Consider the following 144,179-nt stretch of genomic DNA (forward strand, 5'->3'; position numbering starts at 1 on the left):
GCGATTCATGGGGTCACAAAGAGTTGGACACGACTGAGCGACTGAACTGAACTGAACTGAGTCCATTGTTCATTGAAGCATTATTTACAATAGCTGGAACATGGAAGCACCCTAGATGTCCATAAACAGATGATTGGATAAAGAAGTTGTGGTACATATACACAATGGAATATTACTCAGCCATAAAAAGGAACACATTTGATTCAGTTCTAATGAGGTGGATGAACCTAGAACCTATTATACAGAGTGAAGTAAGTTAAAAAGAGAAAGATAAATATAGTATTCTAACACATATACATGGAATCTAGAAAAATGGTACTGAAGAACTAATGTATAGGGCAACAATGGAGAAACAGACATAAAGAATAGACCTATGGGCATGGGGAGAGGGGAAGAAAGGGTGAGATATATGGAAAGAGTAACACGGAAACTTACATTACCATATGTAAAATAGATAGCCAATGGGAATTTGCTGTATGTCTCAGGGAACTCAAACAGGGACTCTGTATCCACCTAGAGGGGTGGGGTGGGGTGGGGGGAGATGGAAGGGAGGTTCAAAGGGGAGAGGATACATGTATACCTATGGCTGATTCATGTTGAGGTTTGACAGAAAACAACAAAATTCTGTAAAGCAATTATTCTTCAATAAAAATAAATTAAAAAATAAAGAAATAAAACAAAAACAAAAGACCTGGTAACGACAATCTGTGGCCCCAAGGTCAAATGTGGCATGTTACCTACCAATAAAATTTCATAGCAACACAGCCACATCCATTTACTACTTGTTGTCTGTGGCTGCTTCAAGTTACAATGGCAGAGTTAAGCAGTGGCCAAGAAAAATATGTTGTATAAAGTGAAATATATACTGTCTTACCTTTTAAGAAAAAAGTTGCCTCTGCCAGGAAGGAAGATATTCAAAAGATTAGCAATATGGGGATTTTGAAGTGATTCTGTGTGCATCCTGCTTGACTACACTAAAATATCACCACAACTTATCCTTCACTTTACAGGGGATATTTTGACATGTTTTAGAGCCTGAGACCTAGAAATTTTGATATGGTAGGCCTGTGACTTTTCATGGGAATTGTCTATCACCTGCTGATGTATATGTGTCTTCCTAAGTCTTACTAAAAGCATATGACTTAACCAGATGTAATTAGCATAATATAATCATATGAAATACTAGCATGATGTTCTCTGGGGTACAAGAATGTGTCTGCAGACTCTATGAGGACAGAGATGAGGAGAATATAAACAACCCTGAGATAAGACAGAGAGGAGAGATTCTGTACCTGCCTGGTAAAGGTCACCTTCTTCTGATTGTCTTCACATAAAGTAGGATGAAGAAAAAAATGTTTATCAGCTCAACAGATACATCAATGCATACCAGGTGCAAGGGGCACCAATGATTTATATCAGTAAAGATCCCATACTTGCAATGGAATCTGTGATTGATGTCACTCTCTGATTAAGTTTATGATGAGCTACTGTCCAAAATCCATTAGGTCCCTATATTAGCCAAAGAGTTGAGTTATTCAACTCCAGTATAATAGGAACTAACACCCCTGCATCTTTCAGGTATTTACTCTTGGTATTAATCTTTGGAATTCCTCTAGAAATGCATATATTTATTTATTATTATTTATTCTAGAAGAAGTAGCTATCTTTCCTCTTTTCTATGAAAGCTTTTATTACTGCTATATCCATCAGAGCCTAAGTTCTACACTTTTTGAAATTTTAGGGAGAGTGAGCCTATAGTTTAAAGATGCCTTTAATAGCAAAATTTGAACAAAGGTCTTTCAAGTGCTTTTCTTCATAAATCTATTTAGAATCAAGCTTAAAAATCAACACCAGCAAATCATTTTTGTAGCCTATATGACAACTGGACTTTCTTCTATTTAATTTTTCAGCATGGCTTTATTATAAAATGTAGGTTGCAAAAATAATAAGCTATTTGTATTGTAAGCTGAACAGAATGAGAATCACAGAGTAAATTTGCAGCAATCTCTTCTGAGGATAGCAAGAAAAATAGACATTTCAACTGCGCCTTTAGATTCGCAGTCAGGTTGATGGAAACAAATAGCCCCAGGTCATTCACCTTAAAACCTAAATAAACAAACAAACAATCAGTCAACCAGAGGTGTAGAATTGGTATAGAATTGAAAGACTCAAGAGACAGTTTTCTATGCCATGTTAACCTGGGGTATTCTCTAATGCACAATAATGAAGTCTCCTTTATGTACGGTTGGGAAGGTCCTCTGGAGGAGGAAATGGCAACCCACTCCAGTATTTTTGCCTAGAGAACCCCACAAACAGAGGAGCCTGGCCGATACAGTCCATGGGGTTGCAAAATGTCAGATACCACTGAGTGACTAATACTATAATAGCCCCCAAAAGCACACACACACACACACGTTGATGGTTGTGAAGTATGTTTTCCAAAGTAAAAGAAACTCAGAGTCTTTCCTAGTGGTCCAGTGGTGAAGAATCCACCTTTCAGTGCCAGGGACACCAGCTAGATCGCTGGTCTGTTAGGATCCTGCATGCCTCGGAACAACTAAGTCTGTGCACTGCAACTACTAAGCCCTTGGGCTGCAACTACCGAAGCTAGTGTGCTCTGACAGCCTGTGCTCCACAACAAGAGAAGCCACCGCAATGAGGAGCCCGTACATGCGAGGGAGCATAGCCCCTGCTCGCTGCAACTAGAGAAAGCCTGCATGCCGCAAGGAAGAACCAGCACAGCAAAAATAAATAAATAAATAAATAAATAAATAAATATATCTTAATAAAAAAGAAACTCATAAAGGTCTCTCAGGTTCATAGGACTCATTGTAAGATGGACTACTTGCAAGACTCCAAATATACCTGATTTCCACAATTCCCCACTCTGGCTGATGGCATGGTGAGTCCTGGAGATTACTATCAAGTGAGAGCCAACTTCTGATACTGTCTCCTGGAGACACCACATTCTACATTTGGGTGTCCGATCATGACCCATTTGCCGGTATTAACCCATTGAGTCATGAATTCTTGAATGAAGCCTGGAGAAATAGAAAGTTCTGAAGCACCAGGTCCAGGCTGCTCTCTCTTTCCTCCTTCAATTTTTATACTCACATTCTTTCTACTTTGTCAAAACATATTGTCCTGTTGGTCTGTGTGGATTCTTGGAGGATCTGTGCAGGAATTCCAGTTTGTATAGCTGCCATTCTCCCTGAACTTCTGGAAATCCTCCAACATACTCTTAAAACTCACTCTTTCTGAAAGAAAATACTTCCTTGGTTAAAGAAAACATGTTATTTCCTAAAGCATAAAATAATGTCCGTAGTCCTTCTCCTGGCACACTGTATTCTCCATGGCTTTTTAAAGAAATTTTGATTTCATCCAAGGAGGACTACTAGAAAAAAGGCCAATCCAGTTTTGTTCTGGAATAACCTAGGTATTGCTATTTTTCAGCCTAATCCATCTGTGGTCAACTTTCACTTCACTTATTTAGTCCCTAGCCTTTTGTATAGTTCAGTTTAGTTTCCACTTTTTGTATCAGATCTCTCTTAGTGTCTGGTACAGAATAGTCTAAGTTTTCTTATGCATTTAATCTAGCCACCATCAATTTATATGCACATATAATATGATATGTTTCTCTGTAATTCTCCATATATGTATATTTATCTTTCTGTTTACACACACACACAGAAAATATAAACATGAATGTGTATCTAGTATCTAATTGTTAGCATATGTTAGTTTATTTATTTATTTTTTACCCAGGCTGTCTGACTCCAGAGCCTGTGCTTTAAACCATTTTGCACACTGCCTATCATGTGATGATCTCACTGCTCTCTTCCATGCCAATGGCAAGCTTCAATAAATAAAAATGGCTCCCTTTCCTGTAAAGCTTTGGCATTATATCAACTTCCTTTGCTATACAGCACTCCAGAAAATCCTTTAAAATTAATAATAGCACTCATGGTAAAGCCTATCTCCTATCCCTGATTGCTAAACTTTAAGCTTAGTAAGGGCAGGGCACATTCTTAGATCTGGTTTTATCCTTGTGCTTAGAATCACACATGCACACAAGAAGCGCTTCATTTATGTTTGCTATCAGGATGTTGATAATGGTTTAAATTTGTTCAAAGCTAAAAGTTATTTTACAGTTCCATCAAAATTCTTCTGGCAAATTATTCTCCAGTTTCCTTTTCCTGAATAAGTTTTAGCTCTTATAAAATCCACAGCGATGTGCTATAACTGACAGCTTTGTTTCTTCATATCTGTCTTTTCTATCACAATATCCCAAAGTGGAAATCACAAGTTTCTGTTTGTTAATTAGCTCCTTGTCCTAGAATCATAACACATTGTTTGATTTCTGTTAAAAGACCAATGTTTTCAGAGTTGATTGTTGCATAAAATGAATCATTAGCCTCTTTGAAAATTGAGAAATGTATTTTACAACTAATATCTATTGTTAGAAAAATGTGAGCTATTTAACCTTACTAGTCATTTTGTGAGAGTTTTTTTCTTTTCTTTTTTAAGAGGTTAATGTTACAAAAGTCAAGTCATGTAAATTTTGTAATAAAAATATTTGAGGACAAGATTTATTGTTCTGTAACTGGTTAGTACTCTGCCTTTTTCAATGAATGGTACATGAGTAGTTTCTACCATTTTGAGACAGATAAAAGCTGTTTTGGATCTTAGCAAAAAGAAAAACTGTTGTCTCTTTAGGGAGCAGATAACACCAAAATATTTACCTAATTTCAATAACACATCTAATGTTTGTAACAGTTGTTAATTATCTAGTTTGAAAACATTTAAAATTTTATTTAGCACTTTTCTTGTCTTACATTATTTATATTTTGGCCAAGACAGAAAAAATGTGCAAACTGTATTTATGAAATACATACAAAAATATATTGTTTTTTCCAGTTTATTAAATTGAAGCTGAAAGTAGCCATGCAAGATATCTATTTCCTTAATTCAGGATGTATAGATATCACTTAGGATTTTAAATGACACTAAATTATATGGCACAGGGAGGTCAGGAGACAAATTACTAGAATATATTGTTGTGAATAATCTTTATGACATTGTTAATTATCTGAGCTTTCAAATAATAGAATAAGGTATAAGATCCATTTGTTAAAATTTAAACCACAAAGGTTGTAGCATTTGGAATTTCGTTCTCCTCACTAAGTTTTTCTGAATCTACTCGAGTGAGGAAATAGGGAGTAAATTATGTGCATTGTTTTCAGGCCCTATGTACTCCTGTGGAAAACCACAATGGCATTCTATCCATTAAATGATCTATCCTAAAGCAAAAAGGTCTCTATTCTATAGAACTGGGAGAAACTCCAAAAGTTATGGAACTCAACAAGCCTTATGCTGCTGCTTTTAAAAATATGCTTCATGACAGAGAAAACTCACCATATCCTGAGAGAGAACACTCCTCTTTCGTAACTGGTAAAACCAAAGTCTGCTTCCAATTTTATTCTACCTTCCTCTCCTAAAGTATCAAAGAAATTTACTCTATCTTTGACATAAATAACCCTTGGTGAATGTGTTATGTCTGTTATTAGCCTTAATTTTTTAAGATTAAATAATTGTAGTCCCTTCATTTATTTTTGCTACAGGTTTAGGGTATTCTAGTTGCTTTAATCTGGCTAATTGCTAGTATCTTTATTAGTTCTTAATATTTTATTGGCTTTGGTGTTCAGATTGAATATAGCACTGTAGATGTGGTTTGACCAATCAGAATAAAGCTGGTATCTTTTATTTGTTTGGATATTTTGTTTTTTAATTAACCTAGCATAAGTATTGGAGAAGGCGATGGCACCCCACTCCAGTACTCTTGCCTGGAAAATCCCATGGACGGAGGAGCCTGGTAGGCTGCAGTCCATGGGGTCGCTAAGAGTCGGACACGACTGAGCGACTTCCCTTTCAATTTTCACTTTCATGCATTGGAGAAGGAAATGGCAACCTACTCCAGTGTTCTTGCCTGGAAATCCCAGGGATGGCGGAGCCTGGTGGGCTGCCATCTATGGGGTCAAACAGAGTCAGACACGACTGAAGTGACTTAGCAGCAGCAGCATAAGTATGATGCCACATGGATTGCAGCCTTGTATAACTCAATGAAACTATGAACCATGCCACGTAGGGACACCCAAGACGGACGGGTCATGGTGGGGAGTTCTGACAAAATGTGGTCCACTGGAGAAGGGAATGGCAAACCACTTCAGTATTCTTGCCTTGAGAACCAAACGAACAGTATGAAAAGGCAAAAAGATAGGACACTGAAAGATGAACTCCCGAGATCAGTAGGTGCTCAATATGCTACTGAAGATCAGTGGAGAAATAACTCCAGAAAGAATGAAGAGACAGAGCCAAAGCAAAAACCACAGCCAGTTGTGGATGTGACTGATGATGGAAGCAAGGTCTGATGCTGTGAAGAGCAATATTGCATAGGAACCTGGAATGTTAGGTCCATGGATCAAGGCAAATTGGATGTTATCAAACAGGAGATGGTAAGAGTGAATGTCAACATTTTAGGAATCAGAGAACTAAAATGGACTGGAATGGGTGAATTTAACTCAGATGACCATTATATCTACTACTGTGGGCAAGAACCCATTAGAAGAAATGGAATAGCCATCAGAGTCAACAAAAGAGTCCAAAATGCAGTACTTGGATGCAATCTTAAAAATGACAGAATGATCTCTGTTCGTTTCCAAGGCAAACCATTCAATGTCACAGTAATCTAAGTCTATGCCCCAACCAGTAATGCTGAAGAAGCTGAAGCTGAATGGTTTTATGAAGATCTACAAGACCTTTTGGAACTAACACCCAAAAAAGATGTCCTTTTCATTATAGGGGACTGGAATGCAAAAGTAGGAAGTCAAGAAACACCTGGAGTAACAGGCAAATTTGGCCTTGGAATGCAGAATGGAGCAGGGCAAAGACTGATAGAGTTTTCCCAAGAGAACGCGCTGGTCATAGTAAACACCCTCTTCCAGCAACACAAGAGAGGACTCTACACATGGACATCACCAGATGGTCAACACCGAAATCAGATTGATTAAGATGGAGAAGCTCTATAAAGTCAGAAAAAACAAGACTGGGAGCAGACTGTGGCTCAGATCATGAACTCCTTATTGCTAAATTCAGACTTAAATTGAAGAAACTGGGGAAACCACTAGAACATTCAGGTATGACCTAAATCAAATCCCTTACGATTATACGTGGAAGTGAGGAATAGATTTAAGGGACTCGATCTGACAGACAGAGTGCCTGATGAACTATGGACAGAGGTTTGTGACATTGTACAGGAGAAAGGGAGCAAGACTATCCCCAAGAAAAAGAAATGCAAAAAAGCAAAATGGCTCTCTGAAGAGAACTTACAAATAGCTGTGTAAAAAAGAGAACTGAAAAGCAAAGGAGAAAAGTAAAGATATACCCATTTGAATGCAGAGTTCCAAAGAATAGCAAGGAGAGAGAAGAAAGCCTTCCTCAGTTATCAGTGCAAAGAAATAGAGGAAAACAACAGAATGGGAAAGACTAGAGATCACTTCAAGAAAATTAGAGATACCAAGGGAACTTTTCATGCAAAGATGGGTTCAATAAAGGATAGAAATGATATGGACCTAGCAGTAGCAGAAGATATTAGGAGGTAGAAAAAATATACAGAAAAACTATACAAAAAAAGATCTTCATGACCCAGATAACCACGATAATGTGATCACTCACCTAGAGACAGACATCCTGGAATGTGAAGTCAAGTTGGCCTTAGGAAGCATCACTATGAACAAAGGTGGTGGAAGTGATGGAATTCCCATTGAGCTGTTTTAGATCCTGAAAGATGATGCTGTGAAAGTGCTGCACTCAATATGCCAGCAAATTTGGAAAACTCAGCAGTGGCCACAGGACTGGAAAGGTCAGTTTTCATTCCAATCCCAAAGGAAGGCAATGCCAAAGAATACTCAAACTACTGCATATTTTTTCTCATCTCACAAGCTAGTAAAGTAATGCTCAAAATTCTCCAAGCCAGGCTTCAAAAATACATGAGCTTCCAGATGTTCAAGCTGGTTTTAGAAAAGGCAGAGGAACCAAAGATCAAATTGCCAACATCCACTGGATCATCTGCTTTATTGACTATGCCAAAGCCTCTGACTGTGTGGATCACAATAAACTGGAAAATTCTGAAGGAAATGGCAATACCAGACCACCTGAGCTGCCTCTTAAGAAACCTGTGTGCAGGTCAGGAAGCAATAGTTAGAACTGGACATGGAACAGCAGACTGGTTCCAAATAGGAAAAGGTGTACATCAAGGCTATATATTGTCACCCTGCGTATTTAACTTATGTGCAGAGTACATCATGAGAAATGCTGGGCTGGAGGAAGCACAAGCTGGAATCAAGATTGCTGGGAGGATTATCAATAACCTCAGATATGCAGATGACACCACCCTTATGGCAGAAAGTGAAGAGGAACTAAAAAGCCTCTTGATGAAAGTGAAAGAGGAGAGCGAAAAAGTTGGCTTAAAGCTCAACATTCAGAAAACGAAGATCATGGCATCTGGTCCCATCATTTCATGGCAAATAGATGGAGAAAGAGAGGCTGACATTTTTTAGTGGGGGTGGGGCTCCAAAATCACTGCAGATGGTGACTGTAGCCATGAAATAAAAAGACACTCCTTGAAAGGAAAGTTATGACCAACCTAGACAGCATATTAAAAAGCAGAGACATTACTTTGCCAACAAAGGTCCATCTAGTCAAGGCTATGGTTTTTCCAGTGGTCACGTATGGATGTGAGAGTTGGACTATGAAGAAAGCTGAGTGCCGAAGAATTGATGCTTTTGAACTGTGGTGTTGGAGAAGACTCTTGAGAGTCCCTTGGACTGCGAGGAGATCCAACCAGTCCATCCTAAAGGAGGTCAGTCCTGGGTGTTCATTGGAAGGACTGATGCTGAAGCTGAAACTCCAATACTTTGGCCACCTCATGTGAAGAGCTGACTCATTTAAAAAGACCCTGATGCTAGGAAATATTGAGGGTGGGAGGAGAAGGGGATGACAGAGGCTGAGATGGTTATAGGGCATCACTGACTCAATGGACATAGGTTTCAGTAAACTCTGGGAGTTGGTGATGGACAGGGTGGCCTGGCGTGCTGTAGTCCATGGGGTTGCAAAAGTCGGACACGACTGACTAAACTGAACTGAACTGAAGTTTGACTCATTATTTTAATAACAATATTATACCATTGTGCTGTGTGCCTGTGTGCTCAGTCATATCTGCCTCTTTGTGACCCTGTGGACTGTAGCCCACAAGGCTCCTCTGTCCATGGGAATTTCAGGCAGGAATACTGGAGTGGGTTGCCATTCCCTTCTCCAGTTGATTTCCCAACCCAGAGACCTGCCCCATGTCTCCTAAGTCTCTTGCATCCGTAGGTGGATTCTCTATCACTGAGCCACCCGAGAAGCCCTTTTTATAACGTTCGGTTTAGTTCAGTTCAGTTCAGTTCATTTCAGTTCAGTCACTCAGTCGTGTCCGACTCTTTGCGACCCCATGAATCGCAGCACGCCAGGCCTCCCTGTCCATCACCAACTCCCGGAGTTCACTCAGACTCACATCCATCGAGTCCGTGATGCCGTCCAGCCATCTCATCCTCTGTCGTCTCCTTCTCCTCCTGCCCCCAATCCTTCCCAGCATCAGAGTCTTTTCCAATGAGTCAACTCTTCGCATGAGGTGGCCAAAGTACTGGAGTTTCAGCTTAAGCATCATTCCTTCCAAAGAAATCCCAGGGCTGATCTTCAGAATGGACTGGTTGGATCTCCTTTTATAATGTTAGACTTTCATAATTGAATAATCGGCCAATGCAAACCCAATGCTTTGCCTAGTTATCCTGAATTATGCAATTCCTTTTGAAAATGAATCTATCGCTTCTCATAAAACTATTAAATGTCATCTTGTACTAGACAATCAAAGCATCTTAATCACTTTTGTATGGTAGACAACCTCGTACATAGTGTCTGCTCTCTGATGTTTTCTAAGTAACTATTGCTGAACTAGATATCTTTGAATTTTCTTTTAATATGTGATTTATTAGCACTATTTTAATGTAACATTTATAGGAGATTTTATAAGTACAATTGTGGGCTCCATTCAATTCACTGACATAAATATTATATAAGACAAGGTCAAGGATAGGGCTTGATAACAATCCATCAGGGACTCCCGAGGGCTTCAATTAAATTCCACAAGCATTTATCAGTGCTGAATTATGTGGCAGCCCCGAGTAGGTCTGAACAATATGTTTCCTGCAAAAATTGCACAGGGTAGTTTGACACAATCCTATTAATCAACACTCATTGGGTACAGTGATTCAACTAGCTGTTAATTCATCTATCTATACCATCATTTATATCTCATTTCACCTTATACTTATAAAGCTATTATTTGAGATATTTTGATGTATCAAGATAAACTATGCCTTCAGCATTCATATAATCTGCCGGCATGAAAATGTAAAAAAAATATTGTTTGATTTTAATAATTGATTCATAATAAAACTACCTCCAGGAGGCTGTAGAGTTTGGCATTACAAACTTTCATGTTTCATCAGCTCCTCCAACTACTGTCCTTGTGATCTTAGATGAGTTACTTAACATTTCCTTTTAAAATTTTTCATTTTATATTATATTTGATTAACAACGTTGTGTTACTTTCACGTGTACAGCAAAGTGATTCAGTTAATACGTGTATGTATTCCTTTGCAAATTATTTTCCCATTTCAGTTATTACAGAATACTGAGCAGAGTTCCCTATGCTATACATCAGGTCCTTGATGGTTATATATTTTAAATATAGATACACAAAATATTTTGTGTATACACAAAAATCCCAAAGTCCCAATCTTTCCCTTCCTTCTCCCATTCCCCCTGGTAACCCTAAATTCATTCTCTAAGTCTGTGAATCTATTTCTGTTTTGTTACTAAGTTTGCTTATATAATTTTTAAAGATTCTGCATGTAAGAATTGGAAAAGGCAATGGCACCCCACTCCAGTACTCTTGCCTGGAAAATCCCATGGACAGAGGAGCCTGGAAGGCTGCAGTCCATGGGGTTGCGAAGAGTCTGACACGACTGAGCAACTTCACTCTCACTTTCCACTTCATGCATTGGAGAAGGAAATGGCAACCCACTCCAGTGTCCTTGCCTGGAGAATCCCAGGGACGGCGGAGCCTGGTGGGCTGCCGTCTATGGGGTCGCACAGAGTCGGACACGACTGAAGCGACTTAGCAGCAGCAGCAGCAGCAGCAGCATGTAAGAATATCATATGATATTTGCCCTTCTCTTTCTGACTGACTTTATTTAGTATAATAATCTCCAGGTCCACCCATGTTTCTTCAAATGGCATTATTTCATTCATTTTAATGGTGGAGCAGTATTTCATGGTATATATGTACGGCATCTTCTTTATTCATTCACCTGTCAGCGGACATTTAGGTTGCTTCCATGTTTTGGCTATTGTAATCAGTGCTGCAATGAACATTTGGGTGCACGTATCCTTTCAGATCATGTTTTACCTCTGGCTTCCCTGGTGCCTCAGAGGTTATAGTGTCTGCTTCCAATGCGGGAGACCCGGGTTCAATCCCTGGGTTGGGAAGATCCCCTGAAGAAGGAAATGGTAACCCACTCCAGTATTCTTGCCTGGAGAATCCCATGGACGGAGAAGGCTGGTAGGCTACAGTCCATGGGGTCGCAAAGAGTCAGACACGACTGAGTGACTTACCCTAATATGCCAAAGAACGGGATTGATGAGCTACTTAAAATTTTTAACCTCAACTCTTTCCTCACTTGTAAAGCCAAAATACTAGTAGAATATACCTGAGAGAAGTGTTTGGCAGATTCAGTGAGATAATCAACTATTTCAGGTCAGTTTCCTTGGGAAATAGATTCTGAAACTTTGAGATTTGCATTACAAAATAATGGAGAAACTCTTAGGAATCAACATCGGTAGGAGATTGAAGAAGCTATAGAGAAGGGATTGCTTTGCCATTGTAGCAGAAGAGCCAGATGATTCCACAGGGAACTCTAGAGCTGGGATGTCTGTAAATTCTCAATCAGAGCTAGGGGGCGGGTCTTTGCAGTACTGTCTGGACCAATCACTGGATGCAAGTAAGCCCTCGGAAAGGAGGCATAGTCTTGAGTGGGCATTTTCCTTTGACATGGGCAATACTAGACAGCAACACAATTGTGAGCTCTTGACAGCCAACATTTCTGCCGCCACAGCCTACACTACATGTTCCAAGGTGATTATTATAAATGCCTCTTACACATTAACTGAATACAGCGCGCGCATGTGTGTGTGTGCGTCCACTCAGTCACTCAGTCGTGTCTGACTCTTTGTTGCCCCAATGACTATAGCCCATGAGTCTCCTCTCATCATGGAGTTTTCCAGCAAGAATACTGGAGTGGGTTGCCATTTCCTGCTCAGTGGATCTTTCCAACTCAGGGATTGAACCTGCCTCTCTTGCATCTCCTGCCTTGGCAGGTGGGTTCTTTATCACTGCACCACCTGGGAAACCCAAATAATGCAAATCACCTATTATTTGTATCATAATTTTCTTTTATTTCTTCACTCACTTTGTCCATCACTTATTTAGCTCTTTCGTTTCTTTGATATTCTGCTCAGAATTTTTTTCTTAGGTATTTTATTAAATTAATATGTTTAATATTTTCTCACTTCTACTCTCTAAGGAAAATTGACTTATCTTTTAAAATATATTTATTGATTTATAGCTACCATAAAATTACCTGTACATGTTTAAAGTATACAACTTACTTTTCATATACATACACATGCTTGTGAAACCATCACTATAATCAAGATAAGTGAACATTTCCGTCATTGTCAAAGTGACAATTCTTGATGCCAACTCATAAGCTATCCTCTACCTAGCCCCCAAGTAGAAACTGATATGTCTTCTGTCATTTTAGATAATTTTCCTCTTTCTAAAATTTCATATAAATGAAACAAACTAGTGTGTACTATTGTTTGACTCAGGCTTCTTCCACTCAGCATGATTGTTGGTGATCATTTGCTAAGTTGTGTCCAACTCTTTGCAAACTCATGGACTACAGCACACCAGGCTCTTCTATCCTCCACTCTTTCCTGGAGATTAATGAAGTTCACATCCATTGAGTCAGTGATGCTGTCTAACCATCTCATCCTCTGCCACCCTCTTCTGCTTTCAGTCTTTTCCAGCATCAGAATCTTTTCCAATCAGTCAGGTCTTTTCCAGCTAGTAGGCTCTTTGAGTCAGGTGGCCAAACTATTGGAGCTTCAGCTTCAGCAACAATCCGGCCAATGGATGTAGAGTGTCAATTTCCTTTAGGATTAGTTGGTTTGACCTCCTTGCAGTCCAAGGGACTCTCAAGAGTCTTCTCCAACACCACAATTCAAAAGCATCAATTCTTTGGTGAGCAGCCTTCTTTATATCCAACTCTCACATCCTGTGGTTACTGGAAAAACCACAGCTTTGACCTTTTTCAGAGAAGTGATGACTCTTCTTGTTAATACACTAAGTTTGTCAGAGCTTTCCTTCCAAGGAGCAGGCATCTTTTAAATTTCATGACTATAGCCATGAAGTAATCACTGTCTCCAGTGATTTGGAGGCCAACAAAATAAAATCTGTTGCTGCTTTCAGTTTTTCTCTTTCTACTTACCATGAATTGATGGGACTGGATGTCATGACCTTAGTTTTTGGAATGTTGAATTTCAAGCTAGCTTTTTCAGTCTCTTCTTTCATCCTCATCCAGAGGCATTTTAGTTCCTCTTCATTTTCTGCCTTTAGAGTGGTATCATTTGCTGAGGTTGTTGATATTTCTCCCAGCAATCTTGATTCCAGCTTGCAATACATTCAGCCTGGCATTTTGCCTGATGTACTCTGCATCTAAATTAAGTCACCAGGATGAAAATATCCAGCCTAGTTGAATTCCTTTCTCAATGTTGAGCTGGTTATTTGTTCCATGTCTGGTTCTAACTGTTGCTTCTTGACACACATACAGGTGTCTCAAGAGATAGGGGTAAGGTGGCCTGGTACTCCCATCTCTTTGAGAAAATTTCACAGTTTGTTGTGAGCCACACAGTCAAAATTTAGTGTAGTTAATAAAGCAGAAGTAGATGCTTTTATGAAATTCTGCTGCTTTCTCCATGATCCAGTAAATGTTGGCAATTTGAACTCTGGTTTCTCTGCTTTTCTAAATCCAGCTTGTACATCTGGAAGTTCTTGCTTCATGTATTGCTGAAGCCTAGCTTGAAGGATTTTGAGCATTACTTTGCTTGCAGGTAAAATGAGCACAATTGTATGGTAGTTTGAACATTCTTTGGCATTTCCTTTCTTTGGGATTGGAATGAAAATTGACCTTTTCTAGTCTTATGGCCACTGATGAATTTTCCAATTTGCTGGCATAGTGAGTGCAGCACTCTCATAGCATCATCTTTTAGGGTTTTAAATAGCTCAGCTGGAATTCTGTTATCTCCATTAGGTTTGTTCATGGTAATATTTCCTAAGGCCCACTTGACTTTACACTCCAGCATGTCTGACTCTAGGTGAGTGACCATACCATTGTGGTTATCTGGGACATTAAGACCTTTCTTGTATAGTTCTTTTTTGTATTCTTGCCACTTGTTCTTAATCTCTTCTACTTCTGTTAGGTCTTTACTATTTTTGCCCTTTATCATGCCCATCCATGTATGAAATATTCCCTTGATATCTACAATTTTGTTGAAGAGATCTCTAGTCTTTCCTGTACTGTTACTTTCCTCTATTTCTCTGCACTGTTCATTTAAAAAGCCCTTATCTTTTCCTGCTAGTCTCTGGAACTCTGCATTCAGTTGGGTATATCTTTCCCTTTCTCCCTTGCCTTTCACTTCTTTTCTTTCCTCAACTATTTGTAAAACCTCCTCAGACAACCACTTTACCTTCTTTAATTTATTTTTCTTCAGAATTGTTTTGGTCACTGCCTCCTGTACAATGTTATGAAGCTCCATCCATAGTGCTTCAGGCATTCTCTCTACCAAATATAATCCCCCGAATCTATTTGTCACCTCCACTATATGATCATAACGGATTTGATTTAGGTTGTTCCTGAATGGCCTAGTAGTTTTCCCTATTTTCTTCAACTTAATCCTGAATTTTGCAATAAGGAGCTCATGATCTGAGTCACATCAGCTCCAGGTCTTTTTTTTCTGCTGACTGTGCAGAGCTTCTCTTTGGCTACAAAGAACATAATCGATCTGATTTTGGTGTTGATTATTGGTGATGTCCATGTGTAGAGTTGTCGTCTGTGTTGTTGGAAAAGTTGTGTTGTTATGACCAGTGTGTTCTCTTGGCAAAATTCTATTAGCCTTTGTCCTGCGTCATTTTGTACTCCAAGGCCAAACTTGCCTGTTACTCCAGATATCTCTTAACTTCATACTTTTGCATTCCAATCTGCTATGATGAAAGGTACATCTTTTTTTCTATTATTAATTTCTAATTAAATTTTAACAACTTTTGAGAAGGTAAGAGTTGAAATTTTTTTTCTAAAAATTTTATATTGGAGTATAGTTGATTTACATTGCACTGGTTTCAGTTCAGTTCAATTCAGTCGCTGTCGTGTCTGACTCTTGAGACCCCATGAACCACAGCACACCAGGCCTCTCTGTCCATCACCAGCTCCCAGAATCCACCCAAACCCACATCCAACTATCTCAGCCTCTGTTGTCCCCTTCTCCTCCTGCCCACAATCTTTCCCAGCATCAGGGTCTTTGCAAATGAGTCAGCTCTTCATATGAGGTGGCCAAAGTATTGGAGTTTCAGCTTCAATATCAGTTCTTTCAATGAACACCCAGGACTAATCTCCTTTAGGATGGACTGGTTGGATCTCCGTGCAGTCCAAGGGACTCTGAAGAGTCTTCTCCAACACCACAGTTCAAAAGCATCAGTTCTTCGGTGCTCAGCTTTATTTATAGTCCAACTCTCACATCCATACATGACCACTGGAAAAACCATAGCCTTGACTAGATGGACATTTGTTGGCAAAATAATATCTCTGCTTTTCAATATGCTGTCTAGGTTGGTCATAACTTTCCTTCCAAGGAGTAAGTGTCTTTTAATTTCATGGCTGCAATCACCATCTGCAGTGATTTTGGAGCCCAGAAAAATAAAGTCAGCCTTTGTTTCCACTGTTTCCCCTTCTATTTGCCGTGAAATGATGGGACCAGATGCCATGATTTTTGTTTTCCGAATGTTGAGCTTTAAGCCAACTTTTTCGCTCTCCTCTTTCACTTTCATCAAGAGGCTCTTTAGTTCTTCTTCACTTTCTGCCATAAGGATGGTGTCATCTGCATATCTGAGGTTATTGATAATCCTCCCAGCAATCTTGATTCCAGCTTGTGCTTCCTCCAGCCCATCATTGGTTTCAGGTATATAGTAATATGATTCGGTTATACATATACATTGGAGAAGGCAATGGCAACCGACTCCAGTACTCTTGCCTGGAAAATCCCATGGACGGAGCAGCCTAGAAGGCTGCAGTCCATGGGGTTGCTGAGGGTCGGACATGACTGAGCGACTTCACTTTCACTTTTCACTTTCATGCATTGGAGAAGGAAATGGCAACCCTCTCCAGTGTTCTTGCCTGGAGAATCCCAGGGACGGGGGAGCCTGGTGGGCTGCCATCTATGGGGTTGCATGGAGTCGGACACGACTGAAGCGACTTAGCATACATATACATATATCTATTCCCTTCCAGGTTCTTTTCCCATATGTTACAGGTTATTGTGTAGAATTCCTGATGCTGTACAGTAGGTCCTTGTTGATTATCTACTTTATGTATAGTAGTGTGTATATGTTGAGACGTCTCAACATATGGTACTAGGGGTAAAGAACCCACCTAGCAATGCAGGAGACATAGGGAGCCACAGGTTTGATCCCTGGGTTGCAAAGATCCCCTGGAGGAGGGACTGGCAACCCACTCCAGTATTCTTGCCTGGAGAGTTCTAGGGACAGAGGAGCCTGGTGAGCAACCATCCACAGGGTTACAAAGAATCAGAGATGACTGAAGCAACTTAGCACACATGCACACAGTGTGTATGTGTTAATCCCAGACCTTCACTGTCCCCACTCCCTTTCCCCTTTGGTAAACCTAAGTTTGTTACCTAAGTCTGTGATTCTGTTTATGTTTTGTAAACGAGTTCCTTTATGTCAGTTTTTTAGGTTTCACGTGTAAGTGGTGTGTGATGTTTGTCTTTGTCTGACTTATCACGCTTAGATAATCTCTATGTCCATCCACAAAACTGCTACCAATTGCACTGTGTCAGTCTTTTTAATGGCTGAGTAATATTCCACCATGCATATGTACGACATCTCCTTTCTCAGTTGCCCCGTCAGTGGATGCTGAGGCTGCTTCCATGTCTTGGCTATTGCAAATAGTGCCGCAGTGAATACTGGAGTGCATGTATCTTTTCAAATTATGGTGTTCTCTGTATATATGCTCAGGAACAGGATTCCTCCCTCATATTGTAACTGTTCTTGGTGTTTTTTAAGGAACCTCCATACTGTTCTCCATGATGTCTCCCCAAATTTACATTCCCACCACCAGTGCAGGAGGGAAATCTCTAACTATAAATTTTTCTGTTTCTCCTTATAGTTTTATCAGGTTTTGCTTAATGAAATTTTAATTTCAGTTCATAAAAATGTGCATTTATTATGTTTTCTTGGTTTATTGATTAATTTTAAATTATGGAATGATACTCTTTATCCCTGTTAATGTTCTTTTTCTCTTAAATATACTTGTCTATATAATATAACACTCAAACTTTCTTTTATAATTGTTAGCATTATGTGTCATTTTCCATTCTATTTCTTTTACCATATTCATGTTTTTATATTTAATAAGTAATTTTTTTAGGCAATATATAGTTTATTCTTATTTTTTCATCCAGGCTGATAATTTATGCTTTCAAAAATGTATTTAGATTATTTACATTTAATCTGAATATTGATGTGGTTGATTTTCAGTCTGACACTTTGCTATTTTTTTCCCATTTATCTCATTTGTTTTTTATTTCTTTTTATCTCTTTTTTTTTTGTCTCCTTTGGTATTACTTGTTTTTCTATGATTACATTGAATCTTCTTTGGTTTTTCATTAGCTATAACCATTGCTTATTTTATATTAGTGGCTGCTTTAAAAATTATGGCATACATACTTGCATATTTAAATTGCCACAATGTACATTCAAGTGATAATTATACCACTTCACATACAGTATATGAATTTTGTCATAGTGTACTTCAATTTTCCCATCTTGTCTTTTGTCATAATATTGCTGTACACTTTCATTGTATACTGGAAAGTGTATTGATATTTTACTTAAAGAAGTCATATCACTTTTAAAGATATTTAGACAATGAAAAAAAGTTAAAAAATTAACACGTGCTGTTACTCTTTTCAGTATCCTTTGTGTAGATTTATGTTTGCATCTGGTATTATTTCTCCATTTTCTGAAGGGAGTACTGCACTGTTTCTTATAATACAGATACAATGCTGATTAATACTTTTAGCATTCTAATGTCTGAACAAATTTTTATTTTGCCTTCATTTTTGAAAGCTGTTTACTCTGGCTGTAGGATTACAGGTTGAAAGGGTTTTTTTGTTTTGTTTTGATTTTTATTTTCCTTCTTGCTGTTCACTGTCTCTTTATCTTGCATGGCTTATAATGACTTCTTTCATTCTTATTTTTTATTCTCCACACAAAGTATCTTTTTACCTTGAATGTTGGCAGTGTTTTCCCTTTATTACTGATTTTAAGCACTTTTTTGAGGGATCTTGGTGTGCATTTTTCTCTTACTCCTCCTTTTCCTACTCTTCTCCTTTCTCCTCCTTTATTGTACTTCTTGAGTCTGTAGGTCAGAGTATTCACATTTCAAAAATTTGCAGCCTTATTTCCTCAAATATTTTTCTCTTCTCTCCTGTCTTTGGGGGATAACAATTGTACATATATTAGGCAGCTTGACTTTTCACCAGTGATCACTTCAAGCATCATTTTCCCCTTCTATTTCATTTTGAGTTTTCCTATTGCTACATATTTGAGTTTATTGATAAACTGTTCTCCAGTCATTCATCTGTTATCTATGCCATCCACTGTATTTTTCACCTCTGACATTGCATTTTTAATCTCTAAATGTTTGGTATTGGTCTCTTTAATATCTTCTATGTCTCTACTTATAATGCTGAGTATTTCTGCTAGCTTCTTAAATATTAACTCATTAGCTGATTTACTAATTCTGTCAACTCCTCCAGGGTTGTTTATGATTGATTTTTTTGCTTGCTTTTTAGCTTTCCTGGTAAATTTTTATTGAATACCAAACATCATGGCTTTGTGTTCTTTTTTCATTCCTTTAAATATTGTTCTGCTTTAGTTTGGGATGTAGTTAAGTTACTTACTAATAGGCTACTCCTTTCTGGCTTGTTTTAAAACTTTATTAAACCATGTCAGAGCAGTGTTAGTGTAGGACTAAGTCGCTTTTCTACTGATAAAGAACCTTCTGAGCTTTGTGAATGATGGGAGTTTTCATTTAGGCTCTTATAAAGAAAAACTATGCTTGGTTTATGTAAACTCTGGAAATTGGATCCCTTCAACTTGCTGATTGGTACTCTCCAGACTGTGTGACTTCCTCACACTCATTAACTGATGAAATCTTAGCTAAAGATTCACTCTGGAGTTTGCCCTTCCCTGATGTTTTCTCTCTGGAGAGCTCTAGCTGCCTGTTCCTCTCCAGAAACTGGTTTCATCTCCTCTACTCTGGAAAACCACAAGGCTCCATCTGCATCCCCTTTCTTTGAACCATGGCCTAGGAACTCTCTCCAGGCAACAAGCTAACAAGCTTTCACTGTCTTAAAATACTTCTCATACTTTCTCCTGTATCTCATAGATCATGCTCCTTCATTGCCTGATGTCCAATGTCTTGAACTGTCATTTTATTTTTTTCTAGTTTTTTAGTTCTTTCCAGTAGGAAGATAGATCTGGTTCATTTTTACTCCATTTTGGCTTGAAGCTGAGTCAACAATGTATTTGATTTCTTTTTTTTTTTTCATAATTAATAGACTTTTTAAAGAGAATTTTTAGGTTTAAAGAAAAATTGAGCAGAAAGTACAGACAGTTCCCATATTCTACTTCTTACCACAGCTCCCTTCCATACAATTTTCCTTATCCTTTTTCTTCTCCTTTTTCTTCTTCTCCTTCTGATCTTCCTCTTCCTCTTCCTCCCCCTCTTTTTTCCTTCTTAGCATGTAAACTTGGTATTATCAATGAACCGATACTGATACATTTCTATTAACTGAAATCTTTATATTAGGGTTCACATATATTTTATAGTTTGATGGGTTTTGAAAAAATGCATAGTATCAAATATCTACCATTATATTATCATACAGAATATAATATTTTTTCACTGCCCTAATAATCTCCTGTGCTTTGTCTATATATTTCTCCCTCTCCCACCCCCAATCCCCAGAAACCACTGATCTTTTTAGCCTTTCCCACGATGTCATATAATTAGAATTAGACAGTATGTGGCCTTTAAGATTGGTCTTAGGATTTAATTTTATTCTCCTGGTGAGGGGCTTTTATGATGAAAAATAACTCTCCCCATCCTGTACTTTTTGCTTCTATGCCATGAGGGAATTTGTTTAAATCCTTATTGTTTTCACTAATTTGGCAGGAGAGACCCTTTGATCAACTGTGTAATATTTATACAACAAAGGATTTGTGATATAAGATGTCAGAATATGGGGTAAGTATGCACATGGATCTAAAGTTGCTGGCATTATAACACCTGGATTCTGGGATGGTTGGGGCTAGATCATAAAATGTAAAGAACTCCCAAAACTAACACAAGGACATGAGAGGTACACCTTTGCTGAAATCCAGAAGCTTTCCATTGTGCCTTTCTAGATAGCAATAGTTTATTATGATTGTTCTAGTGTTAGGGGTGCTGAATGGATGAGAAGGAAGGGATATTACAAGTTTTATGCTAAACTGTAGAATCTTTCTAAAATGTCCTGCCAAGAAGTGAGATTATTATCAGTTGGCTTCCACATGATAAACAAAATCTTCCCAATTATTCCGAGCTAAAGTAATCTTTGCCTTCATTATAGGAAAACAGCCACCAAAAGGTAGGCAATGTGTGTTGCTTGTTAAGAACTAAGGTTGGAGTAGGGGGAATGAGAGGTGAGGCCAGACTGATGACAAATAGTCTGATTTGAAAGACCTTAGATGCAGTGTTGGAGAATTTTGACTATTTTATTAAAATGAGCTATATGGCATTTTAAGCAGAAGAATGACACAGTCATATAGGAGTTTAAGACCAATCAGTCTAGCACAGTGGTTTCCAACCCTAGCTTCATATTAGATTCACCTCGGGAATGTTAAAAAATACAAATATCAGGTCACACCTCATACCAATTAAATCAGGTTATCTAGGGGTGGGGGAGAGGAAGCATCCCTGTTTTATACAGGGAAAAGTAACAGCATAAGCCTCGTATAATACTGCCAATACATTGTTGCATGAAGCTTTAACCTGCATCCTAATTCAACTTAAAGAAGTATTTACTGTCTGGGCATAAATTAGAGATGTCATGAGCATGTCTATAAGAAGACCTACTATGTAAATTTCCTTGTCTGTTAGCAGTGTTCATGTTTTATAAAGAACTTTGAGTAGTGAGTAAATAAAAATATTTCTGTACCTTTAGTCAGCTATCAATAACAGACGGACATTTGTTCCCACTGAAAGGACTGTTAAAGGCTTGTGTTATTATTTTTTAACCTAGATTTTGAAAACATTTCAATCTTTTCAATATGACCCAGGAAAGCTACAGAAGTGTGCAGAAAAGTGGGTATTTATGGTTCATATACAGAATCTTGCAATCCATATGTAACCCGTCTACAATCTTCCAGCAGTTTCTGTCTGAGGTGCCTATGTGTTTTCTTAGTGGTTAACTGTCTCTGGAATGTTCTGAACCTTGTGCAACAAAATAGGAATTTATCTGATATATATGAGCTTCCTATACTTCAGAGACCAAGTTTGAAAAATGTACAGTCTCATGTCTTATAAATTGAATCTTCCAGAAGACATACATAGTGCCTAAAAGAGTCCCTTGGACTGCAAGGAGATCCAACCAGTTCATTCTGAAGGAGAACAACCCTGGGATTTCTTTGGAAGGAATGATGCTAAAGCTGAAGCTCCAGTACTCTGGCCACCTCATGCGAAGAGTTGACTCACTGGAAAAGACTCTGATGCTGGGAGGGATTGGGGGCAGGAGGAGAAGGGGACGACCGAGGATGAGAGGTCTGGATGGCATCACTGACTCGATGGACGTGAGTCTGAGTGAACTCCGGGAGTTGGTGATGGACAGGGAGGCCTGGCGTGCTGCGATTCATGGGGTCGCAAAGAGTTGGACACGACTGAGCGACTGAACTGAACTGAAAAGAGATGGAAGATTCTCTTGGGTTTACTACTATTTTGCAATCTTAGTGGCAAGTATTGCAGTATTTACTAAGTGGCTTCCCAGCTTCCCAAGATAGCTTTATCCAACTAAAAGCAATTTTCATCTCTGTCTTTATTTCTCTTTACCCAGATGTTATTTACTCTGTAAAATAGGAGAGATTTCTAACGGTGGCACTGACACTGCTTTGACTCAATGAGATAAGTCTCCAGATTCGTCCCATTTATTGTGCTCTTTTGTTTGTTGAAGTAACCCCCATGGAGAAGAAACATGATATTTTGCAAAAGTTTTTAGCAATAAAATGGGCTTTAATGAAATGCTGGAAAATTTTTGAAAAGCCACATTGCTTTATTTGAAAAGCCCTATGTTGAGCCAATGGACATTGAATCACTTCATATATTTATCCATTTATCAAATATTTTGAAACTGAACTGCCTGGCTAATTTGTTTGTTGGGACACAGAAAGCTTAACAGAGATGTTAGTGGACCTAGTCCAGGTCTATGGGGGTACCAGGAAATATTGACGTAGCTTCTGATAATTTGCAAGACTGAAAATGCTGGAAGAATTTGTTTGGGATTTCCTCTACCCAGTAGTTCCTTCACATCTTCCTGCCCTCAATACCACAAGAACAACCACCACCTCTACCATAATCACAGTTATCCCATGTCTCTGATGGTAACTGACCTATTTATTGAAATGATCCATATCTGATCCATATCTGATACTTGGACCCCAACCCCAGGTGTTTTGATCTATGTGGCAGGTCTCAAATAGTCAGGATTTTTCAAAAAGCTTTCCAGGTGATTGCGAGGTAGAGCTAGGGTTGAAAATCACTAGGTTGGTCACAGAGGGTGATCAAGACTTTGGCACAGAACTGGGGATGTTTCCAGAGAAATAGTACATTTTCATTGCACTTGTTGCCCTGTGGTTTGTATAATGTCCTGGGTTCAAATGTGAGTTCTTATCTTTGTACCTTTTATTTTTGTCCCTTGTCATTCAGAATATTGTCCTTGGCCTCAAACAGTTTCAGTGCAAATTATGTATATGCATTCAATCATGAACAGACCCTAGGTAAATTACCCTGAATCTTCTTTGCTGCTGCTGCTGCTGCTAAGTCGCTTCAGTCATGTCCAATTCTGTGCGACCCCATGGACTGCAGCCTGCCAGGCTCCTCCATCCATGGGATTTTCCAGGCAAAAGTACTGGAGTAGGGTGTCATTGCCTTCTCCGGAATCTTCCTTTACTGATTGGCAAAATAGGGACAATGAAACATGCATCTCAGAGTTCTTGTGCTGTCTGAATAAATGAGATCAATGTATGAAATCCTTAGCAACATCCATGACAGAAAGTACACTCAGTAAATGGTAGCCTCAGCTACAGCTGCAGGTGCAACAACAATATTTTCCCACCAAATGTGACTTTGGGTTTCTCCAAGACAAAATTTGGGACAAAAAATTAGTCTTTTCAAGTTTGACAAAATGTTCAAGTATTATTGCTATTCAGAAAAAGCATTAGAAAGTAAAATGTTCGGTAGGTCAGCAATTTCAGGCTTCATTAAGCTCTGAAAAAGCAGAATTTTAAAGTTGAAGCTCTTTACAAACAAACAAAAATTCAGTGCGCTAAAGTGCTTTTCCTTGTGTATAAACGGCAGAAACCTGAAATCATCTGCCAACGTGATTGATAGGGAGAAATCGGATCTCTGAAGTCATCGGAAATAAACAAGGTCAAGTTTCATCTAGTGGGTTGTGCTGGGTCCCATTTACTTGCAAGTGCTCCAGATGAAGATAAATGCTCTGGGGTCCCTGGAGGCATGTATTCTAGAAAGACAGTGCCAGATACTGTGCACAGGGGCAGGGCCAGGCAGTGAACCCAAACAGGTAAACTCCAGAAGCTCTGCCAGCAACTGTTCAGACTCGGCCTTCACTGCAAATGTAAGTGAAGGACAAAGTTGTTCAGTGTAGAGATTTATATGTGTCTTGGGTAATTCAAATCCATGGCTGTAATTTATGACTATTTTCATGCTTATCAAATTTGTGCTATCATCCAAACTTAGAAAGAGGTGAATTTCAGGTGATTTTTTCCACTTTATACAAAAGTTCTACCATGTAAAGTAGATTAACAACAGACAATACAGAAGAAGGGAATACATGTTGAAATCAGAACGACTCAACTTTGAATTTCAGCTCGGCATCATTTATTATCAAATTAGTAGATTTCTCTGTATCTCAGTTTTTTTTCCAGTAAGCAAAGGGACCTTTTAATATCTGCTTCAGAAACAAAATTAGTTACTGAGTTACTACTTACAATGGGCTTAATTCCAAGTTTTGGGTAATTCTCAGTGTAGATTTGTCTTACTTTCACCTTTCACTCTTTATTTGGTATGTATAAAGGGCAACACCCTCCTCTCCCACCCACCTTGCTCCTCTTTTTATTTCAAGGCTCATCTGGAAAAAACTTTGGTACACAGTATTTTGAGACAGAGGGTCATTCCATGCAAGTGATAATAAATATTATTCCAAGTCATATATGCTGCTAACAGTCCATAAGGATGGCTGAGGAAAGAGTGGAAGGGAAAACAAAGGCAACTGAAAACAACTGTCATACTGTGTAGGCTTCCCACAGCACTTTATCTTTGTGGACTCTTATTTGATCCAACACCCATTAGCCCTTGGATGCACGGGGCATGTGCTTGGGACGTGAATGTATGGGAGGGACGCACTAGGCACTGGGAGGGTCACATGAAAACGGTCAGTTCCTTGGTCTCAATGAGCTAGGAGTAGAGGATGTCAGGGTGTGAAAAGCACCCAAATCTAGGGAGAAGGGAAAAAGAAGCTGAGAGCATGTTGGCAGCCTCCTCACGATGCCAAACACTGATTTCCACTATATGTAGACGGCCCCGTTTTTTTTTTTTTTAAATTAATTTATTTATTTATTTTATTATTTTTTATTTTTAAAATTTTTATTTTTACTTTATTTTACTTTACAGTACTGTATTGGTTTTGCCATACATTGACATGAATCCACCACGGGTGTTAATTAATATCTTTTTGGCTGAACTAGGGTCTTCATTTCTGTGCGAGCTTTTCTCTAGCTGTGGCAAACAGAGGCTACTCTCTAGAGGGGCCAGTCTCTAGTGGCGGGACACAGGCTTCTCACCGCAGTGGCTTCTCTTGTGTGAACACTGGCTCTAGGGCATGTGGCTTTCAGCACTTGTGGCACGTGGGCTCAGGAGTTGTGTCTCCCAGGCTCTAGAGGACAGGCTCCATAGTTGTAGGGCACAGGCTTAGTTGCTCCACAGCATGTGGAATCTTCTCAACCCAGGAATCAAAACCGTGTCTCCTGCATTGACAGGCGGATTCTTTACCACTGAGCCACCAGGGAAGCCTATTGTTAGGCAGCTAAAACTAAAGCAAAAGTTAGATCGCATGGAATTTGCACATGGCCACAATGATCCAGCCAGAGTCCAGTTGGTTTACCCTTAGCCTAAAATGAATGGGAATTAGAGTGTGCTCAAACTTGGAAGACACATTTCACTTATCAACAGCTTCAGAGGATGAAGCCTTTGGATAGGATACCAAGGAATTTCAGATAGTTTGTCTTACTTGTTCCTAGGCATGGGATAGTTCGAATGTGTTTACGTGTCTCACACACTAGGTAGAAAACACATATAAAACTTCAAAATATATTTACTTTTTAAGATTCATAGACATTGTCTAAAGTGAATTATATATGTAGGTCACCATCATGCCTATGAAATATTTGGTCCTTTGTATGGCAGAAAGTGAAGAGGAACTAAAAAGCCTCTTGATGAAAGTGAAAGTGGAGAGCAAAAAAGTTGGCTTAAAACTCAACATACAGGAAACGAAGATCATGGCATCCAGTCCCATCACTTCATGGGAAATAGATGGGGAAACAGTGGAAACAGTGTCAGACTTTATTTTGGGGGCTCCAAAATCACTGCAGATGGTGATTGCAGCCATGAAATTAAAAGACGCTTACTCCTTGAAAGGAAAGTTATGACCAACCTAGATAGTATATTCAGAAGTAGAGACATTACTTTGCCGACTAAGGTCCGTCTAGTCAAGGCTATGGTTTTTCCAGTGTTCATGTATGGATGTGAGAGTTGGACTGTGAAGAAGGCTGAGCGCCGAAGAATTGATGCTTTTGAACTGTGGTATTGGAGAAGATTCTTGAGAGTCCCTTGGACTGCAAGGAGATCCAACCAGTCCATTCTAAGGGAGATCAGTCCTGGGATTTCTTTGGAAGGAATGATGCTAAAACTGAAACTCCAATACTTCGGCCACCTCATGCGAAGAGTTGACTCATTGGAAAAGACTGATGCTGGGAGGAATTGGGGGCAAGAAGAAAAGGGGACGACAGAGGATGAGATGGCTGGATGGCATCACCGACTCAATGGACGTGAGTCTGAGTGAACTCCAGGAGTTGGTGATGGACAGGGAGGCCCGGCGTGCTGCGATTCATGGGGTCGCAAAGAGTTGGACACGACTGAGTGACTGAACTGAACTGAACCTTTGGTTAATTTGTCACCTTTTGGGCTATGGCTCTGATTTGAGAGTTGAAAGAGGGAGTCAGTGCTTTTATACATCTTTTACCAGTCTCAAGAATAATAATATTTGTGAACATAACAATAATAAAAACTTATTTAGAAACATTTTTTGAGAGTTTGCAATGTATCAATCATTGTGCTGAATGTTTTATATAATTTTTATTTAATCCTCACACAGTTCTGTAAGATCAGTATTATAACAATTCCAATTTTACAATGCTAAAGAGCACTGAGCAAAGTTAATTTCTGTCAGGGTCAGTGTTCCAATTCTTGTATGTTGACCTTCAGAGTCTGATGTACAAACTTCTAAGTCATCCATCCTCTAGAGCAGGGGCTGGCAAACTTCCTGTAGAGGGCTAGATAGTGAATATTTTAGAGTTTGCAGGGCATAAGGTTTGTTTTACAATGAATGATTCAAGGTGGCTGTGATAGTACAAAAGCAACCATGGATAAGGCATGAAGGAATGGATATGGCTGTGCGTCAATAAAACTTTATTTACAAAAATACTTGGCAGGCTGGCTTGGCCCACAAGCTATGGTTTGCTGACCCTTAGTCTAGAATAGGCCTGTTTTGTATAACCCTCCACAGTGATGATAATGTTCTCAATCTGTACTACCAAATATAGTAGCCACTAGCCATATGTGGCTATTGAACACTTGAGAGGTGGATAATATGACTGAGAAACTGAATTTAAAATTTTATTTTTATATTAATTAATGTATAGACACATTTGTGTAGAAGTTATGGCATTGCACAGATTAGATTATAAATTTTGGTATGTATGCTTGTCAGTTCTGGCCATTGTGGAATAAATGAGATGATTAAACTGATACTCTTCTAAAACTATAACTTCAAAGAACCAATAAAATCATTAGTTATAAAGCATACAAAGAAAGAAAAAATATCAGAAAAAAATAAATTAAATTGTGCATAATTGTTATCTCAGCTTTGCAAAAAATCATTCTCATTAGTGCAAAAATGTGGTTTTTCCCTTAATTTGTTCTGTCATACACAGAATTTTAATAATAAATATATACATGTATTTTATCTTTTTTCTTTAAATTTTTAGACTTCTAGGCCACCTAATGCTGATTGTGTAAGAACTTACTATTCATAAATTAGCTATGGCGATAATATAAAAGTTGTCATCACTTATTTCTTTCTCACTCCTGTGGTTTGAATAATTTCCCCAAACTGACAAATCTGCTAACATGGATAAAGACATTAGGTTTTGTCTCCCTAAAATGCATGTGTTGAAGCCCTAATCCCTAATATAGTGGTATTTGGAGGTGGGGTCTTTGGGAGATGATTGGGTTTAGATGAGGTCTTAAGGGTGAGGCTGTAAGTGGGATAGTGTCCTTACAGGTAGAAGAAGACAGAGCACTCTCTGCCCCGCGAGTACATAGGGAGAAGGTGGCCATCTGCTAGGCAAGGAAGAGGACTCTCACCAGGGACCAGATCTGTAGGCACCTTGCTCTTGTATCTTACAGCTTCTGCAGAAATTAGTATCTCTTGTTTAAGCTGATCAGTCTGTGGTGCTTTGTTATAATAGCCAGAGCTATGACAGATCCTATAATGTCTGAGTCTCTTAGAGAGAGCACGTTTAAGCTACATCTTATATTCACCTGTACCATCATCAGAAAAGGGAAATTATGCACCTCTTTGAAGATGTTTGCAAATCAACTGAAAATGCTATAAAAATTATCTTGGCATGCTCCATGGTGTCATCTGCATGTCAGGGAAAATTGTGTCCTTAGAACTACCATATGAGCTAAAGTGATCATAGGTGTTACATAAGCTACTAAAAATATGGCATCATGACATTTACATAGACAAAAATATTTGAAGGTACAGAGGAAATATGTTTGACACTTTCAAAGAGATGCTTCAATGACCATCAGTTTTTCACTGCTCAGCATTTGGTCACTGAAATATACTCATTGAGTTCATGCACAGCTTAAATCTGTCTATGTATCAAGATTCACATGCCACCATACACAGCATCTAAAGATGTGAGTATTTTCACTTGCACAGTTCTGGGAAGCTTTCTGACTTGCTGTGTTAAAGATGATACCACTCCTTCAACTGCTAATATTGAATTTATGTAACAGAAAAATTGCCATTAAGTTTGGAGGCTAAGATGAAGAGACAGCACCTCTTCACATAAACATTGTCTCAGCGTCCTACAGCTGCTTTCAGGGGCATGTTTCTATGCATATTTAAAGTTTATAGCAGAGCACGAGGATCAGACTTTCTTTTCATATTCAAACTTTATAGCAAAGCCACAACTACACATTAATATAGCAGCTGTAATGTATTTCCAGTTAAGCTGTCATAAAGTCTAGGGCTTTTCACATCATCACTTTTGAAGGTCGGTGCCACAAAGAAAAAAGCCATTTGTACTGGATCACCATGGTGATTGGTAATATACATGGTAATAAATATCACAATATATTTCATTTTTATATGTTTTTGATGAAGAGGTAAAAGTACATCTTCTACAGTTGCTTTTCAGAAATTGCTCATCTGTTGGGAACGAGAGTAAAAGAGACTGAAGCTAAACATTATTTACTGAGACATTACCACTCTTCACTGACACCACAGCTGAAATGAGAAGGGGATGCCAATGATATTTCATTTACAGTATTGATTTCCAGAGCTCGCCCTATGAAAGTACTGCACGTGTATTCAAGATAAATGTGAGAAAATGGAGATATGCTGACAGGCACGGTTTCCTTTGTTTTTTATTTTTATCATTCAAATAATTTATATCCTTTTGAAATGTAATTGAAAATGTCTTTCAGATGTCATTTCACGGCTTCCATGTGGTGCCTGAGGTTTGCGAGTACACTGGAAATGTTTAAAGGCTCACAGATACTGGTGTGTATATACTTATACATACATATTTTTAACACAAGTACAGTTTCTAGTCAAAGCTATAGTTTTTCCAATAGTCAGGGACAGATGTGAGAGTTGGACTATAAAGAAAGCTGACTGCTGAAGAATTGATATTTTTGAACTGTGGTGTTGGAGAAGACTCTTGAGAGTCCCCTGGACTGCAAGGAGATCCAACCAGTTTCCATCCTAAAGGAAGTCAGTCCTGAATATTCATTGGAAGGACTGATTCTGAAGCTGAAACTCCAATACTTTGGCCACCTGATGTGAAGAACTGACTCATTGGAAAAGACCCTGATGCTGGGAAAGATTGGAGGTGGGAGGAGAAGGGGATGACAGAGGATGAGAAGGTTGGATGGTATCACCAAGTCGGTGGACATGAGTTTTGGTAAACTCCAGGAGCTGGTGATGGACAGGGAAGCCTGGCATGCTGCGGTCCATGGGGTCACAAAGAGTCGGACACGCCTGAGTGAATGAACTGAACTGAACTGAACAGTTTCTTATGGGCTTCCCTGGTGGCTCAGTGGTAGAGAATCCACCTGCCAATGCAGGAGATGTGGGTTTGATTCCTGGGTGGGGAAGATCCCCTTGAGAAATAAATGGCAACCTACTCCAGTATTCTTGCTTGGGAATCTCATGGATATAGGAGCCTGGTGTCCCTGGGGTCGCAAAAGAGTCATACATAACTTAGTGGCTAAAGAGTCAGTCAGTCATAGTTTCTTACAGTAATAAAGATGTCCACTGCTCTGTTCACTTTAGCTGGATCAGCAGCATGCAAAACCTTTACTTAAGGCACGTGGGGTCAATCCTGACTAGAAGTGTGTAACCAACACTCGGCACAGTCAAATAAGTTAAAAAAATAAAAATAAAAATAAAAAATAAACCCAAAGAATAATACAGTTTTTTTTTTTTTTTAAAGATGGCTGGCTGGACAAAGGCGTGAATATCCATTTCCTCCCTCCCTTTCCCTGTTTTGCTCTGGTTGAATTTTCCTCTTTGAATCAGTGGTTAATTGTACTCACCCTTCTGCTGAAATCAAACGTCTCTGTCAGCTCAGCTAATCCTCTTCCTTTTTCCATTTTAAGTTCTGTCCATGTGAACTTCTTATGCACAGTCAGTCCTTGTATCCTGCCTGATCTTTCATTGCCATGAACATCTATTAGGATGAGAAGAGTGATTTTAAGAAATAAGACAGCGATGAACATCCAAATCATCAGGTCAGTGCAGAGGTGCAGGAAGGCATGGGAGGGCTGGATGCTCCAGAGGTTTGTGCACCCACTAGGGCTTCTCTGAGCCAGACCAAACTGCTCCCAAAGCCCAGTGCCCTCCTCTCCTCTTCTAGCCCCCAGTGTGAAGCACCCAATGTACAGGGCCTTAGCCGGGTCTGAGGATGCAACCTGATCTCTTCTCCTTTCCCTTCTCAATTCCCAAATCAGCCACCTGCTCTTATTCACAATTCTTATTTCTAAGTTTTCAGGGTTTATTTCTTTTATTAAGAATGATGGACAGTAGGCAGCAAAGCTCTTTTAAAAAACAGTCAGGAAGTCCAAACATGCTTACACACAGTTTCAATAATTATCAAAACCCTGTATCATACAATAGAAATTAATGCAGCCTACACATGAAGACACATCACTGCTGATGATAGCAATTTCTGTGTGATCTTGGAATATTTGTTTACTTTTTGATTAGCACAATCCATTCATGTATCACTTTGATATATACTGATACAAAAGCAAAAACAAGGAAATACTATAGATGGAGATATATTTCCCTATATACAATTTTAGAAATAGTGTGAGGTTTTCAGCCAAGTACAAAATGTTCATCACATGAGAATTTGTTGTTGTTAAGTCCCTCAGTCACGTCCAACTCTTTGTGACCCTGTGGACTGCAGCATGCCAGGCTTCCCTGTCCTTCACTGTCACCCAGAGCTTGCTCAAACTCATGTCCATTGAGCCGGTGATGCCATCCAACGATCTTATCCTCTGTCATCCCCTTCTCCTCCTGCCCTTAGTCTTTCCCAGCATCAGGGTCTTTTCTAATGATTCAGCTCTTCACATCAGGTGGCCAAAGTATTGGAGCTTCAGCTTGAGCATCAGTCCTTCCAGTCAATATTCAGGGTTGATCTCCTTTAGGATGGACTGATTTGATCTCCTTGCAGTCCAAGGGACTCTCAAGAGTCTTCTCCAACACCACAGCTTAAAAGCATCAATTCTTCACATGAGAATATACACTTTTAATGACTAGGATTTTATAAATAAAAGAATTGAGTCACGTATTTCTAGTTTGTGAACTCAGAGATTTGCAGCGATATATGTCTGTTCTGTGTATGTACATTCATGTGTATTGAAGAAGACTACATGAGAGATAGACCTTCACCTTTCCCATATATAAGCTTATGGGTGTTATTTTCAGAAGTGGAATTTATCTGTGTTACTTCTGGGTTGCATGATCAAGAAGTCATACGGTGAATACAACCGAACTCTGTACAAAGAGCAAGACAGGAGTTAGTCTGGAGGTGCAAAATTAACGGGATGGAAAATTAAATCTACTACAGCTCATTGATACAATTAACTTTATCATGTAGGTAGTTATTCAATATAATTCTGAACTCTGAAATTATATATAGCAGAATTTTTTTAAGAAAAGCATTTAAAATGCAATTTAGTCAAAATTATCAGCTAATTCAAACCACCTGTTGAATTAGTATAGCGCATCTCTTTTTAAAAAGATTTTTAAGTTAAAATCAGTTTTTCCAGTTTTATTAAAAAACAATTGACATATATCACAGTATAAGGAGGATATCACAGTGGTTCAATTTACATATATTGTGAAGTGAATACCACAATAGGTTTTGTCTTTATTTATTATATGAATATATAACTTAACAAGCTATGAGGGTGTAATGAGGATAGACAGATATCCTTGAGAAAATTCCCTACAGATTGTCGGTTGATTGAATTGATTAATATTGCTTCAGTTCAGTTCAGTCACTCAGTCGAGTCGACTCTTGTGACCCCATGGACTATAGCATGCCAGGCTTCCCTGTCCATCACCAATATTTGACCACTCCTGGTATGTCTCAGTTACAGTGTCTTTCTTAGGCTGTCATTAGAAGGCATGATTTAGCAGTTGTTCAGTTGCTAAGTCCTGTCTAACTATTTGACAACCCCACAGACTGTAGCACGCCAGGCCCCTCTTTCCATGGGACTTCCCAGCAAGGATACAGGAGTGGATTGCCATGTCCTTCTCCAGGGAATCTTCCTGACCCAGGGATCTAACCCATGTCTCCTGCAATCTTTATCGCTGAGCGGGTAAAGAATGCAGGTGGGTACTTTACCACTGAGCCACCTGGGAAGCCCTGATTTAGCAGTACCTTCTACTAAACAAACAACAAAACAAGCAGGCAGAAAAACAATAGGATCAGAATGAAAGCCTAGGGGCCTTAGTTGAATTCAGGATATGAGTTTTTCAGTATTTTGGCTTTTCTCCCTCACAGTGTAGCGCAAGGATGTTAAGGTTTCCAAGTAGACTTATAAATAGACTTATACTGCCCTCTACTTATTGCTGTAGCCAGAACTCCAGTACGGGGTTGAACAGAAATGGGTTGAAGAGAGCAGGCACTCTTGCTTTGCTCCTGTTTCTATGATAGTGAAAGACAGGGAAGTCTGGTTTGCTGCAGTCCATAGGGTTGAAAAGAGGCGGAATCGACTGAACAACTGTGCAGAAAGCATTCACTCTTCCACTATTACAAATGATGTTAGCTGCAGGCTTTCCTTAGATTCCTGTTTTCAATTTGAGGAAGTTTTCTCTATTCCTAACTTGCTGAGTGTTTATCATGATGATTGGGGAATGCTGTTCAGTATTGTTTCATCTTCTATTACCACAATCAAATAATTAACTTTAATATCACAATTTGGTGATCATATTGATTGATTTTCTAATGTAAAACTAACTTTGCATTCTAGTTCAGTTTTTTAGTTCAGTCGCTCAGTTGTGTCCGACTCTGCGACCCCATGAAGCACAGCACGCTAGGCTTCCCTATCCATCACCAACTCCCGGAGTTCACCCAAACCCATGTCCATTGTGTCGGTGATGCTATCCAACCATCTCATTCTCTGCCGTCCCCTTCTCTTCCTGCCCTCAATCTTTTCCAGCATCAGGGACTTTTCAAATCAGTCAGCTCTTCTTATCAGGTGGCCAAAGTATTGGAGTTTCAGCTTCAACATCAGTCCCTCAAATGAACACCTAGGACTGATCTCCTTTAGGATGGACTGTTTGGATCTCCTTGCAGTCCAAGGGACTCTCAAGAGTCTTCTCCAACACCACAGTTCAAAAGCATCAATTCTTCGGTGCTCAACTTTCTTTAGAGTCCAACTCTCACATCCATACATGACCACTGGAAAAACCATAGCCTTGCTGGAGCCTTGTTGGCAAAGTAATGTCTCTGCTTTTCAATATGCTATCTAGGTTGGTCATAACTTTCTTTCCAAGGAGTAAGCATCCTTTAATTTCATGGCTGCAATCACCATCTGCAGTGATTTTGGAGCCCAGAAATATTAAGTCAGCCACTGTTTCCACTTTTTCCCATCTATTTGCCATGAAGTGATGGGACCAGATGCCATGATCTTAGTTTTCTGAATGTTAAGCTTTAAGCCAACTTTTTCACTCTCCTCCTTCACTTTCATCAAGAGGCTCTTTAGTTCTTCTTCACTTTCTGCCATAAGGGTGGCGTCATCTGTATATCTGAGGTTATTGATATTTCTCCCGGCAATCTTGATTCCAGCTTGTGCTTCCCGCAGCCCAGGGTTTCTTATGATGTACTCTGCATAGAAGTTAAATAAGCAGGGTGACAATATATAGCCTTGACATACTTCTTTTCCTATTTGGAACACATCTGTTGTTCCATGGCCAAATCTAATTTTTCCTTCCTGACCTGTATATAAGTTTCTCAAGAGGCCAGTCAGGTGGTTTGGTACTCCCATCTCTTTCAGAATTTTCCACAGTTTATTGTGATCCACACAGTCAAAGTCTTTGGCATAGTCAATAAAGCAGAAATAGATGTTTTCTGGAACTCTCTTGCTTTATTGATGATCCAGCAGATGTTGGCAATTTGATCTCTGGTTCCTCTGCCTTTCCTAAAACCAGCTTGAATATCTGGAAGTTCACGGTTCACGTATTGCTGAAGCCTGGCTTGGAGAATTCTGAGCATTACATTACTAGCGTGTGAGATGAGTGCAATTGTGCAGTAGTTTGAGCATTCTTTGGCACTGCCTTTCTTTGGGATTTGAATGAAAACTGACCTTTTCCTGTCTTGTGGCCACTGCTGAGTTTTCCGAATTTGCTGACATATTGAATGTAGCACTTTCACAGTGTCATCTTTCAGGATTTGAAATAGCTCAACTGGAATTCTATCACCTCCACTAGCTTTGTTTGTAGTGATGCTTTCTAAGGCCCACTTGACTTCACATTCCAGGATGTCTGGCTCTAGGTGAGTGTGAGTGATCATACCTTCATGATTATCTGGGTCATGAAGATCTTTTTTGTACAGTTCTTCTGTGTATTCTTGCTACCTCTTCTTAATATCTTTTGCTTCTGTTAGGTCCATACCATTTCTGTCCTTTATTGAGCCCATCTTTGCATGAAATATTCTCTTGGTATCTCTAATTTTCTTGAAGAGATCTCTAATCTTTCCCATTCTATTGTTTTCCTCTATTTCTTTGCATTGATCCCTGAGGAAGGCTTTCTTATCTCTCCTTGCTATTCTTTGGAACTCTGCATTCAAATGGATATATCTTTCCCTTTCTCCTTTGCTTTTCACTTCTCTTCTTTTCACAGCTATTTGTAAGTCCTCCTCAGACAGCCATTTTGCTTTTTTGCATTTCTTTTTCTTGGGGATGGTCTTGCTCCCTGTCTCCTGTACAATGTCATGAACCTCTGTCCATAGTTTATCAGGAACTCTGTCTATCAGATCTAGTCCCTTAAATCTATTTCTCACTTCCACTGTATAATCGTAAGGGATTTGATTTAGGTCATACCTGAATGATCTAGTGGTTTTCCCCACTTTCTTCAATTTCAGTCTGAATTTGGCAATAAGGAGTTCATGATCTGAGCCATGGTCCGTTCTCGATCTTGTTTTTGCTGACTGTAGAGAGCTTCTCCATCTTTGGCTGCAAAGAATATAATCAATCTGATTTCTCTGTTGACCATCTGGTGATGTCCATGTGTAGAGTCTTCTCTTGTATTGTGGAAGAGGGTGCTTGCTATGACCAGTGTGTTTTCTTAGCAGAACTCTGTTACCCTTTGCCCTGCTTCATTCTGTACTCCAAGGCCAAATTTGCCTGTTACTCCAGGTGTTTCTTGACTTCCTACTGTTCCATTTCAGTTCCCTATAATGAAAAGGACATCCTTTGGGGGTGTTAGTTCTAAAAGGTCTTGTAGGTGTTCATAGAACCATTCAACTTCAGCTTCTTCATCATTACTGGTCGGGGCATAGACTTGAATTACTGTGATATTGAATGATATTGCATGATATTAGAGTGAATCCCAATTGGTCACAATGTATTTCTTTACAAATGTACTTTAGATTTAATTTGCTTAAATTTTAAAATGATTTTTATGACTTTTCATTATAGGTAGTTCTTGTTCAGTCACTAGATTGTGTCTGACTCTTTGCAACCCCATGAGCTGTAGCATAGCATGCTTCCCTGTCCTTCACTATCTCCCTGAGTTTGCTCAAACTCATGTCCATTGAGTTGGTGATGCCATCCAACCATCTCATCCTCTGGCACCTCCTTCTCCTCCTGCCCTCTATCTTTCCTAGAATCATGGTCTTTTCCAGTGAGTCAGCTCTTTATGTCTGGTGGCCAAATTACTGGAGCTTCAGGTTCAGCACTGACTCTTCCAATCGATATTTAGGGTTGATTTCCTTTAGGATTGATTGGTTGGATCTCCTTGCTGTCCAAGGGACTCTCAAGAGTCTTCTCCAGCACCACAGTTCAAAAGCATCAGTTCTTCAGTGATCAGTCATCTTTATATTCTCATTCATACATGACTACTGCAAATGCCATAGCTTTGACTGTATGGACCTTTGTCAGTAGTGTGATGTCTCTGCATTTAAATACACTGTCTATATTTGTCATAGCTTTTCTTCCAAGGAACAAGCATCTTTTAATTTCATGGCTGCAGTCACTGCCCACGGTGACTGGAGAGCCCAAGAAAATAAAATCTGCCACTGTTTCTACTTTGTCCCCATCTATTTGCCCTGAAGTGATAGGACCAAATGCCATGATTTTAGTTTTTTGAAAGTTGAATTTTAAGCCAGCCTTTTCACTCTCCTCTTTCACATTCATCAAGAGGCTCTTTAGTTAATCTTCACTTTCTGTCATTAATGTGGTATCATCTGCATAGCTGAGGTTGTTGATATTTCTCCCAACAATCTTGATTCCAGCTTGTGCTTCATCCAGCCTGGAATTTCACATGATGTACTCTGCATATTAGCTAAATAAGCAGGGTGACATCTGGTTTTGATGTATTGCTTTCCCAATTTGAAACCAGCCCATTTTTCCATGAGTTCTAACTGTTGCTTCTTGACCTCCATACACGTTTCTCAGGAGGCAGGTAATGTGGTCTGGTATTTCCATCTCATCAAGAATATTTCACAGTTTGTTGTGATCCACACAGTGAAAGGCTTTTGCATAGTCATGAAGCAAAAGTAGATAGCTTTTGGAAATCCCTTGCTTTTTCTATGATCCAGCATATGATGACAATTTAATCTCTGGTTCCTCTGCCTTTTCCCAAATCCAGCTTGTACCTCTGGAAGTTCTTAGTTCATGTCCTATTGAAGCCTAGCTTGAAGGATTTTGAGCATAATCTTGCTAGCATGTGAAATCAATTGTACAGTAGTTTGAACATTTTTTGGCATTGCTTTTCTTTGGGAGTGGAATGAAAACTGACCTTTTCCCATTCTGTGGCCACTGTTGAGTTTCTTAAGTTTGCTGGCATATTGAGTCCAGCACTTTAACAACATTATCTTTTAATCTGAAGTTTTCTTTAATGTTTTTGTCTGGTTTTGATGTTAGGGTAATGCTGACTCGTAAAATTAATTGGGAGATGTTTCCTCCTCTCCTTGATCCTGAATAAGTTTTTGTAGAATGAGGATTATTTCCTTCATAAGTGTTTGGTAGACTTCAACAGAGAAGACCTCTGAATCTAAAATTTTCTTTGTTGAATGATCTTTAACCACAAGTTCATTTAAGATTATTCAGGTTAGCTATTTCATCTTAAACGAGCTTGACAGTTTTTATCTTTCAATGAAATTGTCCATTTCATCTGTTTTCAAGTTTATTGGCATACAGTTGCCTATGATATTTATTATGTTTTTAATATCTATACAATTTGAAGTGTTTGTGATGTTGGAATAAGCATGTTAATTCTTTATTTTTTCAGATGTTTTACTAGCAGTTTCTCAAGTTTAATAATTTTTTTGTGAAAGAATCAACTTTTGGGTTAATTTCTTTGATTTCTAGACTCATAGTTTTTTATTTCCTTTCTTCTACTTGCTTTGGATTTAATATATTCTTCTTTTCCTAGTTTTTTAAAGACTAAGCTTAGGTCATTGATTTGAGAACTTTGTTATTTTTAGAGTAAGAATTTATTGATGTGATTTCCCTTGAAATTACTATTTTAGTTGTAGCCAACAAATTTTAATGTACCATGGTTTCATTTTGTGTCAGTTCAAGATATTTTCTAATTTTCTTGCATTTCTGCTTTGATCTATGTATAATTTAGAAATATATTGTTTATATACTCTACTTGGGGATTTTTTTTTCTATATCATTGATTTTTAGTTTGATTTCTTTTTGAATAGCAAATGCTTAATATGTTTTCAGCCTAGTTTTATAGTGCTGTATATGCCCAAGTTTAGTGAATGTTGCAGTATGCTTGAAACCTGAATACGCTCATTTTGAGTTAGCCATAAATATCAATTAGGTCAACTTGGCTAATAGAGTTGTTGAAGTCTTTTATATTCTTACTAATTATCTCTCTACATTTTCTGTCAATTACTGAGAACTGAGCATTGAAATCTCCAACTAAAATTGTTGACTGATTCTATTTCTTTGTTCAACTCCACCAGTTTTATTTTCCCTCATTTATTTTGAAGTTATGCTTTTGGATACAAATACTTCTGATTTTTATATCCTGATGAATCAATCTCTTTATCAGTATGAAACATCTTTCTTCATTCCTAGTAATACTCCTTTTAAAAAAATGACTTTTCTAATATCAATTTTATCACATCCTTTAACTTTTATCCTCATTTTGCTCCTACATTTAAAATTTCCCCCAGTTTTATTGAGGGATAATTGGCATACAGAACTGTTGCAGGAAGGGGGACCCCTTCCCAGGCCTGAAACTGGGCTCTTGTTTAACGCTCAGAAATGAATTGTCTGAGGAGACCCATGCCCTGACAAAGCAAGAGATTTTACTGGGAAAGGGCATCCAGGTAGAGAGCAGTAAGGTAGGGGAACCCAGGGAAACAGCTCTGTCACATGGCTTGCAGTCTTGGGTTTTATGGTGATCGGATTAGATTCCGGGTTGTCTTTAGCCAATCATTCTTACTCAGAGTCCTGTCTGGTGGTGCACACCTTGTTCAGCCAAGATGGATGTCAGAGAGAAGGATTGTGGGATGTGGTCAGACATGTGGTATCTCTTTTTGACCTTTCCTGAACTCTTCTGGTTGGTGGAGGCTTATTAGTTCCATGTTCCTTACCAGGACCTCCTCTTGTAAAACAACTCATGCAAATGGTTACTATGGTGCCTGGCAAGGGTGGGTGATTTCAACCAGTGTGCGTCCCCTAAGAGAACTGTGTAAGTCGAGGTGTACAGCATAATGGTTTGACTTTCAAACATCATGAAATTACTACCACAATAAGTTTATTTAACACCCATCATCTCATATAGGTACAAAAGAAAAAAAAACAGAAAAAATATACTTTTCTCTTACCATGAGAACTCTTAATATTTACTCTTTTAAAAACTTTCAAATATACCAGACAGCAATGTTTCATTGACAACATATAGTTGTTTTCAGCTTTCAAATTCTAATGATTTCTGATGTTTATTCAGTGTTATTTATATTTAATGTTAATTTTTAAATATCAATACAGTTAATTTTAAATCTGTAAATTTATTGTTTATATATGCCCCATATGGTCTTTGTTCCCGAGTTTCTCTTGCTTTCTCTTGTATTAATTTCTTTCTTATGACTTCATTTTATTTCTACTTTGTGCCTTATTAGCTATACCTCATTATTTTATTTTTATTAAAGTGGTTTCTTTAGGGATTTTAATATGTCTTTAACTTGAGTCTACCTCCAAATAGTATTTTTTCACTCTACAATAATGTAAAAAATTTTCATAAAGCTACTCCCATCCCCCCTCCATCTTTTGTTATTGTTGTATATTTTACTTATAAATATGCTAAAATCTTTGGTATATTGTTATTATTTTTTATTTAATTAGTGGGATTTGAAGATTTGCTTCTAACTTGTTGACGTTGCTTTACTTCTCACTTTCTGAAGTCATACCAGAGTTCCTCTCAGTAACTGATTAGTAGTCACTGGTCAATAAGTATCCAGACTATCATATTTTCTCTAATCCTTTGCACTTATTTCTAACTATTTTTTATTAAGTCATCACTCAATAATTGAATCATTTGCTTGAACACTATCTACATAGATATTTGTTTCAATATATGCATTTTGCTCTTCTGAATGTTACTCTATAATTTTCTTTGTGGGAAACCTGGGTTCGATCCCTGGGTCAGGAAGATCCCCTGGAGAAGGAAATGGCAACCCATTCCAGTACTCTTGCCTGGAGAATCCCATGGATGAAGGAGCCTGGTGGGCTACAGTCCACGAGGTCGCAAAGAGTCGGACATGACTAAGCGGATTCACTTCACCTCACTTCACATCTTTTATGTCTCCTAAGTTGTAATATGGTTAGTTTTACACGGTTATAATTATGATTTGAATATGGTTAATTTTATCATACTTCATATAAATTTAATTATAAACTAAGGCCTAGTCCAATACTTCTGCACATTTTTCTTGTACTCTATCATGACATCAAGTTTAACCTATTCTTACAAAGTTGCTGAAATATCTTAATAATTGCCATTTTTTGAACAGTTTTGTTGTTTTAAAAATATAACCAAAATGTTCAAATAATTGAATTAGAGCTAAAACACTAATGTACTGCTATTAGGTAAGTATCACTGAAGAGATATTTTTAGGAATTTAATGCTTAAACATAAATTTATATGATTTCAGCTCTATGAAAAGTGAATTAGTTTCTCCAAAAGTGCTGAGCACATTGATTTGAAAATTTGTACCTTATCCACCAGCACCTGCAGTAAAACACTTCATTGTATAAAAGTCAAGAAAAACATTACCTGAAACTGTGTTTAAATGAGGTGATTTTTCATTCAAGCTGTAGCCTGGTCATAAAAATCTAGGGGTCACATTTACAATAGGACTTTACATGAGGATTTAGTTCAAATAAAGACCCAAGTTATATCTGGGCATCCTGTCAAACTGACCATGGATAATGTAAATCTCTTTTATTTTCAATATTTAATATTTTTAAGGTAGATTATTTTCAGGGCATTCTGAGCTAGCATGGCAGCAGGTATATCAACATTTCATGTAATATAATACAAAGATTAATTCCATTATATCTGAATCTAATTCTCTTAGGTACATCAAAATCACATAGGGATGCCTCCATACTTTCAGGCTCATAAAATTGCTATAGGGGGCCATAAATTTGCTCTATGAAGTTCGCTTTGCCCCCAGGAGAAACCATGAAAAGCAATAGGATTCAAGTTATGCTGTGTGTGGTAGAAAGAATTAATTCAACAGGAAAAAAATTTCCACTTTAAGCTCAAATTTAGCTTCACAGTAGCAAAGAATACAATGCATGAATAAGAATTAGATATTCACAGTGACTGAAAGTATGACCCTTAGTCTCTCCAAAGATAACTAACAGCCTAAAAGCCATTAAAAATGTAGAAGAAGAGTATTATTTACATCAAAATTTAAATATAATATTTAGAAATCTTTAGAGACCAAGATGGAGGAGAGCACTCATTATGTCTAGCCTTCTTGCTTTTATTTGACTAATTCCTCATTAGAATCATGTTCTGTGCCTCTAGGGACCTAATCAAGGGAGGCAGGATGGGATTTCTGGCCCTTTCATACTCTAATGAATAGGAAGGAAGGACAATGTAGTAATTTTCCTCTAAAGTGATAATGAATTTTGTTGTTGTTAAGAAAACTGTAGATGTGGTTCAATTCATCTGCTATCATGGGACATTCCTTTGACACTATTGAAATCTATTTGATTTCTTTTTTATTTTAAGGTTTGGACATATGTAATTATTCAGTCTTTTTGTCCAACTAAATGGAATTTGAGGATATAGTTTCTAAAACATATTTCTTTTCAGTTTCCTGCAAAAGCCCTTTGATGGGACTCTCCTTACCATGACTTTCAAGGGCTCCACATTCTCTTCATTCCATTACTCCACTCTTATTTTTAACTACTTTTGTTCATGTGTCCTAAGTTTCAGCAAAGGTGATTCATTTTTCCTGTGCTTCTTTCTCTCTATACTTTTGCTGAAGCCATTCTTTTCTTGTATCTGTGTCTTTAAGCGGCTTTCCCCTCTCTCCAAGTCCTTCATGGAGTCTTTTCTAATACATCCAAACATGAGGCAAAAAAAAAAAAAAAATGTTTCCATAATTTTCCAAGACTCCCTTTTGGGACGTTTTATTATAATTCTGATTTCATTCTAGTGGATACTCTGTTTTTGTCTCTACTACAGTGTTTAATGCATAGTATGCACTCAATGAATACATTTTGCATGAATGCTAAATAAATTGATAATTAAAATAACAGAAAAAGAATAACCTTAGGACTATATGGACAGAAAGCACATCTTACAATTTCTCAGCTGCTTTTTGAACTAGTATTAATTTTTTTTCTTCAATGCCATAAAACCTAGGCAAAATATAAGTGGTTATGGCTTGTTTCTGAAGGGTAATTATCTTACTGGGGATTCCCCAATGGCTCAGGTGATGAAGAATCTGCCCGCAATGTGGGAGGCCGAGGTTCAGTCCCTGGATTGGGAAAATCCCTTATTGCTTTTGGACTGCTGCAACGAAATGCTACAGACTGTGTGGCTTATAAACAATAAAATTTTATTCCTCACAGTTCTGGAGGCTGGAAGTCTGGGATCAAGGTGCCAGCTTGGTTATATACTGATGAAAGCCTCTCTCTGCTTCCTATCTGTTGCTTTCTTGCTGTGAAGTCCTTTATTTAAGGCACTGATGTCATTCACAAAGGCTCCACCCTCATGAGGGAGTCAGTTCTCAAGGGCCCTGCCTCTTAATACCACCATCTGTAGGGGTTAGGTTTTCAACATATGAATTTTGGGGACTACAGCAGAAAGGAACTTTTAAACATAAAAGCAATGACAAAATTTTAAAGAAAAAAGTATACTTGGCATTTATGAAAAAATTAAAAAATATTTAGGCTGAAATGACTTAAATAAAACAGATTGGGAAATATTAGCAATTCATATTATAAGACAATATCCTTAATATAAGGATTCTCAGAACTGACTTAGGAAATTCAGTTTTATACCTGAACCTGTCACAAGGCCATGGACAGGGGATAAGAGCCTGATTGGGAACTTGTTTGGAGATTTAAGGGACATCTGGTTTCCCAGAAGCACATGCATTCAAAAATATAACCAGAGATATTTTTTAAGAAGTAGGAAACAATTCTGAAAACAAAATCAATAATCTCCCCTCCCAACCCCCCCCCCCCCCGCCCCTGCAGTGGGATTGTGGTTGATTTTCATCATCTTCCTGTTCTTTTCTAGGTTTCCAGTTGTTTTTGTAATAACCATGAATTTTTATCATCAGAAAAACAATTCTGTGGGAATATATTATTTTTTAGAAATAATTTCCACTGTTTTGAATGTAAGCTGGCTCCAAGAGCTTGGCAGAAATGGGAGAGTTTGTCCCTTAGCTGTGCGTGCTAAGTCACTTCAGTTGTGTCTGACTCTTTGTGACCCATGGACTGTAGCCCGCCAGGTTCCTCTGTCCATTTGATTCTCCAGGCAAGAATACTGGAGTGGATTGCCACATCTTTCTCCAGGGAATCTTCCCGATCCAGGGATTGAACTCGTGTCTCTTATGTCTCCCGCATTGGCAGGTGAGTTCCTTATGATTAGTGCTACCCAGGAAGCCCCCTCATAGCTGCAGCACAGCCAAAAAAAGGTGTCTCACAAGGCACCAATGTTCAGCTGAGCTGTGGGGCTCACCTTCTTCAACATCTGCTCAAAAATGTTGTTATTATTCCTGCTGCTCTCACTAAGCAGTATTGAGGAAATCTGCATTTCTTAGAAAGAGACATTTTTGGGTAGAAAGTACAGATGAATCATGAGCTTACATATTGGGATTTATTATTACTTTTGTTGGAAAGAAAGGATTTCAATGAATTAATATGAAAATAAGATGTGGAGAATCTTTCCTCGTATCATATCTTGTGAAGAACTTATGAAATTTTCTGTATCATTTTCCAGTTGTGTGCATGTGGTGTGTGTGAGTGTGCACAAGCTCTTTAAACTCTAGGGCATTAATTTCTTCATTTGTGCAAATTGTTGCATTAGATTATCTTGAGGTGGATTCTTTCAGCTCTCACATTTCTGAAATTCTAAACCATATGTATCAGGTTTCTCTTATAGTTTTGTTCTGTGATGCATAGTGAGTAGGCACAGAAGGAATCATTTTCTAGGGTGGTGCCATCTATGCTAAATGCATCTTTCCTTAAAATTGTCCTTGACGTGATACCAAAAATAATTAAGAGAGCTAACTTTCAGTTTTCAAGTCTTAGGGCCCATAAGCCCTTGAGTATGACATTCTAACATGTATACTATCATGTGAATTGAATCGCCAGTCTATGTCTGACGCAGGATGCAGCATGCTTGGGGCTGGTGCATGGGGATGACCCAGAAAGATGTTATGGGGAGGGAGGTGGGAGGGGGGTTCATGTTTGGGAATGCATGTAAGAATTAAAGATTTTAAAATTTAAATAATAAAAAACTAAAAAAAAAAAAGAAGCGATTTTTAGAGAAAGGGCAAATGTTACCTTTCCAAGACCAAATGCAGGCAATTTTTCAAATATCATCCTTTCACGTCTGTACTCTGACCTGGCTTCAAGCTAAGCTGACAGCTACTGTCACCATTTTCATTGGAGTACCTGATACAGCAGCCCAAGACCTCAGGTAGCTCTTGGCTCTGGGGTAGGATTTTATGAGCACTTTTGCCCAAACCTTACTATTTGGGGCAGTATTGTAGGTTTTTTTCATTGTTTAATATAGATATAGTGCTATGATACTATATAATACTACTTGTTGTTGTTCAGTCGCTAATTGTATCCAGCTGTGACCTCATGGGCTGCAGCACGCCAGGCTTCCCTGTCTTCACCATCTCCTGGAGTCCGCTCAGATTCATGTCTATTGAGTTGGTAATGCCATCCAAACATCTCATCCTCTGTCGCTCCCTATCCTGTTCTCAATCTTTCTCAGTATTGTCTTTCCCAACGAATCAGCTCTTCACATCAAGTGGCCAAAGTATTGGAGCTTGAGCTTCAGCTTTAGCATCAGTCCTTCCAATGAATACTCAGGACTGATTTCCTTTAGGATTGACTGGTTTGATCTCCTTGCAGTCCAAGGGATTCTCAGGAGAGTCTTCTCCAGCCCCACAGTTCAAAAGCATCAATTCTTCGGTGCTCAGTCTTCTTTGTGGTCCAGCTCTCACATCCATATGTGACTACTGGAAACAGCATATAATACTATAGTGTCTTATAGTATTACTGAAGTATTATAAGGCAGGATGATTAAATAAAGTTTTTAAATCAGTTGATAACCCAGGAATCATAATTAAACACCATTATCTTAAATTACTTTTATAATTTTTCAGGCTATTGAAAGAAAAGTAGCAACAAGTTCATTAAGATGGTTCTAACTCTAGAATGATCTTGAAAAACAAATTTGATTCTCCTTGATCATTGATGTGTGGAAGAGGTATATCGTTGATTAACTTTCCCATGTTTTCAGTTTAAGGCCGTTTTCTGTATACTTCAGTTTTTTATGATTTTACCTTCACAATATTTGTTACGATCTCATCCTATTATTATTTTTATATTTTTAGAAGATTATTTTTGCCTATTTTGATAAAATTTATAATTCCATGAATAAAAAGTATATTCTTGTGATATATATATACAAAGTAAGCATGAAAATACATGTGTATCCAAAATGTTACATATTTGTAACCAAATATATACATTCATAACTAAAGCATACTAGTTATTGACTTTCAAAAATTTTTAAATAAGTAAGATAAAGCAATAATGCATGTAATTATTTTACAAAATTTCTAAGCTGCAAACAAGGTTCTTCAATGAAAGCAGGAAAGAAAAATAGGGTTTGTTGGTCACTAATAGTTATATAGCATGTTGTCACTTTGAGATGAAAATGAGGTTTAAAGTTAATTATACACAGCTATTTAAAAATTTTTAATATTATCCAGCATTATCTCTGTAATAGAAAAACAAAACATATTTAGTTATTCCTCCAAAACTAAAAGTTAATTTTTATTCATAATGACTTAAGTTGTTTTTATTCAACAAACTTATTTCTAGAAGCCATCTGAGCATGTGGTTATTAAATAACATATAAGTATCAGTTTAGAATGTCTAGGATATTTGCAACAATTTTTTAATATATTTAATAAGTAATTCAAACAATTGTATTTGTTAATCTAAAGACTGAATGAACTGAAGTGGATTTACAACCAGAGTTCATTCTTTTCTTTTTTCTTCTTTTTTTTTTTTTTTGCCAGGCCCTGTACCCACAGTCTCATAGGTCAGTACTCTTGCTCATACCTTGTTCTTGCATCTCTGAGAGATGCTGCGACACACCTAGTTTCCTGGAGCTGTGAGTCTCAGCCAAGACCAGAATAGAATCCTAGTAGACTCTGGAGCCTCTTTTTACAATAGTTCAGCTCAGCTGACTCTGAAAAGCTGAAGTGGGTCCTAAGACTTGAGCCTTGCCCTCATCTTCTTAAAGCATGTGGTCTTGGATCCTAGTCGCGCCTGGCAGGAGCTGAACTTGACTTGTCTGTGGTCATGTGGGCTTCCCTGAGGGCTCAGCTGGTAAAGAATCTGCCTGCAGTGCGGGAGACCTGGGTTCTATCTCTGGGTCAAGAAGATCCTCTGGAGAAAGGAATGGCTCCCCACTCGAGTATTCTGGCCTGGAGAACTCCATGGACTCTATAGTCCATGGGGTTACAGAGTCGGACACGACAGAGACACTTTCACTTTCTCCTCATCTAGTCTCAATTGGTCCAGCCTGGCTCTGAAAATCCTGACAGGACTGTTAGTGGGAAACTGGCATAAATGTATGAATACGTGTCTGTGTGTGTATGTGTGTGTGTGTATACACGAACAATGAGTCGGGCAAAATAAATCACGTGGAAAAACTTCAGCAGCCTCTGGACTTTCTGAACTTTTCTCCAATACCACATGCCCCCTCCCTTCCCTCCTATCCGTGTTCCTCTTACTTTCCTTTCAAATAACTTGGCCTTACCTTTCCAGGTGGGTCTCTATCCATCACCCAGTCCCTTAATATTTAACTGGTACTTAAATTGTACTTCAGGAGAAGGCGATGGCACCCCACTCCAGTCCTCTCCCTGCAGAATCCCATGGATGGAGGAGCCTGGTGGGCTGCAGTCGATAGGGTCGCAAAGAGTCAGACACGACTGAGTGACTTCACTTTCCCTTTTCACTTTCATGCACTGGAGAAGGAAATGGCAACCCACTCCAGTGTTCTTGCCTGGAGAATCCCAGGGATGGGGGAGCCTGGTGGGCTGCCGTCTATGGGGTCGCACACAGTAGGACACGACTGAAGTGACTTAGCAGCAGCAGCAGCAGCAAACTGTACTTCAGTACATAACCATCATTTTAAAAATTCAGTGTCTGATAAATTTTCGAATATTTTAAAAAGCTGGTTTATAAATTTGTGGATAACAGTCTTTATTGTTTCTTCCTTCATTTCATTATATAATTTTGACCATTTCTTTTAAAAGACATTAGTCACATGTCATAAGGGACCTATAGAAAGGATGACATTACATATATCTCATGACTTGCTAACAGCAATGGATGTAAAATAAATTAGTAGATGAAGGAAAAGAGAGAAGATTGAGATTCATGGTCAGCATGGGGATTGGGGTTATGCCAAGTTTAATTTTTCTCTGCTGACCCAGTTCTTTGCTAATAAGAACAATAAGGACTGTTCTCCATTTATGAGCCTGAAGGGCCAGGGTCAGATCAGTTCTGCAGTATTTTAAAACATGACTTTTAAGCTTGTGGATTCTGTCTCATACATCACAGGTCCTTCTCACTCAACCATTTCATCTCCATCAGCATGCACACATGTCCTGGAAGCATCCATCTTATAACGAACGAAACAAAGCCAACCCCAAAGAAAAAACAAAGCCCTCAAATGTCCTTTGACTCCTCATAATCCACCAGGTAACAGACATATATTTCTCCCCTCTTTTATTAAAAAAAAATTCTTAAAATTGTGATCTCTCTTCATGGCCTCCAACTCCTCCCTCTCTTTCCCTCTTTAGCCTATTACAATTTTACTTTATCGCAACTCCAGTACTCTTGAAAAAGTCATTACATTTCTCCACGTTGCCTAAATCTAAGGGAACTTTTTTTCTTGTCTAACTTTTTAGTAATAGTCAATCCATTTTACCATCCTTTTTTCTTTAAATATACTTTGATTATTTTCAGTGATACCACAATCTCTTCCTTCCTAATATTGTACTGACTGCTTATTCTTAGTCATTGTTGGCCACTCTTATATTAGACCTTTAACACTTGGAATGTTTTAGGGTCGGATCTTAGTTTGTCTTTTATTATTTAACTACTTGGTCTCTTTGATAACATCTTGTTTTAGAAAATATCTTGTCTTATAGTGAAAACTAGAAAATGTCTTACTTAGATATTTCTTTATTGTTTTTCCATTAGTATTTGTGATCAAGAGAGGTGGAGACCTTGTCTCCATAATGGCTGAAACATAAGAGGCACTGGTTAAATATTGACATTTGCTGAACCCTGAGTCATAGACGCTTATAGTTCATTTTGGGAAACCAAGATGTGAAGACTTCAGTTTTAGTTCTAGGGAAGCATCAAGTAATACTCTTTGTGATCCCATGGGCTATACAGTCCATGGAATTTTCCAGGCCAGAATACTGGAGTGAGCTGCCATGCCCTTCTCCAGAGGATCTTCCCAACCCAGGGATTGAACCCAGGTCTCCCACATTGCAGGTAGATTCTTTACCAGCTGAGCCATGAGGGGAACCCAAGAATACTGGAGTGGGTAGCCTGTCCCTTCTCCAGTGGATCTTCCTGACCCAGGAATCAAACTGGGGTCTCCTGCATTGCAGGCGGATTCTTTACCAGCTGAGCTATCAGGGAAGCCCAAGTAATAGTTCCGTATACATTCTATTGGAGAATAGTATTAGCCATCAAGATCTAAGTGCTAGGTGTGCTAATTAATAGTAGAATGTTGTTGCTTCTAAGTCCTCTCAACTGACAGAGGAAAAATATATCTGTGTGTACACAACTGCCTTTTCAAGAACTAAAATATTATTTATGAATTACTTATTACAGTTGACATATACTTCTATGAAAAATTGTTCATTGTTTTCTTATAAGGAAATAACCTCCAAAGATTGGTTATCTTGATTCTCAGTAACTGAAAAGATACTTTATGTATTCATCCTTAAAATTGCATGTTTAGAAGAAAGTATTTCTTCCCCACGTACCACCATTATTAGTGCTTGATTACTGATTTATTGCCTGGAAGCAGTATTTAAGATATAGTTGGGTCACTTATATTAGAATAACTGTCACTAATTCCCTAATTTGAAAAATCACATACTATTTTGATTAAAACCTTATTTAAAAAACCTGCCAAAGAAACCACATAGGTAAGTAAGCCATACCATGCTTTTAAAAGAAATACCATAACTTTTATAGAGAAGTCAGGAAAGACTTGCATAAAATTCATAGAATACAAGTATATACATACCGTTTTAAATAATGTAGTTTTAAGAAAATGTAGTTTAAAAATTACAGTGTACTAAAAACCCTACTTGAAAAATAAGCGTGAGGTGTTCCACATATGTGATTGTCTATAGTAACAGAAAGTGCTATAAGCATCAAGGTATTCTAGCCTAAAACATCAGCTTTATTTTCTCTTTGAAGTATAAAATATCTATGGACTCTTCAATGGAAATCTGGACTGAAGTTAATTTTTCTCTTTTTGACTCAAGTTTACAATTATAGTTATGTGCATAATTTTTTTTTGTCTCCTGCAAAATAATGATAAACTTGGGGATACTAAATTGTATAATTTATTTTTGCCCCTATTAAATAGCCTTAGAATGTCATGTTACCTGACTTAAAATGTGATTGTGAAATATTTTTAGAGTATAGAGAGCAATATGAATATATTTGCAGCCAACACAGAGTTTAAGAACAAGAGTCTTTACTGATAGAGTTGGCACCTCCTGTTCTTCATTCCATGAGCTTTCTCTTCTGATATAGCCATGCCAGGAATTTGTGTTGATCACTCTTTGGCATGTTCTTATATTTTCATGGTGTGTGTGTGGATCAATAAACACATATGGTGAAGTGTTGCTTCCCTTTTTATTTTAATAAATAGGTGACATCACCCTGTCTATATCATTCAACAGCTTACTTTTTGGGGTGCTGAATTACAGTTTTGAGGCTTGTTCACACTTCTTCACTAACTGTACATCAGGGGATAGTAACTTCAGCCTGCATGCCAAATCTGTACCGTTGCATGTTTCTGTAAATAAAGTTTTACATTGGAGTAACCGTCCTGGACCCTAGCCTGGTTTATTTGGGTTGGCTTAAAAGATCGTTCAGATTTTCCCCTACGCTGTTAATGGGAAAACTCAAATGAACTTTTTGGCCGCCTTGTCTAAGCTGCATCTGTGCTCTAACAGCATAGCTGAGTAGTTGCAACAGAAACTGTATGAATTACAAAGCCTAAGATATTTATTATCTAGCTGGCCTTTCATAGTAAAAGTTTGTTGACTCCCGCTCTAGTTCACCCAGCTTGTCTGCTCTGTTATTCTAGTGCATCATAACATAATTATGAACTGTATTTAGTTTTCCTCCTCTTGCTGGGCAATTATACTTTTTCCAAGGTAAATGTTTTCAGCTTGTTTGCTTTTTTCTGTGGCTTCTGACTTTCTTTCACAGGTTGTCTAGTTTAATTTTGTATGGAATGGCAAGTTATACAGCTAGGCTTATCTACACTGAGTGTAAAAGATGAGTAAGAGAATGTCGGTGAAAATTTGGAAGTTCCCCTAAATATTTCATATATCAGTTTAGGGCATATATCGCAGCATAGATATATGTTTTTCTCTTTATTTCCATTATTCAGCTATATCCCTGATTGGTAAGGTTTCTTTTGGGCTAGCAAGGTGTTCCTGCTTTTATATGTGATTAAATATGGCAGGGGCTGTAGAAAATGTGAAACTGAAGAAATATAGGTTGATCCCTCAGCACGTAACCCGTTGCTCTTGGCACAATATCAACTCTGCTGTAGGAAAAATATAATACAAAGGTGTGACCTTCAAAAGAAACCAATGAAATACTAAGACAGATACCCAACAAAAACACTTCCTGAAATGAATTACAGATTGATGATGGGCTTGAAAAGAGAAGTTAATGCTGAAAAAATCCTTCAACTGTTCTTTACAGGATCAAGAGAATGAAATATACCTGCCTGCCAGTAAACATGCATAGCAAGACTTTTCCATCTATCATTTCATGTTCTGCGAGGCAGCAATGATATTCTGACTTCAGAAGTTTGAATTTCCTTAATGAGTTCTCTCCTAGACTTTCACAGGCTGTTCTATTATATCAGTTTCAGGAGACTTAAAGAAGGATTTGTATTAAAGTGATTGTATGTCTATCATTTTTGTAAGAAATTAAAAAGGAATACTGGATAATGGAGAATGCATTGTGCCATCCCCACACCTGAATTTATTCTATTTTTCAACTTTCTCCTAATACAGGTGATTCCTAATGTCGGTTGAAGCCATCCATTTAAGCATGACTTATTCATGCTCACAAAATGATTGATTTAGACAACCACTGAAATGCTGAACCCCCCACTCCTATAGCTTGACATTCTTGCACTACAGATACTGAAGGCTTAAGGCAAGATTTACTATATGAAGGATCAGCCAGAAAGCCAAGATGGATCAGTGACAGCCATGTTGATTTTTGAAAGCAGTTATAACCATAAAAATGACTGGTATTGTGTGAGTTCATTTATCCCTCACAGGGACGTCAACAGAGAATATGTTAAGTTTTCAAGTCACAAGAGAGTGTGCTTTTCTAACCAAGGAGTTGGCAAAAATCGATCAACTGAAATATGTTTTTAATATTACCACCACCAGATTGTTGCTGCTGTTCCTTTGCTAAGTCATGTCCAACTCTTTGTGACCCCATAGACTGCAACACACCAGGTTTCACTATCTCCCAGAGTTTGCTCAGATTTGTATCCATTGAGTTGATGCTATCTAACCATCTCATCCTCTGTCACCTCCTTCTCTTTTTGCCTTCAGTCTTTCCCAGAATCAGGGACTTTTCCAATGAGTAGGCTCCTTACATCAGGTGGTCAAAGTGTTGGAGCTTCAGCTACAGCATCAGCCCTTCCAATGAATATTCAGGGTTGATTTCCTGTAGGATTGACTAGTGTGATCTCCTTGAGTCCAAAGGACTCTCAAGAGTCTTCTCCAGCACCACAATTCAAAAGCATCAATTTCTTGCCACTCAGCCTTCTTTATGGTCCAACTCTCACATCCATACATGACTACTTGAAAAATCCTAGCTTTGACTCTACGGACCTTTGTTAGCAAGGTATCTTTGCTTTTTAATATGCTGTCTAGATTTGTCATAGCTTTTCTTCAAAGGGGCAAGCGTCTTTTAATTTCATGGTTGCAGTCACTGTCCATAGTGATTTGGGAGCCCAAGAAAATAATATCGGCAACTTTTCTGCTCTTTCCCCATCTGGTTGCCATGAAGTGATAGGATTGGATGCTATGATCTAATTTTTTTGAATGTTGAGTTTCAACCAGCTTTTCCACTCTCTCTTTCACTCTCATCAAGAGGCTCTTTAGTTTCTCTTCAGTTTCTGCCTTTACCGTGGTGTCATCAGCCTATCTGAGGTTGTTGATATTTCTCCCAGAAATCTTGATACTAGCCTGTGATTCATCCAGCCCTGTATTTCACTCTGCATGAAAGTTAAATAAACAGGATGACAACATACAGCCTTGTTGTACTCCTTTCCTAATTGTGAACCAGCCATTTGTTCCATGTCCAGTGCTAACTGTTGCTTCTTGATCTGCATACAGATTTCTCAGGAGACAAGTAAGGTGATCTGGTATTCCCATCTCTTTAACCACCATATGCAAACAATTATTAAAACATTAAGCACAAATGAGGATGTGTGAAAGAGTCAAAGTTATTTTTTCCAAACCTGTATTTCAAGGTATCATTTCTGGGGATCAAAAATATTTTCCCAATTATAGTCAAAATGAAAACAAACTAAACAACTCACCAAATCTTAAGGTGTGGAAGAAATGGTGTTCTCTCTATAAGAAAAATTAACCTTTTCTGGACAAGAATTTTAATTTTATTCATCGATCTATAGGCCACATTTATCTGCTGAAAAGAAATTTTAGAAAGCTTTCTGCTTTGCTTTCTTTGGCACTTCCACATGGAAGTCTACATATCAGCCAAACATATTTTAGAATTGTGGAGGAAATCTCAACAATTCTTTCCCCCTCCCTCCCACTTTCCTTCCTTCATTCTCTTTACATTTAGTCCAATATCTTTTGGAATACTAAAGATTAGGCACTAAACCCTAGAAGAGCTGATAATCATATGCAGTACACAATTATATACATCTAGCATCTCTTATGGAGAAGGCAACGGCCACCCACTCCAGTACTGTTGCCTGGAAAATCTCATGGACGGAGGACCCTGGTGGGCTGCAGTCCATGGGGTTGCTAGGAGTTGGACACGACTGAGTGGCTTCACTTTCCCTTTTCACTTTCATGCATTGGAGAAGGAAATGGCAACCCATTCCAGTGTTCTTGCCTGGAGAATCCCAGGGAGGGGGGAGCCTGGTGGGCTGCCGTCTCTGGGGTCACACAGAGTAAGACATGACTGAAGCGACTTAGCAGCAGCAGCAGCATCTCTGAAGACTGACTTATCCACGTGTTTTATAAGTGACCAAATATTCTATCAGCATGGATACTAGACATATTAGTCAATGGCATACTCAACATATTCAGTTTCTGCCCTCACTGAGTTTGTGCCTTGTGATTTTTCCCACAGACATTCCATTTAAAGAAGTGATCCAGGCATTATTTTAGGGGCAGTAAAGAGTTTCTAAATATTAATTTGAAAGGTCAGTTTAGAAGCTGAACAGCATAAACTTTTTATCTTGTTTGTCTTGAATCTATTAGGATACCTTTTATGTGTTCAGAAGTGTGCACTAAACTATTATTCTCAGTATCACTCATCCTGCTAGATTCTAAGGATGTAAGGAATATCAGATCCACACCAGAACATAAAAAGATAAACAAAAATGTGACAACCTGCTAGTAACAATCTTTCTTGCCTAATAGGATATATAAGCAATGGTGAAGCAAGGTACCCCTGTCTCTCCAAGGAGATCAACCTTCTGTCCAACAGCAGCACCATGGTTCCCTACCAACACACTCTAGCAACAAGAGACTTATTTTTGCACTGGCAGCTGGACATCTCTCCAGAGAAACCAAAACTTTGTACAAAATATACATTTCAACTGAATTTTGATTTTGTGCCTTTTATCTCCCTTTTAAATAACAGTGTCTAAGTGATGAGGCAAAGATGGTGGAGCAGAAAGACTTACACTTATCTTTTCCTGTAAGAACAGCAAAATTGCAACTAGCCATTGACAGGAGGATGTTGGAACCCACCAAAAAAAAAAAAAAAAAAAGATACTCCATATCCAGGGACAAAGGAGAAGCCACTGCAAGACAGTAGAAGGGGCACAATTATGTTAAAATCAAATCCCTTACCTGCTGGGTGAGTGAGCCACAAACTGAAGAACAATAATACCAAAGAAGTTCTCGCACTATTGCAAACATTCTAGACTCCACATTAGACTTCACAACCTGGGGGTCAGGCAAAGGGACAGGGAATACCCAGGAATATGATTATGAAGGACAGCAGGATTTCATTACAGAACTTCCACAGGCCTACGGGAACAGAGACTCTTGGAAGGTACAAACAAAACCCTGTACACACAAGGACCCAGGGGAAAGGAGTTGTCACCCCACTAGAGTCTGAGCCAGACTTGCCTGTGAATGTTTGAAGGTCTCCTGTGGAGGCATGAGTTAGCAGGGGCCTGCTGTAGGGACAGAAGCTATGGCATTTGCAGACCTGGGAGGCACATGTTGGCCTAAGTTCTTTTGGAGGACAGCTTTAGCCCTAGCACAGAGCCTGTAGACACCAGGACTAGACTCAGTTATGTTCAGTTGCTCATTCGTGTCTGACTCTTTGCGACCCCATGAATTGCAGCACGCCAGGCCTCCCTGTCCAACACCAAATCCCGGAGTTCACTCAGACTCACGTCCATCGAGTGAGTGATGCCATCCAGCCATCTCATCCTCTGTCGTCCCCTTCTCCTCCTGTCCCCACTCCCTCCCAGCATCAGAGTCTTTTCCAATGAGTCAACTCTTTGCGTGAGGTGGCCAAAGTATTAGAGTTTCATCTTCAGCATCATTACCTCCAAAAATATCCCAGGGCTGATCTCCTTTAGAATGGACTGGTTGGATCTCCTTGCAGTCCAAGGGACTCTCAAGAATCTTCATCAACACCACAGTTCAAAAGCATCAATTCTTCGGCACTCAGCTTTCTTCACAGGCCAACTCTCACATCCATACTTGACCACTGGAGAAACCATAGCCTTGACTAGATGGACCTTTGTTGGCAAAGTAATGTCTCTACTTTTTAATATGCTCTCTAGGTTGGTCATAACTTTCCTTCCAAGGAGTAAGTGTCTTTTAATATCATGGCTGCAGTCACCATCTGCAGTGATTTTGGAGCCCCCAAAATAAAGTCTGACACTGTTTCCACTGTTTCCCCATCTATTTGCCATGAAGTGATGGGACCAGATGCCATGATCTTCGTTTTCTGAATGTTGAGCTCTAAGCCAACTTTTTTCACTCTCCACTTTTACTTTCATCAAGAGGCTTTTCAGTTCCTCTTCACTTTCTGCCATAAGGATGGTGTCATCTGTATATCTGAGGTTATTGATATTTCTCCCAGCAATCTTGATTCCAGCTTGTGCTTCTTCCAGCCCAGCGTTTCTCATGATATACTCTGCATAAGAAGTTAAATAAGCAGGGTGACAATATACAGCCTTGACGTACTCCCTTTTCTATTTGTTCCATGTCCAGTTCTAACTGTTGCTTCCTGACCTGCATAGGTTTCTCAAGAGGCAGGTCAGGTGGTCTGGTATTCCCATCTCTTTCAGAATTTTCCACAGTTTATTGTGATCCACCCAATTAAAGACTTTGGCATAGTCAATAAAGCAGAAATAGATGTTTTTCTGAACTCTCTTGCTTTTTAGATGATCCAGCAGACGTTGGCAATTTGATCTCTGGTTCCTCTGCCTTTTCTAAAACCAGCTGGAACATCTGGAAGTTCACGGTTCACATATTGCTGAAGCCTGGCTTGGAGAATTTTGAGCATTACTTTACTAGCGTGTGAGATGAGTTGCAATTGTGCAGTAGTTTGAGCATTCTTTGGCATTCCCTTTCTTTGGGATTGGAATGAAAACTGACCTTTTCCAGTTGAGGTCACTCACTTAGAGTCAGACATCCTGGAGTGTAAGGCAGGTGAACCTGAGGAAGCATCATTATGAACAAAGCTAGTGGAACCAATGGAATTCCAGCTGAGCTATTTGAAATTCTAAAAGATAAGGCTGTTAAAGTGCTGTGCTCAATATGTCGCCAAATTCGGATAACCCAGCAAAGGCCACAGGACTAGAAAATATTAGTTTTCATGTCAGTCCCAAAGAAGGGCAATGCCAAAGAATGTTCAACCTTCTGTACAGCTGGGTTCATTTTACAAGATTATGCTCAAAATCCTTCAAGCGAGGTTCCAACAGTAAAATTTCCAGATGTATAAACTGAATTTAGAAAAAGCAGAGGAATCAGAGATTAAGCTGCCAATAATTGCTGGATTGTAGAAAAAGCAAGGACATTTCAGAAAACTATCTACTTTTACTCAGCTGACTTTGCTAAAGCCTTTAATTGTATGAATCACCACCAACTGTGGAAAATTCTTAGAGATGGGAATACCAGACCACTTTATCTGCTCCTGAGAAATCTGTATGTGGTCAAGAAATATGTATGTTTTCAGAAAGAACAGTTAGAACCGGATGTGGAACAATGGACTGGTTTAAAGTTGGGAGAGGAGTATGTAAGGCTGTATATTATCACCCTGCTTATTTTCTTGTATGCAGATTGAAAAGTGAAAGTGAAGTTGCTCAATCGTGTCCGACTCTTTGCGACCCCATGGACGGTAGCTCACCAAGCTCTTCTGTCCATGGGATTCTCCAGGCAAGAGTACTGGAGTGGGTTGCCATTTCCTTCTCCAGGGGATCTTCCCGACCCAGGGGTCCAACCCAGGTCTCCCGCATTGCAGGCAGATGCTTTAACCTCTGAGCCACCAGGGAGTATATCATGACAAATGCTGGGCTGGATGAACATAAACCGGAATTAAGATTGCTGGGATAAATATCAACAGTCTCAGATATGCAAATGATACCACTCTAATGGCAGAAAGCAAAGAGGAACTAAAGACCCTCATGATGAAGGTGAAAGAGGAGAGGGGAAAAGCTGGCTTAAAATTTAACATTGAAAACACTAAGATAATGGTGTCTGGTACCATTACTTCATGGCAAATAGATGGGGAAAAATTGGAAACAGTGGCTTATTTTATTTTCTTGGGCTCTCAAATCACTGCAGCTGGTGACTGCAACTATGAAATTAAAAGTTGCTTTCTCCTTGGAAGAAAAGTTGTGACAAATTTAGACAGCCATGTTAAAAAGCAGAGACCCTTTTTTGACAAAGGTCTGTATAATCAAAGCTATGTTTTTTCCAGCAGTTACGTATGGATGTGGGAGAAGGCAATGGCACCCCACTCCAGTACTCTTGCCTGGAAAATCCCATGGACGGAGGAGCCTGGTGGGCTGCAGTCCATGGGGTCGCTAAGAGTCAGATATGACTGAGCGACTTTACTTTCACTTTTCACTTTCATGCATTGGAGAAGGAAATGGCAACCCACTCCAATGTTCTTGCCTGGAGAATCCCAGAGATGGGAGAGCCTGGTGGGCTGCCATATATGGGGTCGCACAGAGTTGGACACGACTGAAGTGACTCAGCAGCATGTATGGAATGTGACAGTTGGACCATAGGCTGAACAGCGAAGAATTGATGCTTTTGATTTGTGGTGCTGAAGAAGATTATTGAGGGTCCCTTGCACAGCATGGAGATCAAACCAGTCAATCCTAAAGGAGTGTTCATTGGAAGGACTGATGCTGAAGCTGCAATACTTTGGCCACCTGATGAGAAGAACTGACTTATTGGAAAAGACTCTGATGCTGGGAAAGAATGAGGGCAGGAGGAGATGGCATCAGCAACTCAGTGGACATGAGTTTGAGCAAGCTCCAGGAGTCAGTGCAGGACAGGGAAGCCTGGTGTGCTGCAGTCCATGGGGTAATGGCAAAGAGCCAGACATGTCTTACAACTGAACAGCAACATCAGTAAAATAGATATAGATTGGAAAGTTTAGGTATAATTAAAAATTAATATAATTATAGCAGTTATCTATAATTACCTAAGCCCCAATTTATTTATCTGAAACATGAGTTAGCAATATTTATAATTTAGTATAGGTTTTAAGTAAGATAATCCATGCAAAATATTTCTATGTTGCTTGTCTAATTACAAATTCTCAATGAAAGTTATGGGCTACTGGTCTACTACTTGCAACACCACTACTATTACTACCCATCAAAGTGATTAAAGAGTAGCCTCAAACAGAAGAATGTAATGTAGGTTTGAGGACTCCAATAGCCACCAAGATATTCACTTTCTACTTTTACAGGCAGGATGATTGATCTCCATCCTAAGTCAACAAACAATCCTTATTTCTATACAATATTGAGTCATACCAAAAAGCTTATAATTTTTGTAATCAAGCACACAAAATTTCACTAATAAAAGCCACATAAATATTTCTATCTCCCAAATCCCCTACTTTTTGCTCTATCAATAGTAATATCTTTTCTTCTAACTCTGTACAGGGTCCACATTTGTGCTCCCCTCTCCACTTCTCTGCAGAACAGTCTTGCTCTGGACACAAACTTGAGTATCACCCATCTAAATTTTCTCTTCAACAAGATTCCTTACAACCAGCAGAATGTCCTTGGCTTGGAAGGAACTTCTTCTGCTGTCAACTGGGGTTTACTAAATTATTACATCCAAACAGAAATGACAATATATTATCCATGATAAATTCTAAGCCAAGAGGGTATAGTTTTCTGCACATCATTTTGCCAAGTAGGAGAAACTTGAAAAGGAGTTAATCAGTGGTGGTAAATGTCTTATAGGAGTTTTTGAAGTGAGAAAATGTCATTGAATTTGGTGATTAGATAGCTGATCTCTGATGGAATAGTTTTAGCATAGTCTTGGAGACTGAAAAATCAGATCGTGATATTCATCAAAAAAAAAAAAGTATCTTTACTGCTTCCAAATCTGTGTGATAATGTTGCAATTTTGGAGCCAAAAAGAAAATGTTTAAGAAATGAACAGATGGTAATTAAATGAAAATAGGAGCCAAAATCATTTTTTCAGCATTTGCCAGCTAAAAGAAAAGTGGTGGACCAAAGATTGCATAGTATCAAGGAAGAACTTTTAAAAAGGAAAAATGGAAATGATGAGATTGAAGATGAGAATGAGATGACATGGAAAGTAAAAGTGAAAAAAAAAAAAAAACTTTGGAAAGTTCTTTTTTTTTTTTTTAACCGATATAGGAGGGGAAGACCTAAGAAAGAATGAATATTTTGAGAAATTTTGGAGATGATACAATTAGTGGAGTTATGGAGAAGTACTATGGTGGCCAGCAAGCTGAGAGGAATTGGCATCCAGTATTCTGTATTTCCAGACTTTGAGTGAGTGGAGGAAGCTTTTAAAAAATCTAATATGAAGAATAAAATTATTATGAGGGAAATGATATTGGATGTGTGGGGGGCCCATACAGATCCTCTTTACTGGTTGTGTACCCAACCCTGACTACTGTGAATGTTGTTGTGTTGTTGTTCAGTCACTCAGTTGTGTTGGACTCTTTGTGACCCCATGGACTATAGCCGGCCAGGCTCCTCTGTCCATAGGATTTTCCAGGCAAGAATACTGGAGTGGGTAGCCATTCTCTTCTCCAGGGGATCGAACCCAGGTCTTCTGCATTGCAGGTGGATTATTTACCATGTGAGCCACAAGGGAAGCCCTATCCTGCTTCCTCACAATTTTACTCATGAGGTTTTAAGTTTAACAAGTGACTGGAATGAGAGCCTCCATCAGTTCAATTTTAAGCAAAGGATTTTTTTTTTTTTTTAGTTTCATTACAGATATTTCATTTATTCTTTTAAAAACTCATAGATTTAAAATATTTATTGCCTTTCTAATGTAGGCTTCATTCTCTTTAATGTGGCTAGTGTAAGTTTTTGAAACTAATTTTTATTATTGGAGTATAGTGGCTTTACAATGTTGCGTTAGTTTCCACTGTACAGCAAGGTGAATCAGCCATACGTATATCCCCTCCCTTTTGGACTTCCTTCCCATTCAGGTCACCACAATGTGTTAAGTCGAGTTCCCAGTGCTATACAGTAGGTTTTATCAATACTTACATATGTCTTGATTGAAGAAATTAGGCAGGGTTGATTTATGGTGAAGGCTAATTCAGCAGGGTATTGTGGTGGTTGTTGAATTTTTGTTTATATTACTTTTCTAGCTGTCCTCAGCCCTCAGAAATGGGAGCAGTGAAAACAGCTGGTAGGTTCACAGAGTAAAATGAAAAGTAATTGATTGTTGTTGAGAGGTTAGCTTTGAAATATCTGACCATGAAATGGAAGCTGGGAGGGAAGAGGTAAAATCCAAAGGTAGAGCTGTTAGTTAAGAGGGCTAAGATGAGAAAGCAGAACCCCTCTCACTTTCTTTGTATTTGCTCTCAGCCTTTACCGGTATATTCTCTGCAGTTCTTCAAGACTCTTTGACCCTGAATCTTCAGTAATCCTGTGTACCCCAGAGAAGTAAGATCACGCCTTTGGAAAATAGCAGTATTAGCTGTCTTCAGCAATTTTATAGACCATTCTTTATCCCCAAAAACATGAAGTTATATGTATGTAGCCTGATGTGATATATACACTTGAAAACGTCTGAGAGTTAACTGGAGCAGTTAACACATCACAAAAAAAAGCATCAGTTCTTGCTGGAATTTTTTTCTCTTATCTATGACATGAAAAGTTTGATGAATGAACTAATATGACCCTTCCACTGAATTCAGTTTTTCAAATATTCTAATGAATTCCATCCAAATCAAGTATGTGTTGTGTTAGTCACTCAGTCGTGTACAGCTCTTGCGTTCCCATGGACTGTAGCCAGCCAAACTCCTCTGTCCATGGAATTTTCCTGGCAAGAATATGGAGTGGGTTGCCATTTCCTTCTCTAGGGGATCTTCCTGACCCAGGGATTGAATCCAGGTCTCTTGCATCTCCTGCATTGGCAGGCAGATTCTTTACCACTAGCGCCACCTGGGAAGGCCCAAATCAAGTATATATAATAGTCTATTCAAAAATATGTCTTTACTCTCTCATCCCATAAGTCAGAACTGTTTGGGGAGGGGGAAAAAAGATTTAACTTGACTGGGTATTAACATGACTGAGCAACTTTCACATATCACATTTTTTATTAGTCAAAATGTGGTCAATATTCTCATATCTCAATATCTATACAAAGATCATTTCCCTCTGATTGTTAAGAACACCTATGCATAGGATTATACACTATAGAGTGGGAGATTTGAAAGCATATTAGAACAGGAATCTGGATGACAATTTTTTTAAATCTCAGTTTTATCATCTCAGCCACAAAGTTAAGCAATTCCTATATTGTCCAAGCTATTAGTTTGATCATTTGACCAATTCAGAAAAGTTGGTCCTTCCTAGAATTTATAATTAATTTATTGAATATCCATGAAAAGCTTATTCTGTGTGGAGGAATGCAAGTACCGCACATGGGATTCTTGCTCTCAAGAATAACACTGTTCAGAAAGATGCTATACAAGTGGGAGGTGAGTCACTCTAAGTATTTGAAATTTTGGAAGGGACCTGTGAAAGTGCTCTGAGGGGAGCACAAGGATTTTTAGGCGTATGAGGTGACAGAGGAGTATAGAAATATCATCAGAGTGGGAAAACTATGACTCACCTGAAGTTGTAAAACATATTTCTACAAAACTGTGGATACATCTTATAATGTAATACAAACCAGACTCAGATTAATGCCGGAGAGATGTTACTGAAAGATTAAAAAAGATAATCTGATGTATTCTATTAAATTTATTAATATTTTATTTGTTACTATCAGGTATTAGTAGGTTTTCCTCTCTCATCCTAATGTCATCCTAACTCGTGGTATTGCCTATCAATCTGCTATACTTAGGATAAATAAAATATAGAGAAGATATTTACTTTCTATGGAATTATGGTTATCATTGTAATTTGTTGATGATTCACAGAAAACTTCCAACTGTTTATCACAAAACATAATTGTGGTCTTTTTTATGTATTTCATTTAGGAAAAACATTTTTACTCCAGAGCTGAGTCACATTTGGTAGAATTTTCTATAAATAGAACTGCTGTTGCTAACGCGGTATCTTAAGCAGAAATGGAATAACAAATTAAACACTGGAGACAGAAAAAAAGGTAGTATATGCAGAGTTCTCTTTGAATGTGCTTACACCCAGATGTTGAGAAAACGCTTGGGAAATAGACACAAAATTGTGTTCTTCAACTTACGTGGTTGAATGAACATCAGTATTGTGTGATATTTTAAGGAAATTTCAAAATGTTAGAAATTATTTAAAGTATTGCAAAAGAACTTCTACCTTTCTGCATCTTGAATCTGACGTGGTTTTGGTGAAAATAAAAAGTATACTTTATTCAAATTATACCAGCTACAGTGAGGCATGGAGAAGGCAATGGCACCCCACTCCAGTACTCTTGCCTGGAAAATCCCATGGATGGAGGAGCCTGGAAGGCTGCAGTCCATGGGGTCACTAAGAGTCAGACATGACTGAGCGACTTTACTTTCACTTTTCACTTTCATGCATTGGAGAAGGAAATGGCAACCCACTCTGGTGTTCTTGCCTGGAGAATCCCAGGGACGGGGGAGCCTGGTGGGCTGCTGTCTGTGGGGTCGCACAGAGTTGGACACGACTGAAGCGACTTAGCAGCAGCAGCAGAGTGAGGCAAATGGGACAATGGAAACCGTTGTCCTGAATATGCATGTAAGCTAGTTGGGGGAAGACAGCATATCATACAGTGAATGTTACATTTGTGGTACAAACCACTGATACTGCAGAAGCGTATGACTAACCACAGAGACTCTAGGAAAGATCAGTATATTAGGGTTGTTAAAGAATATGGCTTGATTGGATAAAATGGAAAAGAATGGCAGATACATATGCTGATGTCAAGACTGTAAATGGTGACATGAGAGAAGAGAGCCTTGAAATTCTGAAGGTTAGGATTTCATAGAGGTGACAATAGCTGCTATCCTTTATCCCTTAGTGTGTACCGTGAATAATGTTAGTGTCTTACTGTTTTAACATCATAGTAGGTGTATTATTATTACTCCCACTTTTCAGATGGAGAAACAGAAACTCAGCAAGTGTTTCAGTTGTTTTAGGTCTCACAGCTAAGAGATGATGCAGCCAGCTTTTATTTCTAAATATATATGGCTCCAGTCCTAATTATTCTTTATTCTGTGGCCTATTTTTTGAAGATTCTTAAGCAAACTGGAAAAGGAAATGGCAACCCACTCCAGTATTCTTGCCTGGAAAATCCCATGGACAGAGAAGCCCGGTGGGCTACAGTCGATGGGGTAGCAAAGAGTCGGACACAACTGAGCCACTTCAAGCAAATTGGAGGTGTGTTATGTTGATAGTTACAAAAAGTTACTATGTTAGTGATGTGGTTGGTGAGTTAGAGGGGAAAACAGACTAAAGATAAGAATGTCACACAGAGCACTTTGGTTGTAATTCCAACATTTCCATTTAATTCCTTCTTATCATTTCCATCTCTGCTGAAATTACCTATCTAATCTTGCATGTACTCTATCTTTCCCACTGCAGACTTGAACGTACTAATCATATTTGTTGAATTTATTTATTTAAAATTTTCGTTGGAGTGCAGGTGATTTACACTGTTGTGTTAGTTGCGGGAGTATAGCAAAGTGAATTGGATATACATATATCCAGTTCTTTTAAAGATTCTTTTCCCATATAGGCCATTACAGAGTATTGAGCAGAGTTCCCTGTGCTATATGGTAGGTCCTCATAAGTTATCTATTCTGTATGTATATACGTCAATCCAAATCTCCCAATTTATCTGCCTCTTACCCCAATCATAGTTATTCCTAATTCCCTGTCTCATACTTACAACTTCTGTGTCGTATCTGAGTCAGGTTCTGATGATGGCTTTGTCCCTTCAGACTGCATTTCTTGCCTTTTTTGCATGCCTTGGAATTTTTTGTTCGACATGTTTGAGGGGGTTGGTGCTGAGGTAAATTGGCCTCTCGGGTGGGAATTTGAGTTAATCAACCTAGGAGGTGTGCTATGTTTGAAGTACATTGTTGCTGTGAGCACCAGAAGCTGACATTTTCTCTAGCAATTTTTTTCCTGTTTTTGGCTTTTGAGCATCCCTTTTGTAGCTCTGCCAGCTGTACGGAAGGCTTGTTAGCGTGGCAGCCAGGTGTTGTGATTGAATCTCCATCTCTGGCATGCTTATGGGGCTTGCATCTTAGGGCAATAACCTCCACAAAGGTTTCTGTCTTTCTTTGGGGATAGAGGTTTTCTTCCCTCTGTCCACAAGAATAGGCATCCTCCAGGGTTCTCTGTTTATCTAAAAAAATGATAAAGCATGGAAATGAGGGAAAATATGGTTATTTCCAGAAAAAGAAAGAGAAATACAGTTGCAGTAAAGCATATTTGAAGAAGAAGAACAACAAAGGGTTGCAAAAGAATGGGCCAATGCATAACCACAAGCCACATCATAAAAGGGCAATTAAGCTGACTGTTAAAGTATGGGCTTTAGCCCCGGTGGCTCAGACAGTAAAGAACCTGACTGCCAATGCAGGAAACCGGGATTCAAACCCTGGGTCGGGAAGATCCCCTGGAGAAGGGAATGGCTACCCAATCCAGTATTCTTGCCTGGAGAATCCCACAGAGGAGCCTGGAGGGCTACAGTCCATGGAGTTGCAAAGAGTCAGTCGGACATGAGTAAGCGACTAGCATTTTCACTTCAATGCTTTTAGCAATGAAGACGGTACCTGGGATTGAACTTGGCAATAGCAGTAGATGAGTCTGTTTCTTCTTGCCAGATGTTTTTCATGCCTATTCTTTATCCTGCTTTTGATATGAATCCCCACTGACTTTTAGTTCCAAATGAGGAATACTGAAAATCAAGAAAAGAGTACTTGGAAGAGGTAATGTTTTCAAATGACCCCTCTGTGTAGTGACTCCAAGAAGACTGAATATATATGGTGGAAATACTATAAGGTGAAATTGGCAAAATAGGTTAAATGTAGCTTACAGTGGAATTTTTTAAATTGTTGTAAAAAAGATCCCACATAAATTAAAACCATCTTATAACCATTTTAAATACACAATTCAGTAGTGCTAAATATATTCACATTTTAAACATTTCTCTAGAAATGTTTCTTCCTGCACATTTGTAATTCCATACTCATTAAACAACAACTCCCCTTTCCCCCCTCCTCCCAGCCCCTGGTAACCTCTGTTCTACTTTCTGTTTCCATAAATATGACTTTTAAGATCATCATATAATTGGAATCATAGAGTGCTTATCATTTTGTAACCAGATAATTTCACTTAGCATCATGTCCTCAAGTTTCATCCATTTTGTAATACGTGACAAGACTCTCTTTTTAGGGCTGAAAAATACTCCATTGTATATATAAACTATATTTTGCATATCCATTCCTCTGTCAATGGACGCTTTTGTTCCTTCGACTGATTCACTACTATGAATAGTGCTGCTATGGACATTAAGTGTATAAATAGATCCTTGAGACCCTGGCTTCGATTCTTTGGGATACATACACATAAGTAGGATCTCTAGATCATACTGTAGCTCAATCTTTTATTTTTTGAGGAACTTTTATTGTTTTACATACTGCTTGCTGGCATGCTGCAATTCATGGGGTTGCAAAGAGTCAGACACGATTGAGCGACTGAACTGAACTGTGCCATTTTACAATCCTACAACAGTGCACAAAGATACTAATTTCTCTCTATTCCTGTCAACACTTGTAACATTCTGAGTTTTTTATTTTTTAATAGAAATCCAAATGGATATGAGTTAGCTTATTATGATTTTGATTTCTATATGTCTGATGATTACTGACATAGTGCATCTTTTCATGTACTTGCATATCATCTTTGAAGAAATATTTATTTAAGTCCTTTGCCCATTTAAAAAATCATGTTATTTGATTTTGTTGTAGTGGTTAAGGTGCATGAATTCTTCGTGAGTCAGTCCTGGTAGGTTGTGTGTTTTTAAGGATACATTGATTTCTTCTAAGTTATACAAATTTTGGATAGTTTTTATAGATGCAAATTCTTTTGTCCTTTATATTTCTGTGGCATCAGTTGTGGTGTTGTGTTTCGTCTGACTTTAGCTATTCGGGTCTTCTATTTTTTTCTTAATCTAGCTAAGAATTTATCAATTTTGTTGATCTTTTAAAGAAACAGACTTTTACTTTTTAGAGCTTTGGTGACTTTTTTCTATTGTTTTTATATTTTCTGTTTCAATTATTTTTTGCTGTAATCTTTATTATTTCCTCCCTTCTGCTAATTTGGTTTGTTCCTTTTCTAATTTTCTGAAGTGTTAAGTTAGGTTTTTGATATGCGATCTTTCTTTTTTTTTAATGTTTATATTTATAGTTATACAATTCCTTCTTTGTACTGCTTTCTCTGTATCGTGTAAGTTTGGGTATGTCATCTTTTCATTTTTACTTATCTGAAAGTGAGGCTGCTCAGTTGTGTCCGACTCTTTGCGACCCCATGGACTGTAGCCTACCAAGCTCCTCTGTCTGTGGGATTTTCCAGGCAATGGTACTAGAGTGGATTGCCATTTCCCTCTCCAGAGGATCTTCCTGACCCAGGGATCGAACCTGGGTCTCCTGCATTGTAGACAGACGCTTTACCGCCTGAGCCACCTTGAGCTCTGCTTTGATCCATTTACTGCGTAACAGTGCATTGTATTTCCACATAAGTGGATTTCCCAGTTTTCCTTGAGCTATTGATTTTTAATTTTACTTCATTACAATCAGAAAAGATACTTTGTTCAGTTTTAATTTTATTGATTTTTTTAAAGGTTTGTTATATGCCTTAACATGTTAGCTATCATAGAGAATGTTCCATATGCACTTGGGATGACTGTATACTTTGCTGTTGTTGAGTGGAATGTTCTGTAAATGACTGCTAGTTTTGAAGGGTCTTTAAGTGTTATCTATGCTTCCCTGGTGGGTTAGCAGTAAAGAATCCATCTGCCAATGCAGAAGACATGGGTTTGATCCCTGATTTGGGAAGATCCCCTGGAAAAGAAAATGGCAACCCACTCCAGTCTGCCTGGAGAATTCCATGTATAGAGGAGGCTGGCGGGCTACAGCCCATGGGGTCATAGAGCTGGACATGACTTAGCAGCTGAACAGCAACCAAGCAGTGTTGTTCAAGCCCTCTGTTTCTTTATTGATCTTCTGTCTGGTTGTTCTATCCATCATTGACAGTGGGGTATTGAAGTCTCCTACTGCTATTTTGTTGCTATCTATTTCTCCCTTCAATTCTGTCAAAATTTACTTCATACATGTACAAGTTCTGAACTATGTTGCCTAAATAATTACAATTGTTATATATACTTTAGTGAATTATCACTTTTATCATTATGTATCCTTCTTTGTCTCTTATAGAAGTGTTTTTATTTAGAAGTCCATTGTAACTAGTATTAATATAGCCATTCCTGCTCTCTCTTGGTTACTGCTTGCTTGGCATATTGTTCTCCAAGAAAAATTTCCAGTGTGTGTGTGTACTTAGATCTAAAGACAGCATGTAGTTGGATCCTGTTCTTTATCCAGCCAACCAATATATATCTTTGATCAAAGAGCTTAATCCATATACATTTAAAGTGACTATTGATAGGAAGGGACTTACTATTGCCATTTTGTTGTTTTCTGTAGGTCTTTTAGCTCTTTCTTCTCTTATCGCCTTCCTTTTTGTTTTGTTGATTTGGCACAATGATGGTGCCTTCTCATTTCTTCTGTGAATATTCTATAGTTATTTTCTTTGCAATTACCATTGCAATTACATAAAACATTGAAAAGATGTAGCACTCATTTTAAACTGATAACAACTTAACTCCAATTGCACATAAACATTCTACTTCTTACAACTCCACTCCCTCTACTTGATGTTATCGACACCACAAATTAATATAAATATAAAGTCTGTTAATATAAAGTTGTGTTATCTTAAAGTGTTTTGTCATTTAAGTTCTATGCACAAAAATTACAACAGTACAAATTACTATATTTGTTCATGGATTTTCTTTTACTGGAGAAACTTTTAGTTTTGTGTGGATTTTTTGTTGCTGTCTACCATTCTTTCATTACAACTTGAAAGACTCTTTTTTGCATTTCTTGTAGAGTAGATCTAGTGGCAATGAACTCAATTCCTTCAGCTTTTGTTTCTTAACTTTTTCTTTATTTTTTAAAGGATGGTTTTCTCAGATACAGTATTCTTTCTTGAAATTTTCCTTTTGTCTTTCAGTATTTTGATCATATTATCTTAGTAACTTCTGAATTTCTAAGTTTCTGCTGAAAAATCCACTGATAACCTGATGGAATATCCCTTGTATATGACAAATAACTTCTTATTTTGCTTTCAGGATTTTTTAGACAGTTTGAGTTTAACATGTGTCAGTATGACTCTGAGTTTTTTTAGTTGGAGATTTTTCAGTTTCTTGTATCTATGTCATTGTCTCAGATTTGGGATTTTTCTTTTTTTAACCGTTAGTTCTTCAAGGTTCTGTTTCACTTTCTCTTTTCTCTTCTCTTGAGATTCTCACAATGTGTGCATTCATTCCCAAGATATCATTCTGCAAGGTACTTAGTCACTCTGTACTTTCCTTTATTCTTTTTTGCTTTCACTCTTCTCACTCAATGATTTGAAATGCCTTGCCTTCAAGTTTGCTGATTCTTTCTTCTACCTAATCAGTTCTGGTGCTGAATACATATAATTAATTTTTCAGTTTATTTATTGTCTTTTTCAGTTCCAGAATTTCTGTTTAGTTCATTTCTATAATCCATCTGCTGATATTCTCCTTTTGTTCATTCATCATTTTCCTAATTTTGTTTAGTTGCTTATCTGTGTTTTCTTTTACCACATTGAGCATTTTGTGACAGTTAGCTCATAGGTCTGCATTTCTTTACAGTTGGTGTCTGAAGTTTTATTTTGATTGGGCCATGTTTCCCTGTTTATCTGTATGCTTTTATTTTACTTGCTTTTTTGAGGGGAGGAAGAGATAAATTGGGCATTTCTGGTAGCTCAGCTGGTAAAAAAAAAATCCTGCCATTCATGCATGAGACCCCAGTTCAATTCATGGGTCAGGAAGATCTGCTGGAGAAGGGATAGGCTCCCCACTCCAGTATTCTTCTGCTTCTCTGGTGGCTCAACTGGTAAAGAATCTGCCTGCAATGTGGGAGACCTGGATTCGACGCCTGGGTTGGGAAGAACCCCTGAAGGAGGGAGCAGCTACCCACTCCAGTATTCTGGCCTAGAGAATTCCATGGACTGTATAGTCCATGGGATCACAAACAGCTGGGCATGACTGAGTGAATACACAGAACTGTACAAAAAGATCTTCACAACCCAGATAGTCATGATGGTGTGATCACTCATCTAGAGACAGACATCCTGGAATGTGAAGTCAAATGGGCCTTAGAAGGCATCACTACAAACAAAGCTAGTGGAGGTGATGGAATTCCAGTGGAGCTAATTCAAATCCTGAAAGATGATGCTGTGAAAGTGCTGCACTCAATATGCCAGCAAATTTGGAAAACTCAGCAGTGGCCACAGGACTGGAAAAGATCAGTTTTCATTCCAATCCCAAAGAAAGGCAATGCCAAAAAATGCTCAAAATACCACACAATTGCACTCATCTCACATGTTAGTAAAGTAATGTTCAAAATTCTCCAAGCCAGGCTTCAGCAATACGTGAACCTGAACTTCCAGATGTTCAAGCTGGTTTTAGAAAAGGCAGAGGAACCAGAGATCAAATTGCCAACATCCGCTGGATCATGGAAAAAGCAAGAGAGTTCCAGAAAAACATCTATTTCTGCTTTATTGACTATGCCAAAGCCTTTGACTGTGTGGATCACAATAAACTGTGAAAAATTCTGAAAGAAATGGGAATACCAGACCACCTGATCTGCCTCTTGAGAAATATGTATGCAGTTCAGGAAGCAACAGTTAGAACTGGACATGGAACAACAGACTGGTTTCAAATAGGAAAAGGAGTATGTCAAGGCTGTATATTGTCACCCTGCTTATTTAACTTATATGCAGAGTACATCATGAGAAACGCTGGACTGGAAGAAACACAAGCTGGAATCAAGATTGCGGGAGAAATATCAATAACCTCAGATACGCAGATGACACCACCCTTATGGCAGAAAGTGAAGAGGAGCTAAAAAGCCTCTTGGTGAAAGTGAAAGAGGAGAGTGAAAATGTTGGCTTAAAGCTCAGCATTCAGGAAACGAAGATCATGGCATCTGGTCCCATCACTTCATGGGAAATAGATGGGGAAACAGTGGAAACAGTGTCAGATTTTATTTTGGGGGGCTCAAAATCACTGCAGATGGTGACTGCAACCATGAAATTAAAAGACGCTTACTCCTTGGAAGAAACGTTATGACCAACCTAGATAGCATATTGAAAAGCAGAGACATTACTTTGCCGACTAAGGTCTGTCTAGTTAAGGCTATGGTTTTTCCTGTGGTCATGTATGGATGTGAGAGTTGGCCTGTGAAGAAAGCTGAGTGCCGAAGAATTGATGCTTTCGAACTATGGTGTTGAGAAGACTCTTGAGAGTCCCTTGGACCTCAAGGAAGTCCAATCAGTCCATTCTAAAGGAGATCAGCCCTGGGATTTCTTTGGAAGGAACGATGCTAAAGCTGAAACTCTAATATTGGCCATCTCATGTGAAAGGTTGACTCACTGGAAAAGATTCTGATGCTGGGAGGCATTGGGGGCAGGAGGAGAAGGGGACGACAGAGGATGAGATGGCTGGATGACATCACCAACTCGATACACAGGAGTTTGCGTGAACTCTGGGAGATGGTGATGGACAGGGAGGCCTGGCGTGCTGCGATTCATGGGGTCGCAAGGAGTTGGACACGACTGAGTGACTGAACTGAAGTAAACTGAGCAGTCACATGCTTTTAGAAATTATATGTTGTATAATATTTATAGTATAGTTGATAAATAACTAGGCTCATCTAAGTTTTGGAATGGGAATTTGCATAAAGAAAAACTGTAGTATTTTGTAATGTATTGAAGAGTTTGGTGAATAAGAAGTTTGAGATGTGTGTTTCTGTTCAGCTTAGTAGAGATAATAATAAAGAGAGCTCTATATGGTGAGAATCTTTGGGGAAAATGGAAGAGGGGAAGCTTAATCTGAATCATGAGAAAGAGTTTATAATTGGATACTAAAAGAAGGACTGTTGGCCTTTCCAAACTCAGCAAGTGAAATGACTAAAGGTACCAGTCAAAAATAGTCATTGCCATTGTAAATGATAACAAGAACTGCAGCGTAATTTGATTGGAATGTTTAAGATAGTCATTGAGGGTATAAATATGAAGATATATAGTGAGGGCTGTAGAAACCATTAAGGCTAAATGGAAGAGCTTGATTTTTTTTCCAATTTTAGAAGGGATTAGACCTTTATATTTGAAAAAAATGTTCAGAAAACATGGCAAATCAATTAAGATTTGATGACACACCTATATACATATATACACGCAAACACAATTAAAACAGCTTTAACTTCATAATATGGGGCTCAGGGGTAGTAAGGGGTTGGTTAGCTTAAAAAGTGGGGGAAAAGGCCAGTAATAATGGAATAATCAAATGATAGTAGGAGTAACCTACATGTATAACTTACAAAAGTAATAATTTTTTTTTGTATTTGTAGACTGATAACTCTTGTAGTAATTAAGAAATAGCTTAATGCTTAATATGAATTTGAATTAGGATTTTGGAAATGAGCTTGGATGGTATAGAAATCATTACTAATGATTTCATTAATTTGCATTATGATACTATATTTTATCTCAACCTATTTATTCATAGAATATCTATAATTGTAAGAGCACTATTCAACCCTTACAATATGAAATTTCTAAACTTTTGTGTGTTGAAATCTGTTATAAGTTTATAAATCTGAGCCATAGTTATAAACGACAATACTCCAAAAATACAAAGTATAAGCATTTCTTAGCAGTATTATATCTGTTGTTCCAAATATTGCAAAACAAATATGTTCACCTTTAATGAATATTAAAAATAACATTTCTAGCAACACTACAAAGTTTTAATTCCATGTGCTTTCATGACTAAGCACATTCTAGTTGGCTATCAACAGATATTTTCTTTTATATGTTCTTGTTTGTTTAAGGATTTCTCACTATTAATCTCCTTATGTACTTAATAGCAGTTCATTTAAGACATAGTTCAGTACTATTGGGAAAATGTAACTAAAAACACAATCTCCTCTCAACCCAGAAATCTTCTCTACAAGGGTAGGAAGGAAAGTAAACAGTTTTTACTACTGAGTAAGCATTAAACCAGACATACATCACATATAATCCACTAAAAAGAGTTCACGGATTATAAAGAAATCTTACTCTTTTATGTAACCAAGCAGATACACCCACTGTACACATTTTCTCAAGATAAACCAAACCAGTCTTCACATAAGCACAGTTGTCAGCAACATTTACTCTTTATAAATTTATTTGTTAATTGGAGTGACCATCTGTGTTAGTTAATTGGCTTTATCTACAGGGAAAAAAAGTAAACTTTTCATATCTTTCTACTGGAAGGCAGTTCTGTGATTTGGAGAGAGGCAGCTTTGGCTGAAGTTAGGCTGCAAGGGGAGTCCTCAGTGACTCAGCAATAAAGAAGGCACCTGCAATGTAGGACACACAGGAGACATGGGTTCGATCCCTGGGTCAGGAAGATCCCCTGGAGGAGGGCATGACAACCCACTCAGATTTCTTGCCTGAAAAATTCCGTGGACAGAGGATGATGGGCTACAGTCAATAGGGTCCTATAGAGTCAGACACGACTGAAGCAAGGGAAAAGCTGCCAAGCTCCCACGGACTGGCAGGTAGGGTTACCACCCTGGGTGATTACATTTCAAAGAGATGGTTTCCAGGCACTTGAGAAACAGAGTTCTAGGCTGTAAAACTGGTAAGAGGCTTATTTAGCTTTTAAAAAGATTTACATACATTTCAAAGAGATGGAGAAAGAACTTACAAGTTTTCCAAAGTACATATTTTAAGAGAAGGAGGGGAGAGACAAATTTCTTCCCTTATTTTTAATGGGGAGAATTAAGTCTCTTATATTAATTTTTGCATACCGCCACACTACCTAGAAGTCAAGATTTCATTTTACAACGAATTTATAGCTAGTTTCTAACGAGTGCCAAAAAAAGTCATAATCTTATGGTGAAACATTAGTTATAAAATAGAACAAAAGCCATATGCTATAGCAGGATTAAGAATGCTGATTTCAAAGTCATCTGAGGTTAGCCTAAATTGCTTCACAGTGGGGTTTTATCATTCAAGTGAAAGGAATATATTTAAAGTAGAATTTTTAAAAAGGTATTACTTACACTTCTAAAAGCATTTACACCTAGTATCTACCAACATTATACACATTCTTGTCAAAATACATATTTTAACATCAAGGATTTCTAGTTTTTGGTAATGAAAGATATGGTTACTTAGATCAACTCTCCAACTGAAACTAATAAGAGTTGCTGGAAGAAATCTGTTGTCAGAAAAGCATATTATAAATTAATGTGGAGTCAGACAGACAAGAAGCTCCAATATTTATGTAACACCCTTCTAGTAGAGAAAGTAAAAGTGGAAGAGTTAGCTGCTCAGTCATATCTGTCTCTTTGCAACCCCGTGGACTATAATCCACCAGACTCCTCCATCCATTTCCTTTTCCAGGGGATCTTCCTGGCCCAGGGATCAAACCTGGGTCTCCTGAATTGCAGCCAAACTCTTTACCATCTGAGCCAGAGTGATGAACATTAAATCTGTTTTTGCCTTGGGGACATTTGCTGATAGAGTTCTGGGGTTTGATGTGATAGCATTACACAGCAAGAAAGACAGAACTTAAGTCCCAGGACTTGACCAAGGTCTAGTGTCTATAGAATTTCTCTCAATAAAGCTGGGCTCTCAAAGACCCATATTCACGTGTGTTAGTTGCTCAGTCGTGTCTGACTCTTTGCAACCCCATGGCCTGCAGGTTTCTAGGCTCCTCTGTCCGTGAAATTCTCCAGGCAAGAATATTGGAGTGGGTAGCCATTCCCTTCTCCTTGGGATCTTCCCAACCCAGAGACCGTGCCCAGGGCTCCTGCATTGCAGACAGATGCTTTGCCATCTGAGCCACCAGGAGAGCCTGGATACTAGATTTAATTCCGCCTTTCCCCACCTGATCCTGAAACTCCAGGGACTGCAGGGAAAGCTGTTATGGCTCTGAGGAATACAGGAGAACAAAATGGAAGAGAAAAATAAAGATTTATTACCGAGGACCTGCCCTTTAATGAATCTCCTCTCTAGGTATGCTTAGTCCAGGGTTATCATGAAATTGCAAGGCATGGGTTTTATTTGAGGTGATCCCTCACTAGCAGTAACTCTTTGTACCTGGCATAAGCACATGGAAAGTGTTTCTGAAGGAGGCTTATGCCCCCTAGACCCAGAGAATGTTCACAAATAATTTATCAAAACCGATGACTCTTAATTTTTTAAAAAAATTAACAGTCACATTGAGAAACAAGGCATCATGAATATGAATTAGCAGAACTAAACAAATTGCAACCTTCAGACATAAATTTTTAAACAACTATGCTTATTCTGCTTAAATATATAATGTCAAACATCAAATCACTTGCAGGTAAGGTTTTATAAATAGAAAATAGTAGGCTTGAACAGTAAACCGAATTTATTTCAATGAATATCAAGATAACACAAATTAAAAACTTAATGTTTGTATGTGGCAGGAGATTGAACACAGCAGAAGAGAGAACTGAGTGAAAGATGAAAAAATAAATAATTATTCAAATATATCACACAAAGAAAAAAAGTAGAAAATTCAGAACAGAGGGTAAGACAGAAAACAAGTGCTATTCCAGATTTGGTTGCCAGACTAGCAACTTTGGTCTCATCTGAGTATTTGCTTAGAATATAAATTCCTGCTTATTGATTTGGGGCTTGACCACGTGTAGGGCAATGCAATGTTAGGGGAGATATACAAGTAGTGGTATAAAATATAATTTTGGAATGAACCTCACTTTCTTGCACCCCTGACATGAGGTGAATATGCATGAAACATGCCTCTAAAATGTGGTCCCAAGCCAGTAGCAGAGGCATTACTCAGAAACTTATCAGAAATGTAAATTTTCTGGCCTCCGCTGAAGACCTATTGAATCAGGAACCCTGGGGAAATCTCCAAGGATATATAGTCCATCTTCATGTGATCACTACAGGGAAGTAAATAGCTGTGGGTAACAATTCAAATAACAGGTTAAAATTAATGAGAAGTTGAAAGACTGTGAAGAGATATACTGAGTGAACACTCATACCAAGGAAGTTGGTGCAGCTATATTAATAAAAGACAAAAGCAGATTCTAGGTCATGGATCTAGAGATAGAAAGTTCAACTCATTTGGAATATGTAACAGTTCTAAGTATATATACTTTAACAACATAACCTCACGTTTATTAGGATTGAGGTATAGGGTTTTTGATGAGACATGTGATATTTCTGCAAAGTTCTGAAATGTAACACAGAGTTTATCTATCCAAATACTTATTCATTCATCAATCACTTCATAAACACTATATGCCAGACATCATTCTAAATATTAGACATAAATAGGTGCACATGATTCCTATCAATAAGATCATCGCTACATGGGTTTAAAACGTTTTTTGATTTTAATCAAATTTCATTTAAATCTGAATGTTTGGGAAGAGGAACAATTGCTCTTTCTGCTTCACAGAATCTCCAACAACTCTAAGAAAAAGGTAGCAACATATTTGACTACAGACGTGGTCTTAGGAAGCAGTGGTATGCTTCAGTGGACACAGACATGGCCATCTGAATTTTGTGAAGAAATTGCCTAAATGGGGATGAAAACTGTAGGAAGAGTTCTCTCTGAGAAACTGCTAAGGCTCCATGATAATTAATGTGACCCTTTATATCTTGGAGTCAGTTCTTGAATGGTATGAAGAGAGAGTCTTAAGAGGTAAATTGGTGTGCAACATACCAAGCTGATGATGTCTCTCTAGTATTAACTCAAGAGATAGACAGGCAGGCTGCACACCCTGAAACACAGAAATATGAAACAGCAGACCTTTGTAGCCTCATCTGCTGCTTCTCCCCACAAGACAAGTGCTAGTGACAATGAATTCCCAGCAAGGAGTGCTTCAGTGAGCTTATTATCCAGATGGTTAGCAATGCTCTCAGCTAGCTCCCCAGCCTAGTTTCTTTGTGTGTGTGTGTGTGTGTGTGTGTGTGTGTGTGTGTATTTATATAGGCAGTACATTCACACTGAACAAAAATCAAGACAAAATTAAAATAAGATGTATACTGTTCCCATCCACCTATGCCTTCTTCCTAAAGTGTTGCTTATTATTTTCTTTTCTGAAAATATGAGCAAATAAGAATATATGTTAATAGCACTCCCTTTTTTTAACACAGAAGGTTGGACACCATATATGCAATTCTGTTGCTTGTTTTCTTCCTTCATAATGCATTTTAAAGATCTTTTGATGACTGAGCATAGATTTTCATTCTGTTTTGCAGCTTCATGGCATTTCACTGTGTTGATATACTGTTATATTATTGACTTGTGTCCCATTGTAGGCCATTTGTTCTTAATATTTTGCTATCATAAACAATTCTGCAATGAAAAACCAGTAAACTACAACAGACACATTTGCTTACAAGTGGTTACAAGGTGTCAAAAAACAATCTCAATTTAGGAGATTTTGTTCAAAATGACTTTTGCAATAAAGGGAGAGACATTATTACGGTAGGGGGTATTCTCCAATTAGAAGATATGCAAACATCTAAAAGTCAGGCAGAAAAGGGTTATTCTTTCATAAGAAAGACAAATAAGGCTAGAAAGAACTGGGTTTGGGGAAGTGGAGAAGTGAGTAGTATAATCAAACAGCTGAAATTTCTCCCTGAAGTCAAGGGTCATTTTACATCCCTGTGAACAGACATTTTACAAAATACCATGTCCTCTGCAAAGTGCTGTAGTTTGATTTCATCCTTTCATGTGTGGATGGCCTCTGTCTCGCCTAATTGTCCTGGATGGAAGCTCCAGTGCTGTGTTGAACAGAATTAAGAGAGCAGATACCCTTGACTGGAGAACCATCCAGTCTTTCATCATAAATTTCTGTCTCTTTACTGATAGCCACTACTTGATGTTCTCTTGTTCCCACCGTGTTCCTTAATTCTTCTCCTGGATTCAGTAAGTATTTTTGTGACTTTGAACCCTTTATTAAGTAACTTGCTAATTTCATTTGGGATTTTTTTTCCTGAAGTTTGTCTTATTCTTTGTTTGAGAAATATTTCTCTGCCTTCTCATTTTGTTTGACTTTCTCCGTCTTTAGGAAATTAGGCAAAACAGTTACCTATCCTGGTCTTAAGTGTGTGTCTTTTTGTAAGAGTGTCCCTATGCCGACTGTGTGTGTCCAATAGCTTTGGTAGAAGAGCTGGAACTGAAGCAACTGCAAGCTTGCTTCACCTTGTCAGGATGATATAGATTCAAAGCCCAGCATGGGTTAGGCTGCTCATGGGGTGCACTGGTAGCTACCACATTTGTAAGGCTGCCTGGAAACAAGGGACTGGAGCTGGATCCCAGAACGATCTGGAGCTTCTTCCCTGATGCACTGAGGGCTGCCAACATGAGGGGAGTAAGGATGGAGCTAGAGCTTAGCATAGGCTGGGGTGCTGAGATGATCTTAACAGGCTGGCTAGAGTGTCTACCTTTTTTTTTTTTTTTTTTTTTTTTTTTAATCTGTTGCCTCTGCTCTGGAACTTGATGAGAGCAAGTCAGTTTGTATGCTGTTTAAGAGCGAAGTTTTCTGTAATCCTCTGGCTCTCCTGATCATAAGCCCTGCTTGGTTCAAAGCTATTTGTTATTGTTCAATGATCAGTCCTGTCTGACTCTTTGCAACCCCATGGACCGCAGCAGGCCAGGCTTCCCCGTCCTTCACCATCTCCGAGTTTGCTTAAACTCATGTTCACTGAATCGGTGATGCCATCCAACCATCTCTTCCTCTGTCACCCCCTGCTCTTCCTGCCTTCAATCTTTCTCAGCATCAGAGTATTTTCCAATGAGCAGGCTCTTCACATCAGGTGGCCAAAGTATCAGAGCTTCAGCTGCAGCAACAGTCCTTGCAATGAATATTCAGAATTGATTTCTTTAGGATTGACTGGTTTGAACTTCTTGCTGTCCAAGGGACCCTCAAGAGTCTTCTCCAACACCACAATTTGAAAGCATCAGTTCTTCAGTGCTCAGCCTTTTTTATGGTCCAGCTTTCACATCCATACATGACTACTGGAAAAACCATAGCTTTGACTATACAGACCTTTGTAGACCTTTGTTGGCAAAGTAATGTCTCTGCTTTTTAATACATTGTTGGCTTTGTCATAACTTCTCTTCCAAGGAGCAAGCTTCTTTTAATTGTAGTCACCATCCACAGTGATTTTGGAGCTCAATAAAATTAAATTGACAGTGTTTCCACTTTTTCCCCATCTATTTTCTGTGAAGTGGTGGGACTGGATGCCGTGATCTTAGTTTTTTGAGTGTTGGTTTTCAAGCCAGGTTTTCACTTTTCTATTTCACCCTCATCACTAATAGAGGCTCTTTAGTTCCTCTTTGCTTTCTGCCATTAGAGTGATATCATCTGTGTATGAGGTTGTTGATACAATCAACAATCAAGATTGTCCCAGCAATCTTGATTACATTCAAGGGGGCTTATTTTTCCAGGGCTGGACCCTAAGTCTGGAGTACCCAATATGGGGTTTAAACACCATATTCCTGAGGGAAGACCTCTGAATTTATGATATCTCCTTTTCCTTTTGGGTTGCCTTCTGAGGGTGTGAGTCCTAACCAGATTACTTCCCTTCCCCTTCTACACATTTCAGTGTTTTTTCTTTATATTCTAAGTTTTAGAAGAGCCATCCTGTTATTTTGCAAGTCAATCTTAAGAAGAGTTGTTCTACACATGTATAGTTAGAATATATATATAGTTCCAGTTTTAGCGTGTCTGTGGGAGGAACTGAGTTAAGGGTATTGCTGCTCTACCATTCTATTCTGTTATTACTGGTTTTTAAATTTTTCTTTGTTTGTTGGTAATTATAGTGACATGAGGTATTCTACTTTTTAGTTTTGAGAATTTATAGTATTTTACTATCTGTTGCAGCTGTTCCCATCATTATTATTATATCTTTAAATTTATTGATTAAAATTTTATCTTTTATTTCTCCCCAATGAAGTTTAGAGTAAGTTACCCTATCTCTACAACAATAAATACATGTTAGTATTTTTATTAGTTTTAAGTTAATTTATAAATGACTCTGATAAAAATGATGTCGTAATGGCTTCCTGCGTAAGACAATTCTTTGGTTTCCATTTGTTCAAATTTTTTTTTGAATTTTTACTAGTGTTTAAAAAATTCCCTTATATATGATTTACATACACCTTGTTAAGCTTGTTCCTAGATATTTTATATTTTTGCTTGCTACTATAAATAATCTTTTCTCCTTTTGCATCTTTTTATTTAATCTTTACTTTTTCTTTTATTTTAGTAATAATATTTCAATATATTCTTGCCTTTTGCCAGTTTGTGATCATATTCTCTAAAATGAGAAATTTTAAACTATTTTTTTATTTTTAACTATATTGTTTTACATCTATAGTACAATATTAAATAGTATATATAGTAACAATATTTAATATTTTAACCTATTTTTGATTGAAATGTCTCTAATATTTCATATAGGCACATATATCATATATTATATATAATCCTAGTTATACAATTATATGTAAGCATATTCATAATTTTAAAGTTAGGTTTTCCTATATAATTGAATAATTTATAGAGTAGGTTTTCAATTTTGTCAGATACTTTTCTAGCACTTATGAAAATTATCACATAACTTTTGTGTTAGCTCTGTTAGTAAGGAGAATAATATTTTTATATTTCTTAATATTGGGTCATTTCCAATCTGGAAATAGCAAACATTCATGACTTTATTCTTTTAACATATTACTGATTTTTGTTGAGAAAGATTTTATTATTTTTGCATCAATATTTAAAAATGTAGTTTGTCACTCTTCTTATGCATGAAAACTATACATAAAATATTAATAATTATAAAACAACAACCAAAACAAATACACATATGCATCTAACACCTGTTTAGAGATTAATTTAAAAAATTGATTTACTGGTAAGGGCACAGAAATGGAGCACAGTGACACTATTTTCTTTAATACTTATGTCTCTTTGGGGAGGGATTATCCAAAGGCTGGCTTAGGGATATGTGGCAGGGAAATAAATAGGAATCTGAAATTTGTAGGCTACAGGAAGAGAGAAGGATGGGGCGGTCATTATCTGGAAAATCCATGGATATCTTAGTTCAGTTCAGTCGCTCAGTCTGTCCAACTCTTTTCAACCCCATGGACTGTAGAATGCCAGGCTTCCCTGTCTGTCAAAAAGTCCTGGAGTTTACTCAAACTCATGTCCACTGAGTTGGTGATGCCATCCAACAATCTTAACCTCTGTCATCCCCTTCTTCTCCTGCCTTCAATCTTTCCCAGAATCAGGGTCTTTTCCAATGAGTCAGTTCTTTCATCAGGTGGCCAAAGGACTGGAGTTTCAGCTTCAGCATCATTCCTTCCAATGAATATTCAGGACTGATTTCCTTTAGGATGGAATGGTTGGACCTCTTTGCAGTCCAAGGGACTTTCTTTTCTTTTTTCTTTTTTTTTTTTTTTTGTTTTGTTTTACCAGCGGACATTCAAGAGTCTTCTCCAACACCACAGTTCAAAAGCATCAATTCTTTGGTACTCAGCTTTCTTTATAGTCCAAGTCTCATGTCTATAAATGATTACTGGAAATACGATACCTTTGACTAGATGGACATATGTTGGCAAAGTAATGTCTCTGCTTTGTAATATGCTATCTAGTTTGATCATAACTTTTCTTTCGATGAGCGAGTGTCTTTTAATTTCATGGCTGCAGTCACCATCTGCAGTGATTTTGGAGCCCCCCAAAATAAAATCTGTCAGTGTTTCCACTGTTTCCCCATCTATTTCCCATGAAGTGATGGGACCATGATCGTGATGCCATGATCTTCGTTTTCTGAATGTTGAGTTTTAAGCTAACTTTTTCACTCTCCTCTTACCCTTTCATCAGGAGGCTCTTTAGTTCTTCTTCACTTTCTGCCATAAGGGTGGTGTCATCTGCATATCTGAGGTTATTGGTATTTCCCCCAGCAATCTTGATTCCAGCTTATGCTTCCTCCAACCCAGCATTTCTCATGATGTACTCTGCACTGAAGTTAAATAAGCAGGGTGACAATATATAGCCTTGACATACTCCTTTTCCTATCTGGAACCAGCCTGTCATTCCATGTCCAATTCTAACTGTTGCTTCCTGACCTGCATACAGATTTCTCAAGAGACAGGTCAGGTTGTCTGGTATTCCCATCTCTTTAAGAATTTTCCAGAGTTTGTTGTGGTCCACACAGTCAAAGGCTTTGGCATAGTTAATAAAGCAGAAACAGATGTTTTTCTGGAACTCTCTTGCTTTTTCGATGATCCAGCAGATGTCTAGCCTGAAGGAAAATTTTTAGTGGGCGTTGCTATGATAAACTTGCAAGAGCCAAGATACATTGAATGGTTTTAAAACTCACTCATTCCCTCTGCCACTGTGTGTTGTACTTTCTCCTCCAAGATGCCTAATGTTTCTTAATCTGCTGATGCAAACACCTTGCATTAGTTATTTGTAAAACTAAGGGCAGGTACGGAGAAGGCGATGGCACCCTACTCCAGTGCTCTTGCCTGGAAAATCCAATAGGCAGAGGAGCCTAGTAGGCTGCAGTCCGTGGGGTCACGAAGAGCCCAACACGACTGAGCGGCTTCACTTTCACTTTTCACTTTCATGCACTGGAGAAGGAAATGGCAACCCACTCCAGTGTTCTTGCCTGGAGAACCCCAGGGATGGGGGAGCCTGGTGGGCTGCCGTCTATGGGGCTGCACAGAGTCGGACACGACTGAAATGACTTAGCAGCAGCAGCAGCAAGGGCAGGGAAGGGGAGAAGTGCAGCCCCTTCCTCTGAGTCCACTTTGGCAGGAGCATCACCTTATGGAAGGATTCTAGGGTGAGACCATAATACATGCAGTGGAGCCCAAGACAGAGAGTCGTACTTCGGAATCAGAAGTAGGTCTGTAAACTAGTTCAGGAATGGGTGTGGAACAGACCATCTTATCTTGGAATACTATGGGAAGGTGACATTTGAAGAGGCAAAAATGTAGAAGGGTGATAATCAAGTCTTCTCTTGAACAGCATTTAAGGCTGGAAGTTCGTGTTCATATGCATAATTTCATTTTAACTTTATTGGCATTTCTTATGTTTGGTGGAGCAAGCCATGTCATTTTCTAGATGATTATGAGAGGTATATTCTGAGTCTGAGATCACACAGCTAACAAAAAATGAGACCAGATTTATATCTAGGTCTTCTGAATATCTTCCATTTTTAAAAAATAATAATTCAGACATATGTAAACCATGTGTGTCTAAGACAACTCTTCTGCAATCACTTTGGGATGTGTTTGGCTGTATTCAACTATCATAAATTTGATGTATTCTTTGAGACTTTCCTGGATGTTACTGAGCAGTGCCAGCTAGATTCCTAAATTACGAAATTGCATTGTGGCTCAGATGGTAACGAATCTGCCTGAATGCAGGAGACCTGGGTTCGATCTCTGGGTTGAGAAGATTCCCCTGGAGGAGGCATGGCAACCCACTCCAGTGTTCTTGCCTGGAGAGTTCCAGGGAGGGAGGAGCCTGCTGGGCTACAGTCCATGGGGTCACAAAGAGACGGACATGACTGAACGACTTTCACACGCCCATTGATCCTCAAAAAGAAGTTGGATCTTGATTTTCTAAAACTCTTATTGCACTTAAGATGCCATTTCTGTGCAAATTTAATGCCATTTAAGGTATTTTCAACTGCAATCAAAATGCATTTGTATGCTTTCTTGCTTTGAAAAATGATCCTGCTGCTAAAAGTAATTCAGTAGAGATCTCTGATCATTGCCAGTTTGACAGGTATGGATCAAAGTGAACTTCTTTGAGAGAAAGTAAGTTGCTCAATGATTCAGTAAACTGAACTTTAAAATGTGCTACTAGTAGTCTATGAATATAATGCTATGCCTGGATGACACCTCAGATTTCCACTTGGCTGCTTGCAAAGATTAATGACCAATGTCACAGGCATGAAAGAAAAATTGTACTGATTCTGTATAAATGCACAGCACACCATATAGTTTCCCTAAATAGCACTTAAGGGTTTTTTTCCTCTTGTGTAAAGCTATATTTTTAATCCTACCAACAAGTGAGAGCGTATTCTAGATGCTCAAAAACTTTATTAAAAATATACTGTACTCTGTGACATTCTGTGTCATGTCAGTAAGCCCTGCCCCCTTTTCGAATTAGGGTTACCTTCTTGCATTTCAAAATGTTTGACTCTACAATAGGATATATTTGACAAATGCGCTTGTGACATATTTTGCAGAAGTAATTTTAGAGTGCAAGTTATAAGCTTTTTGATTATGAAAGAATAAGAGTCCTTTAAAGCTCTTTAGGCTTTTAAGAAGGAATTTAAGGCATTTAAGAAGATGAAGTGCTATCCTGTGAAGTTGAAGAAGGAATTCATAAGGACTGGACTCCATCTTAGGCCTGTTCATGCTGATCATGCTCGGCCACCTTTCCAATGGACTCTGAACTCTGTGTTTAATGCCTATGAAAACAACAACAGAAGGATAAGACCCCTCCCAGACAGGGGAACCTTAAAGCTCATATCTAGGTTACTCATCGCCTAAGAGAAAACATATACTAATCACCCCTTCCTCCAGACAGGCCATAAATTTTTCTGTATCTGTCGGAGTATAACCTCAGGTTTATTGATTATTGGCTAATTGTTTGACTGTTTGAGCACATAGCATGTGAATGATGAGGTTATTGGGATAGTATTTTCCTTGGTTTATGTAAGTCTCAAGGAATTTGGAGGGGTGGGTTCAGACATGTATTCATGGGACATAAAAGATCTTCACAAATGCTGGTTGGGGTCCTTGGCTAAGAGGAGACTCTGCCTTGGGCCCGCCAGTGTGATACACTGCACTCCACTATCTGCATTGTCCTTCTGAGTGAGTTTATTTCCCAGAACGCGTGGCTGCAACCAAGTCTACCAGACTTTTTAGTGAAACCCTCTTATGGATTATTTAAGGTTTTAAACTGAATAGGCAAATTACCTTTACATAATCTGATACTCAATTACTGGCTTTGGGAGACTTGTTACAATTATTTTTCTTCTTGTTTAACACCATGGACTACATTGGGCTTCAGCCAGTGATATAGGGCATTCAAATGATGCAAATTAATTCTACCTGTGACAATACCCAAACCCTTTGTAGGGTTTATAAAAAGTAGAATCTACAGGACTATACTTCCCTAACTTTCTATATATGGCTAAACTAAACTATTACATGCTAATGAACTTTAGACCCAAGAAGGGCAAATGGATGAAATAATAGCTTCCCTCTATGCTACTGTCGATTAAAAAGTATAGTCACAACCTGAAAGTAGAGAGTTATTTTATTTGATGGGGATGTTTAGGACTCTGAGCCAGATGGGGAGAGAGCAATAGCTTTGAGAAAACTTCTCCAAGGAGGCAGGAGGGGAAGCCAGGCTACTTACAAGTTTGCAACAAAGAGAGCAGGCAGACTGAACATCGAAGGTCAGGGATCAAGGCAAAGAACTTAGCATTCTGTGTATGGGAAGCTGCAAGCCTCTAAGCTCACTGAGTTCGCTCCTTTCATATGCACCTCAGCTATCTGGGGCAAATCCTGTTTCCTTGTTCACTGTGCTTCTTGCTTCCCCCCCAGCTCCTCAGAAATCACTATGAGGGGGCGGCGACATCCCTGGATGGCAGTTTTGGGAGCCCTCATTCACATTTGGAGGCCAGAAATCGCTGATGGCTGTGACATACCTTGTTTGTTTATATACAGAAGACATTTGCATTTCACACTACACAATGAAGAGATTTTAAGTTAGCCCTCTTTATTTTTAGAGCGACTTTTGGTTTTTTTAGACTAACTTTATTAATAAGCTTTCACTTCAATTAAATAATTCTATAGTAGTAATAGTGGTGTTACCTGCTCAATCGTGTCCAACTCTTTGCAGCCCTGTGGACTATAGCCCCACCAGGCCCCTCTATCCGTGGAATTCTCCAGGCAAGAATACTGGAGTGGGTTGCCAATCCCTTCTCCAGATCTTCTGGATAATTTACTTAAAAATCAATTTCAGTTGTTGTTAATTATAATGAAATATTTTAATATTAAATCACTGCTATAAAACAAATATAATATTTGATTTTTAATGAGAAATTTAAAACTAGTATATTTTTATAGAAAAGTAAGGTGATTGAAAGCAGGAGCTCTCATTTTTAAAATTTCTTATAATGCTAATGGAGCTTAGAAATATATGCTGTATTTGAGTTTCTTGGATGGGGTGGATGAAAAACTAGTAAAAGCTAGTATGCAGAACCATATCTGTGCATGCTGAGGGGTAGAAATGAAACTAGATTAGAATAATCCTTTTTCCTAATTCTGCTCCTTAGGAGCTTTCACCAAGCGATCCCCAAGTTTTCAGTTCAGTCGCTCAGTCCTGTCCGACTCTATGTGACACCAGGCACTATAGCATGCCAGGCTTCCCTGTGCATCATCAACCCCCTGAGCTTGCTCACACTCATGTCCATCACGTTGGTGATGCCATCCAACCATCTCATCCTCTGTTCTCCCTTTCTCCTCCTGCCTTCAAGCTTTCCCAGATTCAGGGTCTTTTCCAATGAGTCAGTTCTTTGCATCAGGTGCCCAAAATATTGGAGTTTCAGCTTTAGCATCAGTCCTTCCAATGATTATTCAGGACTGATTTCCTTTAGGATGGACTGGCTGGATCTCCTTGCAGTCCAAGGAACTCTTAAGAGTCTTCTCCAACACCATAGTTCAAAAGCATCAGTTCTTTGGCGCTCAGCTTTCTTTATAGTCCAACTCTAACATCCATACATGACTACTGGAAGAGCCATGGCTTTGACTAGACAGACCTTTGTTGGCAAAGTAATGTCTCTGCTTTTTGATATGCTTTCTAGGCTGGTCATAGTTTTTCTTCCAAGGAGCAAGTGTCTTTTAATTTTGTGGCTGCAGTCACCATCTGCAGTGATTTGGGAGCCCAAGAAAATAAAATCTATCACTGTTTCCATTTTTTCCCCATCTATTTGCCATGAAGTGATAGGACCAGATGCCATGATCTCAGTTTTTTGAATGTTGAGCTTTAAGCCAAATTTTTCACTTTCCTCTTTCACTTTCATCAAGAGGCTCTTTACTTTTTCTTTGCTTTTTGCCATAATGGTGGTGTCATCTGCATATCTGATGTTATTGGTATTTCTCCTGGCAATCTTGATTCCAGCTTGTGTTTCATCCAGCCTGGCATTTCACATGATGTACTCTGCATGTAAGTTAAATAAGCAGGGTGACAATATACAGCCTTGAGGTACTCTTTTCCCAATTTGGAGCCAGTCCATTGTTCCATGTGTGGTTCTAACTGTTGATTCTTGATCTGCATACAGATTTCTCAGGAGCCAGGTCAGTTGGTCTGATATCCCCATCTCTTGAAGAATTTTCCATAGTTTGTTGTGATCCATATAGTCAAAGGCTTTGGCATAGTCAATTAAGCAGAAGTAGATGTTTTTCTGGAGCTCTCTTGCTTTTGGATGATCCAATGGATGTTGGCAACTTGATCTCTGGTTTCTTTGCCTTTTCTAAATCCAGCTGGAACATCTGGAAGTTCATGGTTCACGTAGTGTCAAACCCTGGCTTGGAGAATTTTGAGCATTACTTTGATAGTGGGTGAGATGAGTTTTGCCCAGTTACAAACTGCTGTATAGTTTCTTCTGAATGTCCTATGGTTTCCATGGAACTGGGGTTTAATTGGCTGGGACCCTGACCATTCTACTCATTTTGCGAGATTCATTCTCCCAGGCCAAGAAGTTGGTGTTCTGTCTTTGGTATTCTATCCCAGTGCCTGGGTTCCTGTTACAAACTTGGCAAATTACATGGAAATCTAGCATTTCACTTTCCTGATAATATTTTAAAGGCTATGACTGATTAGACTCTCAACAGCTAATTCCAAATGAAGATAGGACTTTCTAATTATGGCAAAATACTTGATTTTTTAAAGTTTCTGCTTTAGATCCATGTTGCAAAGTTGGAAACACAGAGGACATCATAGAAAAGACTCTCTTTGGCATGCTCAGATACCATCTTTTTCACTTAATATAGTAGCAAGTTGATACCCACAGTAGAATTCCTAATCTTACATGGGGAGCAGTTGTGGAAGGCTGATTTGTCAGTATAAGAGGAAAATGGGTCAACCATGGTTAGTCTATACTTTGGTTGCTAGTATTCAATACTCAAAAAGAGAAGCAGAGAAAAACCAATAAGATATCTAACGGAGGTTGTTTGTCATGCTTTTTCTGTGTCTCATTACTTCTCATTTTCTTCCAAATAGGACCAAGAAATCAAAAAAGTAAGGCTGAAAATCCATTTCTGCTTTACTAACGTTGATGTAGATCAGGAATATACATCCTCTGTTAAATAATTTCATCAACAACATCCCAACTGTCACTGCCAACAGCAGCTAATGCTTGCCTGTTGCTAACCATGCATCAGGCACTGTTTTAACTGTTTGACATATTGTTGTTGTTGTTCAGTCACTCAGTCATGTCCAGCTCTTCATGAGAGTTAGACTGCAGCACACCAGGCTCCTCTGTCCTTTACTGTCTCCTGGGATTTGCTCAAATTCATGTCCATTGAGTTGGTGATGCTATCTAACCATCTCATCTTCTAGCACCTTCTTCTCCTTTTGCCTTCACTCTTTCCCAGCATCAGGGTCTTTTCCAGTGAATAGGTTCTTTGCATCAGGTGGCCAAATTATTGAAGCTTCAGCTTTAGCAACAGTTCTTCCAATGAACACCCAGGGTTGATTTCCTTTAGGAATGTCTACTGTGATCTCCTTGCAGTCTAAGGGAATCTCAATAGTCTTCTCCAGCACCACAATCTCAAGCATAAATTCTTTGCGACTCAGTCTTCTTTATGGTCCAGCTCTCACATCCGTACATGACTACTGGAAAAAACATAGCTTTGACTATATGGACCTTTGCTGACAAAACGATGTCTCTGCTTTTTAATATGCTCTATTTGTCATAGCTTTCCTTCCAAGGAGCAAGCATCTTTTAATTTCATAACTACAGTCACCATCTGCAGTGATTTTGGAACCCGAAAAAATAAACTCTGTCACTGCTCCCACTTTTCCCCCGTTTATTGCCATGAAATGATGGGACCAGATGCCATGATATTAATTTTTTGATTATTGAGTTTTAAGCCAACTTTTTCACTCTCCTCTTTCACCCTCATCTAGAGGCTTCACATATACTTACTCATTTTGTCTTCATAAAAATTTGCTAATCAATTTTATAGATGAGGAAACAGAGGCACAGTATGGGGCATTCTTATGGGTTGCACGACTGTTATGTAGTGAAGGGTTTTTGCTCAAGTAGTGTACAATTGACAATCTGTGCACTTAGCAGTGTTTGGGACAAACTCTTCTTAAATTTAGTCTATTGGGGTTTTGTTATCTTTCTTCTCAGCTATGAGATGAGCATTTCACAGGAAAGCACACACTTGCAGTCGAGTATGCAAATGAAAAGACATTAAGCAGGTAACAGGAAAAATGGTTTTATGAGTGTAACTTATCACTATGTAACAGAAGTAAAAAAGCATCAAAAGTTACACAAATCTTCATTAATTAAAGTTGAAGCCTCTGATTGAACACCATGTATGTTTAGGCTCTGAGGCCCAAACTTAGCCATAGATGGGGATAAACCCTTGATACACTCGAAAGAATTAGATTGGACACAATTATGCTGAGTCAACTGTTGATATTAATACATGTGAACCATAGATACATTCAAAATAATTATAGTAGGCAAAAATAGTCCAAGAATTGAGTATATTGCATTATTCAATTAATTCAATTCTTACAACATTTTAAAAAAGGAAAATTGATCCCTAGTGACAGAAGGCAGTTACTGTTTGCCTGGCAACAGGGGACTGTGGGGTGATGGGGGGTGGTGAAGGTGGGGAACATAGGAAAAGAATTAAAAAGCGACTTAAGGAAAGTTTTTGGAATAATCCATTTTTGTTACCCTGGATCTATATGTGTACGTCGAATGGGTGCAGTGTTTTGTGGGCTTCCCTCATAGCTCAGTTGGCAAAGAATCTGCCTGCAGTGCAGGAGACCCTGGTTCCATTCCTGGGTCTGGAAGATCCCGCTGGAGAATGGATAGGCTACCCACTCTACTGTTCTTGGGCTTCCCCTGTGGCTCAGCTAGTAAAGAATCTGCCTGCAGTGTGGGAGACCTGGGTTCGATCCCTGGGTTGGGAAGATCCCTTGGAGAAGGGAAAGGCTACCCACTCCAGTATTCTGGCCTGGAGAATTCCATGGACTATATACAGTCCGTGAATGTGAAGTCGCTCAGTTGTGTCCGACTCTTTGCAACCCCATGGACTGTAGCCTGCCAGGCTCCTCTGTTCATGGGATTTTCCAGGCAGTAGTACTGGAGTGGATTGCCATTTCCTTCTCCAAGGAATCTTCCCAGCCCAGGGATCGAACCCGAGTCTCTCACATTGTAGACGGACGCTTTACCGTCTGCGATCTCAGCCAAAGTCAGACGTGACTGAGCGACTTTCACTTTCACTTATACCTCAATAAAGACAAAAAAAAAAAAAAAGATTAAAACCAAGAAAAGACATTGAAAGGATTGATTGCAGCGCTGCTGGTGTCTCTGACCCTCCTGGACTCTTCTTCCCAAGTCAAACAGAGCTGAGTTCTTGTGAGTTAGGGGAGCTGCTGTGTTTGGGGGAATTCTCCTGTGACAGTCTCTCCCACGAGCTGGTTTTCTGTACTACTTGAACTGCTCTAATGATTCTCAGGAATAAAGGAGGGAAGGATGGGGAGAACACTCTGTTTCACTTTGATTTCTGGTCTCAAGCCTGCATTTATGGCTCTTACAACTCCCCTGTGCCCCCACCTCCATTCATGTTCCATAACCACTTCCAACAGTCCATGCATTTATGTGGTAGTTCTAGCTTGATGCATGCTGGTGGGTTACTACTATACCAACAATGAATACGCCGTGTGTATACAGCATAAATGGGCCAGTGCAACATGGTCTATTGCTTCTTAATGCCCTATGTCTAGCTGTAATAGGTACTTAGCAGCAAGCCTCTGGAAATGATTTGTGTGGTATCATTTTTGCTTATTGCACAAGAGTAGCTTACTGCAGTTTTTTGGTCCATACTTATGAGTCCAACTCAGGTAGGCAGATTTTTCAGCTCTTAAACTTAAGGAGGAGAGCATCTTAATTTTATTGGTGTTGCTAATGCTGTTAACAGCTGTCCTGACAATAGCTTTTATGAGAATGAATGCTTTCTGACAAAAATTTCCTTATTAGCATACTCCTGAGAAACCCTCCATCAGATCAAACGAAACCAAATTTGTCTCCTGCTTGATATAATATCTTCTCTGCAGCCTTATTTAGATGTCTGGAGCTCTCGGGACAGCCTCTTGTTTTATGAGGAGGTATGATGCTCAAGCAATCTTAGTCAACACTTCCACACAACTAGGTTTAACACAGAGTTGTCCTTAATGTGTGCAAAAATACACCCCTTAGGAAAGGGGTGCTGTATGTTAGGAAAGTGACAAATACAACCTTTGCTTCTATTATTTTTGTCATTCTTTCTAAGGCAGAAAACTGGGCCAGGTATTTTTCCTTGCCACTGCTTTTTATTGCTCTTTGTTGTTTCCTTGACTTCATGGCACATTGAATTATCCGTCACAGCAAAACTTGAAAATGCACACAGTTTTTTCAGCAGGTGGAAGAAAAGAAAAATTTTCTTCTTGTCTACATTTCTTCTAATTCTGGCAAATGCAAACAGCTCTTCATTGAATGGGCAGCACTTCTGTCTGCCCTGTATATCTCCAGCTGTCCTTGAATTCTTTGTTTTCCTACCTTTAATATTGGAAGTTGGTAGCAATGCTATTTCTGAAATATTGTTCATGATTCACTTTTCAAACATATTAAGAAAAGTCTTGTCATCTTGTGTACTTTATGCATTAGGAAAAGGGATTTTGAGATGGAATATTCATAGAGCACTTCACAATATATTTTCTCTTACTATGAAATCAATTCATCAAATGCAGAGAATTGCTTTAAGCACATAAATAAAAATAGGCCCCGAATGAGCAGTCATAGACTTCCAATATAGTATAAATTGACATTAAGATCCAGAAAAAATGGAAGGATGAATATAGTACAGCTAATAAAGTGGGAATATCTTAAAGCTAATAGGAATACAAAAACAAAAGAAGTAAAAAAAATAATTAACACGAAAATGCAGAAGCTGAAGGTAGAACATTGCAGAGAGATCCCTAATGAGGACTAGTGAGAGATCATTAAAGCCGATGAATGTAGTGTTTTTGAGGGTTGCAACAGGGAGTTGCCATGAAATAATGAGTCATAGTCTCTGGAGCTCTATCACTCCCCGAGTTTGAGTGAACTACTTTTGGAACTGGAATCAACTTTTTAATGTACAGAAACCTTCCCTAGTAGCTCAAACTGTAAAGCATCTGCCTGCAAAGCAGGAGACCCAGGTTCCATCTCGTGATCAGGAAGATCCCCTGGAGAAGGAAATGGCAACCCACTCCTGTATTCTTGCCTGGAGAATTCCATGAATAGAGGAGCCTGGCAGGCTGCAGTCCATGGGGTTGCAAAGAGTTGGACGTGACTGAATGACTAACACACACACAAACCTCACCAGAGCCAAGTTTACTTTCCAAATGTGTGCCATACAAAGTGGGACTTCCATCGCCTCTTCCAAAGGAGTTTAACTAAGGAAGAAGTAGGAGGTTTTTATTAGGAAACATGATACAACAAAGGCTATCCCAATGCATATACACCAACCAAAGCTAGAGTTGTTTGTTGTTGCTTAGTTGCTAAGTCTGATCTGACAATTTGTGACCCCATGGGCTGCAGGACACCAGGCTTCCCTGTCCTTACTGTCTAGAATTCTAGAGTTTGCTTCAACTCATGTTCATTGAGTCAGTGATGCCATTCAACCATCTCATCCTGTGTTGCCACTTTCTCCTCTTGCCTTCAGTCTTTCCTAGCATCAGGATCTTTTCCAGTGAGTCAGCTCTTTACACCAGGTGGCCAAAGTATTTGAGCTTTAGCTTCAGCATATGTCCTTCCAGTGAATATTCAGGGTTGATTTCCTTTAGGAGTGACTGGTTTGATCTCTTTCCAGTCCAAGGGACTCTCAGCAAGAGTACCTGGTGTAAAGTATTAGGTTGGCCAAAACATTGATTCCAGTTTTTCCATAAGATGTTAATGGAAAAACCCAAACAAACTTTTTGATAAACCCTATAGAACTAGTAAATTACACCTGTTTTATGTGAAAGAACACAAAATAGCCTTAAAATATCTCATGTCTTAACACAGAATTGGGAGTTTAGAAGGACATATATCCTTTATTTTGTATTTTTCTACATGTCAGTTGACTTAACAATTCCCCAAAGAAAGAAAGGGCAGAATAAACCTTATAGAACAAATAACTGTAAGGAATTCAGAGCTGACAGTTAATTTATTAAATGTTCTGTGTTATAGAATATAAATGACAATATTACACCCACACACTAATTCCTGACTTCATAATTTATTATTTGTATTGTACCATCGTCATGTTCTTGCTTTAAATATCTTGCAAAGCAATGATCTTTTGAATGGGAGTGTTACCTTTTTAGACCTGGATGAAGAGAATCATATTATTAGAAGGCAGCCTCTGTTTGTAAATGTGACTCTATTTCTTGCTAATCCCTTCAAGAAGCTTATTGCTTCTATTTAAGTCTCTTTAGGAATTTATTTCACCTCTGGAAATTTTTTTCCTCAACTAGCCTTAGGTAATTCAATTTTAAGTTGAATACTTGAATCTTAATGGTAAAAACCCTCAGAAAATTTTAAAAATCATCTTGCATAAACACCTACATTTTCCTTATGCATGATGGTTATTGATGTTACAGTAACCCACCATCAATAAAAGATCATAAATAAAACCACTTAGAGAGGACAGGAGAAATAAAATCAGAAAAAGGTCTTAGTAGGATGAGTTATTGAATAAAAATAATATCTTCTTAAAATATATATTTTAAGAATTTTCAATGACAGATCAAAAAAATTTAATGAAAATTACTGGACTGTGTTAAACATGTCCTTTGTGAAAATACTCAGGAGCGGAGGATAGAACCAGGTCTATGAAGCTCGACATCTAATGAGCCTGACTCATGCCCTCCTCTCTCACCTCGTGCACCTTGGGCTTTACGACCTCTCTCATCTTATCTCATAATACTCTTCCTTTTTTTCTTTTATAGAGGAAATGCAAACAATCTAGAAGCTCTTCTTTAAAGCAATTTGAAATAGTCCTAAAACGTGGGACATTTTACAGAAGATTGCTCAAAATATCTAAAGTGCTAGAAATGTTAAGAGTTACCTTCTCTATCAATACCCACTTCATTTGCATAAAGTTCAATGCCTTTAGGAAATAAGAAGGAATATGATGGGCTATTTGTGGGAATAAAGAATAAGGTCTTTGCTGTATCTATTTTGCTATTCTCAAGGAAAAACAGGACCCTTTCTGAACATCCTTTGACAGCTAGAGAACCCCCAAATTGAATTTATATTGTAGGTGTAATTTACTCAGTTGGAGGTAATTAAGAATAATAAATCATTAATTTTTCTCCTATTTGTTTTCCTTTTACAATAAATAATGGAAGAGTACTAAGATAATTTCAACATGAAAACTCACTGGCCTGAAACACTGTGAGGATGTGTGTTAATAACACCAAGCAAGTCATTGTATGTCACGAGGACTTAGTGGGCAAGCCCAGTTGTCACTAGCTACTTACTGTAAAACACTGACAGTAGCAACTCCACAACAACATCTGTTTTTCTCTTCTCCCTCCGTACACCAAAATTCTTTTTCCTTTTTTTTCCCCTTTTCTTTCTTTCTTCTTTTTCCCTTCATTTGACTCTGTCCTCTCTCTCAACTGCAACATCACATTATTGTGTGTTCCTGATACCTTCTTTCTTCTAAACTCTCTGCAGTCTAGTTTTCTTTTCTTTAATATTTATTTATTTATTTGGCTGCACTTAGTTGTGCCACGTGGGATCTTCAATCTGATCTTCCTTGAGCATGCGAGATCTTTAACTGCGGCATGAAAATGCTTAGGTGAAGCTTGTGGGATCTAGATCCCTAACTAGGGATTGAACCTGGGCCCCCTGTATTGGGAGCACGGAGTCTTCGCCACTGGATCACCAGGGAAGTCCCGCTGCAGTCTAGCTCTCTTCCTGTGACCTCCACTGTAACTGTTTATTCACTCAAATACTAGCGAGCACCTACCATGTGATAAGCACTGTGCCAAACGTTACAAGCTGTAATGAACAAGACAGTTATTGAACTCAGAGAGGTCACAGCCTAGCTATTCTAGGTTTCCAACTACTTCATGCAAGTCTGGTATGCTGCAGTCCAAGAGGTTCAAAGAGTTGGACACGACTGAGCCACTGAACTCAACTGAATGCAAGTCTCCTCTTACTCAAGTCATCCTCCTCATTCCCTGCTTCTTTTCATTATTTCGTTCAACCTCTTTTTAAAACCCACCCTTTCTTTCACTTCATTGGCCTCTAATTAAGTAACTCCCAAATGAAGTGAGAAACTTTGATATGAGACCTGTGTAATTAGTCTCATCGCTTTATAATTTCAGTACTTTTTCTTATGACTTCTTGCCTTTGGCAAGAACATAACATCACCTGTTTTCTTTAGGCTCATAATTCACAGACCTGTAACTTTTGTTAATTTTCCTAGTTCCATTTTATTATTGATTTCTCAAAATAGAGCCCTCACTCACTCCCTCTCCAAAAAAAAAAAAAAATTTTTTTTTTTTGATAAGTTTGCTAGTCTTCCTTTTACTGAAGTAACCTCATTTCTAGTTTTCTGGATGTATCAATATTATCACTCTTCTCTCTGACCTAGAGCTTAAAATCATATTTATGATTGGTTTGCATTCTCTATAGATGAATGATTCTCAGACTTTCCCTTTTGTACCCTTTTACTAAACACTATAAAATACTTTCTACTTGAGTTGAGAATAAATAATACACATAAAATAAATCGTTGGTCTATTTCTCATCAGTCAAGATAATTTTGAATTCTATTTATTAATCTTGAATTTTTAAAACCCAGCTTTTTAATCAAATATAAAATTATTCTGCAAAATCTATCATGCTTCTTGAAAGACACACACACTCACACACACACACACACACACACACACACACTGTTCATATATCTCATATACCCACAAGTGAAAAAAAACTTTTTAAAAAATTCCATAAATTCCCCTATTTTCATAATCCCCCACCTGAGAATCACTATTTTACCTAATCAATTTTTTTTTTGACTGATTGTTCAATGTTTTGGGGCTTCCCATTCCCAGGTGGAGCTAGTGGTAAAGAACCCACCTGACTATACAGGAGACATAAGAGACACTGAGGCAATCCTGGATCAAGAAGATCTCCTGGACGAGGGCATGACAACTCACTCCTTGCCTGGAGAATCCCATGGACAGAGGAGCCCAGGGGGTTACAGTCCATGGGGTCATAAAGAGTCAGACATGACTGAAGCAAATTAGCACTTGTGCATTGCTTTTATTTACTTATTTTTTAAAATATTACTCTAATATAATTTTCACAAATAATAGAAATAAAAGTACTGCATTATAAGTCCACAGTGAGGATAGACTATGTGGACAGGACATTATCCTTTTTCTTTTTTCATTCACATTATAAGTTTTTCTTATACATAAGGCATTTTACTTACATTCACATACTGCTGCTTTAAAAAATAATTTTTTAAATTTTAGATCAGTTTTAGATTTACACCAAAAAATGTGAAAATATTTAGGTTGATTCTGTGTCCTGACTTTACAGTTAAATAGTGCTTCAGTGAACACTGGGGTGCATGTATCTTTTCAAAGCATGGTTTTCTCCAGATGTATGCCCAGGAGTGGGATTGCTGGATCACATGGGAGCTCTATTTTTAGTTTTTTAAAGGAACTTCCATACTATTCTTCATAGAACAGAGTGAAATAATGCCATCTGTAGCAACATGGGTGGACCTAGAGATTGCCATACTGAGTGAAGTCAGTCAGATACAGAAAGACAAATACTATATCATATTGCTTATATGTGGAATATAAAAAAAAAAAGTAAAAGTGAACTTATCTACAATACAGAAATAGAGTTGCAGTCATGGAAAATAAACTAATGGTTGCCAGGGGGTAGGGAGGGTGAGGGATCAATCCAGAGATTGAGATTGACATATACACACGTGGTCCTGGTGGCTCAGGTAGGAAAGAATCTGCCTGCAATGCAGGAGACATGGGTTTGATCCCTGGGTTGGGAAGATTTCCTGGAGAAGGGAATGGCAACCCACTCCAGTATTCTTGTCTGGGAAATTCCATGGACAGAGGAGCTGTAGAGACTACAGTCCATGGGACTGCAAACAGTAGGACACGACTGAGCAACTAACACAGACAAAATAGGGGAGTAATAAGGACCTGCTCTGCGGCACAGGGAGCTCTGCTCAATACTCTGTAATGGCCCATATGGGAAAAGAATCTAAAGAGCATATATGTTGATATCGACAACAGATTCACTTTACTGTGTACCTGAAAATAACTCAACATTGTAAATCAACTATACTTCATTAAAAATTTTAAAAGAGAGAGAGAGGGGTGGGTGAAATGTAAGACTACACCACCCTTCTCACTACACATTTTGTTTTGAAAAATACTTTTTGTTATTAAAATGCAAACTAAACTATAATGGATTTATTCTTATTTTATTAATGAATAAATAAATATTTTTTAAATGGAAAAAAAATCGTGAAGATAAAGAAGAGTTCCTATATATTCCACACCATTTCTCCTAGTATTAACATAGTATGGTACACTTGTTACAAAGAGTGAATCATTATTGATAAATAATAATCTAAGAATATGTGCTATTGACTCGATGGATACGAGTTTGAGCTAGCTCTGGGACCTGGGAAGCCTGGAGCACTGCAGTCCATGGGGTTGCAAAAGGTCAGACATGACTGAGCAACTGAACAAACTGAACCAAACCGAACTGAACTGAGACATCGCCAGCTTGCTGGTACAAAGGAGGGTGCATTAATATATGTGCCCAAATAGAAATTAGTCAGTTTACACTCCTACATGCAAGGTGACAGCTTCCCTTCTTGAGTTTTTTTCTCCCTCCCCCCATTCTGCTCTAGAGTCTCAAGAAGTCGTGGGCTATAGCATTAACTAACACAGTCAGTCAGCATCTTGGACTTCTTCCTAAGAAGTGTTTGCTTCTCTGCCAAACATTGCCTATGAAATGAATAATCAGGCATCTTGGTAGTGGTGGTTTAGTTCCTAAGTCATGTCCAACTCTTGTGATCCCATACGCTGTAGCCTGCCAGGCTCCTCTGTCTGTGGGATTTCCCAGGCAAGAATACCGGAGTGGATTGCCATTTCCTTCAAGTGATTTTCTCAACCCAGGGATTGAATCTGGGTCTCCTGTGTTCCAGGTGGATTCTTTACCAACCTAGCCACCAGGGAAGCCCAATTCCTCCATAATTGACTCTTGTAGAGTCTTGTCACAGTGGAATTTGGGGGCTCTGTGGTGCCAGAGTGTATACATTGTCTGCAATGAAAAATCTGAGAGAGTAAAATTAGAGAATAATTTAAGATTCCTACTAGAGTCCATTCAGTAAGATATTTAATTAGGACCATTCAAGCCAGGCTTATTTACAATGTGTCATATGATGGAGATGTGGGCAGGGCGCTAGGGAGCCACAATAGTATAGGGACCTGGAATGCTAGCAGTGGAGGTGATACCACTCCTAGGGCCAAAGAAACAAAGAGATGGAGAAAAAGTCATGTCGAGCCAGCTGCCTTGAACAGAGAACAGGCTTTGGTGAAGAGACAACCAGCATAAGGAAAGGAATCAGTGGAATATATGGTTTACAAATTGATAGTACCAGACTGAAGAGAGCAGAGAATGAATATAATGAAAGAACTTACGTCCCCTCCCTTTCTCTGATCATTCTAGAGCTCCTCATTGGCTGAACTCAACTGGAAGCAAGAAGCGTCATTATCCTATTGATGCAATCCATACAGTTAATCCTCAGGGGCCCAGAATAGGATGGAAAGTGGTTGTAGAGTGGCTGTAGAGTAGATTATGAAAATATTTGTCACTGCCAATCCTGACTAGTCATATCTGCTGTATATTAAGCAATCAGATACATTTCTTTTATGCTAACTGACAATTGTCAGAATTAGCCACACACATCAGGGTCACGATGAGCTGCAAAAATCAGACTGTCATAAAAGACTAAATTTCATATTGATGAACTTTGAATTTAAGAGGAAATTTAAATGTCACAATAAAAATAATAATGACTTGCACTTTGCATAGCACTTTATAATCTTAAATATTTTTTTACATATTCAATAGACATTAGTAAAACAATAAGTAATATCCATTGGTCCCATAGTATAGAATGGGTGCTAATCTGAAAGATTTAATTCTGACAGTTCCAGGAAGTGGTCCACTTTATAGATAAGGAAAATGAGACACAGTGAGATTATCTCAAGTTGTTAAATAGTAGAGCCTCCCCGCAAAACCATGACAATATACTGGTGCTCTTAACATGCACAGTGAAAATGGAGAATAAATGTGAATTCATGTTTATTTTGCAGAAGAAGAAACTGAGGCTTGAAGATACGATGAAATGCTTTTGAGCAAAGAATTTTGCACTAGGACAATAGTCTTTAGACTATTCTAATTTCAGAGCTTTTTTCATGTTTTCTCATTCATAAGAAAGATTTCTTTGGAGGTCATGATGAATTCATGTTTCCAGATCTTGTTAGAGTTAATGCAAAAAATCAGATATAAGTAGCTAAACATAGATATACTCTAGTTTTCATGTAACACATAAATATAGAATTGAATTCATTTAATTTAGATATCCTTCAGTAGATGTTGATGCCAGTTCCTCTGGTAGTGCCTCCAATTTCCTGTGATGGGTGGTTGTCATCATTTTTATAGCATTGTGTGTGTGGAGTTTGTCTTGCTTTCTTAGTACTTGAAAGATGTTACTACCACATAACACAGCTGTGTAGAGCTGCAGAATCTATGATATTCTGATGCACCATACATTGTTTATGAATATTCCACTCAAGCAAACAATTTCAACCATTTTTATAAGAGCTATTTATGATCCAAAGTTTCTTATCTACTGCATGAGTATGGAACAGCTTGAGTTTATATTTGGTACATATGTTTTTTACTTATTAATATTCTTTGTTGTCTCTAGCCTAGTATCCTTAAGATTCATATTCCTTAAGATGTCTGTATAGCTAAAAATCTTACAATCTCTATATTTTAGAAGAATTCACTTGATTCCACATATTCCATTTTTTAAAAAGCCAACCTGTCTTGATTGCTTTCTTTGACTTACTATGTACTTCAAAACATTGGTCTGGTCTTACCTTGTACTGAAAATGAGTGTTTATTCTTTAGAATATAAATCACAAAGTGGGGAGAGGAGGGGAATAAGAGTTACAAACTATTGGGAATAAATAAAGCTTTAAGGATATATTGAACACAGAAAAGTTTTATAATGACTATAGATGGAATATAACCTTTAAAATTATGGATCACCCTATAGTACACCTGTAACATATAATATTTCATAGCAACTATACTTCAATAAAAAATTAAAAATCTTAAAACCAGTAGACATGACCTAACTTTATAATACTTACTGTGCTCCACCTACACTGGCCTTCATTCAGCAACCCACATACATCAAATCCTTTTTCAGCTCAGGGCTTTTGCACATCCTCTTTTCTCTACTTGAACTGCTTCCAGTCTCTCTCAATACTTGGCCAATACTCCCTTCATATTTCAGATCATTCATTGATATTAGTGTCTAGAGGTCCATGAACTCCTAGTTTCAATATTGAAACATTGCTTTATAACACAATATATTTGGAAACTCAGCCTCTCAATTTATATTAGTTTATGAATCTGTGTGGCATCTGGTCCCATCACTTCATAGAAAATAGATGGGGAAAAAGTGGAAATAGTGAAAGATTTTATTTTCTTGGGCTACAAAATCACTGTGGAAGGTGACTGAACCCATGAAATTAAAAGACACTTGCTCCTTGGAAGAAAAGCTATGACAAACCTAGACAACATATTAAGACACAGAGATATCACTTTGCCGACAAAGGTCTACATAGTCAAAGCTACAGTTTTTCCAGTAGTCATGTACAGATGTGAGAGTTGAACCATGAAGAAGATTTAGTGTCAAATAATTGTTGCTTTTGAATTGGGGTGCTACAGAAGACTCTTGAGAGTCTCTTGGACTACAAGGAGATCATCCCAGTCAACCGTAAAAGAAGTTAACCCTGAATATTCATTGGAAGGACTGATGCTGAAGTTCTAGTACTTTAGCCACCTAATGTGAAGAGCCAACTCATTGGAAAATGAGCCAACACATCCCTGATGCTGGGAAAGATTGAGAGCAGGAGAAGGAGTTGACAGAGGATGAGATGGTTGGATGGCATCATGGACTCAACAGACAGGAGTTTGAGCGAACTCCAGGAGATAGTGAAGAACAAGGCAGCCTGGCACCCAGCAGTTCATGGGGTTGCAAAGAGCCACACATGACTTAGTGACTGGACAACAGTGAATCTGTGTAAAAAAAATTTTTTTTTCATCATCTGTTGCTTCCATGGACAGTAAGCCCCCATGAGATCGGGGATCATACTTCCTTTATTCAGCACTTTATGGGTGGTAAAAAGCCCAGGGATCAGCACATAGGAAGTATTCAACAGATGATGGCTGGGTGACTGAACGACTTTTGATTGTCAACTGGATTTCAATGTTATCTGTAGTAGGAATAGTATTTGGACTCCTTGTAATATCTAGAGACTTGAATAAATCTTCATCCTCTGTCCTTTTCTCTCTTCCTTTCTGCTAAAACTTATCTACTTATTGCCTTGCTTGATCTAATATGAGAGCTTACTTGGGCTGTATTAAGATTCTCACCTCTCTTCTGCTATTTTAATCTGCTTAAAATTTCGCACTTAGTTTACCTTCTTTCCTTTCTGATTTTACAATTTATTTATTATTTAAATCTCCCCCAAAATCATGTTATTTCCCCAGATTTGCCTTTTGAACAAGCATGTTTCCTTCCATCCTCACTCCCTTCCTTTTTTTCATCCTTTTTTCCCAGGTTTTTTTTTTTTTTTTTTGTGGTTGTTGTTTGTTTGTTTTGGTTTTAATTCTGAGACTTTGTACATACATTACCCTCTCACTGCCCTCACTCCTGACATGTTCACTTAACAAACACAGCTAGTCTTTAATAATTACATCTTGGAAGTATTCACTTTTAATTAGAATGGGCTTACATTCATATCCACAATGTCTGAATTGTTTTTTCACCCCTGAAGAGTACCCTCCCCCCCAAAAACGTGAGTACAAGTGTCCTTCTGTAGCTAGAAGATTTAGGAAATTTCTCCAGGATCTGTGTTTTGTTCACTTTACTAAAACTAATTTGTCCATGGTGCCTGGCTTCTGTGATAGCCTCTTTATTTTTTGTCTAGGCTTTGCCTATCTCTCTCCCTTTGTGCTTTTTTTTTTTTTTTTTTTTGAGCCTTCTCTTACCTTCTGTCCCCAAATCTTTGATTAACCAAGATTCTCCTTCAACACTCAGTCCTTGTTCTCTAAAATCTGGATTAGAGCCCCAGGTCTCCTGCCTACAGAAGATAAGAGTTCACAGCCACAGCAGGACAGCATTTATTTTCTAACATTGTGTGTAAAAAGTAAACAAAAGATTAAAAAAAGATAAAAGTAGAGAAGAGTTGGTTGAAGTGGAAAAGCAAAATGTAAGTTCTGCATGAAACGGATCCTATACTACAATTTCTGTATATTATAATTAAGTTTGGTATGTTGTCTCCAATTTGTGTGACAATCTTAAAAAATATGTGAATTGTCCATCCCCTTAAGTCAGAATGTGTCTACATAACCTCTGCAAAATATATTAATTCCTGCTGTAAAACATAGTCTATAAAATGTATAGATTTGGACAACTCATCCTAGAGAAGATGGGCCAAGTTTTTGATATTAGCAACCTTGCCTAGAATATAGGTACAAGTGGAGTCCATACACCATATGTGAAAATATCTTTTAAAATTGGAATAAAGCCAGAAAACTATTTTCTTGCCTAGACAAATGTCTTCCATAATGGCCTGAAAGGCCCGCTTTACATTTAAAATTCTTGGATTCTTATAGCGACTTGCAGGATGATGGTAGTCTCAGCCTTCAGCTCTTTTCGCCAGCCCACCTGTCTCTTCTTCCTATCCTTGCTGGGCCCCACACTGTGAGAGGTGTTATGTACATTTGTGGACACAAAGCCCACATGCCCAAGCTCTTTCCACACCTCTGCAAATGGAGGCTCCTTGGACTGGGGGAAAATATGTACTACATGGCCTCTCTCAGGAGAATAGATCTTGGGAAGAAGTCTGCACGTGCTCTGTAAGCAGGTCTGGGATATTCGCGCAGTGGTCTCTGGCTTTAAGAATCTGAATTATAATTGAGAAAAGTAGGGTAACTTGAAGTGGGAACATCAGTTTGATTTGCAAACTCACTCTGTTTCTTGGAAGAGATATAGCCATTAGAAGGTTCATGAATCAAGGCAAAAATCTTCCGTCTTGGGTTGAAGGGTGGATTGGACTTCAGGATTGGGCTTCAGGGCTTGTTAAGAATTTCTGCTTTGCAAATAAATCAAGAAATATATTTTTTTCTTCATCTAGAATAAGAATTCAATGGAAGACCTTAGATTGGATAATGTAAAGATTATTTTGTTTTCATTTTGTAAAGACTTCTAGAAACATTGTGTCCATCATCAAAAATCAAATGACCTATAGTGAAATTAGACAAAGCTGAGTGCCACTAAATATGTAAAGTAACATTGGACCTGAACAGGAACTAAATTTCTTTAAGGCTTAGAGACACAAATATTTCAGGAAAGGTGTAGGAAATTTAGCCTTAATATAAAATGATCTGAAGTATAACGTAGAACTTTAGGACTACTTAATAAGAATCTCTATCTAGATTCAGGGAAATTTGATAGGACTAGAGAATTACAAAATACAGTGAAACTCAGGACTAAAGGTGATATTGAAGTCACATTTAGAAAGACCAGCAAGTAGCTTGGGAGAGACTGAGACTCTCATTAGACGTCACAAAACAACCCACTGAAGTCATCTCATATTAGAATTTACTCAGTCAGAATTAGGGAAGAAGTTGGTAGTCATTGCAGGATATTCAAGTCCTTAAAAATTTATGCTAACCTTGAAATCTGTTACTAGACTTTTGTTACAAATTTAGAAATGTTCCCTATAACTATTCCTTTATTTATGTATTATTTAAAGTTCTTAGTAGAGTTCTTACATAACCCAAATGCTTTGTTGAAAGCAACAAAATCTGACTCAGGGAAATTTTAACATATACTTAATTTGCTGAAGAAAAATTGTATAGCTTGCAGAAAAATTGGGAAGAATGATGAAGAACATGGGTAGAATTAATCAAGGCTAGAGCCATCTGGGGTCAACATTCAAAAACTAAACACTCAAAACACAGCATTCAAAAAACTAAGATCACGACGTCCAGTCCCATCACTTCATGGCAAATAGATGTGGAAAAAGTGGAAACAGTGACAGATTTTGTTTTCTTGGGCTCCAAAATCACTGCAGAGAGTGACTGCAGACACAAAATGAAAAGACACTTGCTCCTTGGAAGAAAAGCTGTGACAAACATAGACAGCATATTAAAAAGCAGAGAGACCCCTTTGCTGACAAATGGCTGTATAGTTAAAGCCAAAAGCCATGTTTTTTCCAGTATTCATGTATGGGTGTGGGAGTTGGATCATAAAGAAAGCTGAGCACAGAAAAATTGATGCTTTCCAATTGTGCTGGAGAAGATGCTTGAGAATACCCTGGACATTAAGGAGATCAAACCAGTCAGTCCTAAAGGAAATCAACCCTGAATAGTCATTGGAAGGGCTGTTACTGGAGTTGAAGCTCCAATACTTTGGCCACCTGATGGGAAGAGTTGACTCACTGGAAAAGACCCTGATGCTGGAGAAGGTTGAGGGCAGGAGGAGAAGGGGGTGACAGAGGATGAGATAGTTGATGGCATTATCAACTCAATGGACATGAATTTAAACAAACTTGACTTCCCTGGTGGCTCAGATGGTTAAGCGTGTGTCTACAATGCAAGAGACCTGGGTTCGATCCCTGGGTCGGGAAGATCCCCTGGAGAAGGAAATGGCAATCCACTCCAGGACTATTGCCTGGAAAATCCCATGGACAGAGGAGCCTGGTAGGCTACAGTCCATGGGGTCACTAAGAGTCAGACACAACTGAGCGAATTCACTTCACTTCACTTCACTTCAGGGAGACAGTAAAGGAGAGAGAAGTCTGGTGTGCTGCAGTTCATGGGGTTACAAAAAGTCAGATACAACTTAGCAGCTGAACAACACCTTGCTGGGTTGCCCAAACACTGCATGTTCCAAAGATCTTCAGAATTGGCCCCTGGATGGCCCCTGGGATGTAACTTCTGAGCCAGTGGATTATCCTGGCTGATAAGAATATCTCTGTATAACTGAAACCTTGATCTGTACCAGATAGATTATGTTCACGTGATTTATGGTAAACGTGGATTTTTGCATGTACGCCTCAGGACTTGAGCCATGTTATATCAGTTTGACCTCTGGGAGGCTCACACTGGAGTAGTTGAGGTTAATCACACAGGTGCTGCATGCCTAGATGAGTAGTTCTCAATGAAAATTACTAGATACCAAGGCTCAGGTGAACTTGGCTGCCTGGCAGCACTTCCTGGATATTGTCACATGTTGTTGGGAGAATTAAATACTAACTGTGTAAATACACTGGGAGAAGACAACTGAACTCATGCCTGGTTTCTTCTGGACTTGCCTAATACGGTTCTTACTTTGCTGAATGTAATCTATATATTCGTTCTGTAATAAACTAAAACCACAGCAGTGCTTCTGGGTCATGTAAATCCTTCCAGTGCATCACCAAACCTGGGGGTGACTCTGTGGACCGCTGACACACACAGGATACAGGATTTAAATTATGATTTCCAAAAAGATCTTTAGCTAAAAAGTAGAGGCCATTTTCTTCTCTTATTAAATATTTTCTTAGAGACTGCTCTCCTAATGAATTGTGTACATTTATATTCTGTTTTTATTTAAGGATAAATGTAATGCCCTTTGGATAGAAGGCAAGATACAATAAAATGGAGAAAGAATACTTGATCAAATATTTCCATAAATACTGTGTGATAGTGTAAAGAGCAAGATAAATAAGAAACAAATGGAAGAGACCTAGAAGTTTATTACCCATACAAAGCAAAGCAACAATACAACAGTTTACATCATTTCTTTCATCGAATGGAGTTTATTGTACACTATTTTTGCATAAACTGTTTTTGTTGACTCCCTCCCTTGTTACCTTCTCTATTTGTCCCTATGAGATTGAGCTGGGGAAATGTAAGTTACAGTGACAAAACAAACATGATAAATTTCTGCTGCTCTGGTAAAATTTGTTCAGTGTAGCGTTCTTTTGCTATTTTGAATCCTAATGTTATGCTCAAGCAGCCCTTTCCATCTATCAGATAGCATGCTGCCATCTGTAGAAGTGCCACAGTACCAAGATTTATGTGTTACTATTTAAGGAATTTAGGTTTGGCAACTCCTTACTGTTCATTTGGCCAAACAATAATATGCTAATTAACCTGCTTGACCTAAATTATACAGCACTTGAGGATGTGCAGCCAACCCAATTGCTCAGTTGGCTGAGCATTCCTGACCCTATAGTTTTGCATGTAAGGAGCTTTACATCATAAAACAAATGGTTATTGGACTTCTCCACTTCATCATCTGGAAGGGAATTAATTATCTTCAGTTTACTAAAGGAAATTTATATTTCATTTGGTTTGTTATGATTATACCAATATTTCACAATTAATGTACAGCAGCAGGGACCAAATATTCACTTTCTTTCCCAGGACAACCTGTATTTTTTAGTTGTTTAAAACACTGATAAGGAAGTGTAGATATTCATATATATATATATATTTTTTTTTTTTGCTTGAGCTTAGGATATGGACTTCAGGATCCATATGTAGGTTTCAGAGAACAAGGATGCCCAGAAGCTATATGCAAAGCTTTATACAAGTGTCTAAAGCAGTTTACTGAAAAAAAATTTTCTTTTGGATTCTCAAAAATGGATTATTGATCCCCCCAAATAAAATTTAAAAATACTCACTAGATATTTAATGCTAAAGATCCTTTTTTAAAATAACTTCTGTCTGTAAACACATATAACTGGTTTTCTTAGGGTTATATACCATATAATACTGAAAAATTATTGCAGTATCTCTTACTCCCCCTGCTACTCACCAGTCTGCTAACTCAGCAATATCCAAATAAAGGACACTCTCCAATAATCAGAAACAAATTAAAACAGTAGAGATTGAAGAAATTATTGCAAGGAAGTTCATAAACGGTTACATTTTCTAGTATAGGCTAAAAGTGTGAGAATGAAAGTGTTATTTGTTCAGTAGTGTCTGCAACACCGTGGACTGTAGCTTGCCAGGCTCCTCTGTCTATGGAATTCTCCAGACACGAATTCTGGAGTGGGTAGCCATTCCCTTCTCCAGGGGATCTTCCTGACCCAGGGATCAAACTTAGGTCTCCTGCATTGCAGGCAGATTCTTTACTGTCTGAGCCACTAAGGAAGCACCCAGCACAGGTTAAAACAGTATAAAATTGCCCAGATCCCACAGACTAAATATCTCTTGATATCTTGATAACAGAAGAACAGGAAAAGAACTTAGACAAAGAAAAACATTCAGCAGGGAAAAGAAAAAAATTCAGCAGGGAAAAGAAAACCTGAGAGAGAAAGAGAGAGAGAGAAATGGCAACTAAAATGCAAGGTAGAAAAATTTACAGGAGACTTTAAAATACGTGTAAATACTGCATGTATATATTGTTGTTATTCAGTCGCTCAGTTGTGAGTAGCCAAAAAAGCTAGGCGTATTGTTCTGTAAATCAGTGCTTCTCAAACTTCACAGGCATAAACATCATCTGAGGCTCTTTTTAAAATGAAGATTCTGACTCTATAGTTCTGTGTTGGAACCTTCCTTTCTGCATCTCTAATAAGCTTTCAGGTGATACTTCAGCCATGCTTTAATTACTAAGCTGTAAACTAAGATCAGGGTCTACTGACTGCCTGAATTTTGTAACATCTGAACTGTGAAATCAAAGCTGAGACACTTTTAAAAACCTATATTAATAGCAAAAGGAAACTTTGTCTGAGCATGTCTTATGAGAAAGCAAGAATAAGTTTAGTAAAGAATGCAGTATTATCTCATTAGTACTAATAAGCATCATGTGAAGATGCTTTCTGTCTTTGCTAGTACAGTATCATGTAATGACTGTAAACATCTTGAATCAGTGTGATTGAATTAGTGCATAGGGGAAAGGGTATTTAAATATTTTCCAATGAAATGATTAAGTAAATATATATATGCTTGGCCTAATACTTACTAAAAAAAATAATAACAACAATAGAAGAAAGCAATTTGCTAAGCAGTATAGGAGGCTTTAAGGTTCTGTCTCATCTTCCCAGTACTTCTGCTCTTTAACATATAACTGTCAATTGTATTCATACACAGATTCATGATTCAAATCCAAATAGAGAAATAAGCATTTTTATTATTTTTCCATAAAAATCTGTGTAGCATGCATACTCTTCTAGACTTTGCTTTCTTTAAACACATGATGTTATACACATTTTTGTATTAATATATCATTATATTGTGGTTCACCTAATTTTGGGGCTTCCCAGGTAGCTCAGATGGTAAAGAATCTGTCTGCAATGCAGGAGACCTAGGTTTGATCCCTGGGTTGGGAAGGTCTCCTGGAGAAGGGAATGGCAACCCACTCTAGTATTCCTGCCTGGAGAATTCCATGGACAGACCACGGAGTTGCAAAGAATCATACATGACTGAGTGAGTAACACACACATAGGATGTTCTTATTCATTTTATAGTGATTTATTTAACCAGTCTCCTATTTACAGACTCCCCCCCCCCGCCTTAAAACAGTATCATATCCAAGATATTTTGTACATGTGTAAGTATACTATGGGAAAATTCCTCAAAAGTGCAGTTGTTGAGTCAAAAAGTGCATTTGTGATTTTGATAAATACTATTAAATTGTTCTCCATAGAGGTTGGTACCCATGTCATTAATATCAATAGTATATTTTCCCCTAGCCTTACCAACAGAGGGTGTTAATGCTTCATTGGATATTTGCTAAGTTGATAAGTGAAACGAATGTAAACCTATGCAGTTTAAATTAGCATTTCTCTTGTTATGAGTTAAATTCAGCAACTTTTATATGATAAAGAATCACTTCACTTTGAGAACAAGTATTTGCTCCTGTTTTTTACTTGTATTTCTATTGTGTTATTGACCTTTTGTGATTGATTTATGGAGGCTTTTTGTCTATTAAGAAGATTAGCTTTTGTGATGTGAGTTGCATGTTTTTTTCCCATTTCATGTTTTACCTTGCCTATTTTCCCTTATTGCTTTGCCAAGAGTTTTCTTTTCTTTTTTTTTAACTTTTAATTTTATATTAAAGTGGGGCTTCCGTGGTGGTTCAGATGGGAAAGAGTCTGCCTGCAATACTGGATTCTCGGATTCAATTCCTGGGTTGGGAAGATCCCCTGGAGAATAGAATGGCTACCCACTCCAGTGTTCTTGCCGGGACATACAGTCCAATCAGACGTGCCTGAGTGACTAACACTTTCACTTTCACATAGCCCATTAACAATGTTGTGATAGTTTTGGGTGAACAGAAAAGGAACCCAGCCATACATATATATGTCTCCATTCTCCTCCAAACTCCCCTCCCTTCCATTTTTAGGTTCTAAGTGTTCATTAACAAAAGAAACTACATGTTACACACAAAGAAACAATTTCAATTTTTATAGAAGATTATTTGACTTAGTCTCAATATACAGTCATTAAAAGAAAAGAAATAGAAGCATCAGAGAGAAGTAACAGTATATACATCACCAAGCTGGGTCAACAACCTACATCCAGACTTGAACAGTGCTGGGAAGGCCCACGTTAACAGCAATCTGGAGCCCCTATTGGGAAAGGGTCCCAGGTAGTTCATCTACCCCGTGGGTAAGACTTCCAATCGCAGCTTTGACGGGCTCCCATTTGTAATCCCAGGCCACAGACTGGTATCCTTATCAGTTTGCATGCAAAAATGAAGCTTTAGTTTTAACTTTTACAAAGCTCTTTGTCTCACCTTGTGAGTCATAAGACTTCTTAGACCCCAGGGTGAGGGGGGTTGGGGTGGTTACCCAGAACTCCAGGGACTTAAGAATTTCCAAAACCTACTCCCCTTCTTATCTAACAAGCTGCTTAACTTGCTAGTAACATTTGATGTGTTCCCAAGCAGGCAGGTAGTCCAGGTGGGGTCCAGGCAAGGTCAGAAGTCTGCTCCCCTACTTCTGAAGCCTGAACAAGACTACTTAAATTTTAATTTCCCTAATACTTATAGAAGGTTTTTTTTTTTTTTTTTTTTTAATGAGGTTGCTTTTATCAATCATTTATTTTATGGCTTCTGGATTTTGTCTAAAATCAACAAGGCCTTCCCTACTCCAAAATTATGAAACAATATGCCTGTTTCCCCATCAAACATTTCTTCACACCATATATTAAAATCATTTATATAAAGTTTATCCTGGTTTATGATGTGGGTTTTGGGTGAATACTATATTGAATAATAGATATTCCCTTACTAATTTGAGATGCTATATTTTTCATATACCAAAGTTTCATATATATATATTTGTCTGATTTTTTTAGTGTTATATTTTGTTTCTGTCCCAATGATTCATGGGTTGCTGCTGCTATTGTTGCTGAGTCGCTTTAGGGCCATATTATTTCAAATATTGAGACTTCATGTGTATAAATTCCTGGTGTTTGGACTTTCTTCATGGACCTTTCATTAAAAGGCACTGAATATTTTTTTTTTTAATTTTTATTTTTACTTTATTTTACTTTACAATACTGTATTGGTTTTGCCATACATTGACATGAATCCACCACGGGTGTACATGCGATCCCAAACATGAACCCCCCCTCCCACCTCCCTCCCCACAACATCCCTCTGGGTCATCCCCGTGCACCAGCCCCAAGCATGCTGTATCCTGCATCGGACATAGACTGGTGATTCGATTCTTACATGATAGTATACATGTTTCAATGCCATTCTCCCAAATCATCCTACCCTCTCCCTCTCCCTCTGAGTCCAAAAGTCTGCTATACACATCTGTGTCTTTTTTGCTGTCTTGCATACAGGGTCATCATTGCCATCTTTCTAAATTCCATATATATGTGTTAGTATACTGTATTTGGTGTTTTTCTTTCTGGCTTACTTCACTCTGTATAATCGGCTCCAGTTTCATCCATCTCATCAGAACTGATTCAAATGAATTCTTTTTAACGGCTGAGTAATACTCCATTGTGTATATGTACCACTGCTTTCTTATCCATTCATCTGCTGATGGACATCTAGGTTGTTTCCATGTCCTGGCTATTATAAACAGTGCTGCAATGAACATTGGGGTACATGTGTCTCTTTCCATTCTGGTTTCCTTGGTGTGTATGCCCAGAAGTGGGATTGCTGGGTCATAAGGTAGTTCTATTTGCAATTTTTTAAGGATTCTCCACACTGTTCTCCATAGTGGCTGTACTAGTTTGCATTCCCACCAACAGTGTAGGAGGGTTCCCTTTTCTCCACACCCTCTCCAGCATTTATTGCTTGCAGATTTTTGGATTGCAGCCATTCTGACTGGTGTGAAGTGGTACCTCATTGTAGTTTTGATTTGCATTTCTCTAATAATGAGTGATGTTGAGCATCTTTTCATGTGTTTGTTAGCCATCCGTATGTCTTCTTTGGAGAAATGTCTATTTAGTTCTTTGGCCCATTTTTTGATTGGGAAGAATTTCAACATCTGTTTATATAGGTCTGAAGAAAGTCTATTGTTATTTGAATGTATTTTGTATGTGTAGGATAATTTATTTGGTACTAACTCTGTGCTAGGCATTGTCCTGATGCTGGGAATACAGAGTGCACAAAAAAGAAAATAATCACTGCCCTAAAGAAACTTAATTTTAGTGGTGCTATATAAACAATAAGACAATAAAATGGATCAATAGTATAATAAATTAAAGGTTTTTAGTGCTATGGACAAAACTTAAAAAGGGAATGGGGTACAGAAAGCTAGTATGAATCTGTCTATTGATCTATCTATCTATCTAATGTTGATTGTACTTATACAATAACCTGGTGTATGTCCCCATTTATGCAACCCTTTTTGTGTCCACAGTACTTGCTAACCGAATACTTGTTATGCACTAGAACTTGTCTAATTGATGGAGGTCAACTGCCTATGCAGCTCACATTACGGTGAAGGGAAAGAAATGATTCTGGTGAAAAAAAAAGTGCAATGAGCAAATGAAATGGTATATTCAAAGTGAATAAACAATTGGTGCTAAAAAGGCAGGAAAAGTTAGTGTGCCTACGTGTATGTGTGTGTGTGTGTGTGTTTATGCAGGTGGGGGTGGAACATGGGGTAGACATTTTACAAAGCAGTGTTTTGAATTCAAAATATTCAGTATACATTTTCATTTGTTCCATCTTCATTTAATGTATTTATCTACTCTTTTAAAATATTCTCCGTATGTCTTAAGTATTTTCTTTCAGTTCACAGCAAGTTATTTTAGCCTTTGCTTTTGGTGTTTCTGCCATTAAAAATAGAAACTTTTCTTCCACCATATCTTCTAAACACTTATGTATGTGTGTATTTATGACAGTATATGCTGATTTTAGGTTATTACTTTGGTGCTCACTCATGAAACTGAATCCATTGGGTTTTTTTTATAGTTTGAACTCAAAATACAGTTTAGCAAGCTTACTGTAACCAGAATCATATAGGATATATATATATATATATATGTTTAAATATATGTCATATGTGTGTACATATGCATGCACTATATATATATATATATATATATGTATAAACTATATACACATACATTTCATTCAGTTGCTAAGTTGTGTCCAGCTCTTTGTGACCCCATGAACTGCTGCATGCCAAACTTCCCTTTCTTTCAGTTTCCCACTATCTCCCAGAAGTTGTTCAAACTCACGTCCATGGAGTCAGTGATGCCATCCAAGCATTTCATCTTCTGCTGCCCCCTTCTCCTCCTGTCCTCAGTCTTTCTCAGCATCAAGTTCTTTTCCAATGAGTTGACTCTTTTCATCTAATTTCTGTTTTGTAAATAGGTTCATTTTTGTCATTTTTTAGATTCTACTTATAAGTAATATCACATTATATTTGTTTTTCTCTGCCTGATGGTGGCTAAAATATTGGAGCTGCTGCTTCAATATCAGTCTTTCCAAAGAATATTCAGGGTTGATATCCTTTAAGATCAACTGTTTTGATCTCCTTGCCATCCAGTTTTCTCTCTTTGCCTCTGTCTTTGTTGCTGTCTCTTTCATATATAAATGTATAGACTATACTGACAAAGGTCCAAGAGTCAAGGTCTCTCTCTCTCATATACATGTAAATACATATATGTATTGACTATGCTGTCAAAAGCCTGTACATATGAGAGAGACTGACAAAGAGATATACAGAGGGACAACCTTGTAGAAAACAAAATGCAAAATATCTCTTTAGGGAAAAAATATTGAAAAACACTGAAGAAGATAAGAATAAGTGAAGTGACATACCATACTCCTGGATAGAAAGAAAAAAATCAACTATTCAAATCAATCTGTAATGTTCATGCAATTGTAAACAAGCTCTAAGAGTTTTACAGGAGAACTTGATTAGCTGGTTCTATCATTTCAGATGGAAGAAGAAAGGCCAGAATATTCGTGAATAAAATAATCAGGTCAGTGATTTGCTTTTCCAGATGTCAAGACATATCATAAGGCCATGATAATTAAATAGGGCATTTGGTGCACAGATAGATAAAAACATTAATAGGACAGAATTGAGAATTCATTGCATTCATAAAATTCTTGTATAAAATTAGTAGAGTTAGAGTAGAATACTCAACAAGTGTGCTGCAATGATTGGTTAGTCATAAGAGAATTAAATGAAAAATGTCTCTATGTCCAACCATACACAAAATCAAATCAAATAGATAAAGGATTTAATTATGAAAAGTGAAGTCCTAAACTCTTATAACAAAATATGGAAGAAGCTATAACTTCTTTTTAAATTTAATTTTTATTTTATATTACAGGATAGTTGATCTATAATATACTAGCCTCAGGTATGGAGAAGGTGATGGCACCCCACTCCAGTACTCTTGCCTGGAAAATCCCATGGACGGAGGAGGCTGATAGGCTGCAGTCCATGGGCTCACTAAGAGTCGGACATGACTGAGCGACTTAACTTTCACTTTTCACTTTCATGCACTGGAGAAGGAAATGGCAAACCACTCCAGTGTTCTTGCCTGGAGGATCCCAGGGACGGGGGAGCCTGGTGGGCTGCCATCTATGGGGTCGCACAGAGTCGGACATGACTGAAGCGACTTAGCAGCAGCAGCAGCTTCAGGTATATAGCAAAGTGATTCAGTTATACATATTCTTTTTCAGATTCTTTTCCTATATAGGCTGTTATAAAGTATTGACTAGAGTTCCCTGTGCTATGCAGTAGGTCCTTGTTGATCTTCCTAATTTACCACCACCCCACCTTTCCCCTTTGATAATCTTAAATTTGTTTTCTACATCTGTGAGTCTGTTTCTGTTTTGTAAATAGGTTCATTTATATCTTTTTTTAGATTCCACTTATAAGTAATGTCATATGATATTTTTCTTTCTCTGCCTGACTTCACTTAGAATGGTAATCTCTAGGTCCATTCATGTTGCTACAAATGACATTATTTCATTGTTTATTATGACTGAGTAATATTCCATTGTATTTATGGATTGGGAAGGTCCCCTGTGGAAAGGAGTGGCAATCAACTCCAGTATTCTTGGCTGGAGAATTCCATGGACAGAGGAGCCTGGCAGGCTACAGTCTATGTGCTCGCAAAGAGTCAGTCATGACTGAGTGACTTTCACTTTCTTTCATATACATATTATACCACATATACATTTAGTCATTTAAGGAAGGCTTATTTCAAAATCACAAATTTAGAAGTAAATATTTGTTCTAAATAGAAAAGAAATCTGTGCAAAGTTGATTCATTATTTTTAACAAAATAACTTCATAGAGGTACAGTATAATGTTAAAATGTAACACTATAATAATTTATATCTGTGTTATATACTTGTTTATTTACAATGAAAAAGAAAGTCATTGTTAATCATAATTTACAGATACTCTATTCTTATATCCTTTTCCTCTTTTTCCTCTCTTAAGCCAGAGGAAACTAGGGATAATCTTCACATCATAGAGTTTAGGTCGGGCCCTAGGCAGAAAAGCAAAATTATTTTAATAAATAATAGGTGTCACTGAAGTCACTGCAGAAACACATAAATAAATATTTCTATAGAAACACTATGCTTCCCTATTCATATTTAAGGTGATATCTATTTACATTAATATTAATATTTGTTTTTTATCATATATAACAAAAACCTGAAGCTAACTGCATTAGGATTGCAAATGTGTCTAAAACATGATGTCTATCCATCCAAATGAGATGTCTATCCATCTAATCATCAACTATCAATCCATGCATTCATTCAGCAAATATCTAGTGATTCCACTATTCTCTGTCCCAAGTATAAAGTAGTAAATAAGAGAGATAAAATGTCTAAGATCTGAAAACTTTGATATTCAAGATAATAATTTAAAAGTAAAATGAAATCAAATATAATCCTGTGTTATGGTTTCACATGGGCTAATTGCTCAGAATTAATGTTAAAATTTTGGGTGTGTTAAATGTCTACTGTTAAGCCATTTTTATTTTTCTTTTTTTCCCCCAACATCTTCTGATCTATTTAGCTATTTAATTATTTATCTTCTTTAGAAAACCAGGTCTTTTTGGTGAAAATATAATTTTCTTTCCCATTTCACACAAGCCCCTTATGCTGTGTGTTGATACTTCTTCACTTTATTTTCTGAAATAATGTTTGTTTTTTGCGTTGTATTTTAAGTAGAATGAGTAAGCTTATTTGTTCAAATGTCTAAGTTTGTTTGTTTGAGATGGAAGGGAATGCGGGAGCCCCAGAGATAATAAAGAAGAATTCTGTACCCTATAGGGGAGAATCAAGTTTTTCTTCAACCCTTCTAGGTGCTTTGGCTGGTCAAGTAATTAATTTGACACAAGACAAGTTATAGGAGAAAAATCTAATTGTGTGTGTATGGGAGCCCAATAAAAGTATGAGACGCAAAGTCAGGCTGACAAATGAGACTTATACACCATCGTGAGCTTAGAAATGGGATAGAGGCCTGGGGCTTCCTAGAGGAAGAGGGTGATTCACAGGAAGATAAGAAAGCTAGATGTTATGTAATCAGATTCCTGCCCTGCCAAGCAGCTGACTCCTTCAGATAAAAAGTTATCTCTAGTAAGTGCTCTCTTTACAGGCCAGGCCGCCATCTAAATCCTTTTAGGCAGTTAAGGGAGAAGTAAATGTTTTGCTTGCATCTCTTGAATCTTGATTACTTTCAGTTCAGTTCAGTTCAGTCACAGTCCTGTCTGACTCTTTGTGACCCCATGAATCACAGCATGCCAGGCCTCCCTGTCCATCACCAACTCCCGGAGTTCACTCAAACTCACATCCATCAAGTCGGTGATGCCATTCAGCCATCTCATCCTCTGTCGTCCCCTTCTCCTCCTGCCCACAATCCCTCTCAGCACCAGGGTCTTTTCCAATGAATCAACTCTTCCCATGAGGTGGCCAAAGTACTGGAGTTTCAGCTTTAGCATCATTCCTTCCAAAGAAATCCCAGGATTGATCTCCTTTAGGATGGACTGGTTGGATCTCCTTGCAGTCCAAGGGACTCTCAAGAGTCTTCTCCAACACCACAGTTCAAAAGCATCAATTCTTGGGCGCTCAGCCTTCTTCACAGTCCAACTCTCACATCCATACATGACCACTGGAAAAACCATAGCCTTGACTAGACGGACCTTTGTTGGCAAAGTAATGTCTCTGCTTTTCAATATGCTATCTAGGTTGGTCTTAACTTTTCTTCCAAGGAGTAAGCGTCTTTTAATTTCATGGCTGCAGTCACCATCTCCAGTGATTTTGGAGCCCCCCAAAATAAAATCTGACACTGTTTCCCCATCTATTTCCCATGACGTGGTGGGACTGGATGCCATGATCTTCGTTTTCTGAATGTTGAGCTTTAAGCCGACTTTTTCCCTCTCCTCTTTCACTTTCATCAGAGGCTTTTTAGTTGCTCTTCACTTTCTGCCATAAGGGTGGTGTCATCTGCATATCTGAGGTTACTGATGTTTCTCCCGGCAATCTTGATTCCAGCTTGTGCTTCTTCCAGCCCAGTGTTTCTCATGATGTACTCTACATAGAAGTTACATAAGCAGGGTGACAATATACAGCCTTGACGTACTCCTTTTCCTATCTGGAACCAGTCTGTTGTTCCATGTCCAGTTCTAACTGTTGTTTCCTGATCTGCATACAGATTTCTCAAGAGACAGGTCAGGTGGTCTGGTATTCCCATCTCTTTCAGAATCTTCCACAGTTTATTGTGATCCACACAGTCAAAGGCTTTGGCATAGTCAATAAAGCAGAAGTTGATGTTTTTCTGGAACTCTCTTGCTTTTTCAATGATCCAGCGGATGTTGGCAATTTGATCTCTGGTTCCTCTGCCTTTTTTAAAACCAGCTTGAACATCTGGAAGTTCACCAGTCACGTACTGCTGAAGCCTGGCTTGGAGAATTTTGAGCAATACTTTACTAGCGTGTGAGATGAGTGCAATTGTGGGGTAGCTGGAAATGGCAACCCACTCCAGTATTCTTGCCTGGAGAATCCCATGGACGGGGGAGCTTGGTGGGCTATAGTCCATGGGTCGCAAAGAGTCGGACACGACTGAGCAACTTCACTTTCACTTTCACTTTGATCACTTTAGGCTCAAACTAATCCACAGGCCAACGTGGCACATTGTGGGGTGACATATTCTCTTCCCCTTCACACCCATGGCTGGATCTAATGCCAATTCTTGGAGAAACAACGAAACAAATGATATTAAGAGTTGACCTTAATTGATGTCAGTATTACTATGCTTAATGCGTAGCTTTGCACAGGTGTTAGAGGACTATGCATGGATTAAGTATAACAACCCAGGATACTTTGTAGACACTTAATATCTTAGAATTTGTTTGTATTACTTTAAATGTTATTAAAATATTGTTTATATTATATATTATCCTTATTTTAAAAGTTAGAGACCTGAAACAGGCATGTGTGCATGTTCAGTCTTGTCTAAGTCTTTGAGACCCCATGAACTGTAGTCCACCAGGCACCTCCATCCATGGAATTTTCCAGGCAAGAACACTGGAACTTCCTACTCCAGGGGACCTTCTTGACCCCGAGGATTGAACCCACATCTCTTTGGTCTCCTGCATTGGCAGCAGACTGTCTACCACAGCACCACCTGGGAAGCCAGGAAGGTTGTGTAATTTGCACAAGGCAATATGGCTAAAAGTTGGGAGAATTAATAATCCAAACTCATCACTGTGCTGGTGCCCAGGACAGGCTGCCCCAAATGTGCCTCAATGGCATATTTGTTAGTCTAAATTAAAGTGTATACCTGTGGTGGATTCATGTTGATATATGGCAAAAGCAATACAATTTGTAAAGTAATCAACCTCCAATTAAAATAAATAAATTTATATTAAAAAAATAAATAAATAAACAGGGTGATAACAGACCAAAAAAAAATTACCTAAGAGAAAGCCAACGCATAGCATATACTCTACCCATTCTTTCTGTCTTCGTAAAAGCAGGAAGTGAATCTCTCATGTAAAAATTGCACTCCTTGCATCTGGAGGTATGATGCCCTTATCACCAGAGATAGGGAATTGGGGGCAAGAAGGTTATACACAAAGAAACCTTGTTACTTCTTTAACTTACTACCCCAAGTCCAAAATGTTTAGATTCTTCATTAATTGAGTACCCCAAACCTAAGGTTTTTGTCCTGTCAGTTTCTTGCAAATTTATTGTTACCATGTTTGAAAAGTATAAAAGCTGCCTGCTTGGCCACAGATTAAAATTTGCAAATTAAAATTTGTTTCTTTCTCTTCTGTTAATCTGTCTTGTGTCAGTTGTAGTATTAGTGCAGCCATAAGAACTCAAGAGAGGTAGAAGGAATTCCCTACTTCCTAACAATTGCAAATTCTGATCTTTTTCACCATGATATCTCCAAATTGGGGTCAGAGAGGGAAGAAAGAGAATCTTTTCTTATATATTATCCCTTCCATCTGCCTTGTCTGCCTAGTTTATGAAATTCTTACTGATATACATACAAAAGGAGGTATGGATCTAATGATAAACAGGCTAATATCTTAGTTTTGAAGTTATAATCTAATTTGAAAACATCACGTCATACAATTTGCTTTCTTTTTGAAGAAGGAACTATTTTGACCAGATGTGTCATGACATTAATATTACTTATTGACCAGATCAAATGCTATGCTTGGTGCTGATATCTCCAGTACATTTCATTGTAAACTATTTATATGTGATGAAGAATCATATTTTCCATATTTTGCAAGGATACTTTATAGGTAATTGAATTTGGATGGCTGAAAAAAATGAATGAGTTCTCTTATTTTAGCTTGAATTTTTGATACTCGTAAATAACCAAATACAGATTATCAGAAACTTACTTTTTGTTCATATCTAGCATTTTCTCAGTAAATTATTGAATAGTGACAAAGAGACACTTTGTCACTATTACTTGTTGTTCAGTCACTAAGTCATGTCCAGCTCTTTGCAACCTCATGGACTCTAGCACACCAGACTCCTCTCTCCTCCATTATCTCCCTGATTTTGCTCAAATTCACATCCATCGAGTTGGTGATGACCCACTTCAGTATTCTAGCCTGGAAAATCCCATGGAGAGAGGAGCCTCGTGGACTACAGTCCATGGGTTGCAAAGAGTCAGACACCACTGAGTGACTGAGCATCTAATCACCTCATTCTTTGCCACTTCTTCACCTTTTGTCCTCAATTTTTCCTAGAATCAGGGTCTTTTCCAATGAGTCAGCTTTTCATATCAGGTGGCCAAAGTATTGGAGCTTCGGCTTCAGCATCATTCCTTCCAATGGATATTCTGGGTTCATTTCTTTTAGGATTAACTAGTTTGATCTCCTTGCAGTCCAAGGGACTTCAAGTGTCTTCTCCAGAAGAAGTGCTCTTAGTTATGAGAAATGTGTTTTCCTTAGTCATGAGAAAGTGAAAGTGAAGTCTCTCAGTCATGTCCGACTCTTTGCTGCCCCATAGACTGTAGCCTGTCAGGCTCCTCCGTCCATGGGATTTTCCAGGCAAGAGTGCCAGAGTGGATCGCCATTTACTTCTCCAGAGGATCTTTCCGACCCAGGAATCGAACCTGGGTCTCCTGTGTTGCAGGCAGACACTTTACCGTCTTAGCCACCAGGGAAGCCTTAAAGGAAACTTCTACCAGGGATCAGGCTTTTAGTACTTATCATTAAAAGTAAAGACAGCTTAGCAAGGAAAACAAAGTAAGGAAAAAAGGAAATAGCTTGCTTTTATTGATAAATATCTTTATCTCACTAATTTCTAAAGGCCTGTTATAGTGAAATATTTGAATATTCTCTCCTGCACAGGAACATATATGGATGTACAAATAAATACTGCTTTTTTCTTATTTATTAACATTAACATTAACATATACTCCAAAGGTCTAAACTCTTATTTTATTTTGTTAGGTTTATCCTTGAAACATAAGACTTTATCTCAATGATGAAGTATAAGAACATCCTAGATTTACAAGGGTTACTTTTAAAATAGAGTTAAAATATGGGTAGATAACATATTTTCCTCTAGTGTCATGCACTGAACTTCCAAGGGGAATAACTATTTTAAGTAATTCCCAACAGCATCATTTACTGGCACACTATAATCCTTCTCTATTATGGAAGACAAATCATTTCCAGTCATGTCTAATAAGAGAGAGTTACCCATCCATAATAGTTACAAAAACTATTGATATCTTGGCATTTTATCTTCATTACTGATGAAAATACCCTCTGCTAACTGAGCAAGGCCACCTCTGACCGCAAAGGTTAACTTGTTTTCTTTGGAATAGAGTTAATGTAGCCTATAAACCCTCAATTCATATCTGTTATGGGTAGAGACTGAGAGAGACTGGCCACTGACTAGTCATAATGAGAGTGGCACTATACAATCAAGGCCAAGTTCACAGCTCCATTCTAGAGGCAGTGAGGTCATCTTAATACTGATAATGTAATTGCAAGGGGAATATTTTCCTGACCTTCTTTCATGTCACTTGACATGACATGAATCCTGACATGACCGTCGGGATTTTCAGTTTTCCCAACTCATGGAATACATCTAAAAAATTAATTTCTCAAAACCTTTAGAAAATTAAGACTCTCTAAAAACATATTAAGCCATATATATTTATTATAATAACTATCAACATTTACTTATATTTACTGAATGTTTGCAAACCAAAACCAGTACTTATGTCTTTTTGGTGAGCATCTCTGTATGATTTACTGATTTATTATTTTTTCATATTATTCAATAAACCACTATCTCAATGACTTCACTTTTTTTTTTGGTACTTCCAAAAATAGAAAGAACTTTTATACATCTATGGTTTACTAAGGAAGCTACTGTAAGATAGTAAATCATTTTCAGGTACAACTTCTAAAATCTTGGTAAAGAATTTGACCATGTTACCTTATACTTACATGTCTCAACTTTATTCATTCTGAGTAAACAAATTTGTTGGCCGTCCTTAAAAAAGTTACCTGAAATCCATGAACATTTGTTGTGGTAACAACAAAGGGATAACTCAGAAGCATACCTTTAATCCTAGGAAAGTATTTGTTCTTTCATGGCTGAACTTTGTGTTTTTATATTTTTAATCTGGTTTTGCAGGCATTGTAAAAATATATATTTAAAAATGATGAATACTAGGAAAAGATGATGATATATTACCATAAAGATAAACTGTGAAATACTTAAATTGCTGTTAAATTAAAATATTTTAGGCTACAGGTCTGATCCAACATACAGCGGTCAAGGACAGCTGACTGTAAGCAATATTGCTATGGCAGGAAACATTTCATGAAAAGATGGGCACAATAAAGGACATAAAGAGTAAACACCTATCTATCACAAGCAGAAGTGATTAAGAAGAGGTGGCACGAATACACAGAAAAACCATAAAAAAAAGTTCTTAATAACCTAGATAACCATGATGGCATGGTCACTCACCTAGAACCAGAAATCCTGGAATGTGAAGTCAAGTGGGCCTTAGGAAGCATTATTACAAACAAAGCCAGTGGAGGTGATGGAATTCCAGCTGAGCTATTTCTAAGCCTCAACGAGGATGATGATGCTGTGAAAGTGCTGCACTAAGTATGCCAGCAATGTTGAAAACTCAGCGGTAGCCACAGGACTGGAAAAGGTCAGTTTTCATTACAATCGCAAAAAAGGCAAAGCCAAAGATTGCTTTACCATAAAATGGTGCTCATTCCATGTGCAAGCAAAGTAATGCCCCAAATCCTTCAAGCTAAGCTTCAGCAGTACCTGAACTGAGAGCATCCACATGCTCAAGTTGGATTTAGAAAAGGAGGAGGAATCAGAGGCCAAATTGCCAACATCCATTGGATCATAGGAAAAATAAAGGAATTCCAAAAATCTACTGACTTCTGCTTCATTGACTATGCTAAAGCCTTTGAATATGTGGATCACAACGAACTGTGGAAAATTCTTCAAGAGATGGGAATACCAGACCATCATACCAGCCCCCCTGAGAAACCTTTGTGCAGGAAAAGAAGCAAGAGTTAGAACCAGACATGGAAGAATTGACTAATTCTAACTTGGGAAAGGAGTATGTCAAGGTTGTGTATTGTCATCTTGCTTATTTAGCTTATGTGCAGAGTACATAATACAAAATGCCAGGCTGAATGACTCACAAGCTAGAATCAAGATTGCAAGGAGAAACAGCAACAATGTCAGATATGCAGATGAGACCACTCTAATGGCAGAAACAGAAGAACTAAAGAGCCTCTTGATGAGGGTAAAACAGGAGAGTGAAAAAGCTGAATTAAAACCCAACATTCAGAAAACTAAGATCATGGCTTTTGGTCCCATCACTTCATGGCAAATAGACAGGGGAAAATTTGAAAGAGTGGCAGATTTTATTTTCTTGGGCTTAAATGGATGGTGAGTGCAGTCATGAAATTAAAACTCACTTTCTCCTTGGAAGAAAAGCTATGACAATCTGGATAATGTATTAAAAAGCAGAGACATCACTTTGTGAACCAAGGTCCATACAGTCAAAGCTATGGTTTTCCAGTCATCATGTATGGATGTGACATTTGGATCGTGAAGAAGCCTGAGTGCTAAAAAAACTGATACTGTCGAATGTGGTGCTGGAGAGAAGACTCTTGAGAGTCCCTTGGACTGCAAGGAGATCGAACCAGTCCATCCTAAAGGAAATCAGTCCTAAATATTCATTGGAAGGACTGATGCTGAAGCTGCAGCTCCAATACTTTGGTCACCTGATGTGAAAAGCCAACTCATTGGAAAAGACCCTAATGCTGGGAAAGATTGAGGACAGGGGGAGAAGGGGGTGACCGAGGATGAAGTGGTTTGGATGGCATCACTGACTCAATGGACATAAGTTTGAGCAAACACCAGTAAATAGTGAAGGATAAGGAAGCCCGGCATGCTGCAGTTCATGGGGTCACAAAGAGTTGGATACGACAGTAATGAACAACAACATGCCTTCCCAGGTAGCTCAGTGGTAAAGAATCAGCCTGCCAACACAGGAGATGAAGGAGACATAGTTTGATACTTGGGTCAGGAAGATCCGCTGGAGGAGGACATGGCAACCCTCTCCAGTATTTCGCATGGAGAATCCCATGGACAGAGGAGCTTGGTGGGCTATAGTTCACGGGGTTGCAAAGAGTTGGACATGACTGAGCACACATATACACAGACATCTCCTTATCACATGTAAAGCATTCTGGAAATTCAGCTCCAGGTCAATTGTCAGAGTATATATATAATTAATATTGGTCTCCCAAGAAAGAAGAGATGCATATTCTGTCTTGAAGCTAAGTTTCCATGCATATACTTGACTGCATATGGCATAGAAAAGAATCCTTATTATCATTTTTTTTCTTCAACTATTAGGCAACTATTAATGTGCTTTCTATAGTTCATCAAACTGGCTTTCTGTCATTGATCTCAAACTATAAAAATAACTGTTCTTCTGGACTAGAGAGCTCAATGCAGAAAATTTTAGTTGTCACTATTATTTGTGAAAGTAGGAATTTGAGTAGCCATCAAGACTATTCCTAATGGTAAGTATTAGGACAATGGTAAATATTAGGCACATCTTTCCAACCAGAAACTCATTTTTTCTCATATTTCTTTAAGAATTATGAATTGTGCAGCTCTCTAAGACATTGTCTAAGCCATTCATGTGTTTGTATACCAAATGATATTTGGCCTTTGCATTTAATTATTCTTGGAAACACTTCCTTGTAAGAGAATTATTGCAAATGTCTGGTATTTACAGTGTGTAGTACAAGAGGGAAGACTATTTTCGTGTTTACTCTTCTTTGTTGTTGTTTTAGTTGCTAAGTCACGTCCAATTCTTTGTGACCCCATAGCTGTAACCTGCCAGGTTCCTTCTTCCATGAGATTTCCCAGGCAAGAATGCTTGAGTGGGTTGCCATTTCCTTCTCCAGGGTATCTTCCCTAGTGAGGAACTGAACCTATGTTTCCTGCATTGGCTGGCAGATTCTTTACTGCTGAGCCACTAGGGAAGCTTTACCCTTCTTTAGAAACGTAATTACAGGATGCTTGAGAAAAGATGGTAAAATGTATATTGGGAGAAACATACAAATTGTTGTTCTGGTAAAACAGTCTTCAATGCCATTTGGTGTTTGGCTACTTTGACAAGGATCATTCTTACTGAATTGAATGTTCACACTTAAGGTTTTATAAGATATTTTTCAGCCTTCAAAACATTTCAAACTCATTTAAACCACGTTTTCTGCATCTGGAATTTGAAAGTTTCATTGCTTTGTAAAGAAAATTCATGTTAAAATTTTGCAGTTCTTTACGTGTCCTATATAAACCCGTTTAAGATAAACTCCAAGACAAAGCATTTTGCTATAACCTATTCAAAGGTTGTCGGATTTAGTATAATAGGTTATGCTAAAATAGAAACCTATTTTCATTGTTTTAATTTTTTGTATATACATATCCTGTATATGTATACATATCTTCTCAAGAAGATTTAAATTCTGGAGAGTGGAAATTATGAACTATTTTAATCATAATTGTCATAATCGTAACTTACAAATCAGTTGGGTACTGAGTAAACACACATGGAGAGTTCCTTTAGATGCTGTTGAGGTCTCACCCAGGTTTCCTTTACTAGGTTGAGAGGCCCAGCCTCAGGTTCTGCTGATGTGTATTACAAATGTGTCAGATACATCCATATCTGAAGGATTGACTTGAACTGTTGGGAATTGCCTTGCCTGATGATCCCATAGAGCAGGTGTCCCCAAACATTTTGTCACAAGTTTCATGAAAGATAATTTTTCCATGGACCTGGGTGATGGTTTCAGGATGATTCAAGCATTACATTTATTGAGCACATTATTTCTATTATTATTATGATATGATCATATCATAGAATTCTATTTATATGGTCATATCATAGAATATGACATAAGAATATGAATATTCTTATTCTATGAATATTCTGAATGGAATATTCAGATTCCCTGGGTTTAGTCCCCCTGATTTAGATGGTGCAACTGTGGTGCAATTTCTGCTCCGGAGTTCCCTGGGGGATCCAGCTGATATTGACTTCTCTTAAAACTACACCTTCTTCCTAGCTTCATCTCCCAATTAGCGCTTCTCTCATTCACTATTGATTTCCTTTGAGATTGCCTTGAATATTATATAACTCTGTATTCTTTAGCACACATGAGAGCAATTTTGGAAAACATTTAAAGAAAGAACACAAGAGCATGAAGACACAAGGCATCTTCTGATGGAAGCATGAGCTTAAGGTTTGATGACAGTTAAAATTAGTATGTAGGGTCTTAGCCTTTCTGAGGTTGATGCTATTTTTGCTTTTGCTATTGTCTGTGCAAACCTCTATTTTTATTACTGTATAATGATAATAATTAAGATATAAGTAGAATGCACTCATGCTTATTGTTCCCAGAGGTGGCCACATAAATAATTTCAGTGTTTTTTCTGTTGGTTAGAACTCAGAATGGAAGTTCCCATTATCTTCCTGAGACTGCATAACTCTGCTTTTCCTGGGAGATGCTGCCTGAGCAGGTAGGAATTGTCTGGAATGTGGCAGATTGTGTAGAAAAATGTAGAAGAATGTGAAGGAAGGAAGGAAAGAAGGAAGGAAGGAAAGCTATTTTGAAAGCTACATTAACTCTTTCAGGCCGTTAGGGTATTTAGTATAATAGGGCTATTCTTAACCGATTCCAAACTGGTGATTTACTCTAAATGATACACTAGAGCCTTGAATAAGTTAGTACAACTTACAAACATGTCATATGAACAAAAGAGCAGCTGACACACAGAAAGAGCCCAGTGCGTTGCGTGGGTGAGGCAAGATTCAGGGCAGGACAGCTCTGGTTGGTCCTTTCAGAGCCCAGAGTGACTGGGGCCAGGCTTATTTTCAATGTGCTCCCTCATTTGTGTTGTGGAGGTGAATCTTCCTGAATGATAATCTATGAGTCTGAAGGAATAGACAGAGTCTTCATTTACTTAGAAATAGATGAGACTTTGGCTTAATCTGTGATCTAAAAAGGGAGATTAATTATTTCCAGTCTTTAAACAAAATCCAGGTTATTCTGAACCTTGTGCATGCCTGCTAAATCTCTTCAGTCGTGCCCAACTGTTTGTCATTTTCCCTCAAATTGCTAGATTTAATGCAATTCCAATTTTAAGGCAATCAAATAAAAATCTCAACATGTTCTTTTGGAGACATTGAGGAGAAATTTAGATATTTATGTTTAGATGTTAAAGAATTAATATTATAATTTCTTCAGGGCCAGTCATCCCCTCCTTTCTTCTCTACCTGCATTTGGCACTGTGATAGTCTGAGGGAAAGAACAATAGTTTAACCATCACTAAAGACTAAGCTTCCTATCATGCCTAGAAAGTCAGGTGAATTAAAAACATACATTTATGCAAAATAATCATTGATCTGTTCAAAGGCTTTGCCTTCTATATTTGAAAGAGTGGGGCTGAATATCCAGGTGTATGAAGTCAGTCAAACAGGTATTGAATGAAGTTGCATCCTCTCTACTCAGCATAGGGCCTGCCACATTGTAAACACACAATGTATTTGTTTTGAGCAGATGAGTTACTAAATGAGTGAATGTGTGAGCATGACAGAGTAGTGAAATAATTAATGAAAATGGACTCGGAAGGCGAATGTCTTTGACCCTCAAGTCCCACACCCATCAGCCTGAAAGGCAGTCTTACACAGCAAAACTAGGACACCATGATCACTAACGTTGGCAACCATGTTCTAATATTGCCTATTCTTGGGTTTTTCAGTTGGGAAAAGTATGACTCAGATATTTTCCACACAGTGTAATTTATTTACTAATTCAGGCTGTTTCTTCTTATCATTTTGTTGTTGTTCAGTTGCTAAGTCACTTCTGATTCTTTGAAACTTGATGGATTGCAGCATGCCTAGCTCATTTGTCCTCCACTATCTCCAGGAGTTTGCTCAATTTCATGTGCATTGAGTTGGTGATGCCATCCAACCACCTCATCTCAACCAGCTGCCCCTTTCTTCTGTCTTCAGTCTTTCTCAGCAACAAGATCTTTTCCTTATTGTAAATATGAATAAATCATTTCCATTGAATAGAATCTGCTGAGAGAAACACTGTTCCCAATAATATACATAAGAGGAAATTTTCCCATTAGATAGGTGGAAATAGGTATTGAGTTAGGAAAATTCCTAAGAGAAGCAGGCATATCACGTATGTTGGGACTCATGAACATTTTTCCAAAGGAGCCAAGTTGATTCTTGTACACATTAAAAATTAAGCACCATAGTCTAAGGGAGTAGGGTGAAAAAGAAGATTAAGCACCACTTTTTTCCTGTGGCTAGGGTAAATCCCAAATAATGTATTTTCCTCTAACAAGTTTTGGATTTTATTTTTTCTAGTCCTGGAGAGTTCTAACTATAATTGACAAATGTCAGTATGGCTTTAAAAATATTTAGCTTGAATTAACCTAGATAGCATATTCAAAAGCAGAGACATTACTTTGCCAACAAAGGTCCATCTAGTCAAGGCTATGGTTTTTCCAGTGGTCATCTATGGATGTGAGAGTTGGACTGTGAAGAAAGCTGAGCACTGAAGAATTGATGCTTTTGAACTGTGGTGTTGGAGAAGACTCTTGAGAGTCCCTTGGACTGCAAGGAGATCCAAACAGTCCATCCTAAAGGAGATCAGTCCTGGGTGTTCATTGGAAGGACTGATGCTGAAGCTGAAACTCCAGTACTTTGGCCACCTCATGCGAAGAGTTGACTCATTGGAAAAGACCCTGATGCTGAGAGGGATTGGGGGCAGGAGGAGAAGGGGACGACAGAAGATGAGATGGCTGGATGGCATCACCAACTCGATGGATGTGAGTTTGAGTGAACTCCTGGAGTTGGTGATGGACAGGGAGGCTTGGCGTGCTGCAATTCATGGGGTCACAAAGAGTTGGACACGACTGAGCAACTGAACTGAACTGAACTGAATACAGTAACAAAAATGTCTCTCACATTGTTTATTAGAAAACTTATGATGAATTAATTATCCTTCAGATTGTGGGGGCTCCATACCTACCAAAAATTGGAATTCTGTGTGGTATCGATAGCTTGACAGAAACGTTTTAAAAGGAGAAATGAAATAAAATGCACACACACGAGGTACCACTTCACACCAGTCAGAATGGCTGCAATCCAAAAATCTGCAAGCAATAAATGCTGGAGAGGGTGTGGAGAAAAGGGAACCCTCCTGCACTGTTGGTGGGAATGCAAACTAGTACAGCCACTATGGAGAACAGTGTGGAGATTCCTTAAAAAATTGCAAATAGAACTACCTTATGACCCAGCAATCCCACTGCTGGGCTTTCAATTCTGGAAACCAGAATTGAAAGAGACACATGTACCCCAATGTTCATCGCAGCACTGTTTATAATAGCCAGGACATGGAAACAACCTAGATGTCCATCAGCAGATGAATGGATAAGAAAGCAGTGGTACATATACACAATGGAGTATTACTCAGCCGTTAAAAAGAATTCATTTGAATCAGTTCTGATGAGATGGATGAAACTAGAGCCGATTATACAGAGTGAAGTAAGCCAGAAAGAAAAACACCAATACAGTATACTAACACATATATATGGAATTTAGAAAGATGGCAATGACGACCCTGTATGCAAGACAGGAAAAAGACACAGATGTGTATAGCGGACTTTTGGACTCAGAGGGAGAGGGAGAGGGTGGGATGATTTGGGAGAATGGCATTCTAACATGTATACTATCATGTAAGAATTGAATCACCAGTCTATGTCTGATGCAGGATACAGCATGCTTGGGGCCGGTGCATGGGGATGACCCAGAGAGATGTTATGGGGAGGGAGGTGGGAGGGGGGTTCATGTTTGGGAACGCATGTAAGAATTAAAGATTTTAAAATTAAAAATAAATAAATAAATTTTAAAAAATGCACACACACACACAAATGACAGACTGAATTCACAAACTCTGTTGAGTATCCTTGATGCCTACTTACATGGTTTTTAATGACTATTTAGCAACAAGTTAGCAATTAGTTTATCACTGACCATTGATTGAAGCATGAGCAGAAAAGGCATTAAATATATGAAAGTGTTGAATAGTCCTCAAATCTATCACATTTTCTTTTGAAGATATACATAGACTTATTCTAAGGCAATAAAAATTAAACTAGATTCATCAGTACCATCTTTCTAGATTCTATAGATGTATGCATTAATATACAATGTTTGTTTCTCTCTTTTTGGCTTACTTCACTCTGTATAATAGGCTCTAGGTTCATTCACCTCATTAGAACTGATGAACTTACCTGCAAAACAGCAAGAGTCACAGACATAGAGAAGAGACTTGTGTGACACAATGGGGACAAATTGGGAGAGTAGCATTAACAAATATACTTGCCGTATATAAAATGGATTTACTTTCCTAAACAATTTCTTTAGAAACTTTGGTTTAAGGAGTTTTCTTGCTAGGTTAAAACTAAGATTGATTCAGCTGTAAACTTTCTCTTATCTGAAATTTAAAAAAAAAGAAAAAATCAGGGGATCTTCTAAAGTCTTAGTAGACAGAAGCTATTGTTATGACTTTGGTGGAAATAGCTTAGCATTTCCAAACTAATTACTTTGGTCTAGACTTTAATGGTGGACAGGGAGGCCTGGCGTGCTGCAATTCATGGAGTCGCAAAGAGTCGGACATGACTGAACTGAACTGAGACTTTAGTTAACCAACTTTAATACATTCTTTTTACTCGTTTTACTCTTGTTACTCCTTGAGTCAGCCTTTGCAAAAACTCAAAGTAAAGAGAAAAAAAATGAAAACTGTTCACATTCATTTTGTTCAAGACACTTGATTTTTGAAAATTGGTGAAAGTTTATAAATAGAATGAGGGTGCTTACTCCTCTGGAGAGTTTTGTTACACTGAATAACATGCTTCAATTCATAAACATATATTGAGCTACTTCAGCATGGACTCTGTGCTTAATGCTGTGAATAATACCTGGATTGTTAGCTATTTTTGTTTTTGCAAGTGAGAAAACTACATCCAGAGAAAATTCTGTCCCAGGCTATAAAGGGAACTTTGGGACTTAGCGGGAAACAGGTCTCAAGTTGCTTACTCACTCCCAGTCCTGGGTTTTGCATGCCTCAGAATTTCAAATTTCAGTGAAATTTTGTATAATTTCTAACCAGAATAATCCCTTGATAGCTGTTAAATTCCCATCATCAAATCTTCACTCAGAGTAATAGAAGAATCAAGATTAGATGCAATATTTCAGTTCATTTGCTTCAAACATGACTTCCCTGAACTAAACCAAAAATAACAGGCCATGTTATCTTTTTTAACTCCAAATGAAAACAAACAAATGAAAAGAAACCAAACTAAACAAACTAAACCTCCATATTATCTCCTGGAATGACTTAACTTCCATAATATAAGGTTTTCATAACTTTTTCCTTAAATTAATTTTCACAGGGAGAGCAGGGATAAATAGGATACTGAGAAAGACATGCTCAAAAAATATCATTAGAGGTGAGAGGCATAGAAAGTATTTTAAAAAATGCAATCCACATATATCCCCAGGACATTTTATGTAATGTCATTTCTAATCCTAAATCCAGGGTGTGTTCTTTTCTTTTAAAGGTAAGTTCTCCTTATCATTGCATTGACAAAAATTGGCTCACATTTTCCAAAAGTTATTGAAAAAACAACAGAATATATGAAAAATTACTGTAGCATTTATAATGTTTTATTGACAAGAATTCGTATCTAAATGGTATACTCAGTAAAGTAGACAATTATGGAAACAGCACTAGATTTGGAAAGGAAAACTCAGCTGAGAGATTTCAAACCAATTTCTTATAATCTAGTGTTTGTTCACTAAATAGTGTTTGTCCCCCACCCCCTACCCAATATCTGGTAAATAAGTAGAGCATAAATAACACTCTCTGCTTTATAAAAGTAAAGTTTTATAGTGATTTCTCAAATTACTTGCCAAAGTTGCTACAGTTTGTTTAAAAAAAAAAAAAAAAAGCTGTGGACAGGACACTGCCAGGCAAAATCCAAACAGAATTTGAATTTAGATATTCTGTTTTTAAACAAAATGCCTCTTTGCAATGATACGAAAATGAGGGTGTTAAAATAAGCTTGGGAAGATGAAGTAACAGGAACAGACTTACCTTTCACCTGAAAAGATTAAAAATCAGACAAAATATACAAAACAATAATTTTCAGACTTTAGACATCAAACAGGGCAGGACTGTGATCTCTAAGGTGGGGGTGGGGGTGATGAGGTATGTTCTCTGATTGGCTTAGTTAACTGGATCCTATTGGACTGGCTAAGCTGAAGAAAAGGGGGAAAATTAAAGTAATTAAAACGTGCAGAGCAAAGCCAACTGAAAGAGAGAGGAAGTATGTGGATCTGAATATTTGAGAAGATTTTCTTTCAAATCTTTAGCTAAGGACTGATAAATGCATGTGAGACAAGTAACTGAGCCTGGGAAAGGATCAAGTAAAAGACTTAAGGAAAAAATTTACAGAGGTCACAAGGGGTGAGAAAAGTTCTTGCTTCCATCATTTAGCAGGATTGCAATTCTGTAATTAAAGGACTTTGGGAAGAGTACTCAGAACTTTATTGTCCCAGTTCAGTTCAGTTGTGCAGTCGTGTCCGATTCTTTTTGACCCCATGAATGACAGGACGCCAGGCGTCTCTGTCCATCACCAACTCCTGGAGTCTGCCCAAACCCATGTTGATCGAGCTGGTGATGCCATACAGCCATCTCATCCTCTGCTGTCCCCTTCTCCTCCTGCCCCCAATCCTTCCCAGCATTAGGGTCATTTCCAATGAGTCAACTCTTCTCATGAGGTGGCCAAAGTATTGGAGTTTCAGCTTCAACATCAGTCCTTCCTATGAACACCCAGGACTGATCTCCTTTAGGATGGACTGGTTGGATCTTCTTGCAGTCCAAGGGGCTCTCAAGGGTCTTCTCCAACACCACAGTTCAAAAGCATCAACTCTTTGGCGGCTCAGCTTTCTTCACCATCCACTCTCACATCCATACATGACCACAGGAAAAACCATAACCTTGACTAGACAGACCTTTGCTGGCAAAGTAATGTCTCTGCTTTTCAATATGCTATCTAGGTTGGTCATAAATTTCCTTCGAAGGAGTAAGCGTCTTTTAATTTCATGGCTGCAATCACCATCTGCAGTGATTTTGGAGCCCAGAAAAATAAAGTCTGACACTGTTTCCACTTTTCCCCATCTATTTCCCATGAAGTGTTGGGACTGGATGCCATGATCTTCCTTTTCTGAATGTTGAGCATTAAGCCGACTTTTTCACTCTCTTTCTTCACTTTCATCAAGAGGCTTTTTAGTTCCCCTTCAATTTCTGCCATATGGGTGGTGTCGTCTGCATATCTGAGGTTTTTGATATTTCTCCTGGCAATCTTGATTCCAGCTTGTGCTTCTTCCAGTCCAGCGTTTCTCATGATGTACTCTGCATATAAGTTAAATAAGCAGGATTACAATATACAGCCTTGACATACTCCGTTTCCTATTTGGAACCGGTCTGTTGTCCCATGTCTAGTTCTAACTGTTGCTTCCTGACCTGCATATAGGTTTCTCAAGAGACAGGTCAGATGGTCTGGTATTTCCCTCCCTTTAAGAATTTTCCACAGTTTATTGTGATCCATACAGTCAAAGGCTTTGGTATAGTCAATAAAGCAGACATAGACATTTTTATGGAACTCTCCTGCTTTTTCCATGATCCAGCAGATGCTGGCAATTTGATCTCTGGTTCCTCTGCCTTTTCTAAAACCAGCTTGAACATCAGGAAGTTCACGGTTCACATATTGCTGAAGCCTGGCTTGGAGAATTTTGAGCATTACTTTACTAGCGTGTGAGATGAATGCAATTGTGCGGTAGTTTGAGCATTCTTTGGCATTGCCTTTCTTTGGGATTGGAATGAAAACTGAATTTTTCCAGACCTTTGGCCACTGCTGAGTTTTCCAAATTTGCTGGCATATTGAGTACAGAACTTTCACAGCGTCATCTTTGAGGATTTGAAATAGCTCAGCTGGAATTCCATCACCTCCACTAGCTTTGTTCATAGTGATGCTTTCTAAGGCCCACTTGACTTTACATTCCAGGATGTCTGGCTCTAGATTAGTGAGCACACCATCGTGATTATCATGGTCATGAAGATATTTTTTGTACAGTTCTTCTGTGCATTCTTATCACCTCTTCTTAGCATCTTCTGCTTCTGTTAGGTCCATACCATTTTTGTCCTTTATCAAACCCATTTTTGCATGAAATCTTCCCTTGGTATCTCTAATTTTCTTGAAGAGATCTCTAGTGTTTCCCATTCTGTTGTTTGCCTCTATTTCTTTGCATTGATTGCTGAGGAAGGCTTTTTTTATCTCTCCTTGCTATTCTTTGCAACTCTGCATTCAGATGGGAATATCATTCCTTTTCTCCTTTGCTTTTCACTTCTCTTCTTTTCACAGCTATTTGTAAAGCCTTCTCAGACAGCCATTTTGCTTTTTTGCATTTCTTTTCCATGGGGATGGTCTTAATCCCCATCTCCTGTACAATGTCATGAACTGCCATTCATAGTTAATCAAACACTCTGTCTATCAGATCTAGTCCCTTAAATCTATTTCTCACTTCCACTGTATAATCATAAGGGATTTGATTTAGGTCATACCTGAATGGTCTAGTGGTTTTCCCTACTTTCTTCAATTTAAGTCTGAATTTGGAAATAAGGAGTTCATGATCTGAGCCACAGTCAGCTCCCCAGTCTTGTTTTTGCTGACTCTATGGAGCTTCTCCAACTTTGGCTGCAAAGAATATAATCAATCTGATTTCGGTGTTGACCATCTGGTGATGTCCATGTGTAGAGTCTTCTCTTGTGTTGTTGGAAGAGGGTGTTTGCTATGACCAGTGTGCTCTCCTGGCAAAACTCTATTAGCCTTTGCCCTGTTTCATTCTGTACTCCAGGGCCAAATTTGCCTGTTACTCCAGGTGTTTCCTGACTTCCTACTTTTGCATTCCAGTCCCCTATAATGAAAAGGACATCTTTTTTGTGTGTTAGTTCTAAAAGGTCTTGTAGGTCTTCAAAAACCATTCAATTTCAGGTTCTTCCGTGTTACTAGTTGGGGCATAGGATTGGATTACCGTGATATTGAATGGTTTGCCTTGGAAATGAACAGAGATCATTCTGTCATTTTTGAGATTGCATCCAAGTACTGCATTTCAGACTCCTTTGTTGACCATGATGGCTACTCCATTTCTTCTAAAGGATTCCTGCCCACGGCAGTATATATAATGGTCATCTGAGTTAAATTCACCCATTCCAGTCCATCTTAGTTGGCTGATTCCTAGAATGTTGATGTTCACTCTTGCCATCTCCTGTTTGACCAGGAGATGTATTGCCCCAATAGTGAAGCAAAATTAGTTATTTAGTAAAGTCATGTCTTCTCTCACCTAAAAGAAGATAAAATCAAGCTTTGAAAGAGTCAATCTGTTTCTGAGGAATTCCGCTGCACCTGAAAATCAAGAATATTTATAGGAGTATAAAATATGCAGAATCCAAAAAGGGAAAATTCACAATGTTTGTGATATCTGATCCAAAGTGACTAGGTATGCAAAGAAGTAGGCAAACGTGATTCAAAATGAGAAGGAAAAAAATCAATAGAAAAATTCCTATATTAGATACAGATGATAGATAAGCATATTAAAACAGTTATTATATGGCATATGTGTAAGAAACTAGGAGAAAGCTTATGAATGTAAAGTAGATATATGAAGGATATGCTGCTGCTGCTGCTTCTAAGTCGCTTCAGTCGTGTCCGACTCTGTGCAACCCCATAGATGGCAGCCCACCAGGCTCCTCTGTCCCTGGGATTCTCCAGGCAAGAACACTGGAGTGGGTTGCCCTTTCCTTCTCCAGTGTATGAAAGTGAAAAGTTAAGGTAAAGTCACTCAGTCATGTCTGATTCTTTGCATCTCCATGGAGTGCAGCCTACCAGGCTTTTCCATCCGTGGGGTTTTCCAGGCAAGAGTACTGGAGTGGGTTGCCATTGCCTTTTCCATGAAGGATATACTATGACTCAATCAAACTTATGGAGAAGAAAGCTACACGTTCATAGATGACAAATATATATATATATATATATATATATATGAAAAGAAGAACTGAAGTCAGTACCTCAGCTTCACTTTACAAAAGGCTTTACAAAAATAAAGCAAATTAAATCTGAAGTAGGAGAAGAAAGGTAAAAGTATATATCAGAAAAGCCATAGAAAAAAATAGAGTCCAAAAAAATAGAGTCCAAAATTTGACTTTTAAAAAAGCTTGATAAAGTTGATAAACTTCTAGTCAAACTAAAAAGGAGAGGTGAAACAAATTATCAATATCAACAATGACAGAGAAGACATTAGTACACAGTTTCCAGAGTTTAAAAGGATTATCAGAAATATTATGGACAGTTCAGTTCAATTCAGTCACTCAGTTGTGTCCGACTCTTTGCGACCCCATGAATCGCAGCACGCCAGGCCTCCCTGTCCATCACCAATTCTCGGAGTTCACTCAGACTCATGTTCATCAAGTTAGTGATGCCATCCAGCCATCTCATCCTCTGCCGCCCCTTCTCCTCCTGCCCCCAATCCCTCCCAGCATCAGAGTCTTTTCCAATGAGTCAACTCTTCGCATGAGGTGGCCAAAGTATTGGAGTTTCAGCTTTAGCATCATTCCTTCCAAAGAAATCCCAGGGCTGATCTCCTTCAGAATGGACTGGTTGGATCTCCTTGCAGTCCAAGGGACTCTCAAGAGTCTTCTCCAACACCACAGTTCAAAAGCATCAATTCTTCAGCGCTCAGCCTTCTTCACAGTCCAACTCTCACATCCATACATGACCACAGGAAAAACCATAGCCTTGACTAGATGGACCTTAGTCGGTAAAGTAATGTCTCTGTTTTTGAATATGCTATCTAGGTTGGTCATAACTTTTTTTCCAAGGAGTAAGCGTCTTTTAATTTCATGGCTGCAGTCAGCATCTACAGTGATTTTGGAGCCCCAAAAAATAAAGTCTGACACTATTTCCACTGTTTCCCCATCTATTTCCCATGAAGTGATGGGACCGGATGCCATGATCTTTGTTTTCTGAACGTTGAGCTTTAAGCCAACCTTTTCACTCTCCTCTTTCACTTTCATCAAGAGGCTTTTTAGTTCCTCTTCACTTTCTGCCATAAGGGTGGTGTCATCTTCATATCTGAGGTTATTGATATATCTCCCAGCAATCTTGATTCCAGCTTGTGTTTCTTCCAGTCCAGCATTTCTCATGATGTAGTCTGCATATAAGTTAAATAAGCAGGGTGACAATATACAGCCTTGATGTAGTCCTGCTCTATTCTGATATATGACAACTTAAATGAAGTGTAATATTTATTAAAAGGCACAAATTACCAAGATTGCTTCAAATGGAAATAGATGAATGAATAATGCTTTTTCTAACAAACAAATCAAAATTGTCAAGAGAATATTCTAGACCCAAGTGATGACTTCTATTAACTATGTAAAGATAAAATGTTACCCATATATAATATGTTAGTAAACACCCCAATGAGAAAATGGTCAAAAAATCTTAACAGACACTTCACCAAAAACAAACAAAGAAAATAAAACCCTAAAAAACAAAAACAGCAACAAAAAAACTCATGAGTTAATGATTATTGCATGAAAATATCCTTAAAATCATTACTCATTAAGTAAATGCAAATTAAAATTACGAGATGTCCTTACATACTCTATTGAATGCCTAAAATTAGAAGCCTGACCTAAACAATTTTGGCAAGGATTTGGAACCACTTGCCCTCTTATAACTTGTTCATTTCAGTTCAGTTCAGCCAGTCAGTCATGTCCAGCTCTTTGAGACCCCATGGACTGCAGCATGCCAGGCCTCCCTGTCCGTCACCAACTCCCAGAGTTTACCCAAACTCACATCCATCGAGTCAGTGATGCCATCCAGCCATCTCATCCTCTGTCGTCCCCTTCTCCTCCCGCCTTCAGTCTTTCCCAGCATCAGGATCTTTTCCAATGAGTCAGCTCTTCGCATCAGGTGGCCAAAGTATTGGAGTTTCAGCTTAAACATTACTCCTTCCAATGAGCACCCAGGACTGATCTCCTATAGGATGGACTGATTGGATCTCCTTCTAGTCCAAGGGACTCTCAAGAGTCTTCTCCAACACCACAGTTCAAAAGCATCAATTTTTTGGTGCTCAGCTTTCTTTATAGTCCAACTCTCACATCCATACATGACTACTCGAAAAACCATAGCCTTGACTAGATGGACCTTTGTTGGTAAAGTAATGTCTCTGCTTTTAAATATACTATCTAGGTTGGTCATAACTTTCCTTCGAAGGAGTAAGCATCTTTTAATTTCATGGCTACAGTCACCATCTGCAGTGAATTTGGAGCCCCCCAAAATAAAGTCTGCCACTGTATCCCCATCCATTTCCCATGAAGTGATGGGACCAGATGCCATGATCTTAGTTTTCTGAATGTTAAGCTTTAAGCCAACTTTTTCACTCTCCTCTTTCACATTCTTCAAGAGGCTCTTTAGTTCTTCACTTTCTGTTGTTGGAATGTAAAAAGGCATAGTCATTTTAGAAAAATCACTTACACACATCACTATGAGAGGACTTGGCTATTTCACTTCTAGGTAATAATGGTAACATTGTGGGATGAAAGTGTATTTTCACACAAAGATATGTGTATAAATGTTCATAATTTGTTTTGTTCTAGCTGAAAACTGAAAATGACCCAAAAGTCCATCAGTAAATAAGTTATTAAATAAACTGTAATAATCTTGCAATAGTATACTGTTCAACCATAAAAAAATGAACTTTGATTATATACAAGGTCATGAATGAATTGAGAATAATTAGGCTGGGGAAAAGCCAGACAAAAGAAAATACACACTCTATGATTTTGTTTACATAAAATTCTCAAAAATTTAAATTAATCTATAAAGAGACATAAAACAGACTTGAAGTTTCCTTGGGATGGGAGTTAAGGGTAGATAGAGGCATGAAGAACAGTTACAAATGTGGGCATGTGAATGCTGAGGGGTGGTGGATATTTTAATTATCTTGATTGTTATAATGTTTCACTGTGTATGTATGTGTGGAAACTGATACAACAGTACACTTTCTATGTTTATATGCAATTAAGTGCTATTAAAATTGACTGCTGCTGCTGCTGCTGTTAAGTTGCTTCAGTCCTGTCTGACTCTGTGCGACCCCATAGATGGCAGCCCACCAGGCTCCCCCATCCCTGGGATTCTCCAGGCAAGAACACTGAAGTGGTTTGCCATTTCCTTCTCCAATGCATGAAAGTGGAAAGTGAAAAATGAAAGTGAAGCCACTCAGTCATGTCTGACTCATCACGACCCCATGGACTGCAGCCTACCAGGCTCCTCTGCCCATGGCATTTTCCAAGCAAGAGTACTGGAGTGGGTTGCCACTGCCTTCTCTGAGTATAATTGACTATATATATATATATTCTTGATTTTATGTCACTAGTCCTTGGACTGCAAGGAGATCCAACCAATCCATTCTGAAGGAGATCAGCCCTGGGATTTCTTTGGAAGGAATGATGCTAAAGCTGAAATGCCAGGACTTTGGCCACCTCATGCGAAGAGCTGACTCATCGGAAAAGACTCCGATGCTGGGAGGGATTGGGAGCAGGAGGAGAAGGGGACGAGAGAGGATGAGATGGCTGGATGGCATCACTGACTCGATGGATGTGAGTCTGAGTGAACTCCGGGAGATGGTGATGGACAGGGAGGCCTAGTGTGCTGCGATTCATGGGGTCACAAAGAGTCGGACATGACTGAGTGACTGAACTGAACTGAACTGAACTGAACTGATACTTCCCTAGAGCTATAAAAATTATTCTGCAGGACTCCCATACTCTCAAGATCAGACATCAATAAACTGACTCAGGTATCAAGTCCTCATGGACTCCGGGGCCATATTGTGGTTCCAGGTAGTCCTTTTTATCCTCTACTTACCCATCTTCTCTTCTCACATGCTTTCCTTGTGGACTTAAAGTCCCTGTATCAGAATAGAAATTTCCACAAGACTCTTAACTTCATAACACAATTTAAAAGCTTCAGCCACTTTGAAGAAAGTTTCATTTTTCTCTAGGATTCTTGATCTCTTTTCTGAGATGTGAAAATTTAGGTATACACGGACAACCTCACCATTCTGGGAAGGCTGCCTTCAACATTTCAAAGCATACTTATCGGTGCAGGCTGGTTCATACAGATGCGACACAATTAGCCCCACATTGAACAGAGTGGATTTAAAGATGACAGGCCAAACAAAGAACATTCCTGTTCCACTGAAAACTAATGCTTTTTATGAACTTCCAGTAACAAAATAGTGGTAAAGAATCCATCTGCTAATGCAAAAGACCCAAAAGATGCCAATTTGATCCCTGGGTTGGGAAGGTTCCCTGGAGTAAGAAATGGTAACCAACTCCAGTATTCTTGCCTGGAAAATTCCATGGGCAAAGGAGCCTGGGAGGCTACAGTCCATGGGGTTGCAAAAGTATTGGACATGACTGAAGTAACTGGGCACATATAGTCACAAAATAGCATATGATGCTTTAATAGATTTTTAGCCCTATTTGAATAATTGAGTTTACCCCACAGCACAAAGCAAAAATGTCCATAAGAAAGGTTTTTTTTTTTTTTTTAACTTTAGATATTTCAACTTTCCCTTTAGCCCCCATGGAAGACCTTAGAATTAGCACTCACTATCTTTGTAATTTTTCCAATAGTGTATATTATTCCTTTTGCTTTGCAGTCTTTAGAAATTAGCTCAGTGATGAATACAATGAGACATACTTCCATCAGTTCTGTCCTCTGTACCTGTGCAGATTACCCTGTGGATGAAAGGAGACATCATGTTATTTATTCAGTTTGTGTTTCCAGCCTATCCAAGGATTCAGCTATCCTACATGTGAGCAAAGCCTAATTCTTAGAAGTGATTGAATGAAGTCAGCCATCATTAGGATATTGTTTATCCGTGACCTCATTATCTTCCACCAAGGAATAGGGAAATCTTAGGAAGGGGAAAGCAGTTGTAGGCACAGAAATTAATCCACAGATTAGGATTCTTCTTGTTGCAAACCCATCTGAAGTTAAGTTTAAAAAATGAATTCATTTCAAAACTCTTGAGGAATGTGTCAGTATTTGCATATATATGCAGATCAGTTCAGTCGCTCAATCTTGTCTGACTATTTTCGACCCCATGGATTGCAGCACGCCAGGCTTCCCTGTCCATCACCAACTCCCGGAGCTTGCTCAAACTCATCTCCATTGAGTCAGTGATGCCATCCAACCATCCCATCCTCTGTCATGGTATGTACATAGTTGCAGTGAAAATAGAGCTTTGTTCTGGGAATACAGTTGGCTTTGAGGACCTCACTCACCTCTCCTGTCTTGTGCATGTCTTGAAAGCTCGCAGCTGTCAGTACTACTACAGGATTGTGAAATCACCAACGAGGACTGAACTCTGCAGAAAGAAATTTCATTATGAATTGAGACTAGAGAAGGGCTAAGCTATTTGTCATAAATTTGGATAGATTCAGATATAGCTGGAGTTTTCCTTTGCTAATTATATTAATTTCTGCATTGTTTTATTAAAAACAGGAACAAAGGAAACTCATCTGGAAGTGCTGGCATTTTTTATTACCTGATTTTGATGGTAATCTTGGTAATACCAACGATCTAAAAAGGCAAATATTGCTATTAGATTAATTTTTTTTTTCCTTTTAGGACAAATTGTTTTTTCTCTTTTACTTGCACATTATTTCTATCTGGCAGAGTAAAGTATAATAGATGGGATCAGGAGAGATAGGCTCAAATTTCAGACTTTTCATGTCTACTGTACTATTTAATGCTCTGTGTTCTTGACTGAGTTGAGAAGTTGGACTAGATGCCTCAAAATTATTTTCTGTACCTATAATTTAATTATTATTTTCTCCTGACACTCACATGTAGAATATTACCCATTTTTGGTTACATTTTTTATTAGATCATCCACATGACAACTGTATTTAATGCTATCAGTGAACTAACTCTTCTATATCAGCTGTCAGATGGTTTCACATCCAAAACTATTCTGCCAGCTCTCAAAACTTTTATCTGCTTTCTTTAAACTGATCAATGTTACAGCTATGAAACAAGGCTGAGAAAGAACCTTGGTAGCCTGAAGAAGTATAAGAAATGGAGATGGGTTGTATTTTCAATTTTATTAAAATTCTTATTTTCTGCCAGCTATATACTTTTTATGCTTGGCCTAATTTCCTTTTGGCTGTGGGCAACTTTTCATGGGTTTTACAGTCTCTTCATAAACCACAACCTATCCCATTATCACATTATATATAACTCCATAGGCATGCAATATTTTGCTCAATTTAGAAATGGGGAAATAAAGGTAAGAGTAGTTTTCAAGGATCTGAACTTTTCATTAAAGTTAATTTATTGAAATTTGCTTCTAGTCACATATTTTTAAACAATATACATGACAAAATACTTGAAATCTTTTTATTTACAGATTACTATGCATCTCTTGGGCTTCCCAGGTGGTGCAGTGGTAAAGAATCTGCCTGCAATGCAGGAGACTCAGTTTTGACCTCTGGGTCAGGAAGATCCCCTGGAGGAAGGCATGGCAACCCACTCCAGTATTCTTACCTGGAAAATCCCAAGGACAGAGGACCCTGGCAGTCTACAGTCCATAGCATTGCAAAAAGCTGGACATGACTGAAGCAACTTAGCATGCAAGCATACATGTATCTCTTATTTTTTAGATAGAGTAATCCTTTTAACATGTAATTTTGTTTTCATTTTTATAAATGACACACACAAATTGATATTGGCTATACTAATCTATCAAAGTAAAAATTTAATTACTCTCTACTCAGTTGGGCAAAGAAAGTAGATTCTTTATTTCCAATGTTGAATGTACTCTCCACTAAGATCTAAGTGTTTCTTAGCTTAATGAGCTCTTTTCAGCCTGGTTAGTAATAGTCACTCTACCTAAATTTTAACTCCCTGTCAGAATTTTTTAAAGATTTTATTTTAATATGGACTGTTTTTAGACTCTTTATTTGTTTCAATGTTTTTATTTAATTTATTTATTTTTTAAAATCACAAGGCACATGGAATCTTAGCTCCCTCATCAGTGACTGAACCACATCCCTGCATTGGAAGGTGAGGTCTTAACCACTGGACTTCCAGAGAAGTCCCTTTGGGAATTGGTTTACACAACAGACTGTCTATTAATTATTCCCTTTCTGTCAAGAGTCTTGAAATTTCACCCTCTATACTTCTACACATCAGGATCACCTCTGATTGCGCTGATCTATATCAGGAG

The sequence above is a fragment of the Ovis aries genome, chromosome 4 (assembly GCF_016772045.2).
Source record: "Ovis aries strain OAR_USU_Benz2616 breed Rambouillet chromosome 4, ARS-UI_Ramb_v3.0, whole genome shotgun sequence".
Lineage (NCBI taxonomy): Eukaryota > Metazoa > Chordata > Mammalia > Artiodactyla > Bovidae > Ovis > Ovis aries.